A 144,179-nucleotide genomic window follows, 5' to 3' on the forward strand; every position below is an offset into this window, starting at 1 on the left:
GGTGAGATCTGCTGTTGGGAGAGCCTAGGAAAACATCCCTGATAAGATAAAACAGTGCAGGGGTGAATTAACCTAGGATGCCAATGAGAGTCCCACTGAGGATTATGAAAAGAGGTGTATTTTAGTTAGATTCATAACCCAGATAACAAGTGAAAAAACATGTGTGAGCAGAACTCTGCGTTATAATGATCGCAGCAAATATCGTTTAGTGTTTACCCAGCTTAAGTGCTCAAGGCGGCGATTGGAGGAGGAGTGGCAAGATTGGGATTAAGAGTGGACAGAAATGATCTTAGATGTGTAGGGGAATAAGTGAGAGCCAGTGAAGCTGGTTATATACGGGGAAAGCAGATGCCGTAAGCCAGGAGAGGAAGTGAGGCAAGCAGCAGATGTGGGAGACCAGTGAGGTTAGTTAGGGGTCTATTTACTAAGCAGTGTTAGGAGACAGTGAAAAGTGATAAGAAAGTGATAAGGTGCCAGCCAATCAGCTGCCAACTATCATTTTTCAAACACAGCCTGTGAGATGACAGTTGGGAGCTGATTGGCGTGCACCTTATCACTTTTCACTCTGTCTCCTAACACTGCTTAGTAAATAGGCCCCTTAGAAATGATGAGACCGCGATGAGAGTTTTGGATGCATGGGGGTGAGAAAGACCCGGATTCTAGAGATTGGGATGTGGAGAGTGAAGGAGAGGATGACTTGATTCTGAGGTAGTAGACTTGGGAGACAGAGAAGGTGATAACGGAGAAATGAGGGAGTGTCTCTGGAAGGGTGGGAACAATGGGCATGATTCTATTCAACGCAATGTAAATAGCGCCGGGAGTGAGCTCCCGGAGCTATTCAATACACCGCGCTGCCAAGTCCGACTAATGGTTTATTCCCTCATCCCTCCGGGGATGAGAGAAGAAATCCGACAAAAGTCCCGGCGGGAGGCTGTTTTCTGCCCTTCGCGCCTGGAAAACAGCCTCGCGCCCGGAAGTTAGGTCGGGGAATGCCCGATATCGCGCCTAAACACCCTGTTTAAGGCGCGAGAACGAGCCTTCCCCGACCTAACATCGCGATGAATTGAACTGCTTCGGGAGCTATTTCCCGGCGCTATTTACATCGCGTTGAATAGAATCGTGCCCAATGAGTTCGGTCTTGGCCATTTCAAAAACAATAGAAAAATATAGCACAGGCACTGGAGAGTTAAATCTATCCTACCACTAACAGTATGGTTGAAAGAGGTGGTCACCCTCATAAATGACAAGCATAAAATATATGTGAAAAAATGGGCAACTATAAAGTCTGGGGTTATCTATTAAAGCACTTGAATCAGTTTAAAAAAAAAAAATACATATATATATATTTATTTAAAGTTTAAACAGATATTTCAACACATCAGTAGAAAAGATGCAGACAAAAATATTATTTGCATAAAAGAAAAAGCATAAAATAGATGAACAATCCTAATGATCAAAGGGTGATCCCAAGAAACAGGGCACAGGTTGACACAGTGTTAATTCAGAAAAATGTTACTAATAGTCACTGTCCAGCTTTATAGAGTATCAATTTATCCACTGTTAGGCCTGTGTAAAACGTCAAATGTTGTAACCAATGACTTACCTGCAAGCTTCCGCTGTAAATTCCATCAAGTGGAGATTGTAGCTGATAGTAAAGGTGCTTTAAGTCCGGATAATAATGAGGCCGAGCAGCGGGGAAGAAAAAGTCCTGTGAATGCCGCTCCTAGAAAGCGTGTAGACACCTGAGGGGTACACAGCGTTCTCACTCTGTGTACTGCAGCTCCGGCTGTGACAGTACAGGGACAGGGGGCCAAATGTAATAGGGTGAGAGTTTAGAAAATGTGAGAGTTTAGCAGTAAACTCTCACATTGGTTGAGTTTTATCTTCAAAATGGGAAAACATCTGAATGAGATTTTAAATCGTGAGTGTTTTTTAAATCTAAAAAAACATGCAAGTTTGCTCTGTTACTTTGTTTTTGGACTCTATTACATTAGCAAAGTTTAAAAAGTGTCAGAAACTCTCACTTTTCTAAACTATCACCCTATTACATTTGGCCCTATGTCTTTGTAAATAGAGCCACATCAACCGCAGTATTGGTGATCTCACTTGGGACGCTATAGCGCCGCGTGTTCAGCGCTACACGCGGCATTCACAGGACTTTTTCTTCTCCGCTGGTCGGGCTCATTATTATCCGGACATAAAGCAACTTTACTATCAGCTACAATCTCCCCTTGATGGAATTTACAATGGGAGCTTTCAGGTAAATTATTGGTTGAGTGAGGTCAGGGGAGTGGAGGTAGATTTGTGTGATGACCGAGGGTATTGGAGGCTGAAGGAGCTCATGAGATTTCTAAGGGAGGAGGTGTAGCAGGAGAAAAGTAGCCAAGAAAGGGTCAAGAAGTGATTAGGAGGAATAAGGTGATGGAAAATCATCTCAAAGAGCTTGAAGACATAGAGGAGAAGAGATATATGGTGGTAGCTAGTAAGTGAGGGTTTCCTGAGGATAGATGAGACTATGGGCCTGATTCAGCCCCGTTTGCTCCCAGCAAATGCAAATTCGGCTAAGTGACATCAAGGCAGGCGATCGCATGGCAAGTCATAAGCATGCCCACTATGTCTTGGCAAGCGATTACTTTGTGTATGTAGACGCAATCCAGCCTGTCTTAAGATGCCCACTTGCGCACGTCATCTCCAGGAAGTGTATGCAACCATTGGTACATCGAGAACCATCGGATGAGATCGTAACGCTTGTGGCAGACCATACCCTACCGCAAGCACTGCGAGCACTTCAGTGTAAAAACCAGCCAGGTGATGTGTCTTATGACGCTGCCTGTTAATTATGCACGCCTCTGAAATGGCGTTAAGTTTTTCAGGCACGCTTGCGTTCATACCTCCACTTCCCCGTTTCCAGTGGCCTGCCCCTGTTACCACCCACAAACGGCTTGACCTGTCACTCGTTCAGCTGGGCTGTCTATGCTGGGCGAGCAAGGGCTTCCCGATTGCTCGTACTAGTTAGCGCACGCCCAATACGATGCATAAGCATGTGCAGATTTCAAAACATCGCTCGCTCCGAGCAATCGCTTGCTAGCGAACGGGTCTGAGGGCCTGAGTTTCGGTTTTGGAGGCGGGCAGGGGGGTGGCTGGCCAAAAGGAGGAGTTCCCGAAGGAACGCCTGCTGTTTGGGGGCGGCCCCACTGACATCACGAGTGGTGTCAGTGGGTGAGCTTCCGGCTCTAATAGAGCCGAAAGCTCACTGGGGCTTGCGTGAATGAGACCCTACCACAAGGGTCTCGTCGCAAGTCGTGATGGTCATGACCATCGCTACCATCACCTGGCCGCTTGCTAAAGCTGTGGGTGGTCACCCACAGCTAAGCGAGCGACCAGGATGCTGCACACAAAAAATAAAAAAACGCCCTGATCTGACAAGGAGTGAAACATAAAGGAGCTTTTGTGACAAGTGGAAAATGGGAAGAGCAGATGCTCCAAACCCCTTCCCTCCCCTTCTCACATAGGGGCTGATATATCAAAAAATGAGATAAGATCCAGTTTCTTTCTGCCAGACATAATGTATTTATCGCCATCTTTTTTTTTTATCACCTTATGGGCGAGATGCACTAACACCTCGCAGTACTTACCGCCGGTCACCGCCTCCCTGCCGATCGCATATGCACTATAAGAGCTCTCCTTTGCAATCTGACCTGCGCCGTGGACTTCTGGGTTTATGACCCAGGAGTCCATCTGCGCATGCGCAGAGTGACGCGACGGCCGCGGGGCATGCTGGGAGGGATCCCTCATAGCAGCGCGATGCAGTAGAAGCCCATAGGCTTCTATAGGGTAATGCCAGCAAAAGCTGGCGCTACCCTCCGCATTGGAGCTCGGCGGCCAGGAGATTGATGCATACGGAAAATGCACTAAATGGGTTTTACCGCATTTTCCATTAAGTGCATCCCGGCCTATGTATCATGTATTTTCGACAAAAATGGGAATGTGATAAACCCCCTGAATTGTGATAATTTCCGCATTTCAGTTTTCGAATTAGATAATGGGAAAACAACTGCATAGTTGATTTTTTCATAGTCCGATAAAAATAACAATTGCGCATGCTCTGTTTCAGTTTTGGACATGCGCAGTGACTGGTAGTTGGCATTCAGCGTGAGTGACAAACGGAATTCTAGTGGTTCTTCAAAATAAAGAAATTCCCTGTTACTAGTATTAGATATCCCCTCCCCTTTAGTTTCTCCTGATTTTCCCTCCAAAAACCTTCACCATTTCTTCTGAGTCTCATATATATATATATATATATATATATATATAATACTGGAAGTTGGCAGGCACTCAGGGAGACTATAGAAATAATAGACCTTACAGCAGCTTAATGATCGGTCAACGTTTCGGAGTGACCTCCTTTATCAAGACTGATAAAGGAGGTCACTCCGAAACGTTGACCAATCATTAAGTTGCCGTAAGGTCTATTATTTCTATAGTCTCCCTGAGAGCCTGCCGTCTTCCAGTATTGTTTATCTACACATTCATGGGTATGGCACCGGAGCATACTGCTATCAACAGATATTGGGTGCCGGACTACAACTGTTTTCTTATGTATGTATGTATGTATATATATATATATATATATATATATATACACATATATATATATACATACACATATATATATATATATATCTGACAGAGCTCACCACTCACCATAATAAAAACAACTCCATTCTTCTATATGCAATACTTGTATATGCAATACTACTTGTTTGATTGTTTGAACCTTATTTGTGCACCCATTTATCTGACAATAATAGCAAATGGTCATTTTAATGATAAAAAAGAGAATATAAGCTACAATTGATAGAATTGAAAATAATATATATATATATATATATATATATTAGAAAAAAAGGTGAGTATAATTGTGCAAAGATGTGTGCGTTACGTTCTCCCTGTGTATCAAGGGTGTCAGCTGGACCTAATGTAATAGGGCATTTGGAATTGCCCCTTGGTGCAGTCTGTGTAGGTGAACAAGGTCTTTAGCGACTGACGTAGCTAATGCAATCCAGTGTGTTTATAAAAGATACAAATGTATCATCAATGTGATAAACAGATAAATATAGGTAAAACATTATAACAATTTATTAACTACAACAAACAGACAAATATTTAAGCATAGACTGCTGAGCCTGTGCGTGTTACCAAGAGGCTCTAGCAATGACCCTTCCGGTCTTAGCAAGTGCAAAAGGTGAATTTTACAAAGTGCTAATAAATATTTAAAAACTGGCCTTGAATCAATTTCAGTAAAATACATAAGTCAGATGTGTTTAAAAGCACAGTAGAATACACATAAAAATACAATAGTCAGAGCTTCAATAGATGTTCTTAAAATCTTTTAAGAACACTCTAAAAAAATTAAGGTAAAGAAAGTTCTCTGAAATTCATAAGGTGCTAATCTTTAGTAGTTCATAAAGCAAGAGGCAGCTTCCCAACGCGTTTCATCCACTGGGGACTTCATCATACACTGTATAAATATATATATATATATATATATATATATATATATATATATATTGTGACACAGTCGGGACAGGGGTCCCTCTCCTGGGTAGATGGACTCCCTCTTTACACACATAGCAGCCGGAGAAACAGGACACAATTCTGGGGTTCTCGTGCAAGCTGGTCGGAGCCAGTCTTTATTGTACTGGACACATAAATAAAACAAAACACAAACAAAATCCTAGCCCGTCTGGGCTCCAACTAGACAGCAGGTTCCCTCACTAACAGAAGACTAAATAAGTTCACATCCACAGTACTTACAGGTGGTATCACACAGTGTCTCAGAGCAAACTAGCCTGCGGGCCTGCTCTCCCAGGTATGAGACACTCAGCTATAACAAAACCCAGCTTATCTGAGCCACTTGCAGGCGCAAGCCCTAATGAGCCTGCTACCAGGCAGAAAGGCCCAACACCTGGAGTGGCCTATGGATGGAGCCTTCCCTCTCCTCACATCCACACCCCCAGGACCCATTCCGGCTTTTCACTAAAGCCGACATTTCTAGTCTGTTTTTCCAAACAGACTTCTTCTGGGGGTTTTAAAACACATAGGACAGGAATCTGGGACATACATAGAAGCCATTCAAAAGTGCTCCAGTGCTTCTATCACATATCCCCCCCTTTGTTTCGACCTGTGGGGCGGAACAACTGCAACCCCCAAGCAATGAACGCATGACAAAGTGTCTGCATTGGCCAGCTGGCTTCCTGGCCTGTGTTCTACCAAAAATTTAAGGTTCTGTAATGCCAAGAACCACCTTATTATTCTCCCATTGGTCTCCTTGTTCTCTGACATCCACTTCAGCGGGGCATGGTCAGTGATCAGCCCGAATTTCCTTCCCACCAAATAGTACCTGAGAGTTTCAAACACCCATTTTATGGCCAATACTTCCTTCTCAACTGTAGCATAGTTTCTCTCATGTACATTTAATTTCCTGCTTAGGTAAAAAATAGGTCACCTTCCTTGCTCTGGGATAGGACCGCTCCTATACCTACTTCTGATGCATCAGTTTGCACAACAAACTCCCTGTCAAAATCAGGAGTCATCAGAACTGGTTGGGAACACATCACTATTTTCAACTCCTGAAAAGCCTTCCCTGCTTCAGGACTCCATTCCACCATGACTTTCTGTTTGCCTTTGGTAAGGTCAGTCAGTGGGACCGCCTATAATACCCAGTAATCCCTAAGAAGGCTCTCACCTGCTTCTTATTCAGGGGTCGTGGCCAGTTTTGTATTGTCTCAATTTTATTAAGATGTGGCTTTATCAAACCTCTGCCAATGGTGTATCCAAGATACTATACTTCGTCCATCCCTAGACAACACTTTTTTGGGTTGGCTGTCAAACCTGCCTTATAGATGGAGTCCAACACTGCTTGTACTCTGGGCAAGTGAGACTGCCAATCAGGACTAGAAATGACCACATCATCTAGATAAGCAGCAGCATACTGTCTATGGTGCCTTAGAATCCTATCCATCATTCTTTGGAACCATAGCAGGTGCCCCATGTAGCCCAAAGGGCAACATCTTGTATTGGAACAACTCCTCGGGTGCAGAAAAAGCTCTTTTCTTTGGCATTCTCAGTGAACGGCACTTGCCAATACCCTTTGGTTAAGTCAAGATGGTTAAATATCTGGCTGTCCCTAGCCTTTCAGTTAGTTCATCCACCCTAGGCATTGGGTAGGCATCGAACTTTGACACACTGTTCAATTTCCAGAAGTCATTGCAGAAATGCACACTCCCGTCGGGCTTTGGAATAAGCACAATGGGACTTGACCACTCACTATACGATTCTTCAATTACAACCAACTCTAACATTTTTTTTATTTCTTTCGATACTGATTCTCTTTGGGCTTCTGGTAACCTATAGGGCTTTAGGTTAACCTTAACCCCTGGGTCAGTGATTATGTCATGTTTAATGACCGTGGTTATTCCTGGTATGTCAGAAAACAGCACCCTTTTTCTGATAAGAAATACCTTAACTTCCTGCTGTTGAATGCTGACAGGGTTTTTGCCATTGTCACTTTGGGAACCAAGGGCCCTGGGTTTACTGGAGGGACTCGGATGGCTGACAGAGCTGCTCTATCCTTCCAGGGTTTTATAAGGTTATATCTGTTCTGGCTTTCTTTTCCCCGGCTGGTAATTTTTATAATCAACCTGCCCCACTTTTTCTAAAATTTCAAAGGTTCCTTAGCCAACAGTTTACTTTCTACTGTGGGAACCAACACCATGTCCCCAGGAGCAAATATGCGTAACCTAGCATTGCGGTTGTATACCCTCTGCTGTGCCTGTTGTGCCTGCTCCAAGTGCTCTCTCACTATCGGCACCACAGCAGCAATTCTTTCTTGCATTGGGAAACATGCTCAATAACGGTTTCATACGGACTCGACTGCCCCTCCCATGTCTCTTTGGCAATGTCTAGTAACCCCCTTGGGTGTCTCCCATATAACAAATCGAAAGGTGAAAACCCGAAGGAGGATTGAGGTACCTCTCTTATGGCCAACAACAAATAAGGCAACAAGTAATCCCAATCTCTACAATCTTTGTTGACTACTTTTCTTTGCAAATGTTTTAACATCTTGTTAAACCTCTCCACCAACCCATCGGTTTGGGGGTGATAGACCGAAGTTCTTAACTGTTCGATTTTGAACAGGCGGCATAACTCTTTCATGACTTTTGACATAAATGGGGTATAAGGGGTACACATGCGCTCCTGCTGGGTGTGTGTGATCTGATGGTGTGGGGAGGGGAGAGGGGTGTGTATAGTGGGGCTATATAGAGGCTTTGTTAGTGGGTGTGTGTGGGTGAGTAAAAATGAGGCAGACAGTGATTATGGAATCCAACCTGTTTTATTGGGTAAGGCACAGAGCTTCCCTAGGTAGTTCCGTTGTTGGGTGTGGGGATGAGCACACCCCCATGTGACCACCCACGTCAGACAGGTACACCAGCCAACCCATTAACACGTGCGTCACCATGGTGACGACTGCCTCCCTTATAACACAGCCCGCACCTCCCATGTGACGTACACGTCACATGCAGATCCCATTACAACTGTCATCACGTGCGCCTCCACAGACCAAGAGGCCTCCCACACAGCTGAGCCTTGCACCACGTGCTTGGCCACCCGATGCACGTGACATGCTCATCATCATCATGTTTCCGCCCCCTCCACCTGTATCCAATCCACATAATCACCCCGCTTGTGATAGGTCTGATATACACGTGACACCCAACACACCCACCAACCACCCTTAAAACACTGCTCACTCCACAGCTCAGTAATGCCTTGAAAAAGACCCCGTGGCCAAAACGTGTTGGGGATAAAGCACCCTACACTCACCACCACTACAAGAACTCTGATTGACTATGTATTGCTACACCGAATCCAGGCCGCAGAGTATCCAGCACTGTACAACCCGGCAGACCTTTGGTCCCCCCTGCCCACCCTGCGAGTGCTTACAGCACATTAGACTGACCCACGAGACCATGGGGCAGCACCACACTGCGGCTCTCCACATCACTCCACTGTCCACAGCAGGACATTGACGGGCGCCTGTCTGCCAGGCACCTGAAGGTATAACGTACCACCTGGCCAGCACCTGGGACCACTGCTTACGCTGCACAGCACCATGGACACCTCTCCACCTACCGGTAGGTTAAACAGGTCCCAGAGACAGTGCGGAACACTGCAAACTGCACACAGTTACCGGACTTTAGCAACACCCCATGCATCCCGGTTCCGGAAGACTGAGGGCCTGATTCAGAGCCAGACGCTCTGACAAGAGCGCTCGCTCTGAATCAGAGCCATCCTACCTATTATTGGAGCGGCCTCCTGGCCGCTCGCATAGCTGTGGGTGACAACCCACAGCTTATGCGAGCGGCCAAAAAGATGGTCGCTATGGTCAAGACCATCGCGACCATCGGGCTTGCGACGAGACCCTGCGGTAGGGTCTCGCTGCCGCAAGCCCAGGAGTGCTTTTGGCTCTATCAGAGCTTTTGGCTCATCACTAGTGATGTCAGTGGGGCTGGCCCCAGATGGTAGGCATTCCCATGGGAATGCCTCCGTCTGGGCAGCAACGCCACCGGCACGCCCACCAAAGGGGGCGTGCTGTTACTCACCATCGACAGCACGCCCCCTTTGGTGCGAGACACATAGCGACGGCTTGGCCATCGCTGTTCGGGTCTCGCGCATGCGCACGACGGAGCTCCCTCCGTCGTGCGCATGCACACTAGGCCACCATCGACCTGCTTGCGAGCACTCAGCGCTCACGAGCGGGTCTGAATCAGGCCCTGAGACCATAGGTCTAGCAGGGGAACGTGCAGGAGTAAGGACCGCATGGATAGAAGCCCCCTCAAAGGGTCTACCCACTCCCCAATCGAGGATAGCACAGAGCCATCTGCTCATCCCCACACCCAACAACAGAACTACCTAGGGAAGCACTGTGTCTTACCCAACAAAACAGGTTGGATTCCACACTCACTGTCTGCCTCATTTTTACTCACCCGTACACTCCCAATAACAAAGCCTCTACATAGCCCCACTATACACACCCCTCTCCCCTCCCCACATCCCCCTTGCCCTTTTCCCCCCCTCCTCCCCAGCCATTTCCCCTACACCATCAGATCACACACACCCAGCAGGAGCGCATGTATATCCCTTATTCCTCATATTAAACCAGCAGGCATTGGTACTTCTGTTTCATGTTGCTGAACCTGCAACTTCCCCATCCCACCTCTCGCCAGTCCCCTCACCCCATCAATCCACCACCATTTGAAGCGCGGCCCACCCCTCTTACTTGTCTCTGTAAATGGGGTACCTTGGTCAGTCAGTATTTCCTTAGGTATTCCCAACCTGCTAAAGACTTGGACTAGCTCTCTAGCAATGGTCTTGGTTGACGTATTGTGCAACGGTATCGCTTCTGGGTACTTGGTAGCATAATCCATATCACCAGAATATATTGATTGCCCCGGCCACTCCAGGTTTTGGTTCTCTTAGCCTGGTAACAGGCTTGTTAGGGTTTCCACCTGAGAGTGGCCAATATAAGCCTAGTGTGTTTAGGGCTGATTGTCTCACCTGGGAGAGCAGAGAGGGAGTTTTGCTCAGAGACACTTGAAAACCTAACTGTGAGTGTTGTGCTGTGCCTTTGTTGCTGGTGAGGGCATTAGGCCCTGCCAGGTTCTGGTAGTGAGGGAACCACCTGTGAAGTTAGTGCCCCGACAGGGCTAGGATTTATGTTTATGTTTTCTTTATGTTATTTCTGACTTTGTACAATAAAGACTGGCGCCGACCAGCTTGTACTCGCATCCAGACTGGTGTGCTGCTTCCCTGCTGCTGTGTGTGTGCGTAAGGAAGGAGTCCCCTACCCAGGAGAGGGACCTCCTAATCTGACTGTCACTATATATATATATATATATATATATATATTAGCCTATGGTCATTTTGATTATAAATAGTTTATTTCACAAAAAAAAAAACGAGAAATAAATAATTTTACAGAAAGATCTATGATGCCCTGATACAATTAACGCCAGCAGATGCTGGTGAAAAGAATGAATGATAAGTTTCGTATAAAATTCATGATAAAACAATGATATTTAAGTGTCTCATTAATTTTCAATAGAAATAAAATATATATATAAAAAAAGTGAAAATCAAAGTGTAATGAAAAATATAGCAAAATTTATAGCAATAGACTTTCTTGCATTCCCACGATACCTATTTATAGCGAAAATTTGACGAAATTCCTTTTACTAACTTTTTTTGGGGGGAAAAATCTGTTGATACATATCCCCCATAGACATTTACCAGCAGCAGTGGGGGAGGATTCTATGTTCCTCACAGCAGTCCCTGCGGCAACCGTTCCATGTGGAAAGGAACTCTGTGCTGAGCTGGGAACTGCCGCTGAGGATATCTTCTGCTCCCTGCATAGACAGCGCTCTCACCCCTCCACCAGACACTGCAGCAGGGTAAGAGCTGATGGCAGGGACAATTGGAAAATCATCACAATCCTGACTGTGCAGTACAGTTCCCAAATATCGGGATAGTCCTGCTAGAGTTGGGGCCATTGGAAAACCGTACTGGTTTTTCATACCGATGTTTGAAGCGGTGACTAATTGCAGCTGCTGGTGTCTTTATCTCTGTCGCTGCTGGCCAAATCCTGGAATGTTGGGTCCCTGTTTGGAAATAGTTACTATTCATCACCTTAAAGATATATGTATAATGTATATATTCTAGGGTGCATAACCTGATGAAATGTGCAGTGCATGCCTATTCCTGGTGCCCATGCTCTCTATATTGGATATTGTGTAGCTGTAAGATTGTGTTTATTACGGGATGTAGTTATAATACCGACGTGCGGCATCCTGGCTGAAGAAATCCTGGTGCCGGAATGCTACTATCCGGCTAGAAGACCGGCGCCAGAATACTGGCAGGAGGTGACATCTCGATGCCGGAATCCTGACAGCCAGGATGCCGAACGTGAGTATAGTATACTTGCCCGACCTGAGCATCGGGATGCCGCTATCGGTATATTGACAGCAGGCATCCCGACTGCCGGGATTTCATAACCATTCCTTTATTACCGTACATTTTATTTTGACATACAGTATATTGAACCAATACAATTTATACTCATTTTGCACATATCCCACTGTTCTGCTCTAGCAACACCCGTTTTCCAGATAGTATTTACACCCAGTGGAGTTCCCTAAACTTTCCCCTCTGACTATCCACTGAAAATACCCTCTCCTCAGCCCACCAGTCTGCTGCCTAGGATATATACTTTATTCCTTACTGTCTATCAAACCCCACATTCATGCCCTTTCCCATTCATGTTGCCATAATGACAATGTGTTAAAAGTTTTTTGAGATTTTTGCAAATAAAAAAAAAAAAAGCTAAGAAAACACATGTACATAAGTATTCACAACTTTTGCTCAATACTTTGTTGATGCACCTTTGGCAGCAATTACAGCCTCAAGTCTTTTTAAATTTGATGCCACAAGCTTGGCACACCTATCTTTGGCCAGTTTCGCCCATTCCTCTTTGCAGCACCTCTCAAGCTCCGTCAGGTTGGATGGGAAGCGTCGGTGCACAGCCATTTTCAGATCTCTCCAGAGATGTTCAATTGGATTCAAGTCTGGGCTCTGGCTGGGCTACTCAAGGACATTCACAGAGTTATCCTGAAGCCACTCCTTTGATATCTTGGCTGTGTGCTTAGGGTCATTGTCCTGCTGAAAAATGAACCGTCCCCCCAGTCTGAGGTCAAGAGTGATCTGGAGCAGGTTTTCATCCAGGATGTCTCTGTACATTGCTACATTTATCTTTCCCTGTATCCTAACTAGTCTTGCAGTTCCTGCATCTGAAAAATATCCCCACAGCATGATGCTGCCACCACCATGCTTCACTGTAGGGATGATATTGGCCTGGTGAGGAGCGGTGCCTTCCTCCAAACATAACGCCTGGCATTCACGCCAAAGACTTTAATCTTTGTCTCATCAGACCAGAGAATTTTGTTTCTCATGGTCTGAGAGTCCTTCAGGTGTATTTTAGCAAACTCCAGGAGGGCTGCCATGTGGTTTTTACCTAAGGAGGTGCTTCCATCTGGCCACCCTTCCCTTACAGGCCTGATTGGTGGATTGCTGCACAGATGGTTTTTCTTCTGGAAGGCTCTCCTCTCTCCTCGGAGGAATGCTGTAGCTCTGACAGAGTGACCATCGGGTTCACTAGGGCCCTTCTCCCCCGATCGCTCAGTTTAGAAAGCCGGCCAACTCTAGGAAGAGTCCTGGTGTTTCCAAACTTCTTCCATTTATTGATGATGGCCACTGTGCTCATTGGGACCTTCAAAGCAGCAGATATTTTTCTGTACCCTTCCCCAGATTTGTGCCTTAAGACAATCCTGTCTCGGAGGTCTACAGACAATTCCTTGGACTTCATGCTTGTTTTGTGCTCTGACCTGCACTGTCAAGTGTGGCACCATATATAGACAGGTGTATGCCTTTCAAAATCATGTCCAATCAACTGATTTTACCACAGGTGGACTCCAATTAAGCTGTAGGAACATCTCAAGGATGATCAGTGGAAACAGGATGCACCTGAGCTCAATTTTGAGCTTCATGGCAAAGGCTGTGAATACTTATCTACATGTGATTTCTTAGTTTTTTATTTGATTAAATTTGCAAAAATCTATTTTTTTTTTACACGTTGTCATTATGGAGTACTGTGTGTAGAATTTTGAATAAGGCTGTAACACAACAAAATGTGGAAAAAGTGATGCGCTGTGAATACTTTCTGGATGCACTCTAAGTTAATTCCTATTTAGCTCCTGATTTTAGTGGTACCATTTGGTTTAAATACAGTGGTTTTTTATTTGCTTGAATCCTCTGAATGTATGCTACCTACTACAAATGGCTATGCTTTGCTATTAGAGCTCGAGTATTTATGATTATCATTGTATGCTATTAGAACTATGAAAGGTTGCAGGCTGTAGATTTATATTTTTACTGTTTAATTGCAGTAAAGTGCTATATATTTTATTATATTCTAGTGGTTCATAACTTTATTGATTCAATTATTTTTCTTTTATCATTATTAATTTTATTGGTTTATTCAACTCAGCAGTAGGGTCCTCTGCGATTTCAATCAACTACTCTTCAGTTACACAGATGTGTTCTGCTGTGCTCTTCTTACCAGGCAATTCAAGGGGATACTTGTGTCTAGGAGATTCTTAATTGAAAAGCTATTAAATAATAAAGGTGAACAAGTATTCCTCAGAAATATGGCAAATCTCTTCATACTTAACACATACATGCAGGGGCGTATCTACCCATTGGCTAGGATGGCACTCACCAGGGGCGCCAGCCAAAGGGGGGGCACCGTCCGGCAGTGCCACCAGCAGCCAATGGGTGGACTACCCCATGGGCTTGAAATAGCCCCGCTAGTCCCCACAAGTCAACTCTCACTGCGGTCTGCCCTACACAGTAACAAACACATACAGCCGCCAGCTGTTTGTTATACTGTAGTAACTAACACACAGCTGTCTGTTTGTTATAGCGGCCAGCCAATGAGAGTCAGACAGACTCTCATTGGCTGCTGCATCCATGGAGGGAGCTCTGCCTTCTGTCTCCCCACCGCAGCGGGAGTGACGTCATGACTTCGCTCCAATCCCATAGTGCAGAGCGAGAGCGGGCCCGGAGGATTGGACACTGGCGGTCGTCAGCAGGAGCGGGGATCAGGTAAGTTGCTTTTTTTTTTTGTGTGTGTGTTTGCTTTTTTTGCTGGCACAGCACAGTGGAGGAGTTTGGCTACTAGGAAGCACTGTATAGGGGCTGGCCGCTACTGGGGGCACGTTATGGGGCGGTGGACGCTGCTGGGTGCACTGTATTGTGGGGGCCGCTACTCGGGGCACATTATGGGGGTATGGCCACTACTGGGGGCACTGTATAGGCGGGACTACTACTGGGGGCATTGTATATATAAATATAGGGCATATTGAAAACTAAAGACAGACCGTTCATTCCTTTAGAAACTGTTGGTAAATGTACTAATCTGATTCATTTAAGTTATCTTTCTAAAGACTTGTATTAAGGTTCATTTTTACAAAAAATGTCCAACAGATGTAAATGCAATTGCAATTTTACCAGGCTTGCATTAAATTTCATTAGTTTAAGGATGATACTAACAGTTTGTATGTTCTATTTTTAATATGATCACTTCATGTTCTGTATTTGAAAGCCTATGAGAAATGCCTTACATGCAGCGGTGTTTTAAGAGGAGTGGGCCAGCGTGCAGCCTGTTTGGGCTCCCTCCTGTCGGCGCACTGAGCGCGGTAGATTCTGGCTTCACGTCAGAATCTACTGCGCAAGCACAGGTCTCGACAGCGCCTATTTTCACAGTGACATCTTCTCTGCGCAAGTGACTGGGAAAATGACCGCGGCCATTTTCCCAGTGATTTTTTGCTGCACTGCAGCACCGATCCGGGATCCGGAGCAGCACATCGGAATCTGCGGAGAGGTATTTATTAACCAGGGGCATGTGTGCATCGCACACCTTGCACCCATTATCCTGTGCTTGCATGGACAATAATGCAACAAAACAGTCATCATTGTAATGGTGAATATGTAATGCCCGAACATATTTGTGCAAGGAACAAAGTCTATGAGGGGAATTCAATTAGCCACAGTAATTTACCACAGGCTATATGATCCCCGGGGCTATTAAATTAGCCCCAAAGGCAGTCTGCAGGCTGCACTTACCACATTTTTTATTCAGGACTGAGCAGACCCGAAAAGATATATGCGATAATTAACCAGTTATCGGTGCAAACAGTGGGTTAACACATAGGTCCAGGAACTTTTCCAAGAATCTGTGTATTAATGCCTCATAGATAATTTATCAGGTGACAAAAAAGGGCTATAATTGAATAGCCCCGGGCGTTAAAGCCAGAGGCTACCACCTTTTTTTTTTATCTCTGATAAATTATCGGGGCTAACTGAATCCCCCCCTTTAATGTAATAAAGAGGAATTTTTCTTTCAAGCAGTTTCACATAAATAGAACAAAGTATGGTTTTTATTACCATACAATAGTGAAGCAGGTGGACATCAGGAAGGGGAAACTGTATTTTGTAGCCTTAATCTCAATATGGCAATCTGCCCTCTCCCTCCGGATCAGCCTAGAAGCACTCTGTGTAATAATACCTGTTCTTTCCCTCCTCACTAGTAGGATTCCTATATAAAGGGTCATTATAAATGTAACAATTACAATGAACACATAACTGTGCTTTTTCCTAAAACACATATGCTCGATGTGTTATGTACTTTATAATGGCATGCTAGTATTTTAATGCTAATTTAAGATCTATTTAATCATCTGTGTTTACACTAACAATCAAATCACCAACGAATCCAGTGTAAATAAAGCGAAGCAAACTACTTATAGAAGCAATGAAAATGTATTTTCGTAATAGAGATTTTAGTCAACTGAAAAATTTTGGAAATGAATCAGGAATGATAACAGAAGTGAATGTAAAGTTGACCTTTCATACAGTATCTATTTATACCAAAAGACACTACATAGAGCCTAAATGATCCCGAGCTATGGACAGTTGTACCCAAAACCTAACAAGGACAATGCAACATGAAATATATATTAAGTCAATATGATAATTTTACACCCACATATAAGAATTTTAGAATATGCTTTTCATGGGTTGGGTATGTGTTCCCGAGGGCAAGATGCCGCTGGTCAGAATACAGATAACGGCATCCCGACAGTCAGAATCCTGACACCCGTAGGTAAGTATACTACCACTAACCTTACCCCCACCCTAACCTCCCTCTCCCTGCACCCTTAAACTCCCCCTCCCCATTAATGCCTAACGCTAACCCTCCCCCTAGTGCCTAACCCTAGACCCTGATACTTACCTTTGGGATGCCGGCTGTCAAGATTTTGGAGCAGGGATCCCGACACGGTCGGCATTCTGGAGCCAGGATCCGCTGTCGGGATTCTGGAGCCGGTATTTAGACAGTCACCATTCCGCACGCTGGGATGCTGACTACATCAAGCTTGTCATATAGGATTATCTTATATTTTGTGTTTAGTGACCTTTACAATTAATATTTACTTATCTCTAATAAACATTTGTAGCTGAAAAATAAAAGATAACCATTTTAACTGTTTATTGCAGCAAGAAAACTTTTTTACATACAAGCATTTTTATTTATAATCATTTTGATACACAACTTTAACCCATTGCTAGCTAAGTAATAGTGTCTTTATAATATCAATCATAAATAGTTCTCCTGAAACCACATCACAAATATATAACGTGATCTCTGAGTGATGGATGGATCTGAATTAGGGCTAAGCCAGCCAATGAGTGTAAGGATAGTATGCCCATCCATTCTAGAGGTGGCTTTGAGTCTAATCGTGATTTAGATTATCTGGCTAGAGATAATTATGGGGGCTAACCAGCAGATGTGTCCACCAAGTACCTGGACAATGCTATACTGAGCAAACTGCAGAGATCACAGTGGTAGGAAAGACATTGACAAAACAATCTGTTGGGAGTGCTTGGGGAGAGAGACGAAAAGGTTAGGTAGTATGTATATTCATAATAGAAAATTTAAATGCAGCAAAATGGCCTGTCTATATTGTTAAAGACCTTACATTACCAGCATGCAGACTTCACTTCTCATGTCTTAGTTATAATGCTTAGCAAATGCACAGAAATGTATAGAGCCTGGACAGCTTATTTACATCCTCTCACATATTTACATTTGTACATATTCTACAACTGAGGTCTTGCAGCATTCACATCTAACCTCTACCACAAGGTAAACAATGCAACACACATGACGTTTGGTAGAGAAACAAAAGTGCTATAGATTGTAGTACCTATTGAGGACAGTTTGGAGCAGCTTTCCATTTCTGTCTGTAGCATGGCAACTGCACTGGAGCACAAGCACATATGACAGTGCAGTGCTCCATGTAGGTCTTTCCTCACACTGCAACTGCACTTCTCCTCCCCCTGCCTTACTACTGGGATCACTGGAGCGGCAGAACGTACCTCTGCGGATAGATCATAAAACAAGGACTGGTGACTTATGGGGGTATCCACTTAGCGATATACAAACGAGAGCACGATTGCGACATTGCAATCGTGCTCTTGTTTGTATAGCTAGTGATATGCCTAGACTGAACGTTCACTCGTTCAGTCCCGGCACATCCCTCATCCGCGCACATGCAGAACCTGACGAGATCGTCAGGTTGACCTGCATGTACGGGCGATGGCGGTCGGAAGCGACCCGCGGGCACGCGCATCGTGGGTCGCTTCCGTCCAAAACATGCCCGATGCATGCCCGATTTGCAAGCAATTGCACGATAACGACATAGTTATCGTGCAATTGCTTGTTTAAATCGCTAAGTGGATACCCCCCATTACTTGTCCAACCTACATCAAAATAAGTTAACAATTTATTAATAACACTACACAATATATTTCCTATTGTATTTTGTTATTCAATTCTCCCCCCCTCTTCCCGTATAGTAGATTGATAAAGATATAAGAAGTATTTTAAAAGGTTTTAGGTTTAAGAGTTACTAGTCAGGACAAAACGGACTTCAGATAAAGTTAGGTGAGACGTGGGTTTTTTGTTTCTAAAAGTATGAAACGTCCAGCCTGTAATCCAATGGCTGAACCATGCAGTTAGCTGGATATATAGAACTTAACATGGCTCAAGTTCAGTGTTAGGGCTTGAGGGGAGATTTCAGACAGGATTGGAGAGAAGTAGTAAAATAAAATGCCAACAGTATGTTTGATTTTGACAGTATTAGTTTGATGTTTTTGTGTTGCGATGTACCCAATAGTTTTAGGTGTACAATGTATACTTTTAATGGGAGTTAATTTGCAAAGGGCAAAAAAACTAAAAGAAAAAAACATTTCTTGTATGTTGAATAGTGAGGATATTAAAGTGGATTTTTTTGTGCTATTTCTGTTTAAAATACTAGGGAGCTAGGGCTCCACAAGAACGTTATAGTATTATCACACTGAAAAACAATCTCCCTTGTCATTTATCTGGAATTATTGTTTTTTCACTGTGATTATACCATCTCCCTTATTTATATTGCTGCTGGTTTAATTAAAGACTATTCATATTTTTTAAGACACTGGGGTCTTATTCAATGATTGCTAAATATGTATTTGGGAGATATTTAGAAGTTTTGTGTGTTTGCGTGAGTTCAGTTGTCACTCTCAGACAAATTACATATATATTTTGATAAGACTATTTAGGGGTCTATTTACTAAGCAGAGTTAGGAGACAGAGTGAAAAGTGATAAGGTGCCAGCCAATCAGCTCCTATCACTTTTCACACTGTCTACTAACACTGCTTAGTTAATAGACCCCTTAATTACCTAGTATGCTGGTCTGTTGGTAGCCACCAAAAGGCAATATATATCTAATATATATATATTTGTTTATTTCAGTAATTTACTAATATTTCACCTTACTATATGCTATTTAATTGCATTATTTTACACAAATTAGTCCTATAGGTAAAAGGACAATATTTTTGAATATTTAATGTAATTTTTTGTGTGGTGAGAAACCCTCTAGGTCACTCACACTTTGTGGAGCACTAGCTCACCCAGTATTTTAAACATAAATACCATTAAAAATGTTCATTTAATATTTTTAATATTTACAAATTAACTCACCTTAAAAATATCTCAAATTCAGTCAGAATTGTATAGAAATATTTTAAAACGTTTATGATAGATTCAAATCAGAGATCCGGCAAACATAAAATGCCAGTTAATCTAATTAAGCAGCAGAAAACTTATAGCATTTACTAGAATTAAACCACTAAGTCAAAACACACATTTTCATCATATAAAGCATCTCCATCTCAATATAAATGTAAACCTATATTTCCAGTGTGCCACTAAAATCATTTTGTAATTGCTGGAAACACTTAAGGTTTCCTAAAGCTTTATGAATAATTCATCTTATAATAATATAATATGAGAAACTGCAATAATGTTCTGTTCAAATATTTGTTTGCTGTGTGTGTGTGTGTGTGTGTGTCAAGCTTTTTGTGAGGTTTTTTTGCAGGTATTGTAGTGAAGGGTTAAGAGATTAATAGGGGTATTCAATATGGGAGCGATAACATCGTTTTTGCGTTAATATCGCACTTATGACGTCATTATCGCAGGTTTTAGTTTTACACCGTATTCAATTTCAAAGACTTTTCAAAACTGCGATAAGTCTTTGATAAAAAAACGAGAATAACTTTTCACCATTGAATAGGTGTCGAAAAAAAGTGCAGAATTGGGGTTTAGGGGTGCAGGCTTAAAAAAAATAGCCTGCACCCCTGGGAATGACATTTAAAAAAGGACTGTGTCAAAAAAAAGTTTTTTAAAAAAAAAAAGACACCCCAAAAAATGTATTTAAAAATTGGGGTGAAAAAAAAAAAAAAAAGGGAAAAAAATGATTAACAATAGGGGAATAGGTTCAGGGCTATTCTACAAGTATGCGGCAGATGTTTTCTAGAATAGATTTATAGTGGCAGGTGCACAATTGCAGAATTTTTAAAAAACTTACTTTAGGGACATATATATGCTAGTACCCATTTTCATGTACCCCAAATTTGATGGGACCACTTAAAAAAACTAAAAAAATAACCTGAGTGCTCTTCTGCAACACTTCTTCAATGTCGGTAAAAAACACCTGCTGCGGCTATTTAAATCCCCGACTTTCATTTAAAGGCTAAAACGGGGGTACCCATAGTGTTCCCCCATGTTTTTACAACTTTAGGGGGGGTCTTACAATTTTTTTAAGGAAAGATTCGTAATTTTACGCAAATCCAACTTCGGAGGCTCCCGTTTTCATTAATTTTATATTGAATACGGGGATAAGCGGGCGCGCACCCGATACTTTAACGCAGGTAAAAACTCCGATATGAAACGTTAACTTCGACAGTGAAGTTAACGTTTCATATTGAATACCCTTCTAAAGCTGATTTTCACTCAAAAAAAGGTGCTGCTTTACAGAGATGTGTTTTTATGGGGATTTCTGAAGAGGCAACAGACATGCTTTAGTCAAATACTTTGCATGAGTATGTTTTACCAATGATTAATGAGTGATGGAAACACAGGACCTGATTCAGACCTGCTCGCTAGCAAGCGATCGCTCGTTGCTGGCGGTTTGCAAATGTGCGCATGCGTATAGTTCGCAGTGCGCTTGCGCAAACTAGTACGAGCAATAGGGATGTGCTTGCTTACCCTGCAAAGACAGCCCAGTGGAATGAGTGACAGGAGAGGCCGTTTGTGGGTGGTAACAGGGGCAGGCCAGAAGTAACGGGGGAGTGGAGTTGCGGACGCAGGCGTGCCAGAGTGTTTCAACGCCGTTTCAGAGTCGTGCATAATTAACAGGCAGTGTCATAGTACACGTCACCTGGTTGAATTATACACTGAAGAGATCGCAGTACTTGCGGGCAGGTATAGTGAACCTCAAGCGCTGCGAGCAGAGCAGATGGTGCTTGATGTACCAATGTTTTCATGCACTTCCTGGAGATGACGTGTGCAAGTGGGCGTCTTATGAATGGCTGGTGGGAGTCTACTTACGCAAAGTGATAGCTCGCCAAGACATAGTGGGCGTGAGAATGCCTTGCCGAGCGATCACCTGCCTTGCTGGGCGTGCACTAGATTTGCGTAGCCTGGGAGCGATCGTATCTAGCGAGCGGCTCCGAATCAGGTCCACAGTTCGTTGTTCTGTTCAGCAACACTTTACAAGTGTGGTAAAAGAGATAGACAGTAAAAAAGGTCGACAGATAGATACCAGATGTTAGGCAGTCAATAGGTCAACAGGGACAAAAGATCGACACACTAAAGGTCGACATGGACAAAAGGTTGACAGAGTCAAAAGGTTGGCACAGAAATGGGGGACACAAAAATGGTCGACACAGGTTTTTTTTTTTCTAACCCTAATCTTCACCCTAACCCTCCCCTTGGTGCCTAACCCTAACAGTCAGGGCATGTGCCTGACCCTAACCGTCCCTTCTAGTGCCTAACCCTTAAAAAAAAATAAAAAAAATAAATGTGTCTACCATTTCACCAGGTCAACCTTCTTACATGTCAACTTTTAGTGTGTCGACCTTTTGTCCCTATCGACTGTCTAGCATCTGGTGTCTTTCTAGACATGGTCTACCTTTTTACTGTCTATCTATAGTTTGGAACCCACACTTTACTAGGTCAGTGTGTACTGGGAAGGAATGATCGGAAAGGTACAGCACTTGCTTGAGGCAAATACAACTGCACTTTGCCTCATAGCCTAGCTCTTAAGTAAACCAATAAAATATAAAACAACCTAGGTTTCAGAGCACAAAGACAATATTGCAAATGACCTACCTAAGTGGTTAGGATTCATTAATTCAACCATTGTTAAAAGTGGAAGTATAAAAAGATTATATCATTGTATTAAGAATCAGACATTAAAAAGGTCATTACACAATAGGCATTAGTCAGAAAATTATGTAGAACGTACTGCACCTTCTAAAAGTAAATACTGTATGTGCCATATTTATCAGTTTACTTAAAGTGTTTTGCCTAATGTGAGTCATGCATAAGGATAGCAAGCTGCTTCGCCTAAAGCAGGGATGGGCAATAAGCGGTCGCCCCAGTTGTTGCAAAACTACACCTCCCAGCATGTCCTGCCACAGTTTTGCCATTTGGTCATACTAAAACTCTTGCAAGGCATGCTGGGATGTGTAGTTAAACAACAGCTGGAGGGGCCGCTTATTGCCCACCCCTGAGCCCTAAACACTAGACCAATCATGGATAGGACAGTAACAAATGAAAAAAAAAACTGCCAAATAAAAAATAATCAGAATTATACAAAATGTTACATATTTATAGATGAGTCGGGTAATTGTGCAGCTGAAATAAGGCTGGCCTGTGAAACACAGGAATTACTAAAGGTGCCTACATACTAGACGACTCGCAAAAGGTGTAATGTCATCAACGATTTCCCTTGAATTCCCCCGCACTCTCAGACAAACGATATCTTGTATAAACTGTCCAATCTGACAAACAATCTGACCAGTGACCTGAATCTTGTAAACTGTCCAATCTGACAAACAATCTGACCAGTGACCTGAATCTTGTTAACGAGATTGGCAGATCTTTCCTGCTGCAGGCAAGTTCTGAAGATCTGATGTACGACACGCGGGGACACTCACAATTTGGACATATTTTACACTGTCGTTCCGATGCTTCGAAATCGGGCAAATCGTGCAAATTAACATCTAGTGTGTACGCACCTTTAGTTTAATACATAGACAATGCAGATAAACATTTCACATGGTCCTTACAAAGTTTAGTTCTCACTTTCAACCTGTTAGTGGCAAATTACAAAATGTACTTGGCAGTATTTATCGAGTTCGAAGTACGCTAATAACCAATATTTTTTTATTTAATGGAGTTTTTTTTTTTTTTGTTAAAGTGAAATGCACAAAGAGTCCTTTAATATGATTTTCTTGCTTTGCTACATATAGGCGTAGATGTACTCAGCCTTGGAGAGAAATAACCAATCCACTCCTAAATGTCATTTTTTTTTTTTTTTTCAAACACAGCCTGTAGAGTGACAGTTATGCCAGGTACACACTGGAGCGATGTCGGCACAATATGTAGTTTCTGGCCGAATCGGAAAACAACATGTCGGCCGCATCGCTGTGTGTACGGCCAATATGCGCGCTCCCGCGGACGCTTGCCACATCGTCCGGTCGGCTGTGCTGCACGTCTTACTGGACAATATCGCAAGCGGCCCCGTTGCAGGAAATGAAGGACGGAACGAGGTATTGTTCTGTCATTCGTTACCTCGTTCTAATGTCTAGCTGCCCTGGCTCCTGAGACACCTCTACATGTCACAACTCTACTGCTGTGCAGACTAGAGGAAAGCTCCCAGGGAGAGATCATGAATCTGGTGGTAGCCTTTTTCTTTGGCTTACTACATATTGCACAAGGCAAAAAAATAACCACAAAGAGACAGGTCTACTTTATGTACAAATGGACAGATGTGAGTGCCAAAGGGGCTTCTTGCAAAACACAAAAATCAGTAGCAAGGTCATAAAATAATAACATCATTACTCCATGAAGTCAGCAAGGTAACCCTCCATGTACTAGAAGAAAAAACAACTATAAAGCTAATAATCTGAAACTATTAGTGGCAGGTAGTTCCTTTTCTTGGAAAAACTATAAATTAAAAATCGCCTTGTCCATCTCATATTAATAAATAGATTAGTGAGTTGAACCCTGTCGTCTGAATAAAGTTTGTGGTGGTGAACAAGAAAAGACAGCAAGAAAAAAAAATATCAAACTGCAAATAAGTTCTTTGACCTTTTTATATTTACAATAAGTTGACTTAGATCTGCCCCCAAAGTGAAGACCTTCTGCTGTACAGGACTGAGATACAGAGGAGTTCAGTGCGCACTGGTCATCCTGCATAGACTTGTGGCTGTAGGGGAGGGGGCAGGCGCTCATCCTCTACGTTTTCAGAATCGATGGATGCCAGAGCCTGACTGGCAGATTTTATGTTCAGTGGGTACTTTTCTACAATGTCCTGGACTTCACGGGTAACTTCATCGGTCCAATCAATCAGGTCCTTTTCTAACTTCTTTGCTCCTGCCACAATGCGTTCTTGTCTCTCAGACAGCTGGGACAATAAATCCAGGTTCCTGTGCATCTGTTTGACTCCCGGGCATGTGTCTGCGTCCCAGATGTCAGAGTCTTGTCTTTTTGGAGAAGCTTGGCCTGACATGTATCGGTTGAACTCTTCCTCACTTAGGTTCAAAGACTGGGCATCCAGCTTCTCAATGAAAGCTATAGCACAACACTGTGGTAGAGACAGGTAATCTCATTAGAGGTCTGACTTGTGCAAACAGAAACATTATTTTGAATACATATAAAAATTCCATCCACTCTCTTTCACTTCCGTCAGTTTCAGTTACTGGGGCCAAGGTGACTGTGTGAGTGGAGTAAGGGTAACAGAGAGCTTTCTTCCTGAAAATATGCAAATCTCTGTGGTCACAATAAACAGATGGCTTCTTCCAGCAGTTACTTGCTGCAGAGAGCAGCCTGTGACTGGACTGTTAGGGAAGGGCAATATCGAACTGCAGGTCAGGAAGAGAAGCTCATTCCCATCTCCCCAATGACAGAGGCACCTCAGATTACAATTTCACCTTGCCCCATGGGAGGAAAGTTCCCCTTGGAATAACATTAATAGGATTTATAAACCAATACAATGTAAATTCTACTCATTGAAATGTCCCAGTAATCTGTCTGAAAATGGTCTGGTTTCTGAGAAGTTCAATAGCAGCGGTCAGGGGAAAAAAAAAAAAAAAGGACAGGATGTATATTCTGCCAAATTAGATATTCCAGAGGACTCACTATGTATAACATATGCTGTCACTTTTCACCAGGTTGTGTGGGGGGTTCTGATTTTATAGTATAAACTCCAAGGTTCCGGGTTTCTCCCATAACCATCATCAATGCTATAATCTGCTAAAATGGAATCTGTATACTGGGCAAAGCAAGACATGAACATTAAACACTGCCATTATGTCTAATAAGGTGGAAATACATAGTCCTCAACAATGAAGGAGTTCTGGGAAATAAAAATTGTACTTACTATCCCACCTCTGGCAGTTACTGATGGTGGGGTCGGGGGAGGAGGCTGCAGAATAATTACGTCATTGTGATGGTGTGCAATGACATCACTGAGGGGGCAGTACCTAAGTCACTGCAATGCAGAAAACTATGTAGAGGACGGTGGCCCTTCTTGGCAGCTAGTAACTCTTCCCTAGTAGTCAACGTCTGAACAGCATGATCACCAAATAATTTCTTACATTACTGAAATCATTATGAAGACCAGGGATGGGATGATGATTCCTACACAATGTGTCTTTCATTTAAACTAATAAAATAAAGGGTTTTATTATGAAAACCTACATGTAGAATTCTTTATGGAAAGGTGGATTAATGCTGAAGAAAGAACAAAGTATTTCTAGGTGGTGTTTAGTTTTTTGGCCATTTTAGATATACTTTATATTTTGTGTCAGGAGAAATAGGCATACTAATGCTATTTTCTGAAAATTCAGAGCTTGAAAAAAGCAGGTATAAATGTGTGTGTGTACGCCATAAATAATTAGATATGGATATTGATGTTGGAATTGGACCAGCTCTCAAAGTGCCAAGACAGGCTCCACACCAGAATGAGAAAATCCTCAGCAGCAAAGGGTTTAAACATGCAGAGACCACTGTAAAACGGATTCTTTTCCTGAACAATCTTCAGAAAAGCCTTCTACGCTGTCACTAAAGTGCTCTGTTGACAACTGGCCACTTATAAAATACATAAAAAGGGAACATTAGAAACATAATATGCTTATTGTGGGCTCTTCTTAATGAACTTAATAAGACTATTCCCTTTGCTTAAAAGCTGCTGTTCATAAATCCATATGTACAGTCAGTCAGTTTTCATGACCATTGTGGCCGCTAAGATGCCTGTCCTACTAGAGTCTGCATTTGGTGTTTCATTTCACCATTCCAAGTAAGCAGAATAGCACTACTTACTCATACTAATAAAACAAAGAATTACAGCAGCACACAAGTACATACACACACTCACCAGGTTAGTGAAATAGTATCCATCCTCCCCAGTCATCAGCCGACTGGGATTACAGAACCTAGTGATGTACTGGATGTTGGACTGCAGGCGTGGAGGGTTTGCCTTAAGTACAATATAGATCAGAGTGGGCAGGAAATCGTCAGCAGAAGCAGGTTCGTTTTTTGTAATCCTTATTGCATTAAAGATTTGCTTACTGCAGCCAGTGATGCAAGCAAGTTTATCCCGAGGAATCCTCTTAGAGTCCATTTCTATGATATCTAAAATATATGGAAGTATTAAAGTAAATATAACATAACAATTTTTAACATACAGATAGATCTGGAAAACAGAGTAGAACGTACATGGTCATACATCGATCATTGATCCCGGCTGTCAGAATCTCGATGTCAGCATCCTGACAGGGTTAGGATACAGACACTTGACGGTCAGCATCCTAACCCTCTCCCTATCCCTCCCTCCCCTCTGCCTAAATCTAACCTCCCCACCTAGTGCCTAAACATAACCTCCCCCTTAGTGCCTAACCCTCCTCCTAACCCCAGTACTTACCATTGGGCTGCCTGCGCCGGTACTTTGACAGGTGTCGGGATTCCGTCGTTGGCATTTTAAGCGCCAGCATCCCGACTGTCAGGATTATAACTACATACCAAATACAGATGTTTCTAAGATGACATTTTCTGAAGCTTTTTACAGTTACCGTGAAGCACAAACAGGACACCGCTCAGGAGAGCTGCTCTTTGCAAAGATCTAACAACATCAGAGACATTACAGTGGAATAATTACTGATTTACTATACCTACTTTGTTTGATTTTGTATATATTTTTATCTCAAGAAAACATGGGTTGTTGAGCTCTAAAATGTGCTAACAGTTCTTTCCTATTAAAGACAACTAAGTGTTTTTCCATATTTCATAGTGACATGCTGACTTTATTTTTATTTCAGAAAAAAAGTAAAGAGATGCCAATAATAACTTTAGTGTAGAACTGCCATCCCTATTAACTACCTCTATGGAGCAGATGTTGAATCGTCCACCCAGGCTACTAAGGCAGCTGACTGCAAACCACTGACAGAGAGGCGCAGCCAAAAGCAAGACCTACAGTATAGTGGGATCCCCACTCAGTATTCATTACAGAGTCCATGGGTATTTAAAAAAATCTTAAAATACTAATGAATATTTTAATATTTGGTGAAGGAGGCAGCTAAGTAAATTCAGTAGTGTGCAAATTATTTGAGCAAAGTAAGATGTTTTTGTGGGTTGAGTTGTGGGTCACACTGCATACCAGGAAAGGAGGGAGTGTGGAGCTGTAAAGGCATGTGAAGGTACACGTGGGTGCATTTTGACGGAAGTTGGGATATGAGGGAAAGTGGGGCTAATCTGGGAGTGATGTGCCTGGTCTGAAATCATTTTTATGCTGTTCATTTAATTCATGAAAAGAAAAGGTATTGTGAAGGTTGGAGGGCAGTATATGCAGCCATTGAAGTGTATCAGGTTGCCCACCACTAGAGGCAGTAAATTGTAACACGGTTTCACTAGATGGACTTGAAGGGTCATTTTCATGTAGCTCTGACCCCTGGGGAAGATAGAAGAGAGGGGTTAGCTGCGGAGGTGGCAAAGCGCGCCCATGGGTCCAAAGCATAAAAGAGGACATGGTCAAAAGGATGGCTAACAGAGGGCTAGGGCCCTGGTGACGACGCGTCATTCTGTAAATGTATATAATCCTATTTAAGTTTTTAAAAACACAGCAAAAACAAAAAACAAAACTGTTCCCCTTAATTTGAACAACACTGTAAAAGTATGTATTAGCCCACGCCTAATTACTGTACTATCAGTCAACCATGAGAGGTGCAGTGCAGCCAGATTAATCCATATCGGCTTCTCTGGGTATGACCAGGGATTTGGAACACGGGTCAGGCCCGGGATTTACCCAATTTCCATTGCGGCATCGATCCGGGAATATCCAGGGTAGACGCCATTCACACTGCACCGGGTGCAGTGCCGATGCTTGGCAATGATGTCATCACCAAAAGATGAAAAATCCAGTTCTCCCCTGAATGCCGGACCGGAGTGGGCTGGCGACCAGCGAAGGTTGTCCTCGGGGGTGGGGTCCTTCCCGGTAGAGGGGGGCGGCTGTTATTTGGGAGGCTGTCCGTGACAACTGCCACCTGGCAGGGAGAGATTACAGCCTCACCGTATGGAGCGGGTATGGGGTAAAACCGAAACAGTCTGATCATACGGGGAGGCTGTAACAGCTGTCAGACAGACAACCTCCTGAATGACAGCCAATCACCATGCGGGAGATTGGCTACCCGGGTAACGCGTTTCCACTCAGCCAGACCAGGGAAGACATGCCGGTCAATCCCGTGATTTTTTCCTAGGGCCCTTTTCCACTGAGCCGCTATCCGGGTTTACACTGCAATAACCCAGGTATTTTGGCCAGTGGAAAAGGGGTATTGGTTGACCGATAGCGTGGATACTATGCAGTAGGACATTTTATAGCAACCAGACAATAATAAAGCTAATAAACTGCCAGTAAAAGCAGGTAACTAGTAAAAGACTGATACAGCTAAAAAGTAAGTATTCTATAAAAGTAAATATCAGCTCTAAAAAGCTCACAAGCTACAGCAACTACGATTTGACCGAAACAGCGCTTTCATTGCTCTATAACTATGCAAAACTGAAGTTGTCAGTTCTAAAAAAGAAAAATGCACACCCCATACATGCTATATAAAATATAATGCGGTAGCAAACAATTACACCATCCAGAACAAACATTGCTAAACTGGGGTGTACAAAAGTGCAATAAAAAATAATTTAGCAAGTATTATTTTGTATTTTTTTTTAAAATGGCTCCGCATTTTTACAGTTTTCTCTCCGCACAAATTTCTTATACGTTTCTCTGTATTTGGGGAAATTTAGTGTTATGGTAGACTTACCTTGATAATTCTTTCTTCAAGGTCCATAGGGTCCACAGGGATACCATGGGGCAATGTGGTTGGAGAGATCCAGGCACCAAACAGTTAAAGCTTTCAGCTCCCAGGATTCATTGGGTCTTCCTCCATATATATACCCCACCCCTAGCCACCGGCCTTCAGTTGCATAACCAAGCCTTAAGGCAGGAGAAGGAAAGATGAGAAGAAAGAACAATCGTACCCCAGAAACACTCTCAGGAATCTGTGACCGAAAGAAAACTTAAAACCCAATGAAGCCAGGTGTGTCAGGGTGGGTGTCCTGTGGACCCTATTGACCTTAAAGGAAAAAAGTTACCAAGGTAAGTCTACCATAACTCTAAGTTCCCCTAGGAGGGGTATGCTCCTGAGCAGAAAGGAGAACTCATCGCCCAAAGGAAGCATCCTGAGAGGCAAAAGTATCAAAGGCATAAAACCTAAAAAAAAAAAAAAAAGTGTGGATAGAAGACCACATGGCTGCCTTGCACAATTGTTCAGCAGAGGCACCACAACTAAATGTCCACGATGGCCCTACAGATCAAGTAGAATGTGCTGTCACCGTGCTTGGGACAGGGAGATCAGTCTGTGTGTACACCTGAGAGATAGCAATACGTAACCATCGAGCCAGAGTCTGCTTGTTAGCTGGCCATCCTCGTTTGTGAAAAACCATATAATACAAAAATAGCATCTGATTTTCTAACAGAGTTTGTACGCTCCACATAGATACGGAGAGCACGAACTACATCCAGGGAGGCTTCACCGACAAAGATCTGGAGCCTGAAAAGCTGGAACTACAATTTCTTCATTCACATGAAAACGGGATACTACCTTTGGAAGGTAACCCTCCCTTGTACGAAGAACAGCTCTATCCTGGTGAAAAATAAAAAATGGGGAGCGACAAGAGAGCGCTGCCAAATCAGAGATTTTGCGTGCAGAAGAGATAGCGAGGAAAAAAAGTGTTTTGCTGTCAACCATTTCAAGCCTACAGAGTCCAGAGGTTCAAATGGGGAACCCTGTAGCCCCTTAAGAACCAAAGACAGATCACACAATGCAACCCATGGGACAAAGGGAAGCTGAACTTGCAGAACTCCCTGAAAAAAAATTCTAACATCTGGCAAAGAAAGCAATCTTTCTTTGGAACCAGACAGAGTGCAGAAACCTGTACTCTCAATGTAGCCAGGCGGAGACCAGGGCCAAAACCAGCCTGGAGAAAAGCTAGAACCCGAGAAACCCTAAACAATTTAGGGTCATACTTCCTATGGGAACACCACTGACCCCAAAGTAATTCCAAACTCTGTAATAGATGAGATCAGAGGAAGGCTTTCGTGTCCTAAGCAGTCGTCTGAATCACAGAGCTGGAAAAACCCTTGGCTTTTAAGATAGAAGATTCAAGATCCACGTCGTCAAAGCCAGACGAGGCAAGTCCGGATGTCGGCAGGGACCCTGCATTAGCAGATCCTGCCACAGAGGTAGAGGATACGGACTGTCTATGGACAGATTCTGTATGTCGGTGAACCAATGACGTCTGGGTCAAGCCGGGGCCACCAGTATTACTGTTCCACCTTCCTGCTTGAATTTCCTGAGCTCTTGGGAGGAGGGAAATCAGGAAAAAAAAAAGAGATACTCTAGTATGAAGTCCCATCTTACTGCCAGTGCGTCCATGAAGGCTGCTGATGGGTCTCTGGACCTGGACCCGTAACTGGGGACCTTGTGGTTGTGACATGACACCATGAGATCTACTTCTGGTAGACCCCACTTGTTTAGCTGGAGCTGAAACACTCTCGGATGGAGAGCCCACTTTCCGGTGTTTAAGTCCCGACGACTTAGGAAGTCTGATTCCCAATTGAGAGCTCCCGGTATGAATATTGCCGAAATGGCCAGAATATGACGTTCTGCCCAAATCAAAATTCTTGTCACTTCCTTCATTGCTGCAAGACTTTGCGTGCCTCCTTGAAGATTGAGATAGGCTACTGTAGTCGCGTTGTTGGACTGGATCTGGATCAGCCTGCCCTGGAGCAGGTCCTGTGCCATGATCAGTGCTCTGTATACTGCTCGCAGTTCCAGAATGTTTATTGGCAAATGACTTTCCTGATTTGTCAATCTTTCCTGAAAGGTGTAATGACCCGTCACTGCCCCCATTCCCTGAAGGCTGGCGTCTGTGGTGTGAAATGCCCAATTTGGAATCCAGAATGGACGCCCTTTTTTTTTTTTCTTCCAGATAGTCTTTTTTCAGCCACCACAGGAGGGAGAGGCGAACCTCCGGAGTGAGAAGGCTCATCTGGGACATTATTAGATGTTATTGTCCATTACACCTGGAGAGAATCAATCTTTGCAGAGGTCTGGAATGGAACTGAGCATACCCCACCATGTCGAAGGTGGATACCATTGATCCCAGGACCTGCATTGCTAACATAATGGATACCCTTTGCTTGTGTAACAGCTTGCGTATCCGCAATGATAGGGCTGCAATCTTGACCTCTGGCAGAAACACCGTTTATGCCTGAGAATCCAGAAATGCTCCCAGATGTACCATCTGCTGTGTTGCAAGAAGCGATTAATTTTTCCAATTGATGATCCAGCCGTGCTTTTGTAGACAGACTATTGTCAATTGAAAATGGTGTTGCAAAACAACTGGAGTCTGTGCCAATATCAGAAGGTCGTCCAGATATGGAATTATTCTGTAACCCTGATGCCTTAGGTAAGCCGTCTATTTTGGTAAAGACCCAAGAGGCTGTTGACAGATCAAAAGTCTGTGCCTGAAATTGGTAATGTTGCTACAGGACAACAAACTGTAGAAATCTTTGGTGGGATGATGTAATGGGAACATGTAGATAAGCATCCTGAATGTCCAGGGAAGCCATAAAATTCCCAAGCTCCATTGCCAAAATAATTGACTGGAGGAGTTTCCATACGAAACTTGGGAATATGGATAAACCTGTTGAGGGTTTTGAGGTTCAGGGCGAAAAGCCCCATTTGGTTTCTGAACCAATAACAGATTAGAATAATAACCCCTGTAACACAGGGACCGGGATTATTACCCCTGCCTGCAGTGAAGATTAAATAGCCTCCTGAAGGGCCAAAGCCTTGACCGCAACTGATGAGGGTTCTATGAAAAACAACTTCTGGGGAGAATGCCTCCTGAACATGAGGGCATACCCCCCTGAGGGACCACTTCTCGGACCCAGGCATCTGTTGTTGTTTGAAGCCAATAATCCGCAAATTGTCAGCATCCCACCCTGGGATCCCCCAGGAGGAGGCCCGCCCCGTCAGGCCGAAGGCTTGTTGACCTGTTTAGAAACTGGACATTCTGTCGGCCCCAACCTCCTAGTTTGTCACCTTGTTGTCTTGCGAAAACTAGCTGATTTGGAGAGAGAGAGTATTCCTTTGCTCTTCCTTGAGGTCGAAAACTCGAAAGAAAAACTGCTTAGGTTTTACTGTAGGTATAGATGGCAACCCTACTGATTTTGAAGCTGCCAGAGTAGAAATTATCTGGTTTAACTCTGCTCCAAAAAGTATCCTTCCCTTGAAAGGTAACGTTTCCAGAGTTTTCTTTGATCCTGTATCAGTCTTCCAGGATCTTAACCAAATGGCACTGCGTGCAACTACTGAAGCTGCTGATGCTTTGGAAGCTAAAATTCCAGCATATACCTGCAGCTCTACCCAAACAGGAGGCCGCTTCCCGTATATGGGAGACAAACACCATCTAGTAGAGAATCCTCCAATGCCCCTGTCCATTCTTCAACAGTTCTAGCTACCCAAGCTCCAGCCATAGCTGGATGGTTTACTGCTCCAGAAGCTGAAAATATTGTCTTAAGACATGCTTCAATCATTCTGTTTGTAGCATCCTTCAGAGAGTATGCCGATGAAATGGACAATGTAGCATTTTTAACTAAGTGCAATACATGATCATCCACAGTAGGAGGAACCTCCCACTTAGTACATGCAGAGGCTGGGAAAGGATACAATGATGTTAATCTTTTATTGACATAAAACCATTTATCCGGGATACCCCCATGCCTCCTTGGTAAGTTCAGTGAGCTGCTCAGATATAGGAAACTCCGTTTTGACTCTCTTTCGGTGGTGATTAAACAATGGAGCCTTCTTATTAGGGGCTGGTTCATCATCCTGAATATCTAGGACTGATTTAATTGCCTTCACCAAAGAAGGAATATCTACTGTGGATGGAAGGTCCTCCTCTCAAGAGCTAGACTCTGGAGAAGAACCCTGCACATCATCTGCAGTGAAAAAAAATGTGTGTCCCTGGGAACCCGCACTTTCAAAAATCGGGTCCTACACCACAGTTTATCGGTTCCATCACAATTTATGCTTTGAAACTCCCCATATGCCATCAGACATCCCCACATGTCCTACGCATCCTATACACTATGGAAAGGCACACATATAATATCTTCAGTACAGATAAATGCTTACAAATACATTGCCTAGATCTCACATAGCAAACAGGTGCAGTGCTGGAAGCAGAGGCCCTGATCCAGAGATGGATGGATTTGAAGAGCTGCACACAAGCAGCTGTGCAAATCAGTCCATCTCAGATGCAAATGCAGAAGGAGGCGTCAGCCACTTCCTTGCTGTATTTGCGATCTCAACACTGCGACCGATGTCGCCGGCTGGAATAACCATTGCGACTGAATATGGCTGTGGTTGCTTCTTTGGTCAGGCTGTGGGAGCAAAAGCTTCCAGCAGCCTAACCAGGTGTCGGCGACGTAAGAGGACAGGAATCGGCATACGTTGACACAGACCCTGGCCTCGTCCCTCCCAGAAGACTGTTGCCACAACCCCATTTCCGAGAACGTTGACCAGGCATGCCCCCCAAACGCTGCAGCATGTCAATCATGCTGCGGCTTGGGGGGTCTGCGAACGAGATCACAGGACGTGTTCTGCAAGCGCAGATGCCTACCTATCTGAGATGTACGTTCATCGCCTGGTGAACGTTCATCTCTGAATCAGGGGGCTATGGGCAGACAGCAGTTGGGCAGGTGGTAGCTTTAGCAACTCTGGGGACAGGTAGCAGTTGGGATAGAGCAGGGTTTGAGGTAAGGGGCGGTAGTGCTGGGTTTAGTGAGGGAGGTAATTAAAACAGACGGCAATTAAAGCAGGACAAAAAGTTATATGGCGCGCTAGTCACTTGCGATTTAATACATATAATAATCCAATAAATGAAAATAAATGTGTACATGAAATAACTTGTCCTATGAACCATGCTTGATCTCTCATCCACTCCAGGCTCACAGGTCAGCTGTTCTGTTGTAGTCCTAGTAGTAGTACTCTTAGCTGTTTCACGGTTCAGTGTCCAGAAGCAGTGCAGGGCAAACTGTGTTCCAGCCTCAGTAGATAAGGCAATACAAATGCTGGCAGCAGCCTGTGTGCTGTGATTAAGTGCTGCCCCAGCCAAAGTATATTAGGGGAAATGATCCGCTGTCGAGATAGCCTGTGTGTAACCACTGACAGCGTGATCATGCAGAACGGAATTGGAGCCCCTGCTGAGGTCATGGGTGGGTGAATCCCACACTATCACTGGAGATGCTGTGTGCTGACCAGCCGTGAACTGAGGACACCAGTTATACTATTTGACATTACTTATTTGAAACATGACGACTGCATTATTCAGAGCATGGTAACAACTCATGTACTATAAGAAAGTGCAATTCCCTCTTGCATACCTAAGAAATTTTCAGCCTAAAACAGCTCAGGAATATACTGACCTGTTATAGCTTTTACTACCATATCCGACACTTCAGGAATATCCTCATTTACAGGAACACAGAGCATCTGAAGGGTAACCCAGTGTAAGGCCCTGATAATGAAACACAAATGCACAGCTTTAGAGCAGACAGAGAATATCACTACAATGTGTACAGCATGGGAGGTAAAACACTGGGTTTGTGGCTAGGCAGCTGGAGGGCCATGGAAAGGGACTGAAGTCTCAGGGGCTATCATGAAGCTCCTGTCAGAGGAGCAGATATATACCTCACCTGATTCTCTTTTGCACAGTTAGGTCTTTCTTCTCATCATCTGTAGTCTCTGGACAGAACACATGCTTGTACAGGCGTGTCATGATGAACTTCTCAATTTGGTCCATTGCTTCCTCCACTTTATTAGGAGGCACTATATTTAGAAATAATAAGTATTAATAGCTACAAACTACATATAATAATGGATAACAAAATTGTTTAATAACTGACACACAAAATAAATAGAAATTTTCAGCAAAAAAAGGGTGAGTTATGGTAAAACTTTCTTCAAAGTCCATAGGGTCCACAGGGAGTGTAGGTGTGACCTGGAGGACCATATACCAACAGCAAAGCTTTTCAATCCCAGGATGCTCCGGTCGTTCCCCCTATACTCCGTCCACAGCCTGAGGGCACTTCAGTTTTGTTAACAAGCCCAAGGCAGGACCAGGATAGGAGAGAAGGAAGACTGGTACACTGAAGAATTACACTCTCACACAGAGAAGGAAACAAGTGACCAGGAGAAGAAACCCCTAGAAGCTAGGAGCGTCAGGGCGAGTGACCTGTGGACCCAATGGACTTCGAATATAGAGAGTTAACCAAGGCATAAAACCTAAGAAAGGTGTGGACAGAAGACCAGGTGGCCGCATTGCATAGCTGTTCAGCTTAGGCACCACGCCGGGCTGCCCACGAGGGACCCATAAAGCGAGTAGTATGAGCAGATACTGAGAGTGTAGGTGGGACCTGGAGGACCGGACACCAACAGCAAAGCTTTTCAATCCCAGGATGCTCCAGTCCTTCCCCCTATACTAAGCCAACAGCTTGAGGGCACTTCAGTTCGTTGGTGTCCGGCAGGAGCTTGATCACCATCATTGCAGGGCATATGTAAGGAACACAGGGGACCCGGTGGTTAATGTCAGCAAGGAGAGAAGGCGCTCTTCCTGCAGCCCCTCCCCCAGTCCAGGGCGCCATTCCATTGCGGTCTTGGTATTCCCTGGGCTGCTCCTCCCACTGCCCCCCCAGAAACGTGCGTCAGCCATTTTCTGCAAGCTGGTCTCCGGGAACGCTGGGTCCATTTTCCCTGTATACCTCTCCCACAGAGCAGGTCATACAGCGCTATATCCTTCGAGCCACTGTGGTCGGTGTAGTTGATTTTAGTGCCTATTGTAAATATGATATGTTTTTCTGCATGTTGCACCAATATATATGCAGATATATAAAGCATCAGCTGTGCAGCACAGCCAACACAATATGTCTGTGAACGACGTTGTTCACAGACATATCGCTGGTAAACTTTGGCCGACGCGCACATGATATATCGATCGTTCAAATGAATGGCGGATATGTCGGCTAGTGTGTATCCATCATTAGATTATCTGTGTAGTGTTCCCGCTAGAAAGAGGGCAAGGCAGGGGGCAGGGCACTAGGGTTGCTGGCCAGGAGCTTCTGCGGCCCACGGATGGGAAAAGCTCAGGGCACGCCGTTTTAGCAGGGCACCGCTAAAAGGGCAGGGCGCATTTTACTCTTTAAAAATCCGGCAGGGCGCAGCGCTCCGCTAAAACAGCTAAACACTATCTGTAAAGATGAATAAGAATGAGCTCAAAAACAACAGAATTCTGAGCAAAACATTACGCAATGCAAGTGGTGAAAATGTATCTACTTATTTTTCATGCACTTAAAATAAAGGCTTGCTCTGTATGTAGCCCAACTAGGACACATCCTTCCCAACCCTAAATCTGTCCACACATTTAACATGTGCCCCCATCCCAACCTACAGTGCAACATGGTTTTGACAAGGTGCAAATTTGCTCTTTAATTTACTCCTAACACTGCATCAACACCTATAGCCCACGTTATTAGGTTACCTTTCCAATACATTTGCAGTTTGTCCGCTGTGTTCTGGTAAAAGTCTTGAGTGAACTCGGAAACCTCATCAATGTTTGATTCCTGTATAAAAAAAAAAGAGAAACGAATAATTATTTTAAGGTAACTTAACCCCTAAGAAGACAGTAACTATTGAACATGTTAAGAACATATAAAAGACACATGTTGAAACCAAATGGATTGTTGAATAGAAGGCATTAATATTTTTGATGCATTTTAACATATAAACATTTTCTAATGGAAGAGCTGGATTCCTGTCAAACTAGGGGCCTGATTCAATCAAAACATACTAGCGCCTAAAGGTGCATACACACGGTCCAACTTTGCAGAACGATATGAACGATATCGTTCATATCGTTGACTTTTTTTGCACTGAACGACCAATGATGCGTGTGGTCGTATTGACTATAACGATATCGGAGGTCGAGCGTACATGCTAGCCAACTTGGTCGACATCATTTAAATACTGTAAGATATCGTTGATGAAATCGTTCAACAATATCGTTAATTTATAAAGTAGAAAAAAACGTTCAACGATATCGATGATTGTGCAAGTTGGACCGTGTATATGCACCATAAGTGCTTATAAAATACTGTACTAATATTTTTAAATATTGGACACTAAACCATGCAGAAGAAACTCAAGAAGGAGCTAGGCAAAGATTGACCTACAGACCTTCTTGTGGTGCATGGCTTCCAAGAACACTTTGCACTGCTTATAAACGTCATTTCCAGCTTTATGGTAGGTCTTTAAAAACTCAATAAAATCCTTGGACACACGATCAGTCTCGATGCTGTACTGACGGCTGAGAGAAGGACTTGGAGTTTTTCCCTCTTTCATATCTGTATTCAATATAAAAGGTAAGCATTTAAATGGTTATATTTTGTGCTACAGTGTGAAAATCTTAATATTTATTACTACGGTACCAATGTTTGCTACAGGGATTTAAGAAAAAAACAATTGTGTTCAGCTTTTCTTGGAGAAATTGTGATGTTTTTTTAAGTGGATCTAAAATGTAAATTTCACGGTTAGGTTTTATATTATAAGGGGAGTGTTCATGGGTAGAACTTGCTTTGAATGACACTGGTATGCTCATAACCAGCACCAGTCACACAGTTTACACAGATCAAACGTTCACACTTTCTAGGGATACATCATATATCAGTGTTCTAGACCAATTGTGGCCAACAGAAGCATGACTTCTTAAGTTACCAGACAGGGCAGAACCACACAACTGTGCAAACCAAGTAAGGTGCCTTAGGTAAGGTGGCACAAACCACTTCTACGACGACTACAAAGGCTGATGCCTGGACAATACTCCAATCATCAAGTCTCAGGGGAAGTACCAACGCTGTAATTTTATTTTTTTGGCGGGGGTGGGGGGAATGGGGGAATAACCCCTACGTGGACTTTTTATTATATATGCACTCCAGAGACTTTAAAAGATTAGTGGAACAACATTGTGTTTAATATCAACGTTTCAGGGTGCGGCAACCCCTTCCTCAGGATACACAATCAATCAATTGATTGTGTATCCTGAGGAAGGGGTTGCCGCACCCCGAAACGTTGATATTAAACACAATGTTGTTCCACTAATCTTTTAAAGTCTCCGGAGTGCCGCCATTTCTTGATACCCACGCATTGGGGTCACATTCTCCCGGAAGACGGCACCCGGAGCAAGATAGAGGTCTTGAGGGACAAGAAGAGTGCCGGACTGTTCTGTTTGGATAGATGAGTAAGCATATGTATATAATCACACAGGAACTATATTTAGTGGCACCACTGATGGATCCTTCATATGTAACAGGAGCTGCTGAGGGAAACCTGTCTTCCTGTCCTTGCCACTCCTAACCTGAACACCCTGAGACATAAATAAAGACAGGCATTCAAGTGAATATGTACCCACCTCTTAGCTTGTCACAAAGCACTTGAAAAGCAGTAGAGGGATAATGACGTTAAATATGACAATGTACAAATAAAAAAAACATGGTTAAAACAAATAAAAAATAATGACAAATTCTAACAATGAATATGGATAATGAAATATATAGAAACACACATGCACATACACTGCAAACAGAAACAAATTGCAGAGCCAGCAACAAGTTAAGAACATGAGAGAAATATGATTTATATGCAAGGAACCAACCATAAGGTCACAAGGAGTACTTCAGTTCTTTTGATCAACCAATGAGCTTTGCCGCTAGTAAATGGATACAGTTGATATTCACATCGCTGGCACTGCACCTAATGCTTATCCCATGGAAACATCTGAAAGAAGTTTAAGTAATCTGTTTCCACTGTAAAGTTACCAAGTTATCACTGAACCTGAACTTGGATGGCCTTTAGGGGCCCTACATTTTCTAAATGGTGTCGGGTGATGAATGAAGTGGTGGAACATGAAAGATTTCTATATACTAAGCCTAATTGTACATTGTATTGTTAGGGGGGTAGGATCCGCCTGCTGATCAGTTGGCGTCTAACGAGAAGGAATGGCAATGAGAGTATGATGTGTAATTGAAGCGGATCCTGACCTATGAAATTGGTGGATGATTGTGTACAATATCTTGAAATATGGAATTTTGCTCTTGAAAATTATTGTGCATCTATTGTTTAGTTTTCTTGACATGCTATTGGCTATAGTGTTACTACTTTTAAGTTGTATGGGTTTAACAGGGGATGGGAGGGACTTATTGTTTGCTGTATTTTCAACTTGCTAAATTTTCAAAAATAAACTCAATTTAATATAAAAAAAAAAAAAGTTATCATTGAAGCTGACTGGACAAGCCACGTCAGCTGTTCATTTTATCTCACTGATCACCATACAACAGATGCAATGCCAACTGTACCCTACTGCAGCCTAACTCTAACCCTCCCCCTAGTGCACACATTAGCATGAAGGCAGGGCTTCCCACAGTCAAACAGCGGTCATGTGTCTCAGGTTTATAAGTTAAGATATCTCAAGTCAGGATTTCTCTCTGTATTAGGTTTTAAATAATTGCTTGAGGAAAATGGTGGCTCAACGCAAGTTTGGATCATTGAGACAACAGAATGACAAAGTGGCTGGGATAACAGTATGACGTAAGTACAGACGGGTATGATTTAGGATTAGAACACAGCACTGAGTACGAGCTGCATGTATGTAAAACTTGCTCACGGTGCTCTGTATTCCAACTCTGCTGAACTACAGTAGTGTCTAGAACACATACAGCTTCTGAACAAGCACAGGATACATTATGGCACTAGCACATCACTCCTAAGTATTAACAATGGTTGCAATGATACGCTAGTCTGTAGGTGACTGAATAGGTTGACTTTATTTGAGCGAAAATGGAGACTGGTTACAGTTAAAGTTGCAAGATGACATTTTGTAGTCGGATATTGGATTAGGAAGCCATGCTGCCTTCTTCAGGCAAATTATGTAGGGTTCCAGCCCACCATCTTTCCTCAAATAAAAGGACACCAAAACACAGGCATTTCCAGCATCCATGCAGGTCACTAGTCTTGGTGGTACTCCTAGTGACCACTTGTATGGAGCAGCCAATATTTGATTTGACCATGGCTGAAATTCACATTGTGCAAGAAATAGGACTTGCCAAATGTCCCTGTTCCAGAAGGAAGTGGGGTTGCCACACCTCGAAACGTCGGGTGGAGTTTACATGAAAATGGGGGAGTTATCCCACCAAGTGGAAGTTTTTGGGGTTCTCAGCAACTTGGAGTTTCGTTAATAATTGTAGACTGGGATACTATAGCAATTACAGATGTGTCCGCATACATCTATCATCCATGTGCTACAAGTTGCATTACACAACGCGAATAGGAAGCACAAGCAGCTTCTGCTGATTAAAATGATATGCGGCATGCCTATATTCTGTGTGCGACTGCAGGTGTATCTGCATGCAAAATGCTACGTTACACTGTCAGCAGCTGTGACACTGTAACGTAGCATTTCACATGCAGTTTACACCCGTAGTCGCACACAGAATATAGGCATGCCACATATCATTTTACTCAGCATAAGCTGCTTGTGTGTCCTATTTGCATCGTTTTGTGAATAAGATGCATTTCAAGGGAAAAAGTCACACAGACACTCGACGCTACAGAGTCATGCCACGGCATGGTGCAACTAGAAGGGCTGTTTAACGTGCAAGGAGGCTGTATGTACAGTATGTGGACACATCTGTATGCCTTCAGGACACAAATAGGGGTATTCAATATGGAGCTTAAACTCCGTTTCTGCGATGTTTTCGCTCGGATGACGTCATTTTCGCTGCTTTTACTTTTATACCATATTTAATTTGAAAACTCTTCGCCGGTGCGAAAAGTATATTGCATTCGACCCTGCAAAAGGAATGGGTGGCGAAAAAAAGTGCAGAATTGGGGTTTTGGGGTGCAACATTTCGGAAACCACCCTGCAACCTTCAGACAGTCCCCCAAAGGTAGACTGTGTCAAAAAGTTTTTAAAAAATACCTCGGAAGACCCCAAAAAAGCACTTTAATTTTGGGTGCAAAAAAAAAAAAAAATTGGGAGGTACAAAGTTAAAAACTAGTGAACTACAATCTAGGGGGGTCGCCAAGTATGCCCCAAGTGTTTTTTCCATTGCAGGTGTTTGCGGCAGGTGGATTTTGCACGTTTTTTAAAACTTCACTTTAGCAACTTTTAAATATGCTCACCCCCATTTTCAAGTACCCAAAATTTGCTGGGACTACTTATTTTCTGCAAAAAAAACTTCTAAATACTATTCTTCACCACCTTCCCAAATCCCCAAAATAGCAGCTATCGAGCCCATTGAAAGACCCCAAAAACTTTCAGCACGACTAATCGGGGGTATCCAGAGTGATCCCCCATGTCAGAGCATCTTTTTGGGGGTGTTAGGGTTATTTCCCCAAAAATCAGCGAAGTGTTCGCTGATTTCATATTGAATACGGGTATAAGCGAGGGTGCGCGCGATACTTTTTCGCTGGCAAAAGCTCCGATGTGCGGCGAAAACTTCGACACACATAGACGGCGAAGTTTACGTTTCAAATTGAATACCCCTCTATATGTTTTCTCTTGTTTTCGCAGAGGCACAATTCCTCAAGATCAGTATAGCTGAGAATCCCAAGACACTTATCAGATGAACATTTTACACAGTTTGGTGCCCCATGTCTTTACCACAATTAGATACTCGCGTGTATGTAGGGAATGGGTTTGCAATACCAGCTGTCGGGTTGCCTACTGTCAAAATACTGACAGAGACATCCCTGTGGTTGGTATCCCGACAGGGGTCGGGTAAGTATACTAACCCTCCCCCCTTCACCCCTTAACCCGCCCTTCTTGTAGCCCGATCCTAACCCTCCCCACCCCACACCCTAACCCTCCCCGTCAGTGCCTAAACCTAAGTTTCCCCCCTTTCATGCCTAAACCTAACACACCCCCCTTAGTGCCTAACACGCCCCCCCAAGTGGTGCTTAACCCTAACCTACCCCCCCAAACCTAACTCTAACCCCACTATGCTACGTAAACCTCATAACTACATGCCCTTTTACATTTGCTTTAGATTCGTTCACTATACAGGTGTATCATTTAGAAGGCTGCAATCCTGTATAAACACCTTTTGCATACATTTACTAATATATCACTATGTTACACTAAGGGGGGGAAATAATTTACCTGCTGTAAATTACCGAGGGTAATTAAAGCTTTAATGCCCAGGGCAATTCAATTAGCCTCCCGCATACACCCGATAACCTGGTTAATGTACGTAAAACATTTGTGTTCACGTGCGTTATTGGGCGTAAACACACAGGATCCGTGAAAAGTTCATGGACCTGTGCGTTAAATGGGGATTTTCTTTCAGGTCTCAGGAGACTCTAAAAGAAATCCCGGAAAAGCAGGGCGAATTGAATCTGAGTCAGCGATCAATTAGCACCCATTCAGTTAACGGGTATAATTGAATTCCAGCCTACGTGTTAAACCTAACTCTGTACACAAATACATAATTTTTTTTTTTTTACTTTTTGCTGGTTACTAGAATATTGAATTAACAGTATGTATTTTCTAGACTGACAACATAAAACACAGATTTCAGGTTTGAAAATTGGTAATACGAAACAGTATGCACAACTTTATTCTGGCCTTCTGCGTGGAGAACTTGGGCAACATAATACCACCTCTAGATATTAAATTCCTTATGCAGATATGGGCATTCTCTCTCCATTAAAACTTTACAATTTTGAAAATGCACGTAAGATCGCTCAACTGACTCATCATAATTTCCAATTTATTTATTATTTTATTATTCCCAGGCTTTGAAGCACATGCTCAATTGTAATTAATGTCTGAATTGCACAGATGCAATTGTGCAAATCACTGATTACTTTGCATCCAGACATAGCAACTCTCCTAGAAACATGCACTGCTTTTCTAAAGGTGCTAATGAATTAAGACTGAAGAGAAGCGCTTATATTCCCATAACTCGTCCACAGGTTAAATCATCTCATGAGTTTGCCACAACATCTTTTTGCAGATGGCAAGAGTAACGTTTTGGTCTGACATGAAAGCCATATGCAAGACTAACAAAGCCTCTTCTACACAGCAAGCACCTATATGTTTTACATACTGTATATAACATATATATTTATATTTCTTTTCTAGGGTTATTTACCAGTTATTGCAATATTATATTTGTTATGTATATGTTACAATTAGAGGCATCTGAGGACGGATATTTAACCATAATAGACCTAAGCAATGCGGCTTTAATACAGATGTAAGGACTCAATCTAATACAGACACATCTACAGTACACAAAAGCAACAGTGCACTGAAGCAAGCAAACACCACTGGCTAAGCAGGGTTACCTTCCGCAGGGGAGACCAGCTCCCAGGGAGGGACAAAAAGACCCTTCAGGTCCTTGAGAATATCAGCACTGCGTTCCCTCCCTCCTGCCTGCACCGGTTTATCAGACTTCTCTTCACCGTCTGGAATAAATCCAGGACCCAATCAGACAGCCAAAAGTGTTAAATGAACATGGGAGAAATCAGGATGGAAAAAATAAATGCAAAATGTTAATATGGATTAATGAGAAAATATTTTTTTTAAAAAAAGCAAAGAAAAAAAAAAAAAACACAGCAAACACAAATGCAGCAGTACCACTTACTCTAAATGTACCATGCAGTGTCAGTTCAAGCCTGAACAATTTAGTGCTCTGGGAAAATATCACCTGATAGATAAGCGGTATACAAAGTCACAGCAACTATGTGTTTTATGTGTAGCCATGAAGCTTTGGGTGGCAGACTGTTTGTGCACATAACTCTAATAACTTATGTCTGTTATCAGTCTAAATATCCTGCAGCCAAAGGTAGTTATATTGAGCCGGTCAGGTCAGGGAACCTTCAGTTTGCACAGGACATATATTTTTCAGCTATGACACTAGAGAGAGAACAGTATTTTACAGCATATGAAGTAAAGGAAAACCTACTGGTACATTTTAAAGGAAGTAAAGCAACAACCATTTTTATTATACTGTATTATAAAACCCCCAATATTTACACAGGGTTTGGAACCAAACTGGGTTAAAACGCGCTGAATGCAAAATCCCAAACTTTCAAAGATAAAGAGGAAACTCCATATGCTAAAATTCCTATGGTGATCTGCAAATAACAATTCTCCAACTCCTTTATATTTGAAATACAGCATTACCAAATGGATTCAGTATGATAATCCCGACAGCAGCATCCCGGCAGCAGTGAAAATCCAGAATGTCCCAAGGTAAGTATTTCCTACCCTATTGTACTCCCTAACACTAACCATAATGTAGGGGTGCCTAACCCTAACCTCCCCCGAAGTGCCTAACACTAACCTCCCCGCCGCCTAAACCTAAGTCCCCCCTTGGGGGTGCCTAACACTAACCTCCCCCCGGGGGTGCCTAACCCTCCCTTCCCCTAGCCTAACCCTAATCTCCCAGGGGGTGCCTAACCCCAAGTCCCCCCCGGGAACCCTAAACCTAACCCGAAGTGGCTGTCTGCGCCCAGCTTACCTTCAATCGGTAAGCCGGGTATCGGACTCCCGGCGTAGGTAAAATGACAGGCGTCGGAATTTCGACGACTGTCATTTAACCTCTTGCCGGGATTAGACAGTCGGGAAGCCGGACGGCCAGGATTCCGTTCGTCGGCTTCCCTTAGCAAATACTGTTAACAATATTTGTTCATCAGAGGTGGTTTTTCCAGCAGTCTAGGTCAAGTGTATTTGTCTATCACATTCTGACTCCCTTATTACAAAATACCAGGGGCTAAATGTAATAGGGTGAGAGTACTAAAATGTTCCAGTCTAGCACAAAACTCACATTCTTTTTAGAACTCGCACATGTAATACGGTGGAAGAACATGCAAACTCACATGTTTCTGGCATTTCCACTTCTCGTATGCCCCAATCTTACATCCAGATGTGTTTCCATTTAAACGACACAACTCACCAAATGTATTAGGGTTCGAGTTGTAAAGACACACAAAACGTGTTTAAAAACATTTGCAAAATAACAGACCTGCTTCAGGCTAGCGAGTTACACAGAAGCCCACAGTGAGAAGTGAACAGGGGTGTGACTCGTGGTCAATCCCCCCCCCCACAAAAACACACACACCTGGGGGCGTGACTTTGTGGACACAAGTCCACAAGGACCCTTTGGCGGCAACAAAGTATTTAGGCAGCAGCTGGTGATACAAGGTATAGTGATGTTGCTGCTACATTACCACTTCTGGTAGATGGTGAGACACAATGTTGAACCCTCCAAAAGTGTCAGATACTGTGATGTGCTTCAATAAAATAATTTCTTTGGGGTTTTAACTTTTATATTAAACAGCTGCCAAGTGGACAGTATATAAATTCAAACTGTGACATTGGGTAGGAGGGGATGAGAACTGTTGTTTGGACAATCAAGGATCCCACAGCACAGCTCATGCTTTTGTCCCCTGTCTGGTTTATTTAGAACTTAAAGATTTAAAAAGCATTTATAAAATCTTGTATTTCACCAAAGTAGTCATAGAAAAATGGAAAGATTCATAGGGTTTGTAAATATTAAGAACGATTAAATATAAATAGATAAAATATAACCAATAGTTATAAAACATATACTGACAATTTTTTTTTTTTTTTTTTTAGAAAAGTTAACAGTCACATAGTTATCAAAAAGCACCCGAACAAAGGAGGTCATTTGCACCTGCTGTACGCCTCCATGCTTGCAAGTATTGCTTAGCCTTCAGTCAGGGTGCACCGGTTTGCGGTCCGAGGGAAGCTTATAAAGGCTGAGGGGAGGTATTGGGCAGAGTTGGAGTGTTACGTGCAACAAGTGTGCCTAGTTTTGCAGAGCAGTAGAGATGCGTACACCTCTGCACTGGCAGCATATATACTGTCCGCCTTGTTTACTACAAGTCAACATCAGTCCCTCACACTTTCTCCGTGGCAGCTGCAAAAGCTGGGACTCCAAACAGAAGTAATACTCTGCAAAACAGCGCTTTGGACATTTGTTATACTCCTTAGGTGCTAAAAATCAAACGATGCTATGGATTTACAATATGTGTTTTACCTTTATATGCAGAACAGTCCGGCCAACAATCTGCTCCTACTTACAGCAGATGGATGTATGGAGGACACTTTACAAGAGTATTTTGGTCACGTCAGAACGGAAACCATTAAATATTTGTTTGCTGTACATGGCATTTGGTAATTGTGTCATACCGGTAATTGGTTACCTTTCTTCTGCCCACTTTTGGAGGAGGCAGTAAAAAACTTCTTCACTGTGGTCACTTTCCTTGTCTTTTCATTGGACTTCTTCTCCTCAAACTTGGTGAAGCCAAGAGATGTTTGTCCTCCTTGGGCACCCTGGCTGCTGGCATAAGCCTCCTCCTCTTCCCGCTGCAAGCTACAAGAGACAAATATCAAAAGGTTATGTCTAGACCTCATCTTCAACACTTAAACAAGTGATAAATAGCATTGAATGATAGCTGATTATATAGGGCTTACTCTATAATAGTATACTATGTGGACTCTAGAGCTTTATTAATACTAGTGTGAGGAAGGAGACTGCAGGAACCAGAAGATAAACAGCAGTTTTGAACACATGAGTTTATACGTGGACTGGCTTAAAAGTAAAAATGATCATAATAAGCTTTTTCGATAAGATTATTGGAAAAAGCTCTTAGACACATACCTTAGGGCAGGGAGGGACTGGATAGACCTTGACACCCTGTATGAATTTTAATTTGTTACCAGCAAGAAACTAGCCCAGGACATGGACAAAAAAAAAAACCATGGTAAAATGTATTTCTTAAGGCAAGACAACTTTGACGAGTGGAGTCTGTCACAGTTAAAATAAGCTAATAGGGAGAATTGAATTGGGACATACAAAACATCCTTCCAGTTTGAATCAATGGTGGCATCTGCCTCACCACCCTGATTGTCCCTATATTTTCTGAATATGGGAAATAGAATAGTGGAAAGGGCTTTAAAGCCCACAAGACTTTCATATAAATTATCAATTACATTTTTAAAATGATCTCTACAAGGGAAAACAAATTTCAGAGAACTCTTCTAAGAAGGCGTCCAAGTTGGATGAGAGAAAATAACATTCAAGTAACAGGTCAGCCTCATTCCTCCGGGTAGATGTGATCTTCACACATGACATCACTGTATATGCACGTGTGGCCACGACTCAATACAAAGCCTCCAATCACTGAAGTGAGCTTGTCAGCGGGAGATACATTGTGATTGAAACACTAGACATGGTATTTAGGAAGTTGAGGCATTTTAATTCAGTTAACTTTCACCAAGACTGAGAAGTTTGCCCAATAGTTTCAGTTTTTGTGGAGAAAATGGATGAAGCCATTGGGGGAAAGACCTAATCTTATTTCTAAAGTGAAAGTCTATCCATTGTAAAGGTAGAAAAGGGTTACTGCAGACATGGGGAATGTGGCATATTTACTAATATGCCTGAATATTGTATAAGGTTTCTTTTTCTTATATCTAAAGAGTGATCAAGAGGTGAAATGGGGTGTCCTAGGAAAACCATATCATCCATGCATAAGCCCAAACCCTCCTCCAGGGTGCAAACCTGTAGTCCATTTGTCTAAGTGTCCACTCCCAGAAAAAGACAAGAAAAGCAGGACACCTGGAATGCAAGAGGCAAAGAACCCATGACCAAGTTATTTGATCAAATTATTGTCTATGGGCCATAGTTCTAAAGCTATGGGGATCTCTCTGATACTAAACCTTTCCAGGAGCAGCCTTAAGAAAGTCTCTCTACAGAAAGTAACAACCTCTTCAGAGCAAACATGCAGCCATGCTCACTGGTGACACAGTAGACAAGAATCACCAGGGAACCATGGACAAACAGTTAGGGTCAGAAAGAGAAGAAAAGCGCTGGGGACTTAGGGCCTAATTCAGCAGTGCAGGCGGATTTACTCGCAAATGGCCTATGTTTGGTCTACTGGCATTTGGGTAAGACAATAGGGGATGGCTAGAAAATGGCAGGTGTGTCGGGGATGTTTAGTTGGAGAAGCCCCGGCGGTTTATCTGAGACACACATTCAGAGATAGCATAGGCTGGGGCAGATGTGAGAAGTTGGAAGTAGACATCTCTGTGCACTAGACGGCGTCTGAGTCATTATAATATCATTGGAAGTCCACTGTACCCGAAATTGTAGCTGTGGATGCAACTGCGTCCATCTCTAAATCAGAGGAGATGGAGGTCTCAGATCTCTGGGGTGAGATGCACCCTTTCAGATACAACTCTTTGTCTATTTGCTAGAGGGGACGGTTCCACTAATTAAAAATGTACTGAAGCCATATTTTAAAACAAATTATAAACAAATACCCAATTTACCTCAGATACTACAAAAGAAAAAAATAAACATGAACAGCATCTAGTGTATGGTACAAGTGTGACCATCTGTAAGTGCAGAATTGTAAAGCTAGGTGTACAGTATAATGGTTTCATAGTAAGAACGCAATGACATGAACTGAAGACATTTATATATAATATAGCATTCTGGACTGAAGAGCTTTATTTAAGCGCACAGATCTTTACAAACCATATTACTAAACTCTTCCAAAATAACTTGTATCTTATGAATATTGACAAGAAAAGAGGCAAAAATGTCACCCCAGCACACTTAAACACCAGCAAGAAGATTTGAACATTACATGATAATAAAAATCCAGAGATCTTTGTTGCATATATTTGCTACTTCAATATATTAATGTATGTGCTATCATCATTTGGAATAACAGTATGCAATTATATGACCCAAAGTGGGTGCTTTAATCATGTGGTGTTAGGGACCACCGATACAGAGACGCCTTGACGCAGTCCAGATGGCTTAAACATATCTTTGCAAATATATACAACAAAGACCTCTGGATTTCTATTATCATGTAGTATTCAAATCTTGTTGCTGGTCTTTTGCAGTGTGCTGGGGAACATTTTAGCTTTTTTTCTTGTCTAGATTAAAAGCTCTCCCTTTTCATGCACATGTATAAGACCACTAAGTTGATCTGAGCAGCCACTATTTTATATTATTATTCTTATGAATATTGAAATCAGATTGTGGTGACTGTTAGTTTAAGAGAATTAGGTTTCCCTAAGTCTACATACACGCGAGTATTTAATTGTGGAACCTAATATGAAAGCAGGCTCTATAACATATTCTTGGGTAAGAATAAACTTTAAGGAGATAATTGTTTAAATACACATGATGACCGGGCTGCAGTGCACTATGGGAGACCAGCTGACCGGAAAGGAGCCATCACCGGAGGCCCGATCACCGTCCCTGGATTCAGGTAAGTAAAAAAAAAAATGTTTACATTTTTTTTTTCTTTTTTTTACAGCAATCAGCTTGCGGTCTGTTTAGACCACATAACTGATTACTGGTACCGGCTCCCGCCTCTGCTCTCCCCGTTAGAGTAGAGTGGGAGCCCGGTAACCGGGGGAGACCCTGGATAACGCCACCTCCAGGTGGCGTTATTATCACAGGGCTTCCCCCGGTATTTTTTTACAATTTATTTTTAGTAACTCTGGTCGGATCACATTGCCCATTACAATTATGGGAAATGCGATCTGCTTTACTAAAAATAAGTGATACTAGGGGTTGGAGTAGAATTTTACTAATTCTACTCCAATTGCCCTGTAATAACTACAGGTGAAACTAAAATAATGTGAAAAGGGTGTGAAAACACCCTTTTTCACTTTATTTTAGTAAAAATAATTTTAATAAATAGAGCCCTTTGTCATTTCTGAATATTATAAATAGAATGAGGTCTTTAGAAAGGAATCGGAATGTAATGCCAGCTGTCGGGATGCCTCCTGTCAGAATACAGACAGCGGTATCCCGATGGTTGGTATCCCGAAGTATACTTACCTTCCCCCCACCTAACCCTCCCTTTTTGTAGCCTAACCAAGCACCCTAACCCTCCCCGTTAGTTCCTAAACCTAAGTCTCCCCCCTACGTGCCTAAACCTAACACTCCCCCATTAGTGCCTAACCCTAAACCCCCCCAAAACCTAATCCTAATCCCACTACACTCCCTAAACCTAATCTCCCCCCCCCACGGCTAACGCTAAGGGCGCCCCAGACTTACATCGTTCGTGCTGGCGTCCTTCAGCGTTTTGGGATTAAGATAGGTGTCGGCATTTCAACGGCCCTTGTCGGTATTCCCGTTGGTATTGAGATCAGTGGCATCGCAGCCGCCAATCTCATAACTACATTCCCTTTAGAAACACATTCCTATTCATTTCTCCTGCCTGATTTAGCTGCTTGAATCCCTTATGCTTGTTGTCATTAGAGAGGGTGTCCAGCAACAGGATGTAAAGCTGGGTACACACTAGACGATGTGCAAATGACGCAATGTTCACTCCGATTTCCCTGCATCCCTAGAACGATATAATGCGTACACACTATACAATCGTCCAAACGACGGAACGCTATATCTTGCATCGTATGGTCATTAGATTAACAATATAGTGTTTGCTATTTAAACACCATACGACCATCTTAACGATTTCTGGAAAAATATGAGATATGGTAAGAACTTACCTTTGTTATCTCTATTTCTACGAAGTCCATAGGGTTCCACGGGATACCTTGGGGTATAGGTGATGACGTCAGGCATCGGGCACCATAGAGTTAAGTTTTCAGGCCTCCCAGGATGCACTAGGGTCCCCCTCCTATACCCCGCCCCCGAGCCAAGGCATCTCAGTTAGTTACCAAGCCATAGGCCGGAGGAGAAGGAAGAGAGAGAAAAAAGATCTGGAAACACACAAGAATCACATTCTCACCAGAGGGAGACGGAAAAACCGGTGACCAGAGAAAAGCCCATCTGCAGCACAGGTGCGACAGGGCGGGAGTCCTGTGGAACCCTATGGACTTCGTAGAAATAGAGATAACAAAGGTAGGTTCTTTGCTATATCTCATATTTTCTACTTCAGGGTCCATAGGGTATCCACAGGATACCTTGGGGATGTCCCAAAGCAGTATCCTTTAAGGGTGGGGACGCTCCTGTGCTGAAAAGAGAATCCGCCGCCCGAAGGAAGCATCCTGAGAGGCGAAGGTGTCAAACCTGTAATACCTCACGAAGGTATGGACAGAGGACCACGTAGCAGAGTTGCAGATCTGGACTGCAGAGGCACCACGTCGAGCTGCCCACGAAGGACCCACAGACCTAGTGGAATGAGCCTTCACAGAAGGAGGAACCGGCAGACCTTCATGAAGATAAGCTTCAGAAATAGCCATACGGATCCAGGCTGCCAAAGTTTGCTTTGAAGCAGGCCAACCCTTTTTACGGAAGCCATAGAGGACAAACAAGCGTCCGACTTCCTAAACGAAGAAGTGCGGTCAACATAAGTCCTTAAGGCCCGCACAACAGCCAAAGTGGCCTCACCCACTGAAAGGCCAGGTGAGTTAAAGGCCGGAACAACTATTTCCTCGTTAACATGAAACTGGGAAACAACTTTGGGAAGAAATTCAGGACGAGTGCGTAGCACTGCCCTGTTCCCATGAAAAATCAAGAAAGGGGGTCTACAAGAAAGAGCCCCTAAATCAGAAACACGTCTGGCCGAAGCTATGGCCAGAAGGAAAACAGTCTTAGCTGTTAGCCATTTAAGATCCACTGAGCCCAGTGGTTCAAACGGCGGTCCCTGGAGAGCCCTCAGGACCACAGCCAAATCCCAAGGCGCCACAGGTGGAACAAAGGGTGGCTGAATGCGTAGAACACCTTGCATAAAGGTGCGCACATCCGGGATTGTAGCAATCCTACGATGGAACCAGACAGACAGGGCCGAAACCTGCACCTTCAAAGAAGCAAGGCGAAGCCCATGGTCTAGTCCCGCTTGCAGGAAGGCGAGAACCCGAGACAGACGAAACTCCCGCGGTGCATAACCTCTTGGCCGACACCACTGGAAGAACGTATGCCACACGCGATGGTATATTCTCGCGGAAGACTGTTTCCGAGCTCTGAGCATGGTACGCACTACAGAACTGGAAAACCCCCTGGACCTTAACATGGCCGTCTCAACAGCCACGCCGTCAAAGACAGCCGAGTCAGGTCCGGGTGAACACAAGGACCCTGTGACAGAAGGTCCGGACGTAGCGGCAACCGCAGAGGACTGTCCACGGACAGACCCTGAAGGTCTGAGAACCAGTGCCGTCTGGGCTATGCGGGAGCTATCAACAGGAGCGTCCCTCCTTCCTGTTTGAATTTCCGGATTACCCGTGGAAGAAAGGAAACCGGCGGAAAGAGATAAGCAAACCGGAACGTCCACCGGACGGACAGAGCATCCACCAGAGACGCCTCTTCGTCTCTTGTGCGAGACCCGTACACCGGCAACTTGTTGTTGTGCCGGGACGTCATGAGGTTGATTTCTGGAAGACCCCACCTGTCCACCAGCAGTTGAAAAACGTCCGGGTGCAGGGACCATTCTCCCGGATGAACGTCCTGGCGACTGAGAAAGTCCGCCTCCCAGTTTAGCACTCCCAGGATGAAGACAGCTGATATGGTCGGAAGATTGCGCTCCGCCCATACCAGGATCCGAGACACCTCTACGAGAGCCGCCCGACTTCGGGTTCCTCCTTGCCGGTTTATGTAGGCCACGGTGGTAGCGTTGTCCGACTGGACCTGCACTGGGTGACCTTGGAGAACCCGACGTGCCTGCTGGAGAGCGTTGAACACCGCTCGGAGTTCCAAGATGTTTATTGGAAGCTCTGCTTCTGCCGGAGTCCACCTGCCTTGGAACAAGTGTGGACCCGAGACTGCTCCCCAGCCCCGAAGACTGGCGTCCGTCGTCAACAGGACCCAATTCGCCACCCAGAACGGACGACCCTTGTTGAGATGGGTCGTCTGCAACCACCAGGCAAGGGACAGGCGAACCTCCGGAGTGAGCACTATCGTCTGGGATTTTAGAGACTGAGGCAGTCCATTCCACTTGGACAGGATCAGGTGCTGCAGAGGTCTGGAGTGAAACTGGGCATATTCCACCATGTCAAATACCGACACCATGGAGCCCAGTAACCTCATCGCCGAGTGTAGAGACACCCGGCGGCTCTGCAGACAACTGCGCACCCTCGACTGTAAGGCAGAGATCTTTTCCCCCATCACAAAGATCCTTTGCTGTCCCGAGTCCAATAAGGTTCCAAGGTGCAGAATCCGCTGAGACGGGACCAGGGTGGACTTCTGCCAGTTTATTAACCAGCCGTGCCGTTGCAGGAGCGCAATGGTCAGGTCCAAGTGGCGCAGAATGAGCTCCGGAGATCCTGCCACTAATAGAAGGTCGTCCAAGTACGGCAACATGCGGACCCCCTGCAGCCGCAGGGAAGCCGCCATGACCGCCATCACCGTGGTGAAAACACGTGGTGCTGTCGCCAGGCCAAAAGGTAACGCCCGGAACTGAAAGTGGTCGCTGCGGATTGCAAACCTGAGGAACCGCTGATGGCGCAAAAGAATAGGGACATGCAGGTAAGCGTCCTGTATGTCCAATGACACCATGTAGTCCCCAGGTTCCAGCGCCAGAATGATGGACCGTAGGGTCTCCATCCGAAACTTTGGCACCCGCAAAGATTTGTTGAGAGCTTTGAGGTTGAGAATCAGAGGAAACGACCCATTGGGTTTCTGCACCAAAAAGAGATTGGAATAGAAACCCTGGCCCTTCTGGGAGAATGGAACAGGCACTATAACTCCAGCCTGGAGCATAGTGTGCAAAACTTTCCGCAGCTCTGTGGCTTTGTTCCGGTCTGATGGTAGACCCGTGGTGAAGAATCGAGCCGGAGGTCTGTGCCGGAAGGAGAGGGCATACCCGAGTGAGACCACCTCGAGAACCCAAGTGTCTGTCGTGGTGACCGACCAACACCGGGCGAACTGCAGCAGGCGGCCTCCCACTTTGGGATCCCCCAAAGGGAGGCCCGGACCGTCAGGCCGCAGGCTTGTCACCTGGCTTAGGGGCCGGACATCTGGTACTCCAGGCCTGCTTCCGGGGCTTGGCCGATTTCTTGGGGCCAGCCTGTCGGGGAAAGGACTGTGTCTTAGGCCTACCCTGGGCCCTATAAGACCGAAAGGACGGAGTACCTGAACGAGAAGGAACAGCAGCCGGCGGGAGACATGCCGATTTAGCTGCCGCCAGCGTGGCTACAATTTTGTCCAGGTCCGGACCGAAGAGAACTTCTCCGTTAAAAGGCAACGCCTCCAAACCCTTTTAGGAATCAGCGTCCGCCTTCCAGGATCACAACCACAAGGTGCGACGAGCAGCCACAGCTGCCGAAGAAATTCGAGACACCAGGGTACTAACATCCGAGGCCGCTTCGTTGATATAAGTGGCCGAATCCCGGAGATTGCCGATCAACTCCGTCTGCTCAGCCGAACAGTCGGAATCGAAGGACGCCTCCAACGTATCAGCCCAGCGCTCCATAGCTCGGGCAACCCAGCAAATGGCCATAGCCGGCCGCGCAGCGCCCCCCCCGCCAGGGAATAGACGGACTTCAGGCAGATCTCCACCTTGCGGTCCGTAGCATCCTTAAGGGAGGACATGGATGGCATGGGTAATGTGGCACTACTGACAAGGCGTGTCACATGAGAATACACCTGAGGAGGGGATTCCCACTTTGCAAAATAATCGTCCGCAAACGGATACGCCACTGCTAAACGCCTTTGAGGCTGATATCGTTTGCCTGGCTGTTTCCACGCTTCCTCTAGGTGGTCAACTAATTGCCCCGAAAGAGGAAACACTGTGGTATCTCCTTGAACATCTTTGAAAAAAGCGTATTTGGATTTTGATACCGGAGGCTCCTCATCCTCAATAACTAAAGCAGTACGGACTGCACGAATAAGGCCAGGTATATACACCTTAGACTTAGTGTCCGACTCTTTAGGGCGGGAAGTTTCCTGGTCAGAAAGATCCAGAATCTCCCCATCATCGGACGTCCCGTCGTCATCTTCATAAGGAGCAGACAGAGATGCCACCGGCCACTTGTGAGGCCGCATCACAGACTCCCCTTGTAACACTTCTGACAGCTGCTGTACAGAGCTTGTTAACGAATTAACCCACGCAGGCTCATGAGAGACCTAAGGAGGGGAAATAGGGAGACTGTGGGGTACCATCAATTGTCTTGGGAAACCCTGCATGGGTGACGACACCACTGACTGCTGGGACAAACCCATCTGAGTGAGGGCAGTCTGCGGAGCTAACTGGCCCACGAGGGTTGTAAGCGCTTTGGCAAAACAAGCCCAGGGCGGCTCCTGTACCGGAGCCGTGACCGTAATCGGTCGCGTCAACGAATAACACCGTCGACATAGTCCTTCCGCACTGCCGTCCCCCTCCGCTATAGGTACCTTGCATGTAGTACATAAAAGCTGGAGAGGAAAATCACTTTCAGACATAATGGTAAGTATGTGACCCCTCTCACCGATACTCGTTAGTATAGTGTGAGACCACCCTGCAAGCACCGCACCGCAAGGGCTTTAGCAGAAAGAACAGGGACAGTTAAATGCTGACAGATAGAAAATGAAAGTACAGGCAGCAGACGCTAGCATAGGTCACATACAATGCAAAGAAATCAATTCCTGCACTATCAGCGCTGATCCCCAACTACAGACTCAGAGCCTGGTAGGACACAGCGCTGCATACACAGACCTTATCCAACGGAGGAGAGGTATGCAGGGGGACCCAGACCACGATGCCACCGTTCTTCAGCGTCCAGCAGCGCTCACCATGCTTCTTCCAAAGATGGCCACCGAGGAGCAGAGAGGAGGCCGGCCTGGGGGAGGAGCGCTGACACAGGACCAGTCAGCGTGTGCAGAGAGGGCTGTGTGCAGCGGGGAGGCGCCGGCTGTGAGACAGGGAAGGCGCGCTGCCCTGGCATGCATTTAACCCTTGGGATGCCGCAGCGCTACCGCTCTGCCGCGGTCCTGCTGTCCCAGGGGGGTAGTGGAAGCGCAGGTTAGAACCTGGCTCCACGCTGCAGCCAGTCCCCAGGGAGCCCCCTGCCTGGGGACTCTGGACCATGTGTTTCAGCGGGGACCCACCGCGGGACCCCGCTGCTTACCTTTGTCCCCCTTGATTCCGGCCATGGTCCTAAAGATCTGGGGTCACTGCTAGCTGTGACCCCAGATGTCTACCAGCATCCCCGGATCAGTACCGGCGGGGGTGTAGGGAAGACAGCATGGACGTCAGGACTGACTGTCCATGCTGTACTACCAGATGTGCAGCCACAGCTGCTTGAAGAAAACTTCAGGGGCTCTTCTTAGCCCCCACTCCAACAGGTGCATCCGACTCCGGCCGGGCACCAAACTAATCTGAGATGCCTTGGCTCGGGGTATAGGAGGGGGACCCTAGTGCACCCTGGGAGGCTGAAAACTTAACTCTATGGTGCCCGATGCCTGACGTCATCACCTATACCCCAAGGTATCCTGTGGATACCCTATGGACCCTGAAGTAGAAACAGCAGTCGACTGAAGAGAGAGAAAATAGGCTATGGGAGTGGTTGAGGTTTACGTCTTCAGAGCCCAGATTGGAACAACATATCGCCTGGTCGTCCAGTTGGGTGTGCACACTTCACAATTTGCTCAAATTGTTAACGATATCTTCTCATCTGCCATGCAGTATAAATAAGAAGAAGATGCGAGTAACGATGCACGTCATTCCAATTTTGCTCAAAATGGCAAATCGTCCAATAGATCGTCTACGGTGTACCCAGCTTAAGACAATAAATTAATCTAAAATGTAAGGTTTTGTTGAACAAACTCATGGATATGTATTACTGGTTTAGCAGCAAATGTAAATTTACTTTAGTTATGTATGATAAACAGCATATGGAATGGAATGGAATAGAGAATTAAGTTGTTGATGGGTAGCCTGAAGAACCCAAGCTAGAAAGCGCTCAATAAATGAGTACCGTTCTGCAAGCTCCCAGTCCTCCTGGATTTGCTTCTGTCGGGCCTTCTGGTATTCCTCCCTCCAGCATTTTGAGCAGAACCCTTGCCATGCTGGGTTTCCATAGTAGCCACATCCTTTTTTGCACAGTAGCTCTGACTGGTCCACGTGGATGGCGCGTCGCTCAGACTTCAAGCTCATCTTCCTGAATATGAAAAAAACGGAAACAAGTTTACAGAGACATAATTAGCAATTCCATATTCACTTATCTAACAATCTAAGCATTCTACCTGCAAAATATGTTAATTAGGGTACATGTTGTAAAGTTTAATATGTATGACGAGCCTTTCTATTTCTTTTCAGTCTACCCAACAAATTTCTAGTGTTCCTAACATGAATGTTCGCAATGTGCCCCACCATCCAGCAAAGCATGCCCTAAAAGCCCTTTCTCTTGCATCCATTGGCAACACTGGCACCATGGGAAATATCAGTGCTGTAAGAGCTTGCACACTAAGACATTTTCACCTGGCTGCTTCCCCTCTATATTCCATAGTAAGGAGTCATTATTCCCTAATTGAGGGTACACACGGTCAGACCATCAGACTATCATATAATGATAGTTATCTGATCGTCCTGCATGTGTTGGATGATCGTTATTGAGCATCCACCACATGCATTAACCTCCTAACGACTATAAAGCGATTAACGATTGCGGGTCCCTATAGTAAACAGGCTAACCTGGTCAATATCGACCAGGTTGGCCTGCATGCACGGGCGACGGTCGTCATCGACCATTCGTGCCCGTGCATCGATCATTGTTTGCAGGGGCCAGAAACTGTACGATTTTAACTATATGATATTTATCGTTAAAATCGTGCAGTTTATCTGACCGTGCGTACGGGCCATAAGTGCCCATAGGGAGCTTTCATTTCCTGTGCTGCTTTTGGCAGCGATAAATTATTTTAGCTTATTTGATTTTTGTTAACCTCAGTTGCCACAGCTGATACGGTGGCTGACTGTTTGCTAGGAATATGAAATAGCAACTCCTACTGCTGTCCCGTTTCTCTTTCAATCAGATTGTCTAGAAAGGGAACACTCACTAATACAGGTAATGACAGTCATCCCTGTGCGCCTACTCTCATTACTGCAGCTTTCCTGCACAAGACCATGCTCCGGAGGCACGGCCGCTGACTGCCTCACTCCCTTCTCCCAACACTGGAGGCAGAAAGCAGTAGTGTACTGCAGTCTATTGCTGGCCACCAGGGCTAGCAAACTTATGCACGCAGCCTTGTGTACCAACTAAGCAGTCAGCTGAGGGGTGACTACAGTCAGCTCCCTTGCTTGGCATGTCATTGAGCTGTTCACCGAATATCTGGGCCCGATGAAGGAGATAAGACTAATTCCTGTTAGATTTTTAATATTCTCAGAATTTGTCTTCTCACAGGAAGCTGCTTTTATCTGACAAACAGAACACAGTGACGACTATCCTGTATCTCCCTTCACAAGTAATAGAATGTAATTTGGCATTATTTCCCTTTTATTTTCTTAGGTGTTTTGTCTGTGTTGTAGTTCACTCTCCTCCTAGTGATGAGTCTCTACACATATCTATTTACTCTTTTTTTGTAGCATCAGACAAAAAGGAGACATGGTGCGTACACACTGGGCGATTAAAGTGGACGACTGAACGATAACGATATCGTTATCGTTTAGTCGTCCACTTTATCGTCCATTTTTAACACAAAAAAGATGAACGATGACGACGACGCGCGTTCCCGCGGGTCGTTCGTCATCATCGCTCATCGCGCTGACATGCAGGCCAACCTGACGACCTCGTCAGGTTGCTGCATGTCAGGGAATGGGTGAGAGAGCCCGGCGCTTAACGATATCGCTAATGAGATCGTTCAGCGGCTGTGCTCAATGTCATGAACGACATTGAGCACAGCCTGTCGGGGACACACTAGACGATATCGCTCAGGGAGCATATCGTCTAGTGTGTATGCACAACTCAGTTTTCCTATCTGATGTTCACTGAAGAGGCAATTTGGGCTCACTCAGAGTCTGGCAGTCTCTATAAGGCTTAGTGATGGTTTGCTCCTCTTTAGTTAGACCGAGCAAGCACTTGATCTGTTCTGGTCTATTCAAAGGAGGAATCTGACTTGTGCTTTTGCCCTTTCGCCTCAGGAGAAAGTAAGGTAGCAGGCGAACCAAACATAAAAAAAATATATAAATCATCATATTGATTAGGATTCCTATAATAAACAAGTATGGATGACTTGGTGAGAGCTTAATGTCATATTCAGCATTCAGGACACGGATGAGTCTTCTCATGAATGTGTAGGGAAAAATGAGAGGTTCTGCCCAAAAGCTGGATACACCTATAGCACGGTTAAGGCCACAATCATTCCTGTCTTAATGCTGCCTGGCCAAAGAATGGATTAACTAAATGTTCAGGGGAGTGGTCAAAACAGCTTTCTGAGAACTAGGGGTAAATTTACTAAAGACCAATTTTAATCAAGTAAACATTGATCCAAATTGATTAACATTGATGTTGTGTTACAGGGGCTAAATCACAGTTTCTAACAGAAGATTTTTAAGTGTTAGTAAATGTGTGATTTGGCCCCTGAAACACAACGATGATGTTGATCGATTTACAATTGAATACAAGTAATCTTTAGCAAATTTATCCCCCCTATACTCCAGAAAACCAGAAGTAATGGCCTTGGTAGACTATGGGCCAAATGTAATAGGTAGTCTGTTTTAGTAACAGTACAAACTCGCACTTTCTCGCACTTTTAAAAAATGCGAGTTTGTACTGAAACTCGCAAATTCAATAGCCTGCGAACTTTTCAGCTTGAGGCTACTGCATTTGCGAGTTTAGGACTATGTAAACTGACACCTTTTAATGCGAGTAGCATTAAAAGGTGCGAGTTTTAGAGAAGCCATCACAGATCAGTGAGATCCGTGATGGCTTCTGTGTGTGTGTAAAAAAAAAAAAAAAACGTGCACCCCCTCCCCAAAAGCATAACTAGCCCCGGGCTTTATAAAGCCTGTTCTGGTTCTAAAAATACAGGGGCCAAAATGCGTTGGGGACTGACCCCGGCCTGGACTGACTAGCGGTCAGGGATAATGCTTTCGCCGGTGAAAGGTTTTCCCTGGCTGTGGCATTATCCCCCCGCTAGAAAGAGTTCGGTGCTGGTTCTGGAATTTTCAGGGGACCCCTACTCGTTTTGTCCCCTGATTTTCCAGAACCAGGACCAGCTCAACAAAGCCCTGTGCTGGTTCTTAATATACAGGGGCCCCTACGCATTTTGGCCCCTGTATTTTTAGAACCAGAACAGGCTTTATAAAGCCCGGGGCTGGTTATGCTTTTGGGGAGGGGGTGCACGTCATTTTTTTTTTATTTAAACACATTTTACATAAGTACACACAGAAACATGTACATATCTCATGGATATGTGCATGTTTCTGTGTTAATCTGACCTGCTCAGGATGTACTCGCTAGCCTGAAGCAGGTCTATTTGGGGACTTTTGGCAATCTTTTTTTAGCGAGTCTGAAACAGACACTCTATTACATTGGGCGAGTTGATTGTTTTCAATGTGAAAACATCTGGATGAGAGTTTGAGAATGGAGAGTTTTAGTAACTCTGAAAAATGCGAGTTTTAGTGAACAGACACCCTATTACATTGGAGAGTTGTGAAAATTGCGAGTTTAGCACCAAACTCGCAATTTACCAAAACAGACTACCTATTACATTTGGCCCTATATCTGTGAGGCATCCAAGTTCTTGGGTAATGCAATGTTGGATGCTGGCAGCAGTTAGTAGTTCCACCTTGGTTTTAGGAGAGTTCTGCTCCCTACTGGTGTGAGAGGGGACTGTTCCAGTCAATAGGCAATATGAGCTCCTTGGCTTTGCTAAATCTTGAAGGTCTGAAAAGGCTGTCTAAAGGTCGAAGGAACATTCTGCCGATTGTTTTTTTTACCCTGGTTTATAAAGGCCCCCATACATCAGCAATTGATTGCAGCAATCGTGCAATTTGAAATCGATTGTGTATAAAAATCTCTCTCTTTTTCAATCGATTGCAGAATTGCCACAATCGATTGTGTATAAAAATCTTTCCTTTTTCAATCGATTGCACGATTGCTGCAATCAATTGCTGATGTATGGGAGCCTTTGCTTCTTGCATGTCTGAATTGCTGACTTATTGTGGAAGGCTGAAAAAACCTTAAACTTGGACCTTTGCTTCTGTGACAATCAGATTTTCAGTAAATTGAAGTCCAGTTTCCATCCAAATAGAAAAGTTCTGCCAAAAGGGGCGTTAACCAAGATATTTTTAGATTAGGAATCAGATGCCAGTGGACATAACAAGAGGGCTCTTCTGGCCACTACTGTTAAAGCCATATACCTTGCTGAATACACAATGGTACCGAAAGTACTTGATCTCTAGCTATGCTGAAACCTGATTTTAATGCGATTCCAGAGGAAATATGAAATTATTTGAAACATTCTATTTTCCTATCCATGAGTTCTCTAAGACGACTCATCTTCAAGGAGAACTCTACTTCTAGCAGACATGGCTGCATCTAAATTAGGAACCCGACTCAAATTCTGTATCTCTTAATCATATGGATACAAGCATTCTAGTCTCAGCTCCAGACTGTCAGATTGTGTTATGTTGTGACTTACTATCCTTTTTACTTACAGGTTCTACAAGAATGCTGAACAAATATATGCTTGTCACTAATAAAACTTTCCCGACTGACTGCATAAATGAAAATATCCCTATTGTATGGAATTACCTAGAGTGAATGTCTTTATGGCTGTTGGGCTAAAGCACCATCCTGCTTCTAGATGCTGTTTCCACCACAAGCATTTGCAGAAACTGCAGTATTACTGAGACAAAGGGCTCGATTCAATTGACCGTGAATTAAATAGCGCCTGGAGGGAGATCCCAGAGCTAGTCAATTCTGTGCACAGTTAGGTCGGGGAATGCCCGTTCTCCCGCCTTAAACAGGGTGTTTAGTCGCGAGACTGAGCATTCTCTGACTAAACTTTTTGGCGCAATGCTGTTTACCCGGCGCTGAAGGCACAAAACAGCATCGCGTCTGTACTTTTGTCGTATTTCTGCTCACACCCCAGGAGGGGTGCGAGAAGAAATCCTTGACAGCGCGCTGAATTGAATAGCTCCGGGGAGCTCCCTCCCGGCGCTATTTAATTTGCGGTCAATTGAATTGAGCCCAAAGACTGCACAGCTTTTTAGCCCCTTTTGAGCCTGCCCAAAGCCTCCTATAGGACGTAGTGCACGTGCAATGCACTAATTTCCAGTATACTATTAAAGGAGAAAGAATTATTTTTATACGTTAAATACTTTTCCACAGGGGGAAACTGGATGCTCAGCCAATATATGCACTGGATTGCCTGACTTGTTTAACTTGTTTGAAAACCATGCCCACTTGTTTCTATTCTCTCCGTTATTTACCTTTCGCTTTCTCTACTGTAGTGGTGTGGAGCTACAAAAATAAAATACTGACTTCAGACTAAAATATACAGAGGGAGGAGCCAGAAATGTCAGAATGGTGCCTAATATCCTACACCCACCTGTATACACCACGTTTCAATGGGTCTCCCAATGTATTGTGAGAAAAGGATTTGATGCAAGTACAAAAATTATTTTTTGCAGGTGTCACTGTTTATTCATCTTTAATAAGAGCATAAACAAAGATGTCCTACCTGGCAAGTGAACAAGGAGGTAAATGAAGTGAACGGGCAGCAAGGCTTATTTACATGGACATATATACAACAAAATGGACAATTGATTATCAGATTAGCCAAAATGGACAAAAGTATTGAGGACCGTGACATTTCTTGTGAGAATGCAATACACTGATACAAATGTTTATTCTTATACATTTGGAATCAGTATGATTTACCGCCGACCATGCAAATCCCAACAGCAGCAGCCCAATCGTCAAAAGGCAAGTATTCACTAACCTAATTCTACCCCCTAACCCTCCCTTAGGGGTGCCTAAGCCCACCCCCCCAAGTGCCTAACCCTAACCCCCCTTCCGCTAGCCTAAACCTAACCTCCCAGGGGGGGGTGACTAACCATAAGTCCCCCCACAGAGCACCTAACCCAGGGCTCGACAAGTCCCGGGGGCCAGGTCGCCATGGCTACCAGATTTTGCTGCCTGGCTACTAGATTTTGCAGTGAGGGAGGAAGCAGATCCTCATCAGCTCTGGGGAAGATTCGTACCTATAGTATTGCGGTGTTCATATAATGCACAGGAGTGGATGTGCTGAGTGTCGCCTGCGGTGACTGCTGTGCCTCTGTCTGGGACGGCCTGCACTGACGACTCCTCTCCATCCTGGCCTGCTCTGATCCCTGCGGTCTGTCCCAGTCTACGCTGATCATCCTGTACGTCCAGGCTGTCTACTGTCTCCTATCTCCGGCTGCATAGAGCTCTCCGGTAGTAGGGTCTATGGTGTGACCACGAGGGGAGGGGGGTTTTGTTGTACTTTCTGGCACCATTATTTTATGTGAAATATGGTCCGTTATTACTGGAGGGTGGGGGGGTGGAGCTGGGTAGCTGTGCAGAGCAGTGAGGGGGCCTCCATTCAACTATGACCATTTTGTGGACTAGTATAGTGTGTATAACAGTTGCTTAACACACAGAGCTGTGCTCCTCATTCACTCCTGTCATTATTTTTTGGGGGGACGGTGGTCTGGCTCCTACACTTTCATCATGGCTCCTAGATTTTAGAAAAATTTGTCAAGCCCTGATCTAACCTGTGCCCCACCCGTGGCTGTACGTGCCCGGCTCACCTTTGATTGGTAAGCCGGGTGTCGGGCTCCCGGCGTAGGTCTAATGACAGCCATCGGGATTTCGACGGCTGTCGTTAGTGCCTTGCCGGGATTAGACAGTCGGGAAGCTGGCAGTCGGGATTACGTCCGTCGGCTTCCCGACTGCTTCCCATACATTTACATGCATTATTTAAAAAATGTAATATGCCTTCCAATATTAATATACATTACTGCAGTATGCAATATATCCATGTGGACCAACCCCAAAAGATCCCATTGCTTGCATGCTGGTGTTCGAACAAATGAAAGCATAAAACACAGGAGCGATTGAATCATCAGAAGATCGTGTTTTGACCCGCAGATTACATTGCCACTTGTATGAACAGCAGGGGTGTGTAGATTAAGTATTAGAACCTTGTGTTTGGGCTTATTTGCTATATGGATTTTCATAACAAAAAGGTGTCAATAGAACAGGGGTTCTCAACCTTTTTTTGGAGAGAACCATATAGTGACTATGGGAATAGGTAAGTACCAGATTGCAGAAGGTATGCATTTATAAACATGTCAACAGTAGTGACATTCATTCCACATAGCACACTCACCCCTCCATAGCTCTCTCTCTGCCCCCCTCCACATAATAGCTTAAACTCGCAACAAACAATAAATCCAGCTTAAAATATAACCAGATCAATGCAGTCACAAATATAAAATTACCAAAAAATGACGTAGTGTAGAAGGTGTTAAGGAGCTGACCATCTTTGATAGGATTTGGTTTGAAGATCACAATTTATGTTAATGGCTCACCTACCTATGAGAGCCGTGCTGAGTTATCCACTATGGAAATGATGTTACCCGGTACTCCATTATCCCAGTTGATGATCAATGTGACCTCAGTGTGGCTACTATTAATAAACAGCTAGACACTGGCCCCTAGCTTGGTGCAGTGCTGCTAATAGGTAACCGGAAAGTGAAGCTGTTGATGGCAGGTATGTGCAATAAAGCACCTTGTAGGTGATCCACTTTGGCAGAGCTGCCTGGCCACTATGAGGTAGTAGAGGGTATCTGAGCGGTTTTAAGTCTCTGAGCATTGCAACTAGGAAGTAGCAGGCTGCAATGCATAGCGTAATACCTCGGAAAAAGAAGCAGCAGAGTGGGAAGTAGCTCAGCAGAGGTTGGCCAATGATTTCTGGACACTGGATTACTAAAGCTAGGTACACACTAAAACAACGGCCATACCATCCTAGCGGACGACTGGTAAGTGCACGTACCAATCATCGGCCCGATGGGTCGTGCTTGACGTCACAACTTGGCGGGCATTTACATGTGACCACCCAGGTGTGAAGTCAGTCACTGGCGCCCTCTGTATCAAGTGACCACCGGTACACACAGCACGACGTGCCGATATAGCTGCAGCTTATCTGACATCGACTGTGCTGCTCAGCCAACGCTATATGTCTGAACGACATCTTTCACAGACATATCGCTAGTACACACCTGCCGACGCACCCATGATATATCGGCCAGTGTGTACCCAGCATAAGACTCTGGACAGGTGGTATCTCTATAGGGCTGTATAGGTGGTACTGGAGCTCAAGTACCACCTAGCCTTGCTAACTGTACCCCCAGTGGTACACATACTACTGTTTGAGAACCATTGCAATAGAACAACATGTCTCAGACATAAAAGGGTACTTTGTTTTATTCAATACAAACTTTAAAACATACAGAGCTAAATGACTGCACTGTACCCTAATCTCAATACCAGAGTGGGCCTGATTCAGCCTTGCGCTGATTGGCGATTCCCGATCATCTACGCATGTGCACGCAGCTCCTGCTATGCGGCTGCCAACAGTGGACAAATGAAGCACTTACTCAGTCTCCACCACCGACTCGTCTTCCACAAAAAATTTCTTAAAAATCATATACAACATTACACACATATTGAAGACTGATACCACTTTCAGACATACGACCCAGGAATTTCCCTGCTCAGACTTTTTTTTACCTCAGCAAAAACCCAGGTTTTTTGCTTGAGACCCCCTTTCACACTACACCTTAGACCCAGGAATTTCCACCCCATTCAGACATAAGCCGGGCCTGCCCTGGCATTCTAATAGCCAGGGCTTCCAGGCTGCTCTCATGTCATGCTCATACACACGCATACATGTCATACACACACACACGCATACTCACGCAATCACACACTCCTTCTCCAGCCACCAGACCTCACAACAACGGGCAGCGTCTCTGTAGCTAGAGTGCACTGGCTGCTTCTACACACTGCAGCAGGGACCGGACACCTCTTTCCATTCCACCGGGTACTTGGTCTTCACCCCTTGTTATAAGGGCTGTGAAACCACTGATTCTATCTTCAGATCCAGCGCTGAGTTTTTTTTTCCTATTGTAGGAGGATGCGCTGCCTCCTCCAGACAGCCCTGCCCCCTCCAGACAGCCCTGAATGGCCAATCAGAGGCCTCTAGATGCGACCAGAGAGTAAAATCCCGGAACGCACTATTCAGACCAGGTTGTCTTCCCGGGATTTACGTCAATAGCAGGGGTATTCCCGGGTTGGTGCCTTTCAGACATAAGCGAGAGCCGGGGCGAGCCCCAGGACTCTCCCTATGTCTGAAAGGGGTATATGTAGCTTTACACAAAAATTATTTTGCTGTATGAAGTCCCTTCATTAGTACTTTAGTGGGGCTAGATCCCCTGAGGTGTGCAGCACTTACTGGATTTAGCAAGGGACCAGGACTTACATATAGCCATTATCTCTGCTACTCATCTCGGGGGATCTGAAGCACTGATTCTAATGAGCCTAGGGGAAAGATCCACAGCAAAGATCCAATATTGATAAAGGAAAATGTTTATTAAATAGATTTTTAAGTCTAAAACCGTTTAGCCTTCAACATGCTATAATATAATTTATAGATTGAGGAAATGTTACTTGCAGAAAAGAAAATATTTGGTTTCCAACTGAGATGTCCTCCCTTCTCAAATATATATTCTATAAACATGTCAGTGTGCGTGAATATAACATAACAATTAGCCTTAAAAAGCAATGTTTCTTCCACAGTGCTCAGTAGAAGAGATTCTATTGCGCTGTATAGAAGGAGCTAGGAAAGACTCAAGCTGGTCATACACTATCCAACGAGTCAACAATTATCTGACCAACTAAATGATCATGAAGTGTTACTCCATACACTATCCAACTTTTTCATTAGAGCAGCCACCTAGAATAGTCCTCCCACACACACTTTTTAGCCATCAGTACTGGGGTAGTCACTATAATTTCGGAAACGACTAGCGATGCACGCTCATGCTAGTCGTTCCTGACATCAATCATCGCCTGGACATGCCAATAACGACAGATTGCCCATGTTCAGGGATGAGGGAGGGTGCCTACACTGAACGACGTATCGTTCAGTGTAGGCACTGCAGGGGAAGAGGAACGACTGTACGATTACAATGTTGTAATCGCACTGTCGTTCTGCTATCTGCTAGTGGATACGCGGCATTAGTGTGTGGGTTCACCCACCATGTTCCAGCTAGACCCGCACCAGTTGGCATCAGAACTGATTTCCCCAAGGAAGTCAAAGTCACAAAAATGTGTGAGGTGAACGCCTCCTGGGTATAACCAGCCAGCACCAGGGCTCTCCCTCATACCAAATGCCCAGTGGGAATAGGGATAATAGTGAAAAAATATGAGATATGGTAAGAACTTACCCTTGTTATCTCTATTTGTACGAAGTCCATAGGGTTCCACAGGATACCTTGGGGTATAGGTGATGACGTCAGTCTTCAGGCACCACAGAGTTAAAGTTTTCAGCCTCCCAGGATGCATCTGGGTCCCTCTCCTATACCCCGCCCCCGGGCCAAGGCATCTCAGTTACGTCACAAGCCATAGGCCGGAGGAGGAGAAGAAAGAGAGAGGAGAAAAAATCTGGACACTCACAAGAATCACATTCTCACCATAGGGAGACGGAAAAACCGGTGACCAGAATAAAGCCCATCTGCAGTACAGGTGCGACAGGGCGGGAGTCCTGTGGAACCCTATGGACTTCGTAGAAATAGAGATAACAAGGGTAAGTTCTTACCATATCTCATATTTTCTACTTCAGGGTCCATAGGGTATCCACAGGATACCTTGGGGATGTCCCAAAGCAGTATCCTTTAAGGGTGGGGATGCTCCTGTGCTGAGAGAAGAATCCGCCGCCCGAAGGAAGCATCCTGAGTGGCAAAGGTGTCAAAAGCGTAATACCTCACAAAAGGTATGGACAGAAGACACCACGTCTAGCTGCCCACGAAGGACCCACAGACCTAGTGGAATGAGCACTCACCAAGGAGGGAACTGGAAGACCTTCATGAAGATAAGCTTCTGAAATTGCCATACGAATCCAGCCTGCCAAAGTCTACTTTGAAGCAGGCCAACCCTTTTTACGGAAGCCATAGAGGACAAACAAGGCGTCCGACTTCCTAAAAGAAGAAGTGCGGTCAACATAAATTCTCAATGCCCGCACAACATCCCAAGTGGCGTCACCCACTGAAAGTCCAGGTGAATTGAAAGCCGGCACAACAATTTCTTCATTGATGTGAAAACTGGATACCACTTCGGGAAGGAATCCCGGACGAGTGCGAAGCACCGCCCTATTCCTATGAAAAATCAGAAAAGGGGGTCTACAAGAGAGAACCCCTAAATCCGAAACCCTTCTGGCCGAGGCAATGGCCAGAAGGAATATGGTTTTAGCTGTAAGCCATTTAAAGCCCACTGAGTCCAGTGATTCAAACGGCGGTCCCTGGAGAACTCTCAGGACCACAGCCCAATTCCAAGGCGCCACCGGTGGAACAAAAGGTGGCTGAATGCGAAGAACACCTCGCATAAAGGTGTGCACATCAGAGAGCGCAGCAATCCTACGATGAAACCAGACTGACAAGGCAGACCCCTGCACTTTCAGAGAAGCCAGGCGAAGCCCATGATCCAGTCCAGCTTGTAGGAAAGCCAACACCCTAGACAGGTGGAACTCCCTAAGGGAATATCCTCTAGGTCTACACCACCGGAAGAAAAGTATGCCACACACGATGGTAGATTCCTGCCGAGGAAGGTTTACGAGCTCTTAGTATGGTTTGCACCACGGAGCCAGAAAAACCCTCTGGACCTTAGCATGACCGTTTCAACAGCCACACCGAGTCAGGTCCGGGTGAAGACTAGGACCCTGTGACAGCAGATTCGGTCGTAATGGTAACCTCAGAGGAACATCTACTGACAGACACTGGAGGTCGGAGAACCAGTGCCGTCTGGGCCACTCGGGAGCTATCAACAGTAGCGTACCTCCTTCTTGATTTGAATTTCCGTATTACCCGCGGAAGAAGGAAAAACGGAGGGAAAAGGTAGGCAAACTGGAACGTCTACTGGACGGACAGGGCATACACCAGAGACGCCTTTTCGTCTCTCGTTCGAGACCCGTACACCGGCAACTTGTTGTTGTGCCGGGACGCCATGAGGTCTATCTCTGGAAGACCCCACTTGTCCACCAGACTCCGAAAGACGTCCTGGTGTAAAGACCACTCTCCCGGATGCACGTCCTGCCTGCTGAGAAAATCCGCTTCCCAGTTGAGGACTCCCATGATGAACACTGCTGATAATGCTGGGAGACTGCGCTCCGCAAAGACCAGAATACGGAACACTTCTGCGAGTGCTGCCCGAGACTTTGGGTTCCTCCTTGCTGGTTTAAATAGGCCACCGTGATGGCGTTGTCCGATGGGACCTGCACAGGGTGACCCTGGAGAACCGGCTGTCCCAGCTGGAGAGCTCTTGACACTGCATGGAGCTCCAAAATGTGTATTGGAAGCTCCGCTTCCGCCCGAGTCCACCTGCCCTGAAACAAGTGTGGACCCGTGACAGCTCCCCAGTCCCGGAGACTGGCATCCGTTGTTAACAGGACCCAGTTCGCCACCCAGAACGGGCGACCCTTGTTGAGGTGGGTCGTCTGCAAACACCAGGTTAGAGACAGGCGAACGTCCGGAGTGAGCCCCATCGTCTGGGACTTGAGACACTGAGGCAATCCATTCCATCTGGACCGGCTCAATAGCAGCAGAGGTTTGGAGCGAAATTGGGCGTACTCCACCATGTCGAATACCGACACCATTGAGCCCAATAACCTCATTGCCGAGTGTATCGACACTCGACGACACTGCAGACAACTGCGCACACTCAACTACAAAGCAAGGATCTTTTCCTCCGTCACAAAGATCCACTGCTGCCTGGAGTGCAATAAGGCCCCGAGGTGCAGGATCCTCTGAGACGGGGTGAGAGTGGACCTCTGCCAGTTTGTCAACCAGCCGTGACGTTGCAGTACCGCAATCGTCAGATCCAGATGGTGTAGAAAAAACTCTGGAGACCCCGCTATCAACAGGAGGTCGTCCAGATAAGGCAACAGTCGGACTCCCTGCGTCCGCAGGAGAGCCGCCATGACCTTGGTGAATACCCGTGGAGCAGTCACCAGGCCAAAAGGCAGTGTCCGGAAATGGAAATGTTCGTTGCAGATTGCCAATCTGAGGAACTGCTGATGGCGCAAAAGAATAGGGACATGCAGGTAAGCGTCCTGGATGTCCAATGACACCATGTAGTCCCCAGGTTCCAGTGCCAGAATAATGGACCGCAGGGTCTCCATCCGAAACAGAGGCACCCTCAAGGACTTGTTGAGGGCCTTTAGGTTTAGTATTGAACGGTAAAACCCATTGGGTTTCTGCACCAAAAATAGAATGGAATAGAAACCCAGGAACCTCTGGGAAATTGGAATATGCACTGAAACTCCGGCCTGGAGCATAATGTGCAAATCCTTCCGCAGTTCCGAGGCTTTGCTCCGTTCTAGCGGAAGGCCTGTCCCAAAAGGAGAGGGCATACCCGTGAGAGACCACCTCCTGAACCCAAGTGTCTGTCGTAGTCCTCGACCAGCACTGGGCAAACTGAAGCAGGCGCCCCCCACTTTGGGGTTTCCCAAAGGGAGGCCTGGACCGTCAGGCCGCAGGTTTGTTATCTGACCTAGGAGCCGGACATCTGGTACTCCAGACCTGTTTCTTGGGCTTGGACAATTTCTTGGTCCCAACCTGACGTGGAAAGGACTGTACTTTAGGCCTACCTTGGGCCCTGTGAGGCCGAAAGGACGACCCACCAGCACTAGAAGGAATCGTAGCAGACGGAAGACATGCAGATTTTGCTGCTGCCAACGTAACTACAATTTTGTCCAGATCTGGACCAAATAGTACCTGTCCAGACCTTCTAATCCCTTTTTGGAACCGCGTCCGCTTTCCAAGAACGCAACCATAAGGTGCGACGAGCAGCCACGGCTGCAGAGGAGATCCTAGAGGTGAGCATACAAATATCGAAGGCCTCTTCATTAATGTAAGTGGCCGAGTCTCGGAGATTGCCCACCAACTCGGTCTGTTCAGCCGAACAGTCAGAGTCCAAAGACGCCTCCAAATTATCCGCCCAGCGCTCCATAGCTCTGGCTACCCAACACACGGATAGAGCCGGTCTGGATGCTTCCCTGCAAGGGAATAAACGGATTTAAGGCAGATCTCCACCTTGCGGTCAGTGACATCCTTCAAGGATGACATCGAAGGCATAGGCAACGTGGCAGATAAAGACGCCACCGGCCGTTATGAGGCCGCAACACAGACTCCCCCTGTAAAACATCGGACAAATGCTGAACCGATGTAGTTAGAGTATTAACCCACGCAGGCTCCGGAGAAACCTGGGAAGGGACAGGGAGACTGTGGGGTACCATCAATTGTCTCGGGAACTCCCGCATGGGTGACGACACCACTGACTGCTGGTACAAACCCGTCTGGGTAAACGCAGGTGGCGGAGCTGCTGGCCCACAAGGGTTGTAAGCGCCTTAGCGAAACAAGCCCAGGGAGGTTCCTGTACCGGGACAGTGACCATAATCGGCCGTGACAGTGCCAGGCACTGGGGACATAACCCCTCCGCGTTACCCTCCCCCTCCGCTATTGGTACCTTACATTTAGTACACATGAGCTGGAGAGGAAAGTCAGTCTCAGACATGATGGTAAGTATGTGACACTCACACCTATACGTATTGGTATAGTGTGAATAACACCCTGCACACCGCGCACCGCAAGGGCTTTGAGCAGAGCAAAATGAGGGACAGTTATATGGCTGACAGTAGAAAGTGAAAGTACAGACAGCAGGGCTAGCAGATTAGTCACATACAATGCAGAAGAAACAAATCCCTGCACTATTAGTGCTGGTTCTCAACTACTCAGACCCTCAGGCTGGTAGGACTCAGCGCTGCATACACTGACCTGTGACAAACAGAGGAGAGGTATGCTGGGGGACCCAGACCGCAATGCCACCGCTCATAGGCTTCCAGCAGCGTTCACCATGCTTCAAAGATGGCCACCGAGGAGCAGAGGATGAAGGAGGCCGGCCTGGGGGAGGAGCGCTGACACACTATGGCCAATGAGACAGAGCAGAGAGGCTGTGTGCAGCAGGGGAGGCGCCGGCTGTGAGACAGGGAAAGCGCGCTCCCCTGGCATGCATTTAACCCCTGGGACGCTGCAGCACATGCTGCTCAGCAGCGGCCCGCTGTCCCAGGGGGTAGTGGAAGCGCAGGTTGGTCGCCGGGCTCCACGCTGCAGCCAGTCCCCAGGGAGCCCCCTGCCTGGGGACTCTGGACCATGTGACCAGCGGGGACCCACCGCGGGACCCCGCTGCTTACCTGCTATCCCCTGGGATCCGGCCATGGTCCAAGACATCTGGGGGCACCGCTAGCCGTGACCCCAGATGTCTACCAGCATCCCCGGATCAGTACCGGCGTTCTGGTACCGGCGGGTTGTAGGGGAGACAGCATGGACGTCAGTACTGACTGTCCATGCTGTACTCCCAGATGTGCAGCCAGCGCTGCCTTTAAAAGAAACTTCAGGGGCTCTTCACAGCCCCCCTCTGCACAGTGCCTCCGACTCCGGCCAGGCACCGACGAAACTGGGATGCCTTGGCCCGGGGTATAGGAGAGGGACCCAGATGCATCCTGGGAGGCTGAAAACTTTAACTCTGTGGTGCCTGAAGACTGACGTCATCACCTATACCCCAAGGTATCCTGTGGATACCCTATGGACCCTGAAGTAGAAAAAATAGATTTAAAACACTTTGTACATGGCAAACTACAAGTCCTGGCATGGCCGATTGCCAATCCTGGCTGCCGGGGCAAGCTGGCACTTGGAGAATAACAAGGGCCAACTGGGACCTATAGTTTGCCAAGGAAATCGTGAATAAATACAGGACACCAGTATTAGAAAAGGCACACTTAAATAAACACATGCACACAGCCCAATTGCACTCTTCATTAAATACTTACAGATTCAGTTGTCCAGCAGTAGTCCAATAGGAAAGGAAAAAAACGCAACTGGACTGTGTACAGTCTCAGAGATAATTAAAATATCTCCAGCCATTAATTTCCTACACTGTAACATTGAGCCTATACATAATATGGGGACTTACACATTAAATATAAGTGCAATATTATACATATGGAAGTAGTTCGGACATACTATTTTCATTATTTCATTCTTTCCCAACAACCTATTGGTCTACTGCAGGACAATTTGAAATGGTAAGTATTCAATTAAAGAAGTATAAATGTAACTTAAGGCTCCCAATTTAGAGTGAGTCACTCCTGAATTAACCTTTTGGGCTCGATCCAATTAGGTGTGAATATCTCGCACATGGAAGTAAGTGTGGCTGTATACCACACTTAAGGTGGCTCCAGACTCGCACATACCTGTTAATTGCAACAGCAATTTGCCACCTTTGCACCTAATTAGATTGACCCTTTTGTGTTGGTAGAATTTGGGAAGTAATCACAACTGTGAGAAATATATTGGCGAGTGTAATTATTTCTAGACAGACCAGGCTATTAACTCTGTGTCACACCCACATGACACAGGCTCACGTGAGTGCTGATCATAATGTGTTATTGACAGTGATTAGAGATTGGGATATCTTAGAACGGGGTCCGTGACCATGTGCCTTAATTTACATTTTGCCAACTACAGGCCCCAGCTGGCATTGGTGGGCATCAGATATGGGGAAAAGCACTGGTTATACCAAGGAGGAGGGCATGCATGCATTTTTACAGGTCTGAACTTCCTGCGGAAACCAGCCTTCGTGCTAACTGGCCTGTGGCTTCATCCCCCTATAAATTTGAAATACAGTTTTTATGATACCCTGCCCTGACCAAACAGCATACCAGAGGAGGAACATAGATCACACTACTGCAGAAAGAATGAAAGTGAAAGAACAGGATAAGCAGTGAGACTATACGGCTTAGTTCCCCAGTAGAAGAACAGACTTTTGAACTGGTCCTAGTCAATATGGTAACCCATCCCCCTGAGAAGAGGGCAGCAACGACTGCTCTAAAGTTATGGGGCCCATCCATTAGCGATGGATTGCCGCGAACCTGCGATGCTGCAACCCGGCATCACAGAAATCGTCAAATCGCCAACATTTAACATGGGAAATGTATGCGATCCGGCGACGGATTGCAGAACATCGATGGTGGAAGGTCGGCGTTTCCACACGGAAACACCGGCACTTCCCATCGCATAAACCTGTCTCTGATGTATGGCCACCTTAATTCTCAGCTGGTCGTCCCAATTAATACACAGTGTGCAATACATACACAGCTGACTGTCGTTCCCCATCCCCTGAGATTGGCTCCCGATGAGCCGTTATCGGGCAGCAAATGCAGTGTTTAAACGATCGGCCCGATAAATAACATAGGGGCGAAAGACTACTGAACTCAAATGACCTTGAGGGAAATTTATTGTTCATACAGGAAGGATATTTGTGCATCTGTGAGAAAAAGATAAAAAGATGTGGATCCTTCCTCTAATCTTTAAGGAGTGCATATAATATAATTTAACCCTCTGTTGGACTTTTCGCCATGTACATCTTCATTAACAAAATAAACATTATTTCAAAATAATTTGTTTTAACACAATCGGTTGCTCTAATCTGACGCATATGAAGAGTATGATCTGAAGGAATCTTGAACAAAGGGCTGTTGTCACATCAACAATTCATAAAATTAAGTTTCACTTCCAGTTTTACACAGATCAGTCAGTAAATCTCAGTCTCAAAAGTAAAAACAATTATAGGAATATTACATTACAGAGCAAAACAAGCATTAATATATTTGAAGTCCTTCCTCTAGTTGTCCACACAGACACCTATAGCCTTCAAATCTTTAACACAACTTGTTTAATAACCCTATATGACATGCCAATCTTTACCCTTTACAGATATATGTATATACACTTTTCCTTTCCCTGCACTTGTTTAATAGCTCAGGTCAAATACTGGGTGGCGTTCTCCTTTAAAAGCATATTAAATGATATCAGTATAGTCCTATTTGCCTCCTCCCTTAGTGAAGTAGGTGGGACAGAGGCTTGATAACGTGATCCACATGAACAAGTGCTCTAAGGGAGCAGGTATGACAATACTGATATAGTTCTTGCTTTACGCTGTGGGTGGCTCACTGTGATGGCGCATATCACGTAGCCCCCTGCCCTTTCCACTGCCTTCAGGGATCTCTCAGAGCACATGCTGCGTGCCCAGAATCCCGAAGGTTGGAAATCCTGACGTATTCAGGTAAGTAATTAAACCCTTTGCCTAACCCACCTTTCTTACAACCTAACCCTGCACCCTACAGTGCAGCTTAACCCTAACCCTCCCCTCCCGCAGCCTAACCTAAATACTTAACATCAGGATCACAGCCGCTGGGATTCTAGCGCCAGGATTCTGAACGACAGGATGCCAACTACATCCACATATGAGACTCCCTTCTACCTTCTTTAAAGGTTGTCTTAATGTTGTGCCCTTAATATTAAGGAAATTTAAATCAAACAAGATACACATTTTATTTTCTGCTTGAGTAAGTGGATAATATACTAAAATGGTCTGATCTGTCGGTTTACCGTCTGACATTAGTGACACAGGGCCGTTAAGTATGTTAACAGACAGCAATTTACTTGTAGTATTTTGTTTGTTGAATAAATAGATTTTAAAAAAAAATATTGCCAGTGCCTATATTTCACTGAACAGCTTCTAAATTCTTTTATTTTGTCCACCGCTGGCTTAACCTAATAACACAGGAAAGAAAGATAACTGCCTTCATGTGCTTCTCCCATAGTGGAGATAAATCCAAACACATGATACCATGGAAAACGCAATCTAATAAAGGCAGACTAATTCCATTGCAGGAAAATTCCATGAAAATATCTCTACTAAGATCAATGTAAGACAACATTTTCTACTCACATTAACATGCAATAATGATTCATTTCTTTGCAAGTTTGTTTACAAAGAATATATTAATAGGATTGATTGGGAAAATAGTCTTCACAAGTTATGCCGGGCAAATATTATGCAATCATTGGCTTGATCCGCAGATTATCGGTGGATTGGGCCGATACTCGCATAGGGGAGAATTTACGACCGCTGCTCCCCAGCGGGTTGCAAGTGAGTATTTAAAACGGCACCTGCAGTCAGTGTTAAGCACGCCAGGCTTAACACTGACTGCGGGTGCAGTTTTAAATATAGACCCGCAACCTGCCGGGAAGCAGCGGCTTACAGAAGCTGCTGCTTCGTAAATTCTCCCCATAGTGTGTAGCTGCGGCAGACCACAAAATAGTGGATGAAGCCAGATATCGTGTGGTTACACACTGAGAAATATCTCACAGTATATGGCCATGATATCTACTAAGAGACATTTTATCTGACAGTGTATGCCCAGCATTAGTCGGTAAACTATAGTTACACAAGGGCAGATGTGCATATATTTTCCTCCTTCTACCCCAAACCCATTTGAGCTCACTTTTTACAATATACAGTATGTGTAACACAAATCAGGAAAAAAAAACTATGGTCAGCCACAGGATTTTAAAGTGTGTTCCCGAAACAGCATCACAAAAATAGAAAAAAAACGAGAGCAATATAGTGTAGTGTACTCACCTGTAGACACAAAGCCTAATTTAATGTGCAAACGTGTGAGTATAGAAAATTAGGTTTATCTGGGTACCTTTAATGCATAAGCTTCAACAGGTCACAAAAAGAGAGTTCAGTGGCTACAAACCATATGTGGATGCTCTCGAAAACTGATTGTGGTCACCTTTATTTTAATGTTAATGTGCCCAAGGTATGGAAGACATATATGAAGACATGACAATGTGTCACAGAGTGAGTTTTAGTGTGTGCGCGTGGGTGAGTGATCATAATATATATATATATATATATATACATACACACACACACACACACACACACACACACACACACACACACACACGCACACGCTAGAGTGCAGGAAGGGCAGGGAACTGGGGGTGCCGACAGGGAGTCTATATGCGTACCAAAGACGTGCCCAGCACTTACGGAGCTGCTGGGTTTACCCAAGCTCTTCCTTAATGTGAATAGATGCAGTGCACACGCAAGCAGCATCTATTCACGCAGTGACAGAACGACAGCGAACAGCCTGTTTTAGAAGGGCGCCGCCAGCCTGTTTTAGCAGGACTCCGCCAAAAGGGCAGGGCGCATTTTGCCCTTTAAAATTTTGGCAGTGCGAAGCACCCTGCTAAAACAGCCTAGCGTGAACACCAAGCATGGACATTCTTATCTCATTCACAGAACTTAGGCATGTTGCATATAATTTTAATCAGCAGAAGCTGCCCATGCCATCTAGTCATATCGTTGTGCGAATAAGACGCATTTGAAGGTAAAAAGGTACACAAAAAGACGCTCAGCGCTACAGAGTCACGCCACGGAATGGCGCGACTAGTAGGGCTGTTTAACACGCAAGGAGGCTAGATGTATGTGGACCCATCTGTAACAGTGGTGCATGCACAGACAGAGGTTTCAGCATGTGTCCCTATCCAGGACCTTGTGCAACTGTCCGCTTCTAGAATCTGTCAGGTCAGCAATGCTCCCATCAGGTAGTACACATTCAGTATATGAAAGCTGCGATGAACAGATACTATTTAATCTGAGGATGGCCAGGAAATAACTGATCACAGCAAAGTATGACCTTAAAGTCACAAGTTAATTGCAACCACTCACAACAAAAATAGTCTGACCAAATCAAAGCTCCTAAAATAGCACTTCCTGTGGTTAATTCAAGAGTGTAAAGTCAGTATAGCAGGTGCTGAGTATTGGGGAAGTGCATTTCTGTACACTGTGGCGTTTGATGTATATTCCGGATAGCTGGGACTGAATGTCAATATATGTGCTACATGTATGTACATTGGAGGTACAGAGGATGGAGTGTCCGTTCGGCAAAGTGCCATCTAAATAATGGAGATATCTGGGAAGTGGCTGACTGTATAGTGGAGTTTGGATGTGTGCTAGGGATAATCAAGAGGGGTACATCTTAAGCCACCGGTTCTCAAACTCTGTCCTCAGGACCCCAAACAATGCATGTTTTCTAGGTTCCCTCACAGAATCACAAGGGAAATAATTAGCTCCATCTGTGGATCTTTTAAAATGTGTCAGTAATGAATACACCTGTGTAGCTGCTGGGTGACCTGGAATACGTGACCTGTGTGGGGTCTCGTGGACTGAGGGCCTGATTCAGAGCCGGACGCTCTGACCAGAGCGCTCGCTCTGAATCAGTGCCCTCCTACCTAAAAATGGAGCGGCCTCCACCCACAGCATATGCGAGCGGCCAAAAAGATGGTCGCAATGGTCAAGACCATCGCGACCATCGGGCTTGCGACAAGACCCTGCAGTAGGGTCTCGGTGACCGAAAGCCCTGGAGTGATTTTGGCTCTATCAGAGCCAAAATCACTCCCACTGACATCACTAGCGATGTCAGTGGGGCCGGACCCAGACGGTAGGCGTTCCCATGGGAACGCCTCCGTCTGGCAGCCACGCCCCCGGCACGCCCACCAAAGGGGGCATGCTGTCAGTCACCATCGACAGCACGCCCCCTTTGGTGCGAGACCCGGAGCGACAGCTTGGCTGTCACTGTCCAGGTCTCGCGCATGCGCACGACGGAGCTCCCTCCGTCGTGCGCATGCGCATTGGGGTAACTTCGTCCCGCTTGCGAGCGTCCTGCGCTCGCGAGCGGGTCTGAATGACCCCCTGAGTTTGAGAACCACTGTCTCAAGCCATAAGTTCTCAAACCTCATAGAATCACAAGTGAAATAATTTGTTCCACCTGTGGATCTTTAAAAATGTGTCAGTAGTAATGACTAGTTTGAGAACCACAGGCTGGGTACACACTTAGCAAACTGTCAATGCGACGCCCTATGGTGCAGATGAACAATATATCAGGCGGTTGGTACACACTGCACAATCCGGTGAATGGCCACTCGATATATTGTTCATCGGCACCATTGACCTTGCTGGCGTTGACAGCTGGGTCGCTTCATTGGGCGTGCATGCAGGCTGACGGAACGACCCAGATGAACGACCCGTGGGAGGGCGCATAGTGGGTACACACTAGACAATGTGCCAGATATGTCGGCCCAAACCACAGGATCGGACGACATATCGTCTAGTGTGTACCCAGTTTCAGGTAGACCTTGGAGGGGCTGCCACTATAGCTGGAAGTTGTCAGTAAATTAATAATGGTGAATGCACGGTCAGATATGTCAGATGAATGATTTCACGATTTGAATAATTTTACCAACGATTTGAACGATTTTAGACTGTATTAAAATGAATGGAATTGTCCAAATTTGACTGCAAACACATCAGATATCGTTATCTGACAAGCGAGAACGCGCATCGTTGCAGGCTCACATGTCAGATTTTCTTTCATATGAACGTTTGAACAATTTTTAAAATCGTTATCGTTCAGATCTGACAGAAAATCTGACCGTGTGAATGCACCATAACACTGACTCTCTGTAAGGGAAGCAGTAGGGAAGCCGGTGGACGCAATGCCGACCGCCGGCTTCCCGATTGCTTAATCCCAGCCTCTGTAAAGTGCTTTTGTTAGCAGGTATAGTCCAGAGTTTGACAGTATAGCATGGCACTTACTGGCAAAGCCCTGTTAGTATAGAGGCACTGGCTTTATATTGGGAACGCTACACTGAAGTGGTTGTCAGTAAAAAGGAGGTGTATCATGGGAGCTTAAAAAAAAAGTTTCATATTTCAGTATACAGGTTCACATTGTAATATTATTACAAGTTTAGAATACTTACAGTACACTCCAGAAACCGTATAAGCACCCAGTGCTGCTTTCTATGGAATTTTTTATCATGGGAGAATATTATATAACAATGATAGTGCAAGAGATGGAGTCAGTAACGTGGTAAGGAGGATTTGGTATAGTAGGGCGCTGTGACTATAAGGGAGAAGCTGACACAAATGCAGGGTAAGAGGAATTACAGCTGTGCACTGACTGAAGAGTGGTGTATTCATGGGCATGGACTATACAATGGGGATACCCTGGAGGTGCTGTCAGTGGCTATATCATACCTCCTAACATGAGGAGGGACAAAATACTGTCATCATTAATTAATGATTGTCATCAGCTGTGTTGAAACACCTTTCTTATCAATTACTTAGCCCAACACAGGTGATGGCAATCATACATTAAGAGGGAATATGCTATATATTGCGAATAACCTCTAGGTGAGGTAAGTAAACATGGGCACTACTGTATTGGGGATACCCAGAGATGCTGTCAGTTTATATGGGCACTGACTATACATTGAGGACAGCGAGGTCGCCGTTGACTCACGGTGATAACAAGATGAGATCACAGCTGCACCAGCCCCTAGATGATGCACCAGCCCTCAGTAACCCCAAGCTAGATCATAGGCCCGCTGCTCACCTTCCCCGGCCGCAGGCTCTCTGTTCCCTGGAGGTCTCCTCCTCACTCACCCCGGAGCAGTACAGGAGCAACACACAGGCCGGGCGCGGTGACGTCACACGGCGCCAGCAGGATAAGCTCCGGCCTCTCTCTCTCCTGGCAGCTCACTTCCGGGTGTGCGCACGCAGCAGGCAAAGAGTGACTGACGGGTCAGGATGAGCCTCCTGGTAACTTGCACTGTGCGGCTGTCATTTCCTACTGGGAGACATTGCAGGCTGAATCGTTCCGTATTAATATCACACACTGTGGGGAGAACAGCTATAAGGCTGACAACAGCATCGGAGCTGCAAGACGTAATGGAGCGCTTGGTGCCCTCCTCTGCCAAGTTGCCTTCTCTGTAATACTTTGGTAACAGGTGTACGTTTATTTGTAGGCTTGAGCAACTTGTGGTTTAGTTTAGTGTAAAGGTGTCTACACACGGGACGATCAGTGCCAGATTAAGGTCCAAATGGGCCTGGAGCTGACATTTATTTAGGGCCTATTGTGTGCTGCTACCGGTGGTGTGACCAGCACTGTGCGGTGTGACTATTGATGTTGGCGCATAACTAGCGGTGTGGTTTGCACAGGATGTGTGGCCTGTGCCGTGAGGTCTGGCTAACTTCACGGAGGGCATAGCTAGCTCCTACCTTCCACCCATTTTATAGTGGAGCTATAACAAAAATAATGTCTATTTTGTAAAAGGGTTGCGACTGATTCAGAGACTGTCGCAATGCCAATGTTTTTGCAAATGGCTGATCTTTTTCTACTGCGCATGCATATATGTCACACTGCGCATGTGTCACAATGGTCCTGTGATCGTAGTGAGGATTTTTCTGCAAAGTAAATGACAGACAGGATGGCAATGGCGTGTCACATCTTGTGACTGCGATCCCCTACACAGTTAAAAATGGCTCTGGTGTCCTTCTTCCTACAGCCATTCTGCGCGACCATAGGATTACTCGGACGTTCAATGTGTGTCCGATTGTTGCATCTTCATGCACAAGCGGTGGATCCGAGATGCCGACTGTGGGCGTCTCAGTAAAATCCTGGAGGCTGCTACATTTGCAAATTTTTGCACATCTGTTGCGTATGGGATCGCAGCTGCAACGCCATTTGCGACTGTCTCTGAATCAGGCCCCATATTGTCTACCTGTCCTTGAGTGCTAGAGTAGTTTGAGTTATTAAAGAAGAAATTATTGTTCACTGTGTCTTGCCATATTTCTATAAATGTTCATCCCACATCTCTAGCCACTGTAGTAAATTAATAATTAATCTGCCTTCTTAGCTGTAGCCTTTAAGATAAAAAAAAGCCACAATCGCAACACTGGATCAGGGCAGTAAGGGTTAAACTACTTCTTTGAAGATGTGCATGTGTTCATAGTGGAGGTACAGTGAAGGTGATTTTTATATGAATGGCTTTCATCCCACTGAGTTGTCATAGGCTCTAAACACAATTTAATATGGAGGTATGTTACAATAAGCAGCATTTTGTGTACATGAAATGACTGTGTTATTTATCTATGAGAGAGCACTCTGATTACTTCTAAAGCAGTTTTCACTTAAGTTTATAATGTCTTGTGCCTTTTGCTAAAGGTTCTACACTGGTATTATATTATTGACGCTGCATACACATTTAAGGCAGACTTTAACTTTAAAAACGGAAAAGGTGTTTTGGGGCCTATTCATTATCCCTTATAGACCTTTTACACATGTGGAAATGCTAGTTTCCGCATGTTTTCTGTAACAAGCCCATTATTATTAGGACGCCTAGTATTCAGCAAATTTTAGTTTACTTGTGAGAAGCAACAATCTCTTCCAATGGCGTTGATTCCTGGAGGCCCGATCTTTCCTATGGGAAGGAAGTCCGCCTCTGCACTGTAAGACCTCAGGTCACAGCTGCAGTCAGCTGGGTTGGCCGGGGTAGTGTAAAGGTGGGTACTACACACTAGACGATATGCCTGCCCAATCCCATGGATCGGGCTGATATATCGGGCACATTGTTTAATGTGTACCCACTTTGTGCATCCCCGTTGTCCATGCATGCAGGGACGATGAAGCGACCCAGCTGCCGATGCCTGCAAGGTCAATGGTGCCGGTGAACGACATACTGTATCGGGTGGTCAGTCACCGTATTATGCAGTGTGTAAGAGATCACTGGGACAGCTCCGGTAGTTAAGTATTCACCGCTGCAACTTGCAGCAAGTTGAATACATAATTATTGGGGTAAGTCTTTTTTTAATGGAGATCAAAATACGGCATGTAAGGATGAGGTAGATTAATTACTATCTGCATAGCAGCAGCATGCGTATGGGACATACTTCAAGAAGACAACAACAGCACTGTCCTGCATAGTAAACATACAGTCAGGTGCATAAATATTGGGACATTGGCAGAATTTTCAGATTTTGGCCTCTATTCACCACCACAATGACTTTGAAATGAAACAAACAAGATGTGATTTAACTGCAGACTTTCAGATTTAATTTGAGGGTAATTACATCCAAATCAGGTGAACGGTGTAGGAATTGCAACGGTTTCTATATGTGCCTCCCACTTTTTAAGGGGCCAAAAGTAATGGGACAAACTAAACAATCCTAAATCTAACTTTCACTTTTTAATACTTTGTTGCAAATCCTTTGCAGGCAATTACAGCCTGAAGTCTGGAACGCATAGACATCACCAGACGCTGGGTTTCATCCCTGGTGATGCTCTGCCAGGCTTCTACTGCAAATGTCTTCAGTTCCTGCTTGTTCTTGGGGCATTTTCCCTTCTGTTTTGTCTTCATCAAGTGAAATCCATGCTCAATCGGATTCAGGTCAGGGGATTGACTTGGCCATTGCATAACATTCCACTTTTTAGACTTAAAAAACTCTTTGGTTGCTTTTGCAGTATGCTTCGGGTCATTGTCCATCTGCACTGTGAAGCGCCGTCCAATGAGTTCTGAAGCATTTGACTGAATATGAGCATATAATATTGCCCGAAACACTTAAGAATTCATTCTGCTGCTTTTCTCAGCAGTCACGTCATCAATAAATACAAGTAAATTCGCCTGATCTTTTGCACATGTAGAAAGATCAGGTGAAGCGACGGACGACCCCACGGGGGGCTATTACTTTACTGCTAGTTCTGACACTGCACATGCTGAACCACAAGGCCAGTATCATTTTCTGATGGCCAGGAGGAGCATAGATGTTCCCCCTATAGAAACAGAGCAGCTTGGTAAGTTAGGTAAGACGTACTCCCCAATGAGAAGTATGGGGACTGCAGTCTGTAGCGTTAGCCTAACCTAGGAGATATGTCTCCTGCGTTCATCCTTTTAGTCACGCCAGGCGTCTTGTGCCATATGGTGTATGGACGCTAAGTCTATGAGGGCACATCTGTACATGCATCACCATTGTCCTCCTATGGGGACAAGTAAGTGGTTTTAAATAAATGAGAACCCTTACATAAATATAAGAAAAGAAAAGCCTTGTGTCCAGTGTAAGGAAAAGGGCTTTTCTCAGCTTAATAAATAAGCCACCTTGTGTGATTATGGACTGGCTGTGAATAAAAAATATAGAATAATATAGTATGTTTAATAACAAATTGCTGTACCACCATAACCAAACTTGATGGCCAGCAAAGTCATGAGTCAGACATTCCAGGAGAGCACGCAAGTATGATTTAAGCAGAATGGTATTGTATTGCTGGCGGCAAATCCTGACAGCGGCTGGCCAAAAGAAGGAAATCCCGACAGTACAGCTAACCCTCCCTTCTACCCCCCCAACTCTCCTTTAGGGGTACCTAACCCTAACCTCCCCCCGTTAGTGCCTAAACCCCCCCCCCTCCTCGCACCCTAACCTCCCTCCCTGGGGGTGCCTAACCCCCCCTTCCCCTAGCCTAACCCTCCCCGATGGGGTGCCTAACCCTAAATCCCCTCGGGGTGCCCTAAACCTAACCCTCCCCCCCCCACCCGCGGCTAAGAGGACAGGCGCCCATACTTACCTCGTTTGGGCCCGCGTCGTTCTGCATTCCGTTGTTGGGACTGTGACCGGCGGCCGCACATAACTACATCCCGATTTAAGCACCTCCTTAAATCGATTTGAGATGCTCATCGGGTGCAAATTGAGAACTTAAATGAATCAAAGCTTATCCTAACAGGTTACTGTACATTTGCATTATGTTAATAAGGCAGGGCTTGACAAATTTTTCTAAAATCTAGGAGCCAGGATGAAAGTGTAGGAGCCAGACCACTGTCCCCCACAAAAAAATTACAGGAGTGAGTAAGGAGCACAGCTCTGTGTGTTATGCAACTGTTATACACACTATACTAGTCCACAAAATGGTTGCAGTTGAATGGATACAATAAAATGGAGGCCCCCTCACTGCTCTGCACAGCTCCCCTGCTCCACCCTTCAGTAATAAAGGACCACATTTCACATAAAATAATTGTGCCAGAAAGTACAACAAACCCCCCCTCGTGGTCACACCACTATCCCTCTGAAGCCGCTCCGCAATCCCTGGCCACGCATAGACCCTATTACCGGAGGGCTCTATGCAGCCGGAGATGGGAGACGGTAGTCAGCCGGGACGTACAGGCGGATCAGCGTAGACTGGGACAGACCGCAGGGATCAGAGCAGGCCAGGATGGAGAGGAGCCGTCAGTGAGGGCCGGGATGGACACAGGCACAGCAGTCACCGCAGGCGACACTCAGCACATGCACTCCTGTGCATGATATGAACACCGCAATACTATAGGCACGAATCTCCGCCGGAGCTGATGAGGATCTGCTTCCTCCCTCACTGTAAAATCTAGTAGCCAGGCAGGAAAATCTGGTAGCCATGGCGACCTGGCCCCCGGGATTTGTCGATCCCTGTAATAAGGGGTAGTGAGCAGTAGAATATTTGCAGTCTTAGTGGAATATATAAAACCACAGCATAGCAGTCAATGAGATGCCATTTTTTAATTAAGTTAACATTTCTAGCACCTTTACATATTACAATTTTGATTATTACTTACTGATACTAGATACAAATACAGTACACTTAAGGGGCCTATCCATTAGGCGAATTGAAAAACTGAACGTCTAGCATTCAGTCCTTCAGGTCGCCGGGTGAACGGCGTTCACTGAACGTCATTCAGCGCACGAGACCGACCTATCTGTGAACAGGTGGTGATGAGCATATTCCACAGATAGTCGGGGTCGGCAAGGACCCAGCGTGCACGCGCATCGCTGGTCCTTGCCAGCTATCCATTAGACGACTTTCTGAACAATCCGACCAAAACCTCCTGGTCGGATTGTTAAAAAAGTTGTCTAATGGATAGGACCCTTTAGTCTTCAACTGACAGCTGTACATCATACTTGCCAATATTTTTATACCTCGCATTATCATCCCCTGCATGCTTTATTAGATTATAGATTTGTATTGAAAAAAAAAAAAAAATCACTGGAATAGCTTGATTTACTATACCATATGTTTTTATTTATTTACATTTAAATGGGTGACTAAACCTCAGGCAGCGCTGGGTGTGGATGACAGTGCTGGGAGCTGAAACAAGAATTAGTTTTGTAGACTGCGCTGGGTGTTCGGGATGGGATGTAGTCGCCATCCCGGCGAACAGGATGCCGACAGTCTAAATACCGGCACAAAAATCCTGACAGGTCGGGATCCCGAAGGTAAGTATCGGGGTGTTAGGGGGAGGTTAGGGTGTGTCGTTAGGCACCGGGGAGGGAGTGATAGGGTGCGGGGAGGTTAAGTTTAGGCACTAGGGGGGGGGGGAAGATTAGGGTAGGGGTTAGGAAAACACTTACAATTAGTTCCTATGGGTATTGGGATTCTGGCTCTCGGGATGCCGTTGTCGGTATTCTGACCAGCAGCATACCGACAGCCGGGATTTCATACCGTACCCGTTGGTGACGGCATTACGTGCTGCAGACAGTGCTGGGAGCTGGAGACAGTGCTGGGAGCTGGAGACAGAAGTGAGTTTTGCAGGCAGCGCTGGGAGCTGGAGACAGCACTGGGACCATAGTGACTGCAGTTAGGTTTGCAGGCTGCGCTGCATGTTGGTGACAGTGCTGGGAGCTGGAGACAGAGATGAAAATTTGCAGGCAGCGCTGGGTGTTGGTGACTGCTCTGGGACCTGGTGACAGCAGTGAGTTTTCAGGCTGTCTGTTATTGTAAGATTTTGGTGCTCACCCCCCAACACAATGCAACAGGCATGATGACCCTGTTACGCCTGCGAAATACATATATATTACCGATGTTCTGATTATGCTGCGCCACTAAAAGCACACAATCCCTTTCTGGAGTCTCTTATTGATGTTTTGCTACTGCAGTTCTTTGAAGTCTGCTTTTTTATTTCAGCTTTTAAGTCTTTTTTACGCTGTTCTAGCGCTTCTACTGTATCCTCATTGGAGCAGGTTCTATGGCTTCCTCCAGCTTGTCATTTGTCTCTGCAACCAAGCTGCTGTTGTCGCTCTTCCTGTTTTCCACCAGGTATCCTATAGGGTCACCTAAGCCAGTGGTATCACTTTGCGGCCTTTCATTGTGTGTCAATATTGAAGCATACTCCATCTACATTTTCCTCCAACTACATTTTCATGGTTCCAACTATTGTAAATTGTCCCATCAAACATAACGAATTCTAATGTATCATTCTCTTTGGTCACCATTAGAAATTCGTATTCATCTGCTGGATATGTCAGCTCTCTTAAACAATATTGGTAATCCATAGTTAGTTGTTTTCCCACACATTTGGTCATAAATTCCTCTATGATTCCATTATTAGCAGGTTGTTGTTCCTCTAGCTCTACATCCTGCAGTTCAATTTGCTGTTCTTCTTCCACACTTAGGGAAGCAGATTCCTCTGTGCTATCGCTATCGGAGCCATCCATTTCATCATAAACTTGCACTTCCTCTAGACCTTCAGCATGGAATTAAGGATGTTCTTCTTTCACACTTTTAATAATAGATTCTTCTATATACAGTCAGGTGCATAAATATTGGGACATTGACAGAATTTTCATATTTTGGCCTCTATTCGTGGTGAATAGAGGCCAGAATATGAAAATTCTGTCGCTTTGAATTGAAAGAAACAAGATGTGCTTTAACTGCAGACTTTCAGATTTAATTTGAGGGTAATTACATTCAAATCAGGTGAACGGTGCAAGAATTAAACTTTTTAAGGGGCCAAAAGTAATGGGACAAACTAAACAATCCTAAATCTAACTTTCACTTTTTAATACTTTGTCGCAAATCCTTTGCAGGCAATTACAGCCTGAAGTCTGGAACACATAGACATCACCAGACGCTGGGTTTCATCCCTGGTGATCCTCTGCCAGGCCTCCACTGCAAATGTCTTCAGTTCCTGCTTGGTCTTGGGCAGTTTCCCTTCAGTTTTGTCTTCATCAAGTGAAATGCATGATCAATCGGATTCAGGTCAGGGGATTGACTTGGCCATTGCATAACATTCCACTTTTTAGCCTTAAAAAACCCTTTGGTTGCTTTTGCAGTATGCTTCGGGTCATTGTCCATCTGCACTGTGAAACGCCATCCAATGAGTTCTGAAGCATTTGACTGAATATGAGCATATAATATTGCCCGAAACACTTCAGAATTCATTCTGCAGCTTTTGTCAACAGTCACATCATCAATAAATACAAGGGAACCAGTTCCATTGGCAGCCATACATGCCCACGCCATGACACTACCACCACCATGCTTCACTGATGAGGTGGTTTGTTTTGGACCATGAGCAGTTCCTTTCCTTCTCCATACTCTTCTCTTCCCATCACTCTGGTACAAGTTGATCTTTGTCTCATCTGTCCATAGGATGTTGTTCCAGAACTGTAATGGCTTTTTTAGATGTTGTTTGGCAAACTCTAATCTGGTCTTCCTGTTTTTGTGGCTCACCAATGCTTTACATCTTGTGGTGAACCCTCTATATTCACTCTTGTGAAGTCTTCTCTTGATTGTTGACTTTGACACATATACACCTAACTCCTGGAGAGGTTTCTTGATTTGGCCAACTGTTGTGAAGGGGTTTTTCTTCACCAGGGAAATAACTCTTCTGTCATCCACCACAGTTGTTTTCCGGGGTCTTCCGGGTCTTTTGGTGTTGCTGAGCTCTCCGGTGCGTTCTTTCTTTTTAAGAATGTTCCAAACAGTTGATTTGGCCACACCTAATGTTTTTGCTATCTCTCTGATGGGTTTGTTTTGATTTTTCAGCCTAATGATGGCTTGCTTCACTGATAGTGACAGCTCTTTGGATCTCATATTGAGAGTCGACAGCAACTGATTCCAAATGCAAATGTCACACCTAGAATCAACTCCAGAACTTTTACCTTCTTAATTGATAATGAAATAACGAGGGAATAGCCCACACCTGTCCATGACATAGCTTTTGAGTTGATAGACCCATTACTTTTGGCCCCTTAAAAAGTGGGAGGCACATGTAGAAACCGTTGTAATTGCTACACCGTTCACCTGATTTGGATGTAATTACCCTCAAATTAAATCTGAAAGTCTGCAGTTAAAGCACATCTTGTTTGTTTCATTTCAAAGCAATTGTGGTGGTGAATAGAGGCCAAAATATGAAAATTCTGTCAATGTCCCAATATTTATGCACCTGACTGTATGTCTTTAGAGGAGTCCATTTTAGTATTATTATAACTTGATGTGATTCAAGACCGAACACCCAAGAAAAAGCTGCTTCACTACTAATACCACTTTCAGACAGGAAAAAGATGAAATCCCGGCTTTTACCAGGGCTTGGCGTGCCGGGTTGTTTTGCCAGTCCCTGCCTGTACCCCCTTCAGACAGAAGAGCAAATTACCGGGTCAAACATTTCAACCTGGTAATTTGCTGATTAACATGGGTATTTCTTCTGTCTAAAAGGGTCAACCTGGTTCGAAATTCCCGGGTCTCCAACCCTGGTAAATTCCTCGGTTCAAGTCCCAGGATTTTTGACCCGGGTTGACCCTTTCAGACAGAAAAAGGACCTGTGTTGATCAGCAAATTACCGGGTAGAAATGTTTGACCAGTAATTTTTTTTCTGTCTGAAAGGGGTATAAGTGAGTCTGCAGCAAGACAGGTGTCTTACAGTGGGCAGTGCTTTAGTTCAGTTCTGTAAAAAACTGCAAATTACATAATGCTGACAACCAGTTCCTGTTTGTATTTGTTTTTGTCAATAAACTTTGCTACTATATATTTTTGTAAAAAAAAGACAATGAAACCTTCTTTATATTATCTTTATGAATAAAAAGTAGAATTGTATTAATAAAAAAAACACTGGTCCCACTGAATCTCATATATAGTTCAATAAACTCTGCATTGTGAAAATTATGGAAATTGCTGAAACACCTGCAACAGGCTGATCAAAAAATCTGGTACTGTTGACATACTGTAGAAAAAGCGGGTTTATAACAGATTCACTACATAATACTGTAAATCCTACAGCTAAAGGCCCCCATACATCAGCAATCAATTGTGGCAATTCTGCAATCGATTGTTTATAAAAACTGCAATGCATGGGCTTCACAGATCGCAGATTGCAACCAAAAAGTGATTGGAATTGGTAAATCAGGTTGACAAACATGTTGGATTTCACAGATGGATTGGGGCTGTAGATTGCTAGTGTATGGACATGATCAGCAGATCTGCAGACCGTTACTAGTAAAATGATGGTCCTTTCAAGATTAGAAGATTTATGTTTGCTGCAATCGATCTACAAATCACTGAAAAAGATCTGTAATGTATGGGCGCAGATTGCTAGATTGGAAAATCTTAAAATCGGGCAATAAATCTTCAAATTGTTCAATTGTGGTTTTTAGATTGCTGATGTATGGGGGCCTTTAGGCCAAATATTTCTTAGGATTAGTTATGTGGTGGTAGACAGGGTTATGCCTCTATTTGTCCGCACATTTTATGATTGGCAGCCACTATCACTGGTTTTGTTTATCACATTGACCATAAATAATTTTATTTGGTTCTGGAACACCAACCCGTGGAACCCCTTAAAGTGCCCCACGGCACCCAGTTTGGGAACCGCTGCCCTAACATAAACTTAACCTAACATGTTTAACATATATGTCTACCTCCAGGGGCGCCACAATGTTTTTAGGCTGGGGGGGGGGTCAATATATAATTTTGTTAAGGGGCAGCTGGAGTAACCCGCCACAACACCTACCTGATGACAGAGATCAGATAGCCTGAGGGAGTCTTTGCTTTTGCTGATTGGGCCTCTGTGTGGACATCACTGCTCTCTCCCAGTCTCCTCGCACACAGACACAACACTGGCACAGAGCTACCACGCAGCTTCGGGAACAGGAGAGCTGTTACCTGCGTGCTGCTGGGAGATGTAGTTTGGCGTAGGTTAAGGAGCTTATTGCTACTGCGCACTGAGCGTTCTAGTACTACAAAGACCAACATGCAATGCAAAGCCGGCTGCTTTCCTAACTTCATTAAACCGGACCAATCAATGAAAGGCAGTCTAATAATAACACCTGTGTGTTATGTCCATCCCTGCATCAGAGCCCGATTAAGACCCCATAGAGCCCTAAGCAAGATTCCAGTTTGGGCATCGCTCCCCTCCAATTTGTGTCTGCAAAAATTATTTTCCAAAACAAATTAAATAACCTCACCCCTAATTTAAACCCTAGTAAGTGCAGACATGTACTGGGTAATGATGCAGCATGGGCATGCTATATTACAGTGCATAGTGCAGTCCATGACTAGGGTCTTCCACTTATATACCCTGCACACTCCCCTCTCTGCAGCAGTGTCACACAATTAGCCATAGAACAAACACTGGGCTCAATCCTATTAGGTACGAGTTTACAAATGCGAGTTTGTTTCATGAAACTCGCAGACATCTCACGAATGCACACCCGAGAGATGTGAGTTCCAATTAGAAATGCCAATTTCTGTTACTCGCAGCGAGTGTGTGCGGCTTTTCTGCAAAATGCAACCTGTGAGAAGTGCATGTAAAAGTGGGGAAACCTTCCTGGACCCTAAAAAAGTGACAACTGAGATAGCCGGACCATATAGAAGGCTTATAGTGGCCATAAGGAAAGTACTGGAGGTTTTTAAAAGGTGTCAAATGGCTGATTTGTCCACTTTTTATCAGTGGTTTAAAAATGATAGTGAGCAAGTGCTTTTCAGCAAATTAAAGTCATTCCAGCATTTTGAGATCCCGAAAAGTGTCTGTATAGTAAATTTGCAGTGTTTTTATACAAGTTTGTAAAAAGTTGAAACAAACACTTTAACCTCTCATCTGCAAGTTCAAAAACCCCTCAACTATCATTACAACACCCCCACATACCTGTCCCACACAGTTTACATCTCCACATACCTGTCCTACATCATTTACATCTCGCCATACCTGTCCCACATCATTTACACCTCCACACACTGTACCTGTCTCACATCATTTACACACCTACATACCTGTCCCACATCATTTACACCTCACCATTCCTTTCCCACATCATTTACACCTCCACACACTGTACCTGTTCCACATCATTTACACCTCCACACACTGTACCTGTCACAAATCATTTACACCTCACCATTCCTGTCCCACATCATTTACACCTCCACATACCTGTCCCACGTCATTTACACCTCACCATTCCTGTCCCACATCACTTACACCTCCACATACCTGTCCCACATCATTTACACCTCCACACACTGTACCTGTCTCACATCATTTACACACCCACATACCTGTCCCACATAATTTACACCTCACCATTCCTGTCCCACATCATTTACACCTCCACACACTGTACCTGTCCCACATCATTTACACCTCACCATTCCTGTCCCACATCATTTACACCTCCACATACCTCCCACATCATTTACACCTCCACACACTGTACCTGTCCCACATCATTTACATCTCACCATACCTGTCCCACATCATTTACACCTCACCATTCCTGTCCCACATCGCTTACACCTCACCATACCTGTCCCACATCATTTACACCTCACCATACCTGTCCCACGTAATTTACACCTCCACACACTGTACCTGTCCCACATCACTTACACCTCCACATACCTGTCCCACATCATTTACACCTCACCATTCCTGTCCCACATCACTTACACCTCCACATACCTGTCCCACATCATTTACACCTCCACACACTGTACCTGTCCCACATCATTTACACCTCCACATACCTGTCCCACATCATTTACATCTCACCATACCTGGAATTGGATTACAAATGGAATGTGCAGTGCAAGTTCGCTGTGAGAACGGCTTGCAGGACCCTCCTCGCACCTAATATGCACCCTGTTATTCCACGTACTATACACACACCATTGCAAATAATCTGAAGGTGTAAAACAAGAAAAAATTAAAGGTTGAAAAAATATATACATATCAAACACGCAAACGTTGCAGCTGATTCAGACCCGCTCGCTAGGATGCGTTCGCTCATAGATGGCCGGTATTTGCAATCTGCGCATGTGTTGCAATGTGCGTCCACAAACCACTGTGAAAGGTCGGGAAACGTTCGCTTGCCCAGCGTAGACAGCCCAGCTGAATGAGTGACAGGAGAGGCCGTTTGTGGGTGGTAACAGGGGCAGGCCACTAGAAACGGGGGAGTGTAGCTGCGAACGCAGGCGTGCCTGAGTTTCTCAACGCCGTTACAAAGGAGTGCAGAATTAACAGGCAGCGTCATAGTACAAGTTACCTGCTTGAATTGCACACTGAAGTGATCGTTGTGGTTGCGGCAGGGTATAGTCAACCTCAAGCGCTGCAATCGCATCTGATGGTGCTCGATGTACCAATGTTTTCATGCACTTCCAGGAGATGACGTGTGCAAGTGGGCATCTTATGAATGGCTGGTGGGCGTCTGCATACACAAAGTGATCGCAAGCCAAGACATAGTGGGTGTGCTAATGCCTTGCCGTACGATCGCCTGCCTTGTTGGACGTGCGCACGATTTGCATACGCTGGGTGCGAGCGAAGGCATCTAGCGAGCGGGTCTGAATGAGCTCCTTTGCTCCATCTGGCTGCACACTGTGCCTGATTCTGTAAGGATCATAACTGCAAAGCTGCACGCAGGCTATAGATATATGATGTATGCACGCAGGCAGCTTTGCAATTGCGATCCTTGCAGAGATGGTAATGCAGCATGAGGCATCACACCTCCTGTGCATTACTTAACTGAGCTGCGTTGTCCAATGCAGCATTGGTTAATCTGCGTACCAACGGCCATCTGCGGGGTCCCATAGCCGGCCGCTGCGGTTTACAGGGAGGCCAGGTAATCTCCATCACCCAATGGAGATCTTGGCTTCTTCCCTGCCCTGCAACGGCGGCGACATGCCTCCGTTTCGGGAAACGGAGGGCATTGCCACCACCTCCCTGCCCACAAACGGCAGCAGACTGTCAATCACTGACAGTCTGCTGCCAGTTTTCGTGTGCGGCCTCGCAGACCCATCTGGCGTCTGCACAGATTCCCGAACATTGGGAATCTGCGATCAGCACTGGTGAATCAGGCCTTATGTACAGACATGTACAAGCACATATAGTGACTATAATCATGTCAGACTCCACCCAAATACAGACATTGGGACTATCACAATAGGTGCACATTTAAGTGGGTTTTGTTTAGTTGTAACAGTACTAGAGATGTCAGTAGTAAGTACAGTATTGTGAGTTGGCAAATATGGTCAAATATAAACAAATATGCAAACAGTTTTCCCTAAACTTTATCCTCTAATTGGTCAGACAAGTTACATACAGGAGTAAATGTGTATCCAACATAGTAATTACCTCACTGCTTCTGTTCATTATAGGGGACTCCATGATTCTTCCTCAGCATTCAGCAAAGATCACACAGACCGAGCAGCAGGCACTGCCTCACTCAGATGCATCCCTCCCACGAGGTTGCTGCTGATCTCCACGGGTCAGAGAAGAGTGATGAACTCCACCAATCAGAGCTCAGCACATGCCTCTCTGATTTTTTTGTGGTGTCTCGTGGTGACTTACCCAGCAATGCACTGTACTGTACTTGCACACTTAATGGGGGCGATTCAATTGTTTTTTAAGATGTAAAAATTAATGGGCACCCAATGTTGCAATTCATTTGTTTTGTGCACCCATTAATTGTTGCGCCCAATCAGCCCGGGTTTAAACTTGTAAAACACTAAACCCATCTAAAGTACACATGCGCACCCAAAACCAGGACTTACAGTAAATTTCTGCTCACCTTCTCAGGAGGAGGTTAGCAGAAGTGCCGGCATCGGTGGCTGTTCGCGCCCTAATGGAGCAACAACTGAATTGCTGCGTAGGGCACCCGGCACTGAAAAGCCGCCAGCGAAAACATGAATCGCTCCCAGTGTGTCCTGTGCTCAATCCCTGCATGTAACTGGCACTTCTCTCAGATGTTGGGGGCTGTCGTCGCCCCAGGTCTAGTGCCTATGATTGCAGGGTTACTTAAATCATGCAGAAAGTGCAGTTCCTGCACGGTTTCAGCCTTAGCTGTGGAGGACGAGTGGGGCTCATACTCCACATATACATTAAAACTGTGGAGGATGAGTCTCAATCATTCTCCACTGCAATTGGCACATTAATTAAACACAGAATTACCTGTCCCCCACTATCCAGTTGACCGCTTGGGACTCCAGAAGTAACTGCCAGGCATCAGAAATCGGGGGAGAAGGATACAAGGAAAAGGATCATTGGTGAAGTGATCAAGGAAAGAACATGAGGGAGGAGGTTCCTGCCCACAAGAACTTACTATGGGGAAGAGGTGAACAGTTGGAGGATGAACTGAAAAGGATACATGATTGAAGAGTAGAGAAGAAAAGTATCAAGTTATGAGTAGAGTCAATAACTATATAAGCGAGAAAGTGTGTTTATCTGTCTGTTTGTCCTTTATGCACGGCCAGAATTTTGTACCTAGCTCCACCAAACTGGCATGGTAGTGTAGTTTGACCAGGATTAGGTTTTTGCCTAGGTTTGAACTTCGTAAGGATCACACTCTATCACACAATCCCATAAAACCGACACACTCTGGTGCTGAGGGGCTGGCTTCATGCATACACTGTCCCACTCTGGCAGGCTCATGAGAAGCTTAGCACTCGATACATTCAGTCTGTGGCAGACAGCATAATCAATCCACAATCTTTGATCCTGGCAAAGCTTAGCATGGGAGATTGATTGTGCCACAGCGGGCAGGCACCCTTCTGCCTGGGAATGGGACTCCAGTCCTGGCATTCTCCCCCGAATGGGAGCCCTGCTATTCATGGTCTTCAATGTTGGTCTGCAGAGTACTTTCATGGGGTTATTCAGTTGAGACACTGAGCGGCTGTGACACTAACGTAGCATTTCGTATGCAGATACAGCCGCAGTCGCACACAGAATATAGGCATGCTCCATATCATTTTAATCAGCAGAAGTTGCTTGTGCATCCAATTAGAATAAGACGCAATGGAAGGTAAAGAGTCGCACAAAATGAGGATCTGCACTACTGAGTTGCATTGCGCTCACACATTATGTTTAACGCGACTTGTAGTGCACAGAGGTAAGATGTATGTGGACACATTTGTATATAGAATATTCTAGAATAACAAAGCCTTTCACCCAGGTATTAATCTAATGCCTTTTGACTCCTAGACCAAAAATAAATCCAGACCATTTTTTTTTTAAATTTGCTGAACTCACGGACCACTTTGGCATAACGTCTAAGTGATTTTATCAGTACTGTATCTCAAGCTATCGAATCTCTTTTTTGTTCTCGTCATATAACTCAATATACATTCTTCTACCTACTGAGATTTAATCAGAGAGAGAGCTTGGAGTAAATTTACTAAAGTGAGAATTTTTAGAAGTGAGTTTTAGAAGTGATGTTGCACATAGCAACCAATCAGATTCTACTTAACATTTAACTAGCACCTCCTTGAAGATAATGGCTAGAATCGGATTGTTGCTATGGGCAACATCACTTTTAAAACTCACTTCTATAAACTCTTACTTTAGTATATTTACCCCCTTGTATCTATACAGCCTCCTAATCTTACATAACATCCATTGAGGGTGCGCATGAGTTGGCTTGGGAGACAGGCATGGGAGAGACTCTGGAACCGGAGGAGAGGGCACAAATTAGAGAATATTCTTTTAAATGTTCCATTTGTGTTAAGATCAAAGAAAGTGCCTGCAAATGACTGTATAGATGGTATTCAGGCCCTGATTCAGAGCCGGACGCTCTGACAGAGCGCTTGTTCAATTGCCGGCGAAAAGCGGAAAAGTTTCGCCGATGATGTATTTTGACCAGGCGGAAACTTTCCGCCCAATTCAATTGCAAAGACTTTCCGCCGGTGCAAAAAGTCTGTGCCTTGTAATCAGCGGAAAAGATTTGCCTATGAGAGCAGGCGAATAAAAGTGCAGAATTGGGGGTTTGGGGTGCAAAGTTGCGGCAACACCCCTGCAGTCTTGGGATAGTCCCCCAAAGGTAAACTTCATCAAAAATTTTAAAAAAGACTTTAGACCACCCCAAAAAAGTACTTTCGTTTTGGGTGCAAAAAAAAAAACGAAGTTGGGGGACAAACTTAAAAACTAGCGAAATAGACTTAAGGGGTCCCCCAAGTATGCCCCATGTGTTTTTTCAATTGCAGTTGATTGCTGAAGGTGCGATTTTTACATTTTTTAAAAACACACTTCAGTGATTTTTAACCATGCTTGCACCCATTTTCATATACCCCAAAATTGCTGGGACTACTTATTTTTGCCAAAAAAAACCTCCTAAATGCTATTCTTCACCACTTGTGCAAAGACGCTAAATAGCAGCAATTGAGAGCATTCAACCACCCCATTTTCCTTCAGCAGGTCTATTCGGGAGTATCCATATTGATCCCCCATGTCAGTGCATCTTTTGGGGGGTGTCAGGCTGATTTCCGCCTTTCCAAGTTTCGCCGGGACGCGTTCTAGCGTCCTTTGCAATTGAATAGGGCGAATAGCGGGGACACGAACGATACTTTTCCGGAACCCAAACCAGCGATGTAGGCGGAAAGTACACCAGGCGAAACGTATGGGACTTTTAGCCAGCAATTGAATACGGGCCTTAGACTACACTCCCATGACACTTCCACAAGATTGTTCTCTTCCTTGCGTCCACCTAGTTGACACCCACAAAAACCCAATTATGCAGAGAAAATGGCAAAATGCATCTGACTCTATCACCCAGAGATACAGAAATGAGGGGTATGTTCACTGACTATGGAGCCTGCACAGTTTGTCTCATGTCATATGCAAAGTTTGGAAATAACATATATTAGATATGAGGAGTCAATCCAGTGCAGAAGAACCCAACAGAAAAATTAACACAGAATCTATACTGTAGGGGCGATGCAGAATTTGGTAGCAAAATTGGCATAAATTACAACATTTTCACCCATATGCAGAGCTGTATACATCTTAAGATACATTAACCTCTGCGTCAGTAGCTTGTGTTTGGTTTACAACAAGTCATCATCAGCAGCAGCATGTATTTTCACCTGCCCTGCAGCTGGTGCAAAATATACACCCCCTAACAGACATATATTTATTTATTAACAGTTTCTTATATAGCGTAGCATTCCGTTGCACTTCACAATTGGAAACATTAATAGAACAAAACTGTGTAATAACAGACAGACATAGAGGTAGGAAGGCCCTGCTCACATGCTTACAATCTGTAGGGAAATAGCCATTGATACACAAGGACAGGTGCTATATATATTGCATTTTGGTCCAGCGAGATTGCAGAGGTTCGTGGTGGGCTGTATGATCCAGTCACACAGGAACTTTTGCCAAAGGTCAGGAGGATGTGAAAGAAATAATATGTGTGAGGTTATGTGTGGACTGTGAGGGGGAATGTAATTAGATATGTAAACTATGAAGATTATGTGGGCGGTTCTGGAATCTGATAAGCTTGTCTGAAGAGGTGAGTTTTCAGGGAAAGCTTGAAGGTTTGGAGACTAGTGGGTAAATTTACTAAAGTAGAGTTTTTAGAAATGGAGATGTTGCCCATATCAACCAATCAGATTCTAGCTGTTCTAGAAGGTGTTAGTTAAATGTAGAATCTGATTGGTTGCTATGGGCAGCCCGAAAAAAGTCCTGTAACCGTGAATGGGAGCAAGTAATGCGTGTGGATGAGAAACTTGTGCTGTGCGGAGAGGGCACATTGGGAGATATTTTGAGATGAGCAAAGAGATGTATGTTGATGTGGTTTGTTTAATTTGTATTGAATACTGTAGAAAACCGATAACCAATGGGAGGTACTGACAGAGCAGTGCAGCAGACGATGAACATTTGGCGAGGAAGATCAGCCTTGCAGCTGCATTCATAATGGATTATAGTGGTGAGAGTCTTTTGAGGAGACTATTTCAATAGTCAATGCAGGCAATAATGAGTGAATGGATTACAGATTTTGCAGTGTCTTGTGTAAGATATGGTCATATTTTGGATATGGTTTTTATATGTATGTAACATGATTTTGAAACATATTGAATGTGGGGAACAAAGGACAGTTCAGAGTCAAGGAAGATATCTAGGCAGCGAGCTTGTGGGGTAGGGTGGATTGTCGCTTTATTAAACAATTGATAGAGAAATTGGGTTGGTAACTACTATTGGCCGGTGGAAATATAATGACATCCAAGATGAAATGGCAGAAAGACATTCAGTGACACGGACCAGCACAGATGGTGGGAAATCTGGGGAGGATAGGTAGATTTTAGTATCCACGTACAGATGGTACTGAAATCCAAATGAGCTGATTAGTTTGTCAAGAGAGGTGGTATAGATTGAGAAAAGTAGAGGACCTAAGACTGAGACTTGCAGTACTCCAACTGATAGAGGTAGTGAAGAAGAGGCAGAATCAGAAAAACAAACAGTGAAAGAGTGATAAGATAAGTAGGATGAGAACCAAGGAAGGGCTGTGTCCTTAAGACCTAGGAATTGTAGTGTTTACATGAGAGTGGACAACCGTGTCAAAAGCAGCAGAGAGATCTAGAAGAATTAGAAGTGAGTAATGGCCTTGGCAGTGACCAGATCATTCACTACCTTAGCAAGGGCTGTCTCTGTGGAATGTTGGGAACAAAAGCCGGACTGAAGTGGGTCCAATAAGTTGTGTGAGTTAACAGTGTGTGACGCAGGTGTAGACATGTCTCTCAAGTAGCTTGGAGGGGCATGGGAGCTAAGAGATGGGAATGTAATTTAAGAGAGTGTTAAGGTGGGTACACACTGAAAAGATGTATCTACAGATCGAGTGATCTGCAGCTTTATCTTCAGATGATGGTTGTTCATATACACTGAACAACCATCATCTGTCTCTTTCGCTGTGGGTCCACTGGCCGGGGGGCATGTCCCGCTCCCCTCCCTCAGCCTATGCTGCATGTGTACGGGCAGTCGGCAGAACACCTGTACACACTGGCCGATGGACAGATATATCTGTTCATTGGCTGTGCAGCAGAGCCGATGCGATATGTCTGTGAACATCGTTGTTCACAGACATATCGCTGGTATATGAAGGTGAGAATAGGCAGCGCTGCACAGGTGAGGATGGTGGAAGGTAAGGGGCGGGGAAAGTGGGGGATTGGGAAAGGGTAGCAGCCCAGGGATGGCGTGGTTCTGTCTGGTGCTGATAAGGTGGTTATGCAGGTATTATGTAGTAGTTATGTGAATGAAGACTGAAACAGTGTGTACAGGGTGAACAGTTGTTTATTGGCAGTACACAAAGTGAGACACAGTGCTCAGGGATACTGCGGGCCCAAACTAAACTCAGAACCGTGTGATGATCCTGGTGAGTTCAAGGGGGTGCGCTCAAACCCTGCGTATGCTGATGGTGGTAAAGTCGATCATGCGATTAGCTGGTGGTCTTGCGGTTAACCCAGTTTGGTACAGTCCAGTGCTAGAGGTGGTGTCCCGCTTAGACTAGGTCACTTACCGGTAAGTGTGGTGGTTGGGGGAGTTAGTTGCTGGTGCCTCGTGTCCTTGTCGCTGCGGTGCACTGGTGTGAGACCGGGGACACTGTATTGTGTGCTCGCTTGGTCCTGGCTCCTGTAGCGAGATCACATGAAGCTGTGTACCACAGGCTGTGGTAATCTTTATGCTGGCCGGGGTGGGCTGGGCTGGCTGCGTCGTGTTGTGCTGCGCACCGTGACACTGATGGTGGTGCCGGCGGGGTTGTTGTTAGGCGCTGACTGCCTCTTGTTGCGCTGCCTACTGTGACGCTGATGGTGGTGCTGGCGCGGGTGTTATTCGCCATTGTGGGTACCTCCGGGTGTTCTGGTGATGGGCTGGGGGTTTGCTGCTGCAGTGATCCAGCTGCCCTCCCACTCCCGGGAAAACCTCGTGGGGTGCTGGTGACAGGCCGGGGGCGTGATGACACGGCGTGCCTTACGGCCTTAACTTCCAGTCCTCTCGTCTTGCGTGTTTTGCTTCAGATGGTAATAGGCTTATTCCAGCTCAGAGTTATTTTTCCGTATTGTTGTGGGTGAGCGTGGATGTGAAACAGGTGGCATGCCTGTTTGTGTCTGGTCCAACGCGTTTCAGCACTGAGTGCCTTTGTCAAGGATGTCCAGGTGTAGGTGTGGGGTGTTTAAATCACTTCCGATGGAGATCTTGGCTTCTTCCCTGCCCTGCAACGGCGGCGACATGCCTCCGTTTCGGGAAACGGAGGGCATTGCCACCCCCTCCCTGCCCACAAACGGCAGCAGACTGTCAATCACTGACAGTCTTCTGCCAGTTTTCGTGTGCGGCTTCGCAGACCCATCTGGCGTCTGCACAGATTCCCAAACATTGGGAATCTGCGATCAGCACTGGTGAATCAGGCCCTATGTACAGACATGTACAAGCACATATAGTGACTATAATCATGTCAGACTCCACCCAAATACAGACATTGGGACTATCACAATAGGTGCACATTTAAGTGGGTTTTGTTTAGTTGTAACAGTACTAGAGATGTCAGTAGTAAGTACAGTATTGTGAGTTGGCAAATATGGTCAAATATAAACAAATATGCAAACAGTTTTCCCTAAACTTTATCCTCTAATTGGTCAGACAAGTTACATACAGGAGTAAATGTGTATCCAACATAGTAATTACCTCACTGCTTCTGTTCATTATAGGGGACTCCATGATTCTTCCTCAGCATTCAGCAAAGATCACACAGACCGAGCAGCAGGCACTGCCTCACTCAGATGCATCCCTCCCATGAGGTTGCTGCTGATCTCCACGGGTCAGAGAAGAGTGATGAACTCCACCAATCAGAGCTCAGCACATGCCTCTCTGATTTTTTTGTGGTGTCTCGTGGTGACTTACCCAGCAATGCACTGTACTGTACTTGCACACTTAATGGGGGCGATTCAATTGTTTTTTAAGATGTAAAAATTAATGGGCACCCAATGTTGCAATTCATTTGTTTTGTGCACCCATTAATTGTTGCGCCCAATCAGCCCGGGTTTAAACTTGTAAAACACTAAACCCATCTAAAGTACACATGCGCACCCAAAACCAGGACTTACAGTAAATTTCTGCTCACCTTCTCAGGAGGAGGTTAGCAGAAGTGCCGGCATCGGTGGCTGTTCGCGCCCTAATGGAGCAACAACTGAATTGCTGCGTAGGGCACCCGGCACTGAAAAGCCGCCAGCGAAAACATGAATCGCTCCCAGTGTGTCCTGTGCTCAATCCCTGCATGTAACTGGCACTTCTCTCAGATGTTGGGGGCTGTCGTCGCCCCAGGTCTAGTGCCTATGATTGCAGGGTTACTTAAATCATGCAGAAAGTGCAGTTCCTGCACGGTTTCAGCCTTAGCTGTGGAGGACGAGTGGGGCTCATACTCCACATATACATTAAAACTGTGGAGGATGAGTCTCAATCATTCTCCACTGCAATTGGCACATTAATTAAACACAGAATTACCTGTCCCCCACTATCCAGTTGACCGCTTGGGACTCCAGAAGTAACTGCCAGGCATCAGAAATCGGGGGAGAAGGATACAAGGAAAAGGATCATTGGTGAAGTGATCAAGGAAAGAACATGAGGGAGGAGGTTCCTGCCCACAAGAACTTACTATGGGGAAGAGGTGAACAGTTGGAGGATGAACTGAAAAGGATACATGATTGAAGAGTAGAGAAGAAAAGTATCAAGTTATGAGTAGAGTCAATAACTATATAAGCGAGAAAGTGTGTTTATCTGTCTGTTTGTCCTTTATGCACGGCCAGAATTTTGTACCTAGCTCCACCAAACTGGCATGGTAGTGTAGTTTGACCAGGATTAGGTTTTTGCCTAGGTTTGAACTTCGTAAGGATCACACTCTATCACACAATCCCATAAAACCGACACACTCTGGTGCTGAGGGGCTGGCTTCATGCATACACTGTCCCACTCTGGCAGGCTCATGAGAAGCTTAGCACTCGATACATTCAGTCTGTGGCAGACAGCATAATCAATCCACAATCTTTGATCCTGGCAAAGCTTAGCATGGGAGATTGATTGTGCCACAGCGGGCAGGCACCCTTCTGCCTGGGAATGGGACTCCAGTCCTGGCATTCTCCCCCGAATGGGAGCCCTGCTATTCATGGTCTTCAATGTTGGTCTGCAGAGTACTTTCATGGGGTTATTCAGTTGAGACACTGAGCGGCTGTGACACTAACGTAGCATTTCGTATGCAGATACAGCCGCAGTCGCACACAGAATATAGGCATGCTCCATATCATTTTAATCAGCAGAAGGTGCTTGTGCATCCAATTAGAATAAGACGCAATGGAAGGTAAAGAGTCGCACAAAATGAGGATCTGCACTACTGAGTTGCATTGCGCTCACACATTATGTTTAACGCGACTTGTAGTGCACAGAGGTAAGATGTATGTGGACACATTTGTATATAGAATATTCTAGAATAACAAAGCCTTTCACCCAGGTATTAATCTAATGCCTTTTGACTCCTAGACCAAAAATAAATCCAGACCATTTTTTTTTTAAATTTGCTGAACTCACGGGCCACTTTGGCATAACGTCTAAGTGATTTTATCAGTACTGTATCTCAAGCTATCGAATCTCTTTTTTGTTCTCGTCATATAACTCAATATACATTCTTCTACCTACTGAGATTTAATCAGAGAGAGAGCTTGGAGTAAATTTACTAAAGTGAGAATTTTTAGAAGTGAGTTTTAGAAGTGATGTTGCACATAGCAACCAATCAGATTCTACTTAACATTTAACTAGCACCTCCTTGAAGATAATGGCTAGAATCGGATTGTTGCTATGGGCAACATCACTTTTAAAACTCACTTCTATAAACTCTTACTTTAGTATATTTACCCCCTTGTATCTATACAGCCTCCTAATCTTACATAACATCCATTGAGGGTGCGCATGAGTTGGCTTGGGAGACAGGCATGGGAGAGACTCTGGAACCGGAGGAGAGGGCACAAATTAGAGAATATTCTTTTAAATGTTCCATTTGTGTTAAGATCAAAGAAAGTGCCTGCAAATGACTGTATAGATGGTATTCAGGCCCTGATTCAGAGCCGGACGCTCTGACAGAGCGCTTGTTCAATTGCCGGCGAAAAGCGGAAAAGTTTCGCCGATGATGTATTTTGACCAGGCGGAAACTTTCCGCCCAATTCAATTGCAAAGACTTTCCGCCGGTGCAAAAAGTCTGTGCCTTGTAATCAGCGGAAAAGATTTGCCTATGAGAGCAGGCGAATAAAAGTGCAGAATTGGGGGTTTGGGGTGCAAAGTTGCGGCAACACCCCTGCAGTCTTGGGATAGTCCCCCAAAGGTAAACTTCATCAAAAATTTTAAAAAAGACTTTAGACCACCCCAAAAAAGTACTTTCGTTTTGGGTGCAAAAAAAAAAACGAAGTTGGGGGACAAACTTAAAAACTAGCGAAATAGACTTAAGGGGTCCCCCAAGTATGCCCCATGTGTTTTTTCAATTGCAGTTGATTGCTGAAGGTGCGATTTTTACATTTTTTAAAAACACACTTCAGTGATTTTTAACCATGCTTGCACCCATTTTCATATACCCCAAAATTGCTGGGACTACTTATTTTTGCCAAAAAAAACCTCCTAAATGCTATTCTTCACCACTTGTGCAAAGACGCTAAATAGCAGCAATTGAGAGCATTCAACCACCCCATTTTCCTTCAGCAGGTCTATTCGGGAGTATCCATATTGATCCCCCATGTCAGTGCATCTTTTGGGGGGTGTCAGGCTGATTTCCGCCTTTCCAAGTTTCGCCGGGACGCGTTCTAGCGTCCTTTGCAATTGAATAGGGCGAATAGCGGGGACACGAACGATACTTTTCCGGAACCCAAACCAGCGATGTAGGCGGAAAGTACACCAGGCGAAACGTATGGGACTTTTAGCCAGCAATTGAATACGGGCCTTAGACTACACTCCCATGACACTTCCACAAGATTGTTCTCTTCCTTGCGTCCACCTAGTTGACACCCACAAAAACCCAATTATGCAGAGAAAATGGCAAAATGCATCTGACTCTATCACCCAGAGATACAGAAATGAGGGGTATGTTCACTGACTATGGAGCCTGCACAGTTTGTCTCATGTCATATGCAAAGTTTGGAAATAACATATATTAGATATGAGGAGTCAATCCAGTGCAGAAGAACCCAACAGAAAAATTAACACAGAATCTATACTGTAGGGGCGATGCAGAATTTGGTAGCAAAATTGGCATAAATTACAACATTTTCACCCATATGCAGAGCTGTATACATCTTAAGATACATTAACCTCTGCGTCAGTAGCTTGTGTTTGGTTTACAACAAGTCATCATCAGCAGCAGCATGTATTTTCACCTGCCCTGCAGCTGGTGCAAAATATACACCCCCTAACAGACATATATTTATTTATTAACAGTTTCTTATATAGCGTAGCATTCCGTTGCACTTCACAATTGGAAACATTAATAGAACAAAACTGTGTAATAACAGACAGACATAGAGGTAGGAAGGCCCTGCTCACATGCTTACAATCTGTAGGGAAATAGCCATTGATACACAAGGACAGGTGCTATATATATTGCATTTTGGTCCAGCGAGATTGCAGAGGTTCGTGGTGGGCTGTATGATCCAGTCACACAGGAACTTTTGCCAAAGGTCAGGAGGATGTGAAAGAAATAATATGTGTGAGGTTATGTGTGGACTGTGAGGGGGAATGTAATTAGATATGTAAACTATGAAGATTATGTGGGCGGTTCTGGAATCTGATAAGCTTGTCTGAAGAGGTGAGTTTTCAGGGAAAGCTTGAAGGTTTGGAGACTAGTGGGTAAATTTACTAAAGTAGAGTTTTTAGAAATGGAGATGTTGCCCATATCAACCAATCAGATTCTAGCTGTTCTAGAAGGTGTTAGTTAAATGTAGAATCTGATTGGTTGCTATGGGCAGCCCGAAAAAAGTCCTGTAACCGTGAATGGGAGCAAGTAATGCGTGTGGATGAGAAACTTGTGCTGTGCGGAGAGGGCACATTGGGAGATATTTTGAGATGAGCAAAGAGATGTATGTTGATGTGGTTTGTTTAATTTGTATTGAATACTGTAGAAAACCGATAACCAATGGGAGGTACTGACAGAGCAGTGCAGCAGACGATGAACATTTGGCGAGGAAGATCAGCCTTGCAGCTGCATTCATAATGGATTATAGTGGTGAGAGTCTTTTGAGGAGACTATTTCAATAGTCAATGCAGGCAATAATGAGTGAATGGATTACAGATTTTGCAGTGTCTTGTGTAAGATATGGTCAAATTTTGGATATGGTTTTTATATGTATGTAACATGATTTTGAAACATATTGAATGTGGGGAACAAAGGACAGTTCAGAGTCAAGGAAGATATCTAGGCAGCGAGCTTGTGGGGTAGGGTGGATTGTCGCTTTATTAAACAATTGATAGAGAAATTGGGTTGGTAACTACTATTGGCCGGTGGAAATATAATGACATCCAAGATGAAATGGCAGAAAGACATTCAGTGACACGGACCAGCACAGATGGTGGGAAATCTGGGGAGGATAGGTAGATTTTAGTATCCACGTACAGATGGTACTGAAATCCAAATGAGCTGATTAGTTTGTCAAGAGAGGTGGTATAGATTGAGAAAAGTAGAGGACCTAAGACTGAGACTTGCAGTACTCCAACTGATAGAGGTAGTGAAGAAGAGGCAGAATCAGAAAAACAAACAGTGAAAGAGTGATAAGATAAGTAGGATGAGAACCAAGGAAGGGCTGTGTCCTTAAGACCTAGGAATTGTAGTGTTTACATGAGAGTGGACAACCGTGTCAAAAGCAGCAGAGAGATCTAGAAGAATTAGAAGTGAGTAATGGCCTTGGCAGTGACCAGATCATTCACTACCTTAGCAAGGGCTGTCTCTGTGGAATGTTGGGAACAAAAGCCGGACTGAAGTGGGTCCAATAAGTTGTGTGAGTTAACAGTGTGTGACGCAGGTGTAGACATGTCTCTCAAGTAGCTTGGAGGGGCATGGGAGCTAAGAGATGGGAATGTAATTTAAGAGAGTGTTAAGGTGGGTACACACTGAAAAGATGTATCTACAGATCGAGTGATCTGCAGCTTTATCTTCAGATGATGGTTGTTCATATACACTGAACAACCATCATCTGTCTCTTTCGCTGTGGGTCCACTGGCCGGGGGGCATGTCCCGCTCCCCTCCCTCAGCCTATGCTGCATGTGTACGGGCAGTCGGCAGAACACCTGTACACACTGGCCGATGGACAGATATATCTGTTCATTGGCTGTGCAGCAGAGCCGACGCGATATGTCTGTGAACATCGTTGTTCACAGACATATCGCTGGTATATGAAGGTGAGAATAGGCAGCGCTTCACAGGTGAGGATGGTGGAAGGTAAGGGGCGGGGAAAGGGGGGGATGGGGAAAGGGTAGCAGCCCAGGGATGGCGTGGTTCTGTCTGGTGCTGATAAGGTGGTTATGCAGGTATTATGTAGTAGTTATGTGAATGAAAACTGAAACAGTGTGTACAGGGTGAACAGTTGTTTATTGGCAGTACACAAAGTGAGACACAGTGCTCAGGGATACTGCGGGCCCAAACTAAACTCAGAACCGTGTGATGATCCTGGTGAGTTCAAGGGGGTGCGCTCAAACCCTGCGTATGCTGATGGTGGTAAAGTCGATCATGCGATTAGCTGGTGGTCTTGCGGTTAACCCAGTTTGGTACAGTCCAGTGCTAGAGGTGGTGTCCCGATTAGACTAGGTCACTTACCGGTAAGTGTGGTGGTTGGGGGAGTTAGTTGCTGGTGCCTCGTGTCCTTGTCGCTGCGGTGCACTGGTGTGAGACCGGGGACACTGTATTGTGTGCTCGCTTTGTCCTGGCTCCTGTAGCGAGATCACATGAAGCTGTGTACCACAGGCTGTGGTAATCTTTATGCTGGCCAGGGTGGGCTGGCTGCGTCGTATTGTGCTGCGCACCGTGACACTGATGGTGGTGCCGGCAGGGTTGTTGTTAGGCGCTGACTGCCTCTTGTTGCGCTGCCCACTGTGACGCTGATGGTGGTGCTGGCGCGGGTGTTATTCGCCATTGTGGGTACCTCCGGGTGTTCTGGTGATGGGCTGGGGGTTTGCTGCTGCAGTGATCCAGCTGCCCTCCCACTCCCGGGAAAACCTCGTGGGGTGCTGGTGACAGGCCGGGGGCGTGATGACACGGCGTGCCTTACGGCCTTAACTTCCAGTCCTCTCGTCTTGCGTGTTTTGCTTCAGATGGTAATAGGCTTATTCCAGCTCAGAGTTATTTTTCCGTATTGTTGTGGGTGAGCGTGGATGTGAAACAGGTGGCATGCCTGTTTGTGTCTGGTCCAACGCGTTTCAGCACTGAGTGCCTTTGTCAAGGATGTCCAGGTGTAGGTGTGGGGTGTTTAAATCACTTCCGATGGAGATCTTGGCTTCTTCCCTGCCCTGCAACGGCGGCGACATGCCTCCGTTTCGGGAAACGGAGGGCATTGCCACCCCCTCCCTGCCCACAAACGGCAGCAGACTGTCAATCACTGACAGTCTTCTGCCAGTTTTCGTGTGCGGCTTCGCAGACCCATCTGGCGTCTGCACAGATTCCCAAACATTGGGAATCTGCGATCAGCACTGGTGAATCAGGCCCTATGTACAGACATGTACAAGCACATATAGTGACTATAATCATGTCAGACTCCACCCAAATACAGACATTGGGACTATCACAATAGGTGCACATTTAAGTGGGTTTTGTTTAGTTGTAACAGTACTAGAGATGTCAGTAGTAAGTACAGTATTGTGAGTTGGCAAATATGGTCAAATATAAACAAATATGCAAACAGTTTTCCCTAAACTTTATCCTCTAATTGGTCAGACAAGTTACATACAGGAGTAAATGTGTATCCAACATAGTAATTACCTCACTGCTTCTGTTCATTATAGGGGACTCCATGATTCTTCCTCAGCATTCAGCAAAGATCACACAGACCGAGCAGCAGGCACTGCCTCACTCAGATGCATCCCTCCCATGAGGTTGCTGCTGATCTCCACGGGTCAGAGAAGAGTGATGAACTCCACCAATCAGAGCTCAGCACATGCCTCTCTGATTTTTTTGTGGTGTCTCGTGGTGACTTACCCAGCAATGCACTGTACTGTACTTGCACACTTAATGGGGGCGATTCAATTGTTTTTTAAGATGTAAAAATTAATGGGCACCCAATGTTGCAATTCATTTGTTTTGTGCACCCATTAATTGTTGCGCCCAATCAGCCCGGGTTTAAACTTGTAAAACACTAAACCCATCTAAAGTACACATGCGCACCCAAAACCAGGACTTACAGTAAATTTCTGCTCACCTTCTCAGGAGGAGGTTAGCAGAAGTGCCGGCATCGGTGGCTGTTCGCGCCCTAATGGAGCAACAACTGAATTGCTGCGTAGGGCACCCGGCACTGAAAAGCCGCCAGCGAAAACATGAATCGCTCCCAGTGTGTCCTGTGCTCAATCCCTGCATGTAACTGGCACTTCTCTCAGATGTTGGGGGCTGTCGTCGCCCCAGGTCTAGTGCCTATGATTGCAGGGTTACTTAAATCATGCAGAAAGTGCAGTTCCTGCACGGTTTCAGCCTTAGCTGTGGAGGACGAGTGGGGCTCATACTCCACATATACATTAAAACTGTGGAGGATGAGTCTCAATCATTCTCCACTGCAATTGGCACATTAATTAAACACAGAATTACCTGTCCCCCACTATCCAGTTGACCGCTTGGGACTCCAGAAGTAACTGCCAGGCATCAGAAATCGGGGGAGAAGGATACAAGGAAAAGGATCATTGGTGAAGTGATCAAGGAAAGAACATGAGGGAGGAGGTTCCTGCCCACAAGAACTTACTATGGGGAAGAGGTGAACAGTTGGAGGATGAACTGAAAAGGATACATGATTGAAGAGTAGAGAAGAAAAGTATCAAGTTATGAGTAGAGTCAATAACTATATAAGCGAGAAAGTGTGTTTATCTGTCTGTTTGTCCTTTATGCACGGCCAGAATTTTGTACCTAGCTCCACCAAACTGGCATGGTAGTGTAGTTTGACCAGGATTAGGTTTTTGCCTAGGTTTGAACTTCGTAAGGATCACACTCTATCACACAATCCCATAAAACCGACACACTCTGGTGCTGAGGGGCTGGCTTCATGCATACACTGTCCCACTCTGGCAGGCTCATGAGAAGCTTAGCACTCGATACATTCAGTCTGTGGCAGACAGCATAATCAATCCACAATCTTTGATCCTGGCAAAGCTTAGCATGGGAGATTGATTGTGCCACAGCGGGCAGGCACCCTTCTGCCTGGGAATGGGACTCCAGTCCTGGCATTCTCCCCCGAATGGGAGCCCTGCTATTCATGGTCTTCAATGTTGGTCTGCAGAGTACTTTCATGGGGTTATTCAGTTGAGACACTGAGCGGCTGTGACACTAACGTAGCATTTCGTATGCAGATACAGCCGCAGTCGCACACAGAATATAGGCATGCTCCATATCATTTTAATCAGCAGAAGGTGCTTGTGCATCCAATTAGAATAAGACGCAATGGAAGGTAAAGAGTCGCACAAAATGAGGATCTGCACTACTGAGTTGCATTGCGCTCACACATTATGTTTAACGCGACTTGTAGTGCACAGAGGTAAGATGTATGTGGACACATTTGTATATAGAATATTCTAGAATAACAAAGCCTTTCACCCAGGTATTAATCTAATGCCTTTTGACTCCTAGACCAAAAATAAATCCAGACCATTTTTTTTTTAAATTTGCTGAACTCACGGGCCACTTTGGCATAACGTCTAAGTGATTTTATCAGTACTGTATCTCAAGCTATCGAATCTCTTTTTTGTTCTCGTCATATAACTCAATATACATTCTTCTACCTACTGAGATTTAATCAGAGAGAGAGCTTGGAGTAAATTTACTAAAGTGAGAATTTTTAGAAGTGAGTTTTAGAAGTGATGTTGCACATAGCAACCAATCAGATTCTACTTAACATTTAACTAGCACCTCCTTGAAGATAATGGCTAGAATCGGATTGTTGCTATGGGCAACATCACTTTTAAAACTCACTTCTATAAACTCTTACTTTAGTATATTTACCCCCTTGTATCTATACAGCCTCCTAATCTTACATAACATCCATTGAGGGTGCGCATGAGTTGGCTTGGGAGACAGGCATGGGAGAGACTCTGGAACCGGAGGAGAGGGCACAAATTAGAGAATATTCTTTTAAATGTTCCATTTGTGTTAAGATCAAAGAAAGTGCCTGCAAATGACTGTATAGATGGTATTCAGGCCCTGATTCAGAGCCGGACGCTCTGACAGAGCGCTTGTTCAATTGCCGGCGAAAAGCGGAAAAGTTTCGCCGATGATGTATTTTGACCAGGCGGAAACTTTCCGCCCAATTCAATTGCAAAGACTTTCCGCCGGTGCAAAAAGTCTGTGCCTTGTAATCAGCGGAAAAGATTTGCCTATGAGAGCAGGCGAATAAAAGTGCAGAATTGGGGGTTTGGGGTGCAAAGTTGCGGCAACACCCCTGCAGTCTTGGGATAGTCCCCCAAAGGTAAACTTCATCAAAAATTTTAAAAAAGACTTTAGACCACCCCAAAAAAGTACTTTCGTTTTGGGTGCAAAAAAAAAAACGAAGTTGGGGGACAAACTTAAAAACTAGCGAAATAGACTTAAGGGGTCCCCCAAGTATGCCCCATGTGTTTTTTCAATTGCAGTTGATTGCTGAAGGTGCGATTTTTACATTTTTTAAAAACACACTTCAGTGATTTTTAACCATGCTTGCACCCATTTTCATATACCCCAAAATTGCTGGGACTACTTATTTTTGCCAAAAAAAACCTCCTAAATGCTATTCTTCACCACTTGTGCAAAGACGCTAAATAGCAGCAATTGAGAGCATTCAACCACCCCATTTTCCTTCAGCAGGTCTATTCGGGAGTATCCATATTGATCCCCCATGTCAGTGCATCTTTTGGGGGGTGTCAGGCTGATTTCCGCCTTTCCAAGTTTCGCCGGGACGCGTTCTAGCGTCCTTTGCAATTGAATAGGGCGAATAGCGGGGACACGAACGATACTTTTCCGGAACCCAAACCAGCGATGTAGGCGGAAAGTACACCAGGCGAAACGTATGGGACTTTTAGCCAGCAATTGAATACGGGCCTTAGACTACACTCCCATGACACTTCCACAAGATTGTTCTCTTCCTTGCGTCCACCTAGTTGACACCCACAAAAACCCAATTATGCAGAGAAAATGGCAAAATGCATCTGACTCTATCACCCAGAGATACAGAAATGAGGGGTATGTTCACTGACTATGGAGCCTGCACAGTTTGTCTCATGTCATATGCAAAGTTTGGAAATAACATATATTAGATATGAGGAGTCAATCCAGTGCAGAAGAACCCAACAGAAAAATTAACACAGAATCTATACTGTAGGGGCGATGCAGAATTTGGTAGCAAAATTGGCATAAATTACAACATTTTCACCCATATGCAGAGCTGTATACATCTTAAGATACATTAACCTCTGCGTCAGTAGCTTGTGTTTGGTTTACAACAAGTCATCATCAGCAGCAGCATGTATTTTCACCTGCCCTGCAGCTGGTGCAAAATATACACCCCCTAACAGACATATATTTATTTATTAACAGTTTCTTATATAGCGTAGCATTCCGTTGCACTTCACAATTGGAAACATTAATAGAACAAAACTGTGTAATAACAGACAGACATAGAGGTAGGAAGGCCCTGCTCACATGCTTACAATCTGTAGGGAAATAGCCATTGATACACAAGGACAGGTGCTATATATATTGCATTTTGGTCCAGCGAGATTGCAGAGGTTCGTGGTGGGCTGTATGATCCAGTCACACAGGAACTTTTGCCAAAGGTCAGGAGGATGTGAAAGAAATAATATGTGTGAGGTTATGTGTGGACTGTGAGGGGGAATGTAATTAGATATGTAAACTATGAAGATTATGTGGGCGGTTCTGGAATCTGATAAGCTTGTCTGAAGAGGTGAGTTTTCAGGGAAAGCTTGAAGGTTTGGAGACTAGTGGGTAAATTTACTAAAGTAGAGTTTTTAGAAATGGAGATGTTGCCCATATCAACCAATCAGATTCTAGCTGTTCTAGAAGGTGTTAGTTAAATGTAGAATCTGATTGGTTGCTATGGGCAGCCCGAAAAAAGTCCTGTAACCGTGAATGGGAGCAAGTAATGCGTGTGGATGAGAAACTTGTGCTGTGCGGAGAGGGCACATTGGGAGATATTTTGAGATGAGCAAAGAGATGTATGTTGATGTGGTTTGTTTAATTTGTATTGAATACTGTAGAAAACCGGTAACCAATGGGAGGTACTGACAGAGCAGTGCAGCAGACGATGAACATTTGGCGAGGAAGATCAGCCTTGCAGCTGCATTCATAATGGATTATAGTGGTGAGAGTCTTTTGAGGAGACTATTTCAATAGTCAATGCAGGCAATAATGAGTGAATGGATTACAGATTTTGCAGTGTCTTGTGTAAGATATGGTCAAATTTTGGATATGGTTTTTATATGTATGTAACATGATTTTGAAACATATTGAATGTGGGGAACAAAGGACAGTTCAGAGTCAAGGAAGATATCTAGGCAGCGAGCTTGTGGGGTAGGGTGGATTGTCGCTTTATTAAACAATTGATAGAGAAATTGGGTTGGTAACTACTATTGGCCGGTGGAAATATAATGACATCCAAGATGAAATGGCAGAAAGACATTCAGTGACACGGACCAGCACAGATGGTGGGAAATCTGGGGAGGATAGGTAGATTTTAGTATCCACGTACAGATGGTACTGAAATCCAAATGAGCTGATTAGTTTGTCAAGAGAGGTGGTATAGATTGAGAAAAGTAGAGGACCTAAGACTGAGACTTGCAGTACTCCAACTGATAGAGGTAGTGAAGAAGAGGCAGAATCAGAAAAACAAACAGTGAAAGAGTGATAAGATAAGTAGGATGAGAACCAAGGAAGGGCTGTGTCCTTAAGACCTAGGAATTGTAGTGTTTACATGAGAGTGGACAACCGTGTCAAAAGCAGCAGAGAGATCTAGAAGAATTAGAAGTGAGTAATGGCCTTGGCAGTGACCAGATCATTCACTACCTTAGCAAGGGCTGTCTCTGTGGAATGTTGGGAACAAAAGCCGGACTGAAGTGGGTCCAATAAGTTGTGTGAGTTAACAGTGTGTGACGCAGGTGTAGACATGTCTCTCAAGTAGCTTGGAGGGGCATGGGAGCTAAGAGATGGGAATGTAATTTAAGAGAGTGTTAAGGTGGGTACACACTGAAAAGATGTATCTACAGATCGAGTGATCTGCAGCTTTATCTTCAGATGATGGTTGTTCATATACACTGAACAACCATCATCTGTCTCTTTCGCTGTGGGTCCACTGGCCGGGGGGCATGTCCCGCTCCCCTCCCTCAGCCTATGCTGCATGTGTACGGGCAGTCGGCAGAACACCTGTACACACTGGCCGATGGACAGATATATCTGTTCATTGGCTGTGCAGCAGAGCCGACGCGATATGTCTGTGAACATCGTTGTTCACAGACATATCGCTGGTATATGAAGGTGAGAATAGGCAGCGCTTCACAGGTGAGGATGGTGGAAGGTAAGGGGCGGGGAAAGGGGGGGATGGGGAAAGGGTAGCAGCCCAGGGATGGCGTGGTTCTGTCTGGTGCTGATAAGGTGGTTATGCAGGTATTATGTAGTAGTTATGTGAATGAAGACTGAAACAGTGTGTACAGGGTGAACAGTTGTTTATTGGCAGTACACAAAGTGAGACACAGTGCTCAGGGATACTGCGGGTCCAAACTAAACTCAGAACCGTGTGATGATCCTGGTGAGTTCAAGGGGGTGCGCTCAAACCCTGCGTATGCTGATGGTGGTAAAGTCGATCATGCGATTAGCTGGTGGTCTTGCGGTTAACCCAGTTTGGTACAGTCCAGTGCTAGAGTTGGTGTCCCGATTAGACTAGGTCACTTACCGGTAAGTGTGGTGGTTGGGGGAGTTAGTTGCTGGTGCCTCGTGTCCTTGTCGCTGCGGTGCACTGGTGTGAGACCGGGGACACTGTATTGTGTGCTCGCTTTGTCCTGGCTCCTGTAGCGAGATCACATGAAGCTGTGTACCACAGGCTGTGGTAATCTTTATGCTGGCCAGGGTGGGCTGGCTGCGTCGTATTGTGCTGCGCACCGTGACACTGATGGTGGTGCCGGCAGGGTTGTTGTTAGGCGCTGACTGCCTCTTGTTGCGCTGCCCACTGTGACGCTGATGGTGGTGCTGGCGCGGGTGTTATTCGCCATTGTGGGTACCTCCGGGTGTTCTGGTGATGGGCTGGGGGTTTGCTGCTGCAGTGATCCAGCTGCCCTCCCACTCCCGGGAAAACCTCGTGGGGTGCTGGTGACAGGCCGGGGGCGTGATGACACGGCGTGCCTTACGGCCTTAACTTCCAGTCCTCTCGTCTTGCGTGTTTTGCTTCAGATGGTAATAGGCTTATTCCAGCTCAGAGTTATTTTTCCGTATTGTTGTGGGTGAGCGTGGATGTGAAACAGGTGGCATGCCTGTTTGTGTCTGGTCCAACGCGTTTCAGCACTGAGTGCCTTTGTCAAGGATGTCCAGGTGTAGGTGTGGGGTGTTTAAATCACTTCCTGTTGTGCGGCGGTGATTGGTGGGGATGGGTGTATCTGCCCTTAGAGATCATATGTCGAATAGTTAATTGTTCTAATGAGAAGCTCGGCTGCTATGGTGATGTGTGGGGTTGTGAAAGTCAATGATGACAGCATCTGTCCCTATTATGAAGTGCTGAATTAGGGGGATGAGAAAGTTCTGGCTGCAGATCTAGTTAAAGGGTTATTGGCTCATCAGTATGAGTTGATGGTAGAAAGGCTTGTAATTAAATGTAGTCATGCTGAGGGCTAGAGGTATGTAGTCATCCGGGATAATGATAACGGTGTTGAGGACTGTGTTCCTCTGTGTTGAAGATCATGTGTGGGTAATTCTTGAGGGATAAATTTCATGTCGTGGAGGGGGTGGGGAGAAAAGCGTGGATGGTGTGTGACCATAGAGAAGGTTTGTAGGGTAATGGTGTTTGAGGGGGGATATGAATAGGTAAAGGGAGGAGGTGGGTCAAGTGGGGGATGTGAGTTGCTGAAGTTCAGGCGGCTGTATGTGACCTGGTGGGTGTGTTATATGATTGACTTAATGTTGAAATCGATTTTGAGCCCTTTAGGTGTTAAGGTTTTCAGGACCTCATTCAGAGTCGGTCGTTGCGGCCGCACGGTCGTAAGGTAAAAGGGGCCGGATATGCAAATGAAGCGCTCGCAAGTTGCGTCGTTAAGATGGGATCGTTAGCTGGACGAGCGAGGGGAGGATGCGGCCGTAAGACTAAAAATACGCCCCCTTCTCGTTCCCATTACACGTCATCTCCGGGCATATAAGGATTAATCGAGACCAGCGGGAACCATCGGAGCTACTCATAGAGCTTAAGGTTGACCATACCCTCTCTTAAGCACTACGATCAAGTCAGTGTAAAAACCTCCCATGTCACATGTGCCATGACACTACTTTGATAATTATGCACTCCCATAAAACGCCGTTTGCATAGTCAGGCACGCCTGCGTTCGGATCTCCACTCCCCCGTTCACAAGCACCTTCCCCTGTTACCACCCACAAACGCCTCATCCTGTCACTCAAACTAACGACCTGGCTGTGTTCAAGGAGAGAGCAATTTCTGATCTTAATAGCTAGTTTGCGCACGCACATTGCGAATTTTACGCATGCGCAGTTTAGCAAACATCGGTGGCGTACGACCATGCGGCCGCAACGACCGACTCTGAATGAGGTCCTCAGTGTGTAGATCCACTTCAGTTCTGCTTTGTTTATTTTTTTTAATGTAGTTATTCCCCCTCCATTCTCTCGATATGTGTTGAATGGCTGTCCGTGTGTTTCTTTGTAGTGTTGTGACAGTCCTTGTTTCTCATATCGATCGCTGGTATACACTGGTCGATGGGCACCCAATATACTGGGTGATCAATTGATCGGCCAATATATCTGCCAGTGTGTACCAAGCATTAGGGTCAGAATTTTGTTTTTTCAGAATGGGAGTAATCACTGTGTGCTTGAACAGTTATGGAAAGATACCAGTAGAGAGAGAGATTACAGATTTTAGTTATGGTTGGGATGAGCACAGGAGACAGAGCTTTACTGATTTGTTAGGGTGTAGGACCAAGAGGACAGATAGTAGATTAGGAGGATGGGAAGAGTGTAGATACTTCATTTTCATTGGTGGGGTCATATTAAAAGAATGTACCAGAGGATTCAGGTAAGGAATTAAGCAGGTTACTGGATGAGGAAGAGCATGCCATTTCATTTCGGATCTTATCAATCTTAGGAAGCAAGATCTTGTGCATTGAGTAGCAGGTGAGTTGGGTGAGGGATGGGTAAAAGCAATTTAAATGTATTAAAAAGTCAATTGGGGTTAGAGGCTTGAGCAGAAATGAGAGATTGGAAATATGTTAGTTTTGCAGTGTGCAGAGCATTACGGTTAGAGTGGTCTTATATGCGAGGAAGTCACTTTAAATACGAGATTTTACGCCGCTGGAGTTCTACTTTAAGTGAGACATTTTGTAGGTGCCTTGATAATTTGGCATGCCATGGTTGACATCTAATTCTATGTGGAGTGTGTTGGGTAGCTGGAGCTACTTCATAGAGGGCTTTTTCTAGATTCTGTATCAGGTGTGTAGTGTTCACTCTAGCTCTGACGGCAGGCAGGGTGCTGGAGCTAGAGAAGGCACTGAAAAGGGGGCGTGGTCATTGAAAAGGGGCGTGTCTATAAGATGCGTCACCATTTTCGTCACTCTTGGGGGCGTGCCCGGCAATTACGGACACGCTGGTCAGCCCCCAAGCTACTGACAGGGAGAATAGATGCCGGGCGCACGCTTTTCCCCACCCGCGGGACACTGCGACCCTCAGTTGAAGATGGCACCCGCAGGCAGGGCGCTTTTTGCCCTCCAGAAGGAGAGCAGGGCACCACGCCCCGCTAAAACAGCCTAGCGGGAACGCTAGGTATGATGCTGCAGTCTCAGGAGAAGTGAATGTAGAAATTGGTGAGAGTAGTTGTCTTATACCACTTTCAGACATACGACCCAGGAATTTCCCTGCTCAGACACGGGTTTTTCACTTGAGACCCCCTTTCACACTACACCTAAGACCCGGGAAATTCCAGGGTCGGATACGTTCACACTAAACCTGGGTCTGCCCTGGACTTTGGTGTGGATTTAAAGGGGATACATTTTTTTTTATTCACAGTAATGACAATATAAAAATTAGCATTTTTACAGTAAATACCACAGAGTTTGTTTATTTCCAATGTTTTTTTATTGAAAACCAATAAATGTTTACATTATAATATAAGAAAATTATGAATATAGCCTCTAGAAAGTTGCGGTCTATACAAAGATAAAATTTTAACATAAAAAAGTTAAGCAAAAAATAATACACACTTAAATTTGTTTGCTCCCCAGTCATGTGGTCTGGCTGACTGCACTTGATGTCATCAGCAGGTGCATGGAACAGCCAATGAGGTTTTCTAAAAATCCAGGTCTAAAAACCTGGGTTGGATGCATTCACACTAGAGGCTACCTGGGTTGCACCCAGAAAAAACCCTGGTATAAAGCAGGGTCATGGACCCGGGACTTCGACCCGGGTCGTTTCTGTTCACACATAGCAAAAACCCGGGTTGATGCATGTTCACGACCAAAAACCCAAGTTTTTGCAGTATGTCTGAAAGGGGTATTAGAGAGCTGGAAAGCTGTATATATACTGTATGTGCAAAACTGTTGGTCTGCATGAGATATATATTAAAAGTGGCCGTATGGAACTTGGCCTATGTTGACAGTCTCTTCCCTGCCTGTTTCATCTCTCCAGAGGTTATATTTACTAAAGTGAGGGTTTTTAGAAGTGGATTTGTTGCCCATAGCAACCAATCAGATTCTACTTATCATTTATCTAGCACCTTCTAGAAGATAATAGCTAGAATGTGATTGGTTGCTATGGGCAACAACTCCACTTCTAAAAACCTGCACTTTAGAAAATATACCCCCCGTAGTCAAGTCATACGTGTGGAGATCAGCAATTGTGCATGTACTTGCGTTCACTTTTGCAGTATGCACACAGCAAAATAATGCATTTGGCAAAGAACTCACTCTGCATCAGCTACAAAGAGGGTAACTTTTTCAATAGCTTCTTAAAAATATTAATTTGAATTGCACGCACGTTTTAAGCTGATCAGTGTAGCGTTACAGTTCTGACTACTTAGTATTCGTAATGTTACCCAACATTGGGCATGATTCAACAAGGATCGTAATTACGATTACGCACGCAGTTGGATTATCAAGACCAAAAGACATCGCAGAGAAAGTGACATGTGTGGGTGGTGACAGAGGAGTGGTCTGAGAAATGCAGGCATGACAGGCCGTTTTATGGGCATGCATAAATTAGCCACTGCGACGGCTTACGCAGCTTGATTTCTCACTGCGTGCAGATAGGTTAGCAATTTATATGTAAGGTCTGACTTGTTGAAAGTGTGCATGAGGGTCCGATGGTACCAATGTGAATGCACTGCTAAAAGAACATCAGTGGAAAGAGCCTGAGAGGGGAATGACAGCAGGTGATAACCATCACAGTGATTGTAGGAAGAATGGACCACAGGTGCACAGATTGCTGCAGAAAAAGCTGGTATGAACTTCGCCATTGCATACTTTTGCATATATTTTTATAATGAACGATTGTGTTATTTTCTTACTGCACTTTTGTATTTTAATGTTGTTGTTAGCACGTCATTTATCTAACAGGTACATATTGTATTTTTGAATTTGATATGATTTTGGTTTAAAAAATCTTTTATTTTACTTTAGACATATTCCTTAATTTTCTGTAGAATAGTTGAATTCAGAGCCGTAGCTACTGCTCCCGGTGCTCGGTGCAGGCCGTGACGCCCTCCGTATGACATCACACAGAGGCGGCGTGACTTGCACCCGTCACCAGGAGCGGGTGATTACAGCAATGCCCGGAGTATCCTCAGGATGCTCCGGGGTGTTGCCTACCCTCCAACATGACCCCTCCCATCAGGTACAAAATGCTCTGCTCCTGGACTTCCACCCAATGTATGATCGCAGACACCTGTGTTGAGCTAGTTAATTGATGAGAAGAGTGTTTCACCACATGTGGCTGCAATCATCAATTAAGAAAGAAGTCCAGGAGCTGAGCATTTTGTACCTAATGGGAGGGGTCATGTTGGAGGGTCTGGTGTTGTAAGGGCAGCGTTGTGACCGTCTGTTGCAGAGATTCTGGCAGCACGGTGCCGTTACAGATGTAGAGGCCGTGAATGAGAGTCGGTGCCGCTTTCACATCCCTAGTTATGGCCCTGGTTGAATTGATTGGAGTGTAGGCCTATGTTTGGGTTATAATATATTCTGTTATAATGTAGTGCACCAAACGTGTACTGTACATCAAAACATTTATAAAAACACTAGAGAATGTCTCATTAGGAAATGTCATGCATATACAGTATATAATGGTACAAACAAGATAGAATTATGTTTTTTTTTAAATAAAAAGCACATACATATCTCATTTTATTATTATTATTATTATTATTATTATTATTATCATTTATTTATATGGTGCCACAAACGTTCCGCAGTGCCTTACAAAGTACATAAACAAGTTGTAGACAAGCGACTTACAGAACAATACAATACAATACAGGACCAGGACATGGATAATATATATTGCTACATTAGCGACCATAACACCCAGATAAGCAACAGAGCATAAGCAACCAAGTGTTAGGTGCCCTAGTGGTGAGTAAGAAGTAGATGCAACTAAATTAGGGAGAAGCACAAGAGGGTAGAGGGCCCTGCTCGTAAAAGCTTACATTCTAAAAGGGAGGGGAAGACAAACAGGTTAAACCCAGATGGGGTAGATGGGGAGGAAGCAGCATGTAGCAGGGAGTTACATTATTTTCATCTATAGTAGATGATGTGGAGAGAGAAGAGGTTCAGATGTTGGAACAGGGGCTCCCAACTATTTGGCTTCCCTCCAGAGAACAGAGCTCTGTTCCTCAGGAAGTGTCTATGCCTGAGCTGATAGGTAGTCTCTGTCTGTTGGTAAACACCCTTTAGGAGATGGCAACCCAAAATAACAACAACTATAATAATAATGTGTCCACTGATAACCAGCCTGATCCCTTAACAGCAACATACCCCATATGGCCAACTCATAACATGACACCCAGTTTGCAGCCTCCTCTTCCTTATGACACTAATCCAGTCGCCATGGTTGATCAATCAACCATGTGTGGTCCACCCAAGTTTTGGCCTTCTACATTCTAACATCATAATAACACACTAGACTTATAATCTTTGCTTTAGTTTAAGTTTTTGAATTGAACAGTTTTAGAATTTGGGATATCCACTCAGTCTATATAGGTTTGTAAATAAATATAGGCTTTAGTTTTTTAGAGCATATAACTTTATAAGCTGTTAGGATAACATTTCTGCTATGTTTAAGATTAAAAAAAACAACTTTTTGTAACACACACATGGACACTAGGGTTCATTTTGTTGGAAGCCAATTAACCTACCAGTATATTTTTGGAGTGTGAGAGGAAACCCACGCACACACAGGGAGAATATATAAAGTCCACACAGTTAGGGCCATAGTGGGAAACAAACCCACTACGACCTCAGTGCTGTGAGGCAATAAACCATTACACCGTCTGTGTTGCCCTTTTGCTGCAGATGAAAATGTGTGTGATTTAGATGTGTTAGAAGGAGCAAAAAGACTAATGGTATTTCTGAAAAGTCTTTTGAAAAAAAGTATAAAATTATGTGGGTACTGCATAATAACAATAATTGTATTTATATAGCGCTTTTCTCCATCAGAACTCAGTTGCTTTAAAACATCAGAAACAAAGCACAGGTGTTTAGTATTACATAAAGAAAAAAACAAACAAAAACAGTGAACATAATGGGTACAATGGACAAATGCAGGAATAAGTGTAGTCATTTTGGGTAATAACTTCCACGGGTTCTGTAACGGGTGAAACAGCCATTTTGGGAGCGATAGGTAATGGCCTGGAAGAGATGACACAAAATGGGGATGTTGCAGTGTATTAAAGCTAAGAGTGGGGCCCTTACATAACCAACAGATCCTTGTATATTTCACCCCACCCACGGGTGAACCAGGCGAGGCAGCCATCTTGGGTGCACTACGAAGATTACAGTGTGTGAGATAAGCCATATAAGGAACAAAAGAGGGATTAGTGAAACCTGTGTGGTGTGATATGTACTGCCTGATCAACGTGTTGCTCATCTCGCCCATGATGGAATCATCCGAGGCAGCCATCTTGGGCACACTGTGTAAGTTATGTCTGGCAGGATGTGCAACTCATAGAAGTATAACATCCAAGTGGAGAAAATAAAAGGCTGAATATGGAGGCATAAAATGGCAGTATTAAGTCAATGGTGATGGCAGTATAACATCTATGGAAAGATTAATCTAAAATGAAAATTTTACACAAATAATAATAGAGACACCAGGTCCATTTGAGGAGTGACCATTCTGCATCGCTAGGTACGGGCCAGTTTGAGGGGTCAAGCAGCTTGCACGGGGAGATAAGCCAGGAGTGGATCAGAAGGCTAGAGCCAGGAGCGGAGGACCAGGAGCAGGCACAATTTGGGGGCAACAGAGGCATGGTGGAAATAGGGGGACAGGCAGCAGGTCTCAAACAGCGGTTGAAATCTTAGATTGCGCCAGCAGCATGCACCGCACCAATGGCTCAAGCCAAACAGAAGGGTCCCAGCAGCTCAACGCTGAACTCCATGACCCTGTCCTGGTGATCTCCTTCACGTACTCACTCCCCTGGAGGGGAAGGCAAGTGAGGTCCCGAGGTCATCGACCCGCCGTGGCAGGTGCGAGGGGGAAGCAGCAGAGGGCCTGGAGAGTGTGAGGAGGCGGCAGAGGCTGCAGCACAGCTCCCGGATCCTCCAGCGGGTAGACTGATGGCGCTCATGTCCCACCTACAGCCCCTGTGAGGTGGAGTCTACGGAGGTCCGACTGAGGACACTAGCCTTGGGACCCACCACCCACATGGAGGTGACTCTGGATGGTCCCCAGTGGAGAGCTTGCTGGGGTGCGACCACTCACTCCAAGGGCCGGAAGTGTAAAGCTTAAACAACCTTGGTTTAGTGTGACAAACACAGACGTTACAGAATTCCCTCAGCACAGACAACCATCAGCAGCAAAGGGGTTAAATATTAATTACATTACATTGCATAGGGGGGAGGAAACATTTTAGCCCTTTTCACCTCCTTAAGAGTCAAATTTAGAAAAATGCCTTCTTAGTGGGTACCTACGTCATAGAAGGAATATTCTCCCCGATTTTCATGTTTCAAGGTCCAGAGGTTTGGGCTGGGCGTTGATGTGTGTGAATGTGAGTGTACTTTAACTTTTAGGGTACACAGCGCACAGGTAGCACATCATTTATGGAATATAGGTTAAATTTATATATACAGAATAACAGAATACATATAAACTAATCAAATTAGATTAGTGGAGTTTATTTATTAAATTATACATGTAAAATGTAATATTTAGGTGTAGTGTGATAAGAACAATACATGTAAATCATGTCACTTTTGTAACATGGAATAAAAAGCCTATGTACTGTTGAATTGTAATAATGCTTTAGAATGTACACAATAACACAAATGTCACCTTTACAGGGTTTGCAAACATAGAGTAGTATTTAATGTATTTTTCACACCGTGTAACCACTATTTAAGGTGTTAGGTACATGCCTTTTGAAGTAATGATGTGTCTGCTTAATGCATTAGCCAATGTAATTGGTTTGAGTGCAAAATTGTATTAAAAATCACTGAACAGGTTAGAAGAGGGCTGCTGTTCTTTTAATGCTATAAATATAGCGAGTGATCACTCCATGTTTTACGAGTGCTAGAGTAAATGGATGTACTCTTGTTTGTGGTGTTATGTGCACGTACAAACACCATTAGGTAGATGGGTATTCATAGCCAGACATCTATGCTCATGCATGCAGGTTGTGAGGTGTGCGCTATTTCACATTAACATACCAATATAAGTGCGCTTGCACTGCTGGGCGTGTGTGCTGTTGCTAATACTTGTGACTCAGAATCAGCCCCAATATGTCTGACTGCAAAGGAAAACAGTTGCTAGTGTGCATATCTATGGTGCAAAGCAGCAGCGTGTGCACTGGGGGGCATGGGGTGTCACAGCATTATGTGGGTGGGATGGGGGATTACATCTCCCCTGTATTCATGGGCCCCTAAAACATAGTTGCCTACCTTTGGCTTCTCCTCCCCGAGAGAAGCCTTGGTAGGAGAAGCAGGTGGGCTGTGATGGGGGCGGGGCCTGATGGTTTGCGTCATTAAGCCACACCCCCTTTGCAACAAATTGCCACGATTGGCTTAAATGTAAATAAGGGGTGGGGCTAAATGACACGATTCACCGAGAATCGCTTCATTTAGCCCCGTCCCCTACACAGGGACCCGCGATCGGTGTGGAAATTCTCCCCATTCTACCCACTTCACTAGGAAGTGGGCAGAATGCGGGATAAGTGACCACCCTTCCACTGGTGCGGGGAGTTACCCGAAAAATCGTGAGCCTCCCACGAAAACTGGGAGGGTAGGCATGTATGCCCTAAAATGGCCTGTGCCCGGTGAGTAATCTGTACTCACACACCCCTCCCCCTCCCCTGGCACAATAAAATTATTATTCCAATATGTTTAGCAACATAAGATTGTTTGTAGGAAAAGTCTTATGTTCCAAAATCATTCACACAACTTTACTTGATAGTTATTTTATTCTGTAAGCTGCTAAAGCAATTTTCAAAAAGTGCAGAGATTCAAAAATGTAACAGCTCAAAGAGAAATATATGTATACTGAAAATTTGTATGAAAGTGATTCTTTCACTGTGATTGAATGCATGCTTAGTGCTTTTGACATGTGCATTGGCAAAAATACATGTAGCTCATGGTAAAAATAAAGTAAGTTAGTTAACCAATGCCAAGCATTATGTTTCTATAACCTGGAAGCTGATTGGAAGCATAATGCTATAGAGGGCTAAAGGGATCCAGCAAGAAATCGGGAAATGTTGAAATAAAGCTTGCTGCAGTCAGCAAGAGACCTAAGATTCAGGGTAAGACAGGGGCATATATAAAATGGGTGCTGGATGTGCGGTGCACACTGGCTCCTTGGTCCAGTGGGGCCCATACCACACACACTGCAGCGATAAATAGTTATACTTACCTTTTCTCAGTCTCCATAGTGCTGCTCTGCAGCACCGATTCGGAGCTTCAGAGCTGCAAAAATCACAGGGAAAATGGCGGCGGCCATTTTCCCGGTGACTTGCACATGCGCTGAAATGATGTCCCCGGATATAATAATAATAATAATAATTTTATTTATATAGCGCTTTTCTCCTAAAAGACTCAAAGTGCTTTACATTTACAGTACAAAATACAAAATAAGCTTAAACAAGGGCCACTAGTGAAATGCTTGGGTGAATAGGTGAGTCTTGAGTCTATTTTTGAAGGATTCTAGAGTGGAGGCCTCTCAAACTGTGCGGGGAAATGAGTTCCAAAAGGTTGGAGCCACAAAACTGAAAGCTCGACCCCCAGACGAATTCCATGAGATTCTGGGTACTGTTAATAGTCCTTCGTCAACGGATCGCAGTAATCGAGTGGGACAGTAAGGAATCAGAAGCTGCTTCAGGTACCCTGGGCTATCATCATGAAGGGCTTTGTAAGTTATTAATCCAAGCTTGAAAGCAATTCGCCATCTGACAGGCAGCCAGTGAAGGGAGTAGAGAATGGGTGTTATGTGGCTGGAACGGGGCTGGTTGGTTAATAGCCTGGCAGCTGCATTTTGTACCATCTGCAAGCGGTGTAATTCTTTTGCTGGGAGACCTAGGTAGAGGGCGTTGCAGTAGTCTAGGCGTGATGATATAAATTGAACACACACAAGTAAAAAAGCCAGCGCTAATAAGCTAGAGAAATCTATTACCAATGCAGCAGTGAAAAGAGGTGATTGTCACCCTCACTGACACCAAAAAAACAAGAAAACACTGCGCTCTAGTAACTATGTTGGGACATAGACAATATCACATATGTGTATAAATAGGGTCTAAATAGACCAATTTATTCAACCTTATTAAAGATAAGCACATAAATAACAATAAATGCAAATAATTAGCTAATGTCTAGAGTAGAGGACTGGAGTTGATCAGGTTCCTAGTCTGCATACACATAAATAATGTATCATTAAGCAAATAGATAGAACTCTAGATACAAATATTAAAATACAAACCAATAAACACATAAAATATCATTATACTAAAAAATGTGCCGCAGATTGATGCAAATTAATTAGGCACATAGAATCATGTTCGTAGTCTGGAAAGAGTTCCAATTTAAATCCCTGCAGGTATTAATAAATCCCGTATATGAGGCACTTTATAGAAAAATGAAAATGGGTTCTATAGATGAAATAATATGTCCCGGAGAGATCACAATACAGCCTGAGTACCTGCCGCAGCAAGAGACTCCTGTCTCTAATCGGACCAAATACCCGGGACCATTCAACTCCATGCCAAGAACAGTCGGGCACTAGCACTATAAATACAGGTGGCTCCGTGGATAGGGAAAGGTCTGTCCCAGAGGTGTCTAGCGGGGCGGCTAAGGGATAGTCACGGTGAGCGGTCAGTCATCCCGTCTCGCTCACCAGCACAGCCGGAAGGCAAACAGCAGCTCCCATCTCACTGACCTTCCAATGAGGTAACACGATCAGGTGATGAATACTTACTTTCTCCGTTGGAGAAAGTAAGGTTGTGACAAAGAAGGGCGCTATTTTGGGAATTACTACATGCGGCTGTCCCTGTCAGTGTTCATCACCTGATCGTGTTACCTCATTGGAAGGTCAGTGAGAGGGGAGCTGCTGATTGCCGACTGCTGTTTGCCTTCCGGCTGTGCTGGTGAGCGAGACGGGATGACTGACCGCTCACCGTGACTATCCCTTAGCCGCCCCGCTAGACACCTCTGGGACAGACCTTTCCCTATCAACGGAGCCGCCTGTATTTATAGTGCTAGTGCCCGACTGTTCTTGGCACGGAGTTGAATGGTCCCGGGTATTTGGTCCGAGTAGAGACAGGAGTCTCTTGCTGCGGCAGGTACTCAGGCTGTATTGTGATCTCTCCGGGACATATTATTTCATCTATAGATCCCATTTTCATTTTTCTATAAAATGCCTCATATACGGGATTTATTAATACCTGCAGGGATTTAAATTGGAACTCTTTCCAGACTACGAACATGATTCTATGTGCCTAATTAATTTGCATCAATCTGCGGCACATTTATTAGTATAATGATATTTTATGTGTTTATTGGTTTGTATTTTAATATTTGTATCTAGAGTTCTATCTATTTGCTTAATGATACATTATTTATGTGTATGCGGACTAGGAACCTGATCAACTCCAGCCCTCTACTCTAGACATTAGCTAATTATTTGCATCTATTGTTATTTATGTGCTTATCTTTAATAAGGTTGAATAAATTGGTCTATTTAGACCCTATTTATACACATATGTGATATTGTCTATGTCCCAACATAGTTACTAGAATGCAGTGTTTTCTTGTTTTTTTTGTGATGATATAAATGCATGTATGACTTTAGGCAGATCTTCTGAGGGAATTAAGTGCTTGATTCTGGCTCTGTTCCTCAGATGAAAGAATGAGGATTTGATTGTGGCTGATACCTGATTCTTAAGTGTCAAGCCGCTATCGAGGACAACACCAATATTCCGCACATGTTTAGTGTTTTTTTAATTCTGAAACCCCAAGCGTAAGTCCTGTTGGTTGGCTATGCTGTAGCCCTGTCCTGGCGCAAGCACCATTTTAAGGCACGAGCGAAAGCTCCATTGTCCCCGGAAATAAAGCACGAATGCTATCTACTGCGCTGCTAGAGAGGAGGGGGCCAAAACACACCTGGAGTAAGATGTATATTCCATCAGAACAATGATCCACTGCATACAGTAAGTATATCAAAAGTAAAAAATAAGTCAAAAATAAATCAATGTCCTGAGTGGCCAGATTTAGGGCTCCATTTACAAATGAAACAAAATACCAGCGGGAATTTTCGTTTAGTATCACTGTGATACTAAGCCGGAAAAGCACCGCCAGGTCTCCATTGCCGGAAATGGGGTCTGCATCGCTCTCGCCATCTAAAAGATGGCGAGAGCGATGCTGTAAAAACAGCGGTAATCTAAGGTTACCGCTGTTTACTAAATACAGAAACCTGGCATAACCCTTTTAGCGAGCGCTAAAGGGGTTATTTTTCGTTTGTAAATGGGGCCCTAAAACTGAAACCTCAAATCCCATTACGAAACTGTGGATATTTAAAAACAGCAGTTCACCAGTGGACCTATCCAACCTGATGGAATTTAAGCAATACTGCAAAGAAGAATGGGAATAATTACAGTGTCCAGATGTGCAAAATGTGTAGGCACTAATGTAATCAATTTTATTTTATTTTTTTATTTAAAATTAATTTGGAAAAACATAAGAATGTTGTTTTTTAAAAAGTTCTACCTGACATTAAGGAGTCATTTGGGTGGAAAAAAATCCCATCCATTTTGATTTTATAATGTAGGGGAAAAAATAAGAACAAAATGGCAATGTGAGTTAATACATTGTTGTGTATAGGGTCCTCTTAATCTAAAAGCACTTGTGTTGCTGTCCTCCACTATTGGACTGAGCTTTTATCATTAGTGTTGGTTATTAAACGAAAGAGTGAAGAGGAGGGTCAATAAAGTGCAATCTGTGATATGCTCGCTGCCTCCAACTGTGGTTTGTCCACTTGCAAGATGGCCTGATTGGCTCAAAAATGGCTTAAATTTAACATGGTTTCCTGAATAACTAAGCCTCAATCTTTACAGATTGAGGGTGAGGCTTTCCAAAAAGGTGAAATTGTACAAACTCCTCTGCCAAAGATCCAGTGCTGGCGGCAAACCTCATGGAATAATCCTTCTTCTGACAGGTAAGTGCTACTCATTCCTCTGCAAATGACTCATGTCTCTATCTTCTCAGCAAAAGACTCCTGTTTCATCTTGACTGTAGACTAATGTAGACTGATGGTTTTCCAAAATAGAGAAACAGTGCAAACACACCTGCTAAAGATCCAGCGATGGCAGCAAACCTAATGGAATGATAGTTCTTCTGACAGGTAAGTGCTACTAAAGGACGTCATCAAGCAGACACTTCCTGCCAAAATACTGTGTATTGCTTTGATCTTCCAGAACTTTCATCCTACTGATTCTGGAGGTCCATGGGGTCCCACGTAGTGAACCCTGTCATTCCTCTACAAATGATTAATGTCTCTATCTTCTCAGCAAAAGACTCCTAAGTTCCATCTTGACTGTAGACAACATCAGCAGTGGAGAAGAAGGCCAGCCATTTACCTCTCAGCATCAGGGTGGAGAGTAAGCAGTAATCAAAGAAAGATTCCAGCTAAATTGGTGTACTCTACTGCTGTATTACGACACTTTATTACATTTTTTGCAATCATATTTACCTAATGTTATCTGCCGTAGCATTTTGTCCTTATATAAAATGTTGATGTATCACTGTTATGAATTGTTATCTGCTGCATTTTAACTTTATGTTTAATATTGTTATACATTTTATACACTTTTTACTTGTATGACACAGTATAATGTGCATATTACCGTCATGCATTGTCTATATTATTTGTACATTGCCACAGTATTATGTTTTAATATTAGTATACAAATGTGTAGAAACCCTCTAAGCACAAAATATGTTTAGAGTCTGCCGGTGAAGTTAAACACAAATGAGAGTCCCTAAACTTCACAATGTGAAAATAGTAGTGATAACTTCTTGGTGCTCAAAATAGTCATATAGTAACAATGTAGAAAAAATGTATTCACTTAAAATACTGCTAATTAAAAGCATATTATTAAAACATTGAAAAAGATAAAATACAGATAAAAATTAATGAAATCCGAATACTGTATGGCTGTATAAAGTGCTAGATGGTAAATATTGCACAAAAAATGGAAAAGGGGAGGATCCTAATCAATAGAGAATATGGAGCCACAGGATGTTGAACATACAGGGTAAATCCAGATTACCCTGTATAGCAGGGATTCCCAACCACGGTCCTCAAGGCACACTAACAGTCCATGTTTTAAGGGTAGCCATACTTGAGCACAGGTGACTTAATTAGTACCTCAGTTACTTTGATTGAACCATCTGTGCTTAAGCATGGCTATCACTAATATCAGGACTGTTGGTGTGCCTTGAGGACCGAGGTTGGGAATCACTGCTGTATAGGCTCCACAAAGCTTGTTTTCCTAACTCCCTAAGGAAGGCCGCATGGCTGACACGTGTAGTAGATCATCCCCCTATTCATATTTTTTGCTATAACCAAGAACCACAAACGCCTGCTTACTTCACCCTGGAATACCCCCTCTTTCACACACAGGCAGAGGAACCATCTATTTCCACACGGTCACGTGACACATCCAGCGACGTCACAGGAAGCACCGAAGCACCGACCCGTCATCACGCAAAACAGCAGCCAGCAGTGGCAGGAAGGTAAGTTTCCCCCTCTCAGGTGGAGACAAATAGCAGACGGCTCCAGCAGAGCGGTCTTTGCTGTGACATCTCCTGTCAGACAGTAGCGCTCACATCAGCACACGCTGCTGGTGTTTGCCTGTTCACTTGCGGCTGCAAGCGACAAACGCTCCGTCAGGAGCATACCTCCGCTGCATCAGGTTCACCCAAATCCTAGCCCCAAGAAGATACTCCCGGGCATCTCTACATAGCGCATCATCCCAGCACATCAACGTTAGTGGGACGCTACTGACATTAACTATTTTTTCATCAAGACTTTATCTTCTGTATTGAGACTTATTCACAATATCTATTCTGGCCCTGGATCATAGTTTTTGAGCCAAGCTCCGTTCCACCTAACAATGGATCCCACCCATCCCCATCAACCTGTTACTATTATTCTACACACTGGCTCACACAAGCTCTGATAATTCATACTGATCAAGTTAGTGCATGTGCATGTTTTCAGTCCATCAAGTTTTGAGCACATATCATGTGCAGGTTTTCCAGTTGTTCTTTGGTTTAGCATTTTTTGCATACCAATAAATATTTTCTTTACCTCTACTTCTGTTTATGTTTTGGTATAATTCATACATGGTTACCATTGACAATTATCATTTAGTACAAAGCTTTTTGTTTGCTGTAATTTACAATAATTTAATATATTATATTTTATTATATCTACCATTTAGATCCCATTTGTAGACCACCTTTTCCTTCCCCCCAGGTGTATTCTTCATCAGCCAATATTCACACCATTTGTAATTAGTTTATCAGGTCTTAAACGGTACACATATTAGCTGAGCGCAGTATAATTTATTCCTTGTTGCATTTCATCCAGCATCACTGGGCACGCACACACATATTTTTCCACTCTCTTTGTCCTCTTTTGAACTAAACACATCAGTACAGCACATACAGAGAGTGAGTTTTAAGTGCAGACCTTCTGCATATGTTTACATATGCCCCTCTTTCAAACCAAGTTCAAATAAAGTACAGCATACACAGTCTACCAACGCGTCTCGAGCTCCTATGGAGCTCTTTTTCAAGGTGTGGATCTGTACATGTACTTGGTCCTCTTTATATCCCTACTGAATGGTCTGAGAGCCACGGACCAAAAGTGCGTGGCCGCTAACTTCCGGTTTGGTGTACACCTGGTCCCGTGTGTATACCAGAAGTACATAGTCCCGTGACTACCGGTTTCTGTACAGGCATCGACTGCTAGGGAGGTTTTAAACTGGTGGTCATAAGGATAGTCCGAATTGTTCAGTACGTTGATAAATACCTCTAAAATCCATTGCATTTCTCTATTAATTTAAAAACACTTTTACCAAGTGGTCTAAATAAGGACTTTGAATTAAAATGGTTCTTATAACTGTCCAATTTTTTATTTGTCCTTTTTATATTTGTCCTTTCTTGTTTTTAAGTATAACATCTTTTTCTTATATATTACTGATTCTTCTCTTATATTTTTCTGTTTGAGGTATTTATCAACGTACTCTAAATCTTCATTTGAAACAACAGAAAAGATTGTCTCTCTTTTAATAAAGATATTCGGACTATCCTTATGACCACCTGTTTAAAACCTCCCTAGCAGTTGATGCCTGTATGGAAACCGGAAGTCATGGGACTACAGTATGTACTTCCGGTATACACGTGGGACCACATGTACACCAAACCGGAAGTTAGCGGCCATACACTTCCGGTCCATGGTTTTCAGACTATTCAGTGGGGATATAAAGAGGACCAAGTACATGCACAGATCCACACCTTGAAAAAGAGATCCATAGATGCTCGAAATGCGTTGGTGGACTGTGCATGCTGTACTTTATTTGAACTTCACCTGTGGGACAACCTTGCCTATTTGGAGAACAGGCTTTGTGGAGCCTATACAGGGTAATCCAGATTTACCCTTATTTTCAATATTCCATATTTGCTATTGGGTAGGATCCTCCACTTTTCCATTTTTTGTGCAATATTTATCATCTAGCACTTTATACTGCCACACAGTATTTGGATTTTTTGTGCAATATTATACCATCTAGCACTTTATACTAAATCTGAAAAAAAGGATGGTGTTCATTCACTAATTGCGCCAAACTGGCAGCTTGGGTCAGATAACCTGAGGAGAAGGTATCTGTCTTCCCTAATATTAACGTGAAGAAAAAATATGGTAAGGTATCCCACCCTAGTGCCTGTTCAAATACAGATTCAGTAGATACTTATCTTATACGTATCAGTATTATCTTATCCTTGATATTTCATCTTCACGGAATGGTGAAGTGTGGCAGATTTAAATCATAGCATATAAAAGGAAAAGAAAATCTAGTGCAGATAGTCTTATAATAATCCAATTATTGCTTTGAAACAGGATATGATTATATTGAACTTTTTTTTATCAAAGGCAAATTACCCATACCATAGGAATGATATGTTTCTATGTGGCACAATTATTCATATGACACATTTATTGAAACAAGATAAAAAACATAAAAAATTATCCAATAAAACAAGGGAAAACACTCAAGATGTATAATGAGTTTTCCTTAAATATGGAACAAATACATCATCACAGGTGAAGTTGGCCTCCTACCAGAATCCAGAGAAACAGATACCTGTAATAACTGGAGATGTTTCTGACCCTGGTAAAACCTCAGCTATCAGTCCTCATCTGCCCCACACTGATTCTGGATAGGTCCTGTGGTATCCCTCTGCTTTCCAACGCATTTCAACCTTTAAGGTCTTTGTCAAGGCAATGAGGGTATGCTAACTGTGGGCTACTTAAATACCCCTATCAATCAAGACCTGGATTACTGGGAGGAACCATCTTCATTACAATTCAAATTGCAAAAAATACACAAATAAATATAAATCAATATAAGATAAATGTGTTTCCACAGTCATCAATCATAAAGACACTAATTTAGCCTTTTTGAATCAGAAACAGGTAGATAAAGCATATTGTACTATATTTCTGTAGACTGGAAGTCCCCCTGCATCTGACTTCCGGTCACACACATAAATAAATCCACATGTTGTGCCTCAAAGGTATATTCTTCTGGTCAATCCAGCCAATGGGGAGATCCCCAAACCGAAACATTGCTCACTGGATGCTTTGACTGGTAGCATATATATCCAGACACCTCTACGTGGTCCCAGAAGTGCTGTCATACTGGCTCCACTAGGAGAAACGGAAGTGCATATCACTCGTTAGAAAGGAGTCTGGGACTTGTAGTTTCAATGTCCCATTGTAGTTCTTTGTTCCAGAAATGGTGTAGCAGCTGCATTATTACAGGCACCGGAAATGCACATCTTTCAACCCAAAGGAGTCTGGAACTTGTAGTTAAAAGTCCACATACTGATTTCCACATAAAGTCTAAATTCTCTATACTTATTAAAAACATGAAAACGTCCAGCAAATGATCTCCTTAATAATAGTGTTGCATTGATTTTCATCTTCACTGTTAAGAGATATAAATAATATAAGCATATAAAATAAATACAATTACAATACTGTAATATATAAAATGAATCTAAAAAACACTTTATTTTGAAGTCCTTATTAATGCCAGTTGGCTGCAAAGTTTTTAGGGAATATATTAAACTAATATCTGTTTTGGCCAGTTTTTGAATAAGATTATTATTTCTCCAGTTAACTTTCACTTGCTATATCACCCCAAAATCGTTAATCTCCCCAATATTCTTATTATGTACATCTTTAAAGTGGGATGACAGGGCATGGGTTTCTAAGCCTTTTTTTTTAATATTGCAGAGGTGTTCAACTAATCTAATTTTAAGCGGTCTTGAAGTTCTCCCGATGTAATATTTATCACAATTGCATCCTATGTAATATACAACATTTTTAGAATTACATGTGGCAAAGTCTTCGATTTTTTTCTCAATGCCATTTATTTTAACTTCAACACATTTCCTTTCCCCCTTGATTAATTTGCACATAGTACATGCCCCACATCTCTGGAAACCTTTTAGTCATAATTTTTCCATTAATTTTAGGAGGTGAAAGAGCACTTTTGGTGATTTAATCCTTAATATTTTTTGCTCTCCTATAAACAAATTTGGGTCTTTCTGGGAGAAGGGGTTTTAAAATTTGATCCGCTTGCAGAATAGGCCAGTGAGTTTTTATAATACATTTAATCTGCTTGTATTGCGATTTAAAATCCGTAATGAACGCTAACTTGAATCCGTCTTCAGGACTCTGAGTTTTTGTCTTCTGGGTTGATAATGTATCCCTATCAAGCTTCATGCATCTTTCCATGGCCATCTGGACCTTATCTTTCTTATATCCACTGTTGTTACATTTTTTGATCATATTGCCCGCTTGTTCTTTAAAAACGTTGTTTTCTTTGCAGTTTCTGTTACGTCTCTGCATTGGCTGTTTGCAATTGAATCTAGCAGCACTGGGCAGCACAGATGGTGTAATGGTTAGCATTAGTGCCTCACAGCACTGAGGTCATGCGTTCGATTCCCACCACAACTCTAACTGTGCGGAGTTTGTATATTCTCCCTGTGCTTGCATGGGTTTCCTCCGGGTACTCCGGTTTCCTCCCACACTCCAAAAATATACTGGTAGGTTAATTGGCTACCAACAAAAAATAACCCTAGTGTGTATGTGAGTGTGCATGTGATAGGGAACATAGATTGTAAGCTCCACTGGGGCAGGGACTGATGTGAATGGGATGTGAATGGCCAAATATTCTCTGTAAAGTGCTAAGGAATATGTGTGTGCTATTTAAATAACTGGTAATAATAATAACTGGTAATCTAGCCAATTTGAGTGATGGCAACTCGTGTCCCCTAAAAATGTTCTTGAGTCCATTGGTTTTGTGTAGTTATATGTCATTAATTGGCCTTCTTGCACGGAAATTGTCAAATCTAAAAAATTGAACGTAAAAGTACTAATATCAAAAGTTAATTTAATATTAAAATTATTGTCATTTAAATAATCACAAAATTCTTCCAAAATTTGTCGATCTCCTTTACAGATAAAAATAATATCGTCTATATACCTTGCCCAAGTCACTAGGTTTGCCCAATATTTATTGTTACTCCACACATGTCTCATCTCCCACATGGCCATAAATATGTTTGCGTAATTTGGGGTGACTCTGGTGCACATGGCCATCCCGACTTACAGCTAACCTCTCTAAGTTCATAAACCACTTTTTACAACCCCTTGTTTTAAAAAATAGATTTCATCTTAAAGATACCCTTGATGTTTTAAATTTACTGAAAAGAACAAAATGGGAGGAGGACTATTTACTTATCACTGCCGAAGTCTGTTCACTTTACACTATCATTCAACATGAATTAGGTCTGGAAGCAGTATCAATGTTTTTAGAAGAATCAAATACACAACAGCATTAAAAGATTTTTTTACTGAAAGGGATTAATTTTATTTTAGAAAACAATTACTCCCATTTTAAAGACCATTTTTACCTCCAGAAAGTAGTGATGGCCATAAGCACCAGATTCGCCCCAAGTTACTCAAACATATTTATGGGCATGTGGGAGATGAGACATGTGTGGAGTAACAATAAATATGGGGCAAATCTGGTGACATGGGTGAGGTATGTAGACAATATTATTTTTATCTGGAAAGGAGATCGACAAATTTTGGAAGAATTTTGTGAATGTTTAAACAACAATACTTTTAATATTAAATTAACTTTTGATATTAGTAATTATACAATAAATTTTTTAGATTTGACAATTTAAATGCAAGAAAGCCAACTAATGACATGTAACTACACAAAACCAATGGACTCAGGAACATTTTTAGGGGCCACGAGTTGCCATCACTCAAATTGGCTAGATTCAATTCCAAACAGCCAATTGCAGAGACTTAAGAGAAACTGCACAGAAAAAAAAGTTTTTAAAGAACAAGCAAGCAATGTGATCAAGAAATATAAGAACGATAAAGTCCAGATGGCCATGGAAAGATGCACAAAGCTTGATAGGGATATATTATTAACCCAGAAGAAAAAAACTCAGAGTCCTGAAGACGGATCCCTTGCTGGACGTTTTCATGTTTTTAATAAGTAAAGAGATTGTGAATATGTGGAAATCAGTATGTGGACTTTTAACTACAAGTTCCAGACTCCTTTGGGTGGAAAGATGTGCCTTTCCGGTGCCTGTAATAATGCAGCCGCTACACCATTCCGGAACAAAGAACTACAATGGGACATTGAAACTACAAGTCCCAGACTCCTTTGCAACGAGTGATATGCACTTCCATTTCTCGAAGTGGAGCCAGTATGACAGCACTTCCGGGACCATGGAGCGGTGTCCAGATATATATGCTACCAGTCAAAGCATCCAGTGAGCAATGTTCTGGTTTGGGGATCTCCCCATTGGCTGGATTAACTGGAAGAACGTACCTTTGAGGCACAACATGTGGATTTATTTATGTGTGTGACCAGAAGTCAGACATGCGGGACTTCCAGTCTACAAAAATATAGTACAATAAGCTTTATCTACCTGTTTCTGGTTCAAAAAGGCTAAATTAATGTATTTATGATTGATGACTGTGGAAACACATGTAGCTTATATTTATTTTATTTTTATTTGTGTATTTTTTGCAATTTGAATTGTAATGAAGATGGTTCCTCCCAGTAATCCAGGTCTTGATTGATAGGGGTATTTAGGTAGTCCACAGTTAGCATACCCTCATTGCCTTGACAAAGACCTTAAAGGTTGAAATGCGTTGGAAAGCAGAGGGATACCACAGGACCTATCCAGAACCAGTGTGGGGCAGATGAGGACTGATAGCTGAGGTTTTACCTGGGTCAGAAACATCTCCAGTTATTACAGGTATCTATTTCTCTGGATTCTGGTAGGAGGCCAACTTCACCTGTGATGATGTATTTGCTCCATATTTAAGGAAAACTCATTATTCAACTTGAGTATTTTCCCTTGTTTTATGGATATATGTTTATGTTTTTATCTTGTTTCAATAAATGTGTCATATTAATAATTGTGCCACATAGAAGCATATCATTCCTAAGGTATAGGTAATTTGCCTTTGAGAAAAGGTCACTATAATCATATCCTGTTTCAAAGTAATAATTGGATTATTATAAGACTATCTGCACTAGATTTTCTTTTCCTTTTTCTTTTACATGCTATGATTTAAATCTGTCACACTTCACCATTCCTTGAAGATGAAATTTCAAGGATAAGATACTACTGGTACGTATAAGATAAGTATCTACTGAATCTGTATTTGAATGGGCGCTATGGTGGGATACCTTACCATATTTTTTCTAGCACTTTATACTGCCATACAGTATTCAGGTTTCATGTATTTTTATCTGTATTTTATCTTTTTCAATATTTTAATAAAATGCTTTTTAATTAGCATTTTTTTAAGTGAATACATTTTTTCTACATTGTTGCTATATGATTGTTTTGAGCACCAAGATGTTATCACTACTGTTTTATTGCTATTTTCATGTTGGGGAGTTTAGGGACTCTCATTTGTGTTTAACTTCACTGGCAGACTCTAAACATATTTTGAACTTAGAGGGTTTCTACACATTTGTATACATATATTCTACTTTTCCCTATTAGATCCTCCTTAAAGCAGCAAATATGTTTTCACATTTTGCTGATAGATAGAATATTGTTAAATCAGCTTATTATCTTGATTTCAATGAGGTTGATGTTATGGATGACAACATCAAAACCGCAATGTCCAGCATAAGCAAATAACTACTTAAAGAAAATAAATTATGGTGGGAGATCGCGGCTTTAGAAATATATCAAGTGGAGAAAATCATCCCCAAAGGATTACAAATAAAGAAAACGCCTTCATTTGGTGAAACATCATTAGAATTCAACAAAGAGTAGAATTTAATCTTAAACCATTGTTCATTCTCATTGATAGATCTCATTATTAAAGAACGTAGAAAGGACTTGAGAATTCTAAATGAAAGGATTGAAATCTTGAAATCATTGATACATCCTTTTGAAAAAATGGAGGAATGTATAGAACTGAAAAAAAAGATTGAAACTAAAATTGAAAACAACACAAGTAAACTGATAAATAAAAAATGCAAAAAATTCCAACGTGATTTTAATTTTCTTTTTTTATATAATAATTTTTATTGGCTTAAAGAACAAATACAATTATTACGTAGTGTCTTTTGAAAGTACAGTCATAAAATAGTAAGGTCACTTACAGTAAAATGTCAACGGAATAGTTAACAATGCTCCATTTACATACAGGAGCTAACAATTAAGAACTGACACACTGTATCATAATTAACCTTCTCATTGATCTGTGGGTTGAGAGCTCCCTGCAGAGGTATTCGGAAAAGAAAAAGAAGAAAAAGGAATAAAATAAAAAGAAAACATATATATATATATATATATATATATTTACTTACATCTAGTCTTAGAAGGGAACACCTCCATCCAAGACCATCATGTTGTACCATGTTGTTAATTGGAAATATGTTTTGAGTGTCAGCTCCTGGGATTGGGTCTTTAAAATTGGTAACCAAGTGGAGAAAAACTTATCGGCCATACCCTGTCTGTTAGTAGACGTACCTGTCCAATCTATGTGGAACAGATATGAGACTCTAGGCAGGAGTAGTGTAAGGCTCAGTGTCATGGGTTCTATCCACTGTGATAAAATTGTTTTCTTTGCTGCCCCTGCTATCTTAACTAAGAGCAGTTTATTACCCCTGGTTATACTATAAGAAGGATCTTCTGGGAATTCGCCCCAAAATATCCAGTTTTGTGAGAGGGGGACATTGATTGCTAGGTCTTGTTGAATGTAGTGGTGAACCTGGTTCCAAAATTATATTACTTTGGGGCATAGCCAGAGACAATGGTACATATCTGCCCCTGGCAAACCACACTTAAAACAATTGGAATTATCAGATTGTCCTATTCAAAATCTGAGTTTAGGAGTAAAGTATGCCCGGTGGAGGATCTTATAATTCATTTCTGCATATGATACAGCAATCAGCTTGTTTAATCTCTGGGTGGCTATTGTTAATTGGGATAGACTAAAGTCCGGGAAGACCTCTCTCCATTTAGCCAGACCTCCTGCAATAGTCTTCAAATCAATAACAGAGTGAATTAATGTGTAAATGTATGAAGACAAAAAAGATTCTAAAGGCCTTAGATACAATGCATTATCCAGCCGGAATTGCTTGTCTTCATCAGACATCAATCTAAGTGATGTCGTAAGATAGCTTGATATTTGTAGATAAGGAAATATCGGAATAGTAAGGTGAGGGAATTTAGCTTGCAATTGGCTAAGTGTGTGAGGTTTAAAGGTGTTTACATCTAAAAGTTGGTGTAGATATCTTAGATCCCCGTGGTGCCAATCTCTGATATATTTTGATGATCGGCCTCCTGAAAAATCAGGGTTATTCGTTAACGGAAGAAAAAGGGAGTGAGATGGAGACATTCCTTGGAGTGATCTGAGCTGCCTCCAAGCACGACAAGCGGACGAGAGCAGCACATTTTCTCTGATTTGTTTTGGCATCTGGGAAGGTTTGGTGTGTAGTAATGCTACTAAATGTATATCCAGACCAAATGCCTGTTCTAGTGGAAATAGAGAGTAGTTGTTGGCCCCACTAATCCAATCCATAGCAAAGCGGTAGTTAGCTGCTATAGAATAGCATTTTATACAGGGAAGGTTTAAACCTCCCCGGTCCGTGATTTGTTGTAACTAGTAGAGGGAGATTCTGGGGCGTTTATTAGCCCATATAAACCATTGCATTTCTTTATTAAATGTTTGGAGATCTTTTTTTGATACAAGAATGGGTAGCATTTGAATCAAATATAGTATACGGGGAAAACTGACAATTTTAATGACATGACATCGGCCTATATATGAAAGGGGTAGGGTACTCCATTTACAAACATCTTCCAATGTTTGTGTCAAAAGTTTTTTGTAGTTCACTGAGTATAAGTTAGAAGGGTGCGGGGGAAATAATATGCCTAAATACTTCAAAGTGGAATTAGTCCATTTGATTGGAAAGGTATTGTTCCAGCCCACACGAGCATCTGGATAAAATGCTAGGGCTCCTGTTTTCCTGTTTTGGAGGTATTGATCACAAATCCTGCTATCTTAGTAAGAACCTGTAGTTTATCTACTAGTAAGGGAATAGCCTGTCTGGGATTATGAAAATACAATAGTAGGTCATCTGCAAAAGCAGAAACTTTAATTTCATGATTAGCTACACGGATACCTCGCCAGTCAGATAGTTGGTAAAAATGTCAAATTAGCAGATCTATTGCTAAGTTGAAGAATAGTGGTGACAGTGGGCACCCCTGCCTGGTTCCCCGGTAAAGAGAGAAACATCTGGTATTTAATGTGTTGGTTGTTAAATAAGCAGCTGGGGATTTATATAATGTTTGAAAAACATGCGTCAATTCAGGGCCAAAACCTTGTAACTTAAAAATGCGAAGAAGATGGGGCCAGCTGACCCTATCAAATGCCTCGTCGGTGTGTCACAACTGACCTCTATGTTTTGTTTTTCATTTGTCTGGAAAGTATGTTCCATTGCTGCTCTAAGTGTTTTAATATTTATGACAGAATGTCAGCCTTTTATGAACCCGGTTTGTGTTGGGTGAATTCATTTGGCTAATATTGGTTGCAGACGTTGGGCTATGAGTTTAGAGAAGATTTTTAAGTCTTGGTTGAGGAGTGATATAGGTCGGTAGGATGTTACAGAGGTGGGGTCTCTACCCGGTTTAGGCAAGATGATTTGTGCCATTTTAAAGTCAGGGGGTGCTACCCCTCCCTTCATTATAGAATTATATAGGGTAGTTAAGTGAGGGGACATTTGGAGTGATAATATTTTGTAATAGTCTGCTCCAAGACCATCTGGGCCTGGTGTCTTGCCTGTAGGTAGAGTGCGAATAATTCCCCTCACTTCTTCTCTGTGATAGGAGCATTTAACTGATCTCGGTCTACCATTGCAATATCTGCACCTAAAACAGAGATATCTGGGGGAACAGAGTATACATTTTCTTAATAACACAGAAATTCCTCCGCTATCTGATCGGGACTCGTTAAAGAGTCTAAACTTGTGGACTTAATTTTTGTTATGTATTTAGAAGTTGTTTTTTGCTGTAACATAGAGGCGAATAATTTCCCTGATCCATTGCCCCATTTAAAGAACTTATGCTTTTGGAAGGATATATCTATATGAGCTTTTTCGGGACATAGAGTGTCATAGCAGGTTCTTGCCTCAAGATAATGTTGTTTCGAGTTTTCAGATGGTATGAGAAGATAAGTAGAGTAAGTGTCTGATAAATTTCTGCTCAACCTTTTATACTCATCTCGCATAACTTTGCGTTTGTGGGCGACATGTGCTATTATATGGTGGTGATAGGTAGCTATGTAGCAGTGAGATTCTTGACCCACAAGTATCTAACCAAGTATCTAACCAAATGTGTAGCACCTGAGTTATACCAAATGAGTCCCTGTATGGAGTAAATATCAGTACAGCATCACCGCCACAATAACAATCAACATTTAGCATGTAGGAATTACAGTTTCTTGCGGGGGAACTTCTGTCAAAAGGTTCCATCAAATAGAGCAATGCAAAGAATATACTATACCATGTGGTCAGAAAATAAAAATGAACAGACATAAACAGTAACTTCGTCCAGCACATATCCACTCAAAATGGTTGAGGAGGATATGACTGTGTAGGAGAACTCCTAAGTGTCCCCAGTGACAGCATGGCATGCCAGTCAGTCATCTTGTGTACGTCTGGTAGGAGATGTAGACTGAATGGATTTAAGAAAATTGCAGGCATATTTACGGTTATCAAAGAAGGGAGCCTTGCCATTATGAAAAACACATAGTTTCGCAGGGTAGAGGAGGGCGAAACAGAAGCCACCTTCATACAGTTCCTTGCAGACCGGAGAGAATTTCCTGCGTTTCATAGCCACATTGTAAGAGAAGTCCTGGAAAATAAGTTGTTTTACGTCTTGATAATAAAAGTCTGAATGTTTACGGTATGCCTCCATTAGCTTGACTTTGTCTGCATAGCTAAGTATGCGTAGGATGACAGGTCTTGGTCTTCACTGATCTGCTTGGGGTTCTGGGCCCACTCTGTTTAGTCGTTCAACCAAGAATGGTTGCGTGGTGGTATCCAATCCCAGCTTATCTGGTAGCCATTCTGAGACCAGGGCCATAAGGTCTTTTTGTTTCACCAACTCAGGTAGGCCTATAATGCGGACATTGTTGCGGCGGTTACGGCTTTCGAGATCTTCTAGTTTATCTTGAAAAATGGTGATT

The 144,179-nt window shown here is 44.0% G+C and overlaps 1 protein-coding gene across 2 annotated transcripts; it reads right to left on the reverse strand.

Moving 5' to 3' along the window:
• Nucleotides 1–24,424: 24,424 nt before the first annotated feature.
• On the reverse strand, nucleotides 24,425–81,746 carry RABGEF1 (RAB guanine nucleotide exchange factor 1). Of its 2 annotated transcripts, none has more exons than XM_088477787.1 (9): nucleotides 81,565–81,746; nucleotides 57,930–58,112; nucleotides 47,252–47,421; nucleotides 38,198–38,364; nucleotides 37,503–37,584; nucleotides 35,662–35,794; nucleotides 35,392–35,483; nucleotides 26,725–26,981; nucleotides 24,425–24,933 (listed from the first exon to the last, which is right to left on the reverse strand). In XM_088477787.1, exons 2-9 carry the CDS (start codon nucleotides 58,106–58,108, stop codon nucleotides 24,535–24,537), a joined length of 1,479 nt encoding a protein of 492 aa, XP_088333913.1. In that variant the 5' UTR covers nucleotides 58,109–58,112; nucleotides 81,565–81,746; the 3' UTR covers nucleotides 24,425–24,534. The 2 variants fall into 2 exon arrangements, with proteins under 2 accessions (XP_088333913.1, XP_088333912.1); XM_088477786.1 differs by lacking the exon at nucleotides 81,565–81,746 and adding an exon at nucleotides 80,930–81,198.
• Nucleotides 81,747–144,179: the final 62,433 nt, after the last annotated feature.

The sequence above is a fragment of the Taudactylus pleione genome, unplaced genomic scaffold (assembly GCF_031769625.1).
Source record: "Taudactylus pleione unplaced genomic scaffold, aTauple2 ptg000203l, whole genome shotgun sequence".
NCBI lineage: Eukaryota > Metazoa > Chordata > Amphibia > Anura > Myobatrachidae > Taudactylus > Taudactylus pleione.

What these genes read in the sequence shown, in the direction of transcription:
- RABGEF1 (XM_088477786.1), bottom strand. Translation starts at nt 80,988, where the DNA reads ATGATAAAAAATTCCATAGAAAGCAGCACTGGGTGCTTATACGGTTTC. An exon ending in ACTGCAAATGTATTGGAAAG is followed by an intron (nt 35,795 to 37,502) that starts GTAACCTAATAA and finishes TTCTAAATATAG; the next exon opens with TGCCTCCTAATAAAGTGGAG. An exon ending in ACTGTGCAAAAGAGAATCAG is followed by an intron (nt 35,484 to 35,661) that starts GTGAGGTATATA and finishes TTTCATTATCAG; the next exon opens with GGCCTTACACTGGGTTACCC.